The 144,179-nt window shown below is 37.8% G+C and overlaps 4 protein-coding genes across 4 annotated transcripts; 2 read left to right on the top strand and 2 right to left on the bottom strand.

Annotated features, from left to right (window-relative positions):
- Window positions 1–2,977: 2,977 nt before the first annotated feature.
- Window positions 2,978–19,175, top strand: LOC146146631 (endoplasmin-like). Its single transcript, XM_083388425.1, has 19 exons — window positions 2,978–3,096; window positions 3,637–3,754; window positions 4,067–4,208; window positions 4,547–4,663; window positions 5,095–5,293; window positions 5,928–6,118; window positions 6,756–6,911; window positions 7,583–7,741; window positions 8,157–8,294; window positions 10,038–10,115; window positions 11,666–11,829; window positions 12,238–12,409; window positions 13,207–13,452; window positions 13,853–13,923; window positions 14,960–15,025; window positions 15,876–15,954; window positions 16,661–16,816; window positions 17,576–17,734; window positions 18,754–19,175. The coding sequence occupies exons 1-19, from the start codon at window positions 3,045–3,047 to the stop codon at window positions 18,769–18,771; spliced, it is 2,481 nt and encodes an 826-aa protein (XP_083244551.1). The 5' UTR covers window positions 2,978–3,044; the 3' UTR covers window positions 18,772–19,175.
- Window positions 19,176–22,843: 3,668 nt separating this feature from the next.
- LOC146146630 (cAMP-dependent protein kinase type II regulatory subunit-like) lies at window positions 22,844–36,906 on the top strand. The gene is made up of 10 exons (XM_083388576.1): window positions 22,844–22,991; window positions 23,866–24,049; window positions 24,583–24,630; window positions 26,503–26,636; window positions 27,225–27,331; window positions 27,892–28,051; window positions 28,270–28,371; window positions 33,178–33,324; window positions 34,731–34,857; window positions 36,343–36,906. The coding sequence occupies exons 1-10, from the start codon at window positions 22,947–22,949 to the stop codon at window positions 36,462–36,464; spliced, it is 1,176 nt and encodes a 391-aa protein (XP_083244702.1). The 5' UTR covers window positions 22,844–22,946; the 3' UTR covers window positions 36,465–36,906.
- Window positions 36,907–41,463: 4,557 nt separating this feature from the next.
- LOC146146629 (A disintegrin and metalloproteinase with thrombospondin motifs 9-like) lies at window positions 41,464–114,812 on the bottom strand. Its single transcript, XM_083386930.1, has 42 exons — window positions 114,177–114,812; window positions 109,844–109,988; window positions 109,435–109,798; window positions 101,258–101,441; window positions 91,832–92,319; window positions 84,252–84,341; window positions 74,961–75,085; window positions 71,661–71,701; window positions 67,340–67,445; window positions 66,722–66,871; window positions 66,046–66,187; window positions 63,396–63,512; window positions 62,952–63,097; window positions 59,981–60,044; window positions 58,776–58,913; window positions 58,091–58,228; window positions 57,700–57,916; window positions 57,399–57,592; window positions 56,819–56,962; window positions 56,177–56,283; window positions 56,020–56,095; window positions 55,588–55,740; window positions 54,859–55,023; window positions 54,265–54,429; window positions 53,596–53,849; window positions 53,066–53,216; window positions 52,200–52,376; window positions 51,305–51,607; window positions 50,795–50,953; window positions 50,341–50,511; window positions 49,685–49,861; window positions 48,136–48,312; window positions 47,536–47,700; window positions 46,946–47,128; window positions 46,209–46,394; window positions 45,433–45,669; window positions 44,856–44,950; window positions 44,333–44,466; window positions 43,112–43,200; window positions 42,524–42,628; window positions 42,222–42,345; window positions 41,464–41,691 (listed from the first exon to the last, which is right to left on the bottom strand). Exons 1-41 carry the CDS (start codon window positions 114,394–114,396, stop codon window positions 42,244–42,246), a joined length of 6,744 nt encoding a protein of 2,247 aa, XP_083243056.1. The 5' UTR covers window positions 114,397–114,812; the 3' UTR covers window positions 41,464–41,691; window positions 42,222–42,243.
- Window positions 114,813–137,937: 23,125 nt separating this feature from the next.
- LOC146146628 (guanine nucleotide-binding protein subunit beta-like protein 1) lies at window positions 137,938–139,112 on the bottom strand. The gene has a single exon (XM_083387759.1). It carries the CDS (start codon window positions 139,065–139,067, stop codon window positions 138,078–138,080), a length of 990 nt encoding a protein of 329 aa, XP_083243885.1. The 5' UTR covers window positions 139,068–139,112; the 3' UTR covers window positions 137,938–138,077.
- Between the last annotated feature and the right edge of the window lie 5,067 nt (window positions 139,113–144,179).

Here is a 144,179-nt window from a genome sequence, read left to right as displayed (position 1 = left end):
GTTACAAAAAGTCATATTTTTCGAGAAATAAGTATTTGAAAGAACAGGATGCAACCCAAGGTTTCAGCGAAAGGCTGGAACCGGCTGAATCTTATCACTACTAATAGGCAGCCACACTAAAAGCAGCAGTCGTCTCATGACTTGTACTTATGACGCAACTATTAAATTTTGAAATAATAACAAAAGGAAAAGTACTACAAATATAAAAATTAACACAATGTATTATTGTTACGTGCGACCTTGACCATTGCACATTTTGAAAAAACAAACACGTGAGCTACTTGGATCTAAAAAATCTATCTATGGAATAAGATGCAAAAATCCATTGACAGGAACCAATGGGTAATAACGAATTATACGGTTAAAATGATCTTAGTCGATGTAATGACACTTACGTTACCGACTTGGATTCGTTTTTAAGCATGGTCTGAAAAGCAGGACAGTTGTTCATCATTTTGATAACAAGATAGGCCTACTGTCATCTGCTTTAACAAACAGTTTCTCCTGAGGGATTAAAACTCGAAAAAATGGTAACACCTAACCAATATTTGCCCCACTTTTTTGCATGTTCCTCACGTGTTTGGAAGATTTAAATTTTAGTTTTGTGATCTGTTAAACAAGGACGAACCCAGGATTTTTTTTCATAACAAATTTTAGAGACGACGTCATAAAATAAACAATCTAAAAAAGTGCTCTTCGTGAAAGAATATTGCAAAAGTAGTTTTGAAGTTAAGCTTAGCCTTAGTTTTGCAGAGTTAGGAGATAAAAATGTTCTTTTTTAATAGCTCTAATTTCTGGAGACTAGCAAGGCCAGGCTGGGCGGCCAGAAAAACACACCCTCGTCAACTGCAGAGATGTGATTCTAGTGACACCTAATACAGAATGTGACAATGTATAGCATCTTATATAGCAATGTCGGCTACTGAATGTACTGCTAGATTGTTTAGTTTATTCCATAACATAAGGCCGCAGAATAGAATGATTCAAGTTGACGGCTTCATACATTTTTCATACATTCACACCAGAGGTTGTTGCTCTGGCCTGGACGAGAGACAGGGAGGTCTCTTTCGAAAAGAGTAAGGACAAATGGTGTAAGCATCGACGAGGAAAAGCCAGGCTTGAATATAACAAGAATATAATCGCTATAAAGAGACCAGAGTCACTGCAACAGGGTACTTAAAATACATATAAAATTGTGAAAAATACTAAACTAGGCTACGCTATATGGGAGCCGGAAGCTTACAACAACGTCTAGCCCAGGGTGGCCAATTATTTTTTACTGGGTTGCATGGGAAACAAAAAAATTCACGGCGGACCGGTTGAAAAAGGGAATTTGAAATACAGGTAAAATAAAGTATTATTCCCTTGTAAAGAAATTGCAATCTTGTAAATATCTTAGTATGACAAGCCAGTAGTAGGCTAGTAGGAATAAGTTAAGATGTCTGGTAGCCCAAGTGTAATTTATTAAATAAAAAAATTAAAAAAAATAGTTTTTGTAGAAAGTAAGCCGCGGGCCAGATTAAATTGCTTCGCGGACTTGAAAAGAAAATCCAAAAGACATCGCGCAAAGCACGAAAAAACTTGTCATTAACATGGTCGCAGGTGGCAAAAAATATATTTGGGGGTCATAACTTGGCTACGTTTGCTGTTTTTTAAAAGGACATGAACAACAAGGAGATAATGAATGCACTATTAGGGATTTAATGTATTGTAAATAAGGACGTTCGTAGCCTCCAAAATTAAAGTTTAGGCAACTTAAACGATAAAAAAGCGTTACCAATACACCTTTTGACACTTCAAATTGATAAACGCTAAAATACACCCCGCGTTTCAAAATGGATTTTATCCATTCTTTTATGCAAATGTAGGCTAAAAAACTCTTTCCGAAATGCAAATAGACCAAAATAAAAGGAATTTGTTCATCCAAAACATCTTGGTTTCTTAGCTCTCCAACCTATAAAACAACAAAACGCACTGTATCGTTTTTTTAAGTTATTTTTTATGACGTCACGTTTCAACAAACGATAAAGGCGTTTTAGGCCTTATTCCAATAGATTTAGGGCGTATCCCGACAGAATTAGGTCTTATTTAAACGTATTTTTGTCGTGGACATTTACTATGTGTTTGGCGTCATTATGTCGTCTCTTATTGTGTGTTCCTGTTCAGAGTACCGTTTATTAGCAAGGCCTACGTTTTCCAGAATCGCTTTATTATGGGTGATTGTGTTTTCATGCGTTGGTAAACTTTGGCCTGTCAAAGGCCGGTTCACCGCTATGACACAAACAAGTCGAGACAATTGCATTTTCCTATTTATAAAGCCGCTCGTATCTCCCACAATTTTCCCATCTGTCCCATTCATCGCGCTCGACCAATCAGGAGCGGCCAGCTGCGGCGTGTGCGCTGACGCGTTACTCGTGGTCGAACGCTATTGGCTAGAATTTCCGAACGACGAGACATGTCACGCTTGGGCGGCCATGCGTTACAGCTCGTCACGTTCGACCGAACACGGAAAGACACGTTTTCAAAGCAGAATTGACGAAGTGTACCTTACCTGAAGACACAGTATTATTAGTTGGCTGTTGAAAACTTGGAAGGACTAGCTTTGTATCGCATTTAGAGTCTTGCTGTGCTGGGTTTGATAGTTTCCTAGGGTTTTGTAGTGTTTTAGCCGAAAATATTTTGTTTTATACCGGCAGCTATCTTTTTAAACAAGTTGACGTTAACCCACCGTTTATTGATAATGCGGCAAAACTTTGAGAATATTTAAAATCTGTTTTTAAGGATTTTAAACTTTATTTAGTTATATTTTTGAGGAGGTTTTGTGTTTTTAGGGCTCAAGTTATGTTTAATGTTATGCTTTTTAAAAGTCTAAAAACACTACAGATTCACTTTGTTTTCATGAAAATTATTTGCAAAAAAACTTTTTTGTAATGCTTAAGATCCGATATGACATTCTTGTTACTTTTATAAACTGTTTTGTATCCTATATAGGTTGTTCTGGTGGATAGGTTTAGTTTAAATCGGTAGTAATTTATTTTTTCAAGATGTCCAAACAGTTTTGGATGTTCACACTGGTTGTGACCTGCCTTCTTTTATGTAAGTGTTGACTTCATATTATTTCACTATATTCTTTGTTTAGTGAACTGTTTTGTGTTAGAAGTTGAGAAAAAATATAAAATAGCTGGGAAATTTCATAATGTTTAACACTGAATTAACCAAACTAAGGGTTTGTAGAATGTAAATTTAACTCCTCTAATTTGTGTAGTGTTTTCGTCAATGGAAAATCGCTGTAAAATGAGTTGCAAAAAAATGCTAAAACTGCAAAAAATTGCTTAAAATTTGTGTTGTACTTGTGGTTTCTGTATAATACTTTATTTTTAAATGTGAACATTTTAAAACTAACATTATACAAGCTGTGTAATTTTATGTTGCATAAACATCTGCCCCCTCAATATTCAAACTTTCTGATGTAGCACTGACTGTGTCCTGGATAAAGTTCATTTTATTGCTGTTTTTACACAAAACAAAATCATTGGTTATATATTTGTAATGCTTAATGAATTTAAAGCCAAAAATTTAGAGTAGACGATTTAATACGTTTCATCTTCCGTTCAACATTTTTATATGATTTTTCAGCGGCAGGTCAGGTTCGTTCCGATGAAAATGAGCCAAGTAACGATGAAAACCCAAAAGTGGACGCCGATATCGGTAAAGCTGCAGATGCATCAAAGACAGATGATGAAGTAGTTGCCAGGTTGGTTTCAAATTTGAATATGCGCAAAGCGTACACTTGTTACATTGTTTGTATTTCCAGTGAATTCTTATCAAAGTATGATTAGCTTGATTTTTTTTTCGAGAAGCAGAAAGTTGATCCCACTTTGCCGGTCTAAATTTTTTTCAAATGTAATTTTTGCCTATGATTTTTAAATACTAAAAAAATACAAATAAAATTATTAAACAAATTCACAAAAATCTGTAATTTCGATTTTGTATTTTTGAATAATAATCCTGTACAATCCATTATACTGTTGTGTCAATTTTAAGTTTTTTGTTTTATAATTATTAGGGAAGAGGAGGCCATTCACATCGATGGTTTAAGCCCCAACGAAGTGAAGCAACTTCGTGAACAATCGGAGAAACATGTTTTCCAAGCTGAAGTCAACAGAATGATGAAACTCATCATCAACTCTCTTTACAAAAACAAAGAGGTGCATTTTGATTGATCTTAGATGGTGTTTTTATTTTGAAGTTCAAAAATTGATGATTAAAATTGTCAATTAAATATAATTTGTTACTAGCACACACAAATCTGTTTTGTTTTTTTAACCTTACTGTTTAAAGATCCTACTTTAAATTATTATATTATTTTATTCAGGGTTTCACCTAAATTATGAGCACACACTAAATCTGTTTTTTTACATCTGCAACCCAACTATTTAAACATCACACTTTAAAAAAATATATTTTTTTTTATCAGGATTTCACTAAAAGTATGTAGGAAGAGTTTTCATGCATCAGTTATTTTAAAATCCTTTGTTTACTTCAGATTTTCTTGAGGGAATTGATATCGAATGCTTCTGATGCCTTGGATAAGATTCGTTTGCTTTCCCTCACCGACCAAGCCGCACTGGCTGCGACAGAAGAGATGTCCATTAAAGTTAAGGTGTGTTAATAAGTGCTCAGTTAGAAATGACAAATTCTGGAGGCCTTGACCTGCAAAAAAGACATTATCCTAGCTCCAACTCTTTTACCCGTAGAGTGGTAAAAACAACTGAAAATCAAATCAAAATGTCAGTACTTATACCGTGGTTCTCTAATAACATTTTTACCTGGTTGACCGGTGTGACTTCCTTTCGAGTGGAGCCACCATGATTTTTGAAAAACAAAACAACTTAAACTTACTGTACAATAGTTAATTATTCTACTTATAATTAAGTACTAGTATTCTTATACACAGTTTTATTTTCAATAAATTTCAAAAGAGAATAATGTGTCCTGGACCGGTATAAAGGACCCCCCTAAACTCCCCCTAAACAAGCAATTTTTCTTTATTTGCTGCTTGTAAAATAATTTTCAAATTGTGTTTTATCTTAGGTTGACAAGGAAAATAATGTTCTCCACGTCACGGACACTGGTATCGGTATGACCAGGAACGATCTGGTTAAGAATCTTGGAACTATTGCAAAATCTGGAACGAGCGAATTCTTTGAACAAATGTCCAACCAACAAACTGAAGACTCTGTCTCAGATCTGATTGGTCAATTTGGTGTCGGATTCTACTCATCATTTTTGGGTAGGTTTTTGTAGAGGACAAAACATAAAAAATGAAGTACTGTTTGTTAATTTTGCCAGTACTTAATAATCATTTAAATTAGATGCATTTTTAAGAAATAAACCAATTAAAACAACTTTTTGTTTATTAGTTTTTTGTGGCCAAGGATTCCCGATCTATTAACTTGTAAATAGAAGATTTTTTTAATGTGCCAATAAAACGCAATTTCAATTCCAAATATAATAGCTTCAGAAAGAAATAATGTTTATTATATTAATCGTTTAAAAATAGCATGTTAATAAGAATATTTAGTTTCAGTTACTTATATTTTTTTTGTTGTTTTCAAAAAGTTATTTATGGCCTACACTTGTAAACATAATTTTTTTTTATTGCGCTATTAAAACAGAATTTGAAAACACACTAGCTTTAGAAAGAAACAATGTTTATATATATTAATTGTTTAAATTATAACATGTTTTTTGTATGTTGTGGCCAAGTTTTCGGATCTATTTTTTGTTTTTTCAAAAAAAATATTTCAGACCCAAACTTGTAAACTGAATTTTTTATATTGTGTCATTAAAATATTATTTAAAAACCTACTAGAAAAAAAAAAAAAAAAAAATTTGTCTATTAGTTATAAAAATATATTTTTCAGTTGCCGACAAAGTTGTTGTCACCTCCAAGAACAACAATGACCCCGTCCAGCACATTTGGGAATCCGATTCCGAGGCCTTCTCTGTGGTTGAAGACCCCAGGGGCAACACCCTTGGAAGGGGAACCACCGTCTCACTTTACCTCAAGGAAGAGGCGGCCGACTATTTGGAACTGGGAACAATCAGGGACTTGGTGAGTGGAAAACAAATAAGCTTCTGTTTTAGTGATTTCACACGAGTTGACCAGTTTCTTTCATTAATGTATAACATTATTTGCTTGGGTTTCAAACTGTTTTTAAATCTATATGATGATCCTGACACAAATTTTCTGAAAAATTTGTTTTTTAAAAGTCTTCTAGTTTTAACTGTTCATTTTTCCGTAAAGTCTGATTCACTCTAAATAGTGGAACAGCTTGATTCAAAGTTTATTATCTTTATTCCTTAACACATTCTTATTAGACATTGCGTGCCAATACCAAACATCCACTTTGTGTAGAACATTATTCAATATTTAAACTGATTTGCCAATTATAACACCTGTGAGCCGAAGTTTGTGTCATTAAATAAATGACGTCTATAATAACCTATAGACCAGGGGGGGTCCAACTCAAACATGCCAACGTGCCAAAGTTTCGTAATTATTTTTTTTCTAATATTAAAATCACTTTTATACAAAAAATAAAAACAGTATAGTGTTATAATAATATTAGAAGTAATTGTTTGGCTTGCGTGCCATTTTTTATTAGGTCGTGTGCCTCATGTTGGACACCCCTGCTATAGTGCTATAGACTCTATTTCCCAACTAACCCGATCAACTTTGTGCTTTGCAGATCCAGAAATACTCTCAGTTCATCAACTTCCCGATCTACTTGTGGGCAGAGAAAACCGTCAAAGAAGAAGTTCCTATTGAAGAGGAAGAAGAAGACAAGAAAGAAGAAGCCAAAGATGAAGGAGAAGTCAAAGAAGACGAAGATGATGAGGCAGAGGTGGGAAAGGATTTCTATAAAGAAACTTTTAAAGGAAATCCCTAGGGTTGGCAAGCCGGTCAATTGACCGGTCACACTTTATTTAACCGATGAAATACTCATATTAGATTCAAATGTTTATTTTTTCAACAATTGTTTTGTGATTTGAGTTTTTAATAATCTTGAATGTAGCTTTTTTTTTTAAGATATCAAATATAAAATGGTAGGGTTTACCTGATTCAAACACACGTTCTGTGGTAATAACAAAGTGTTTGTAATAGCAAAGTAGATTTATTTTGTTCACAATAAATGCACGTATATGATAAATGAGAAAATATATCAAAAAAACCTAAATTATGTTGCATTGAAAAAAATATGATCTGCTGTCCTCAAAAAAAAAAGCATTTTTGTTGCCTTTTTTATTTCATAATATTTTAGTTGGACTTCATAGTTTTACGTTTACCAAGACGATGGATTAAAACGCGTCACTTCGAGTTAAAAAGCGCTTTCGGCTTTTAATATTAGATTTTACACATCTGCGTTTATTAATATAAACAACTCAACCCCCGCAAAAATTTATGACTTTTGTTTTAGACCATTTGATTGTCCTACATTACCAAAACGAATTACCTAAAGTTAAAAAAAAAATACAAACCAAAATTCCACTCAATTTTGATGTTTTTACGTCGAAGGTTGAAGAAGAAAAGGAGGAAGAAAAACCCAAAACGAAGACAGTTGAGAAGACTGTCTGGGATTGGGAGCTGATTAACCAAACCAAGCCGGTGTGGCAACGACCTGCCAAGGAGATATCCGACGATGAATACAACCAGTTCTACAAGTCCATCTCCAAAGTATGTTTTTTTGTATTCGATTCACAAAAAATATAATAAATTCCCTTTTTGTTGTATTGGCGTCATAAAAAATGATAAGCTCGCTCTCTTGTAATATTTATTCGTACTTCAAATCTGTATTTGTTTTTTGAAATACATAAATATTTGTTTTTTTTATCTATATTTTTAAATGATGGATAAAAGTTACTTTAAGACTACTTTAAAAAAAACATCGTTTTTATGTATGTTTATTTGAAAAGTAGAATAACGGTACATTTAGCTTGTTAAAAAACTTTATGTAAAACAGCATTTGTATATAGATAAAAACCTTTTAAAGAAACAAGATTTGTTTCCAGAAGCGCTTATTTGGTTTACATTGTTAGTATATATAAGCTATTTTATAATAAACAGCGTAATCAAACTTTGTGCAAAAAAGGACTCTACGGAACCGCTGGCCAAAACGCACTTTGTGGCCGAGGGTGAAGTTTCCTTTAAATCGATCCTCTTCATACCCGGTAGCGCCCCCAGCGGAATGTTCCAGGATTACGGACAGAAAAAGAACGACTTTATTAAGGTCAAGCGCACGGTCTTGTGTGTGCATGCACGACAACGCATGTCTTCCCATTAAAACCCGAACCCCGCATGCTTTGTGTTGTTTTCTAACCCCTGCACGTGTTTTTGTGCTGTGTGTGAACGAAGGATATCAAGGAGCCCTTGGGCCACACCCACTTCACAGCGGAAGGGGAGGTGTCCTTTAAATCCCTGCTTTTCATCCCCGAAGTTCCCCCCAAAGCTATGACAGACTCTTACGGCAAAAAAGTTGATCATATCAAGGTACAGGGCGAGCCAAAAATATAGTTTCGAAATAGCGGGTGGTGGCCTTTTTAAAACTACTCATTTATTACCCTTCGGTATTATATATTCGCAATATTTCAGCAAAGTGGCTGCTGCCCCACGGTTGGTTAAGGCAAAAATATACTTGGAAATAGAAGTCGGTAGCCCTCCTGGGTGTAAAACATCTCATATATTACCTTTTCAATAATAATGAGATGCAATTATTATTTTCTGATATATTCGCAAGGTAGCTGCAGATACATGGCTGAGGCAAAAATATATATTTCTAAATAGCGGGTACTGAGTAATGTCCTCCCGGTTCAGTTTCTCATATTACGCTCGATAATATGAGACATCCATTCTATCTAACGCGAAATTCGCTATTTAAAAATTGCACGCATTTTATTGGTTTCAAAGTCACTTCCTTTTGTGGAAGCATACTTTCCGCTATAAAAATATGTGCTCTGACGCAATGCATTACGTCATTTGGCTATGCTAGTGCCGACTTTTAAAAATTAGTGATCAAATATTTAACTGTTATTTGCATACTAACCTTGCATGATGCTAAACGAAAATATATTACAAAAAATATGAAATTGATTTCATATTTTTCACAAGAAAATACTGGACCAAATTTACCGATACCGATTTATCGCTATCAGCAAAATATCGTCTGATACGGCCATCCTTCACTTTCTATGCTATAGCGTAATTTATAAGCCATTAACATTTCACCTCCTGCATGGTTTTCAGCTTTAACAATTTACAAAATATTGTTGCATGTGCATGCTTCTGTTTTTACTTAGTATTTGTTTTTATTATTTTTTATTATTTTGCATGTACCATAAACATTGTTTTTAACAGTGGTTCTCAAAACTCTTTTGCGTCGTTGGCCCCAACAGCATCAATTTCTTGACAAATTAGTTTCTTTGTGCGAACTACTCATCAGACGAGGCGTTTGGGTTTTCGGCTAATTAATTTACAATTCGATAAATTTAAGGATGTTGCCCAAATCTCTTTAACTTTTTTGATGTTCTACTGAACTGAGTTTGAGAACCACTGATTTTAATATAATTAAGAGAGTTCCTATTATAAGAAAGATACGTGATAAATCGTTTAAATGTTACCTACTTCTATATGGACTTTGGCATTTTTACTACAACCTCCTCCTTTGTAAACTTTCTAGTCCTGTATAAAGCCAATCGTAGCGATCGTCGTGCAGTAAAACTTGCAAACTAATTATTGAATGTAAAAAATTATCAGTCTAATTCTCCCGCTTCGTTCTAGCTTTACGTTCGCCGTGTCTTCATAACCGACGACATGCGCGACATGGTTCCCACTTATCTCAACTTTGTGCGCGGTGTGGTAAGACCAGAAACCAGAGAACCATCACCAGTAGAATGGTAGCTAGGCAGGCACCAAAAAGTCCACCGGGCTGTTTTGCTGCGGTGTATTAACGTGTAGTTTGTTGTTGGACGTGCAGATGTACGTACGTAGAGTGTTTATCACTGATGACTTCCAAGACATGATGCCCAAGTACCTCAACTTCGTACGAGGAGTGGTAAGCTTTGGAATGCCGTTATTTTTTTTGTTTACTAAGAAATTGGACAAATAAAGTTTCAAGGAATAAAATTGCGCAGAAGTCCAAACACGCGAATGCCGTAACGTTTTTGGTCTATAAAGAAAAATAAGGAAAATTATTTTTTTTAATACTATAAATTTGCGCAGCAGCAAGCAAAAACAAGAATCTGATAATACCGTGTGATTTTTGGTTCGTTGGATGTTTTGAAAAACAAAAGAATACCTACAGACTCGATCTTATTATTGCGAATATTTTATCTTATGGCAATTCGCAAACTATGAAGTATTTGCTTTAAACCAGTATTAAATATTTTTCTTGCTGTGTCTAGGTCAAATATTTTTCATAATTGCCCCATACAAAATAAAGTGTTTTATACTACTTTATATTTTGCGCATAAAGGCCGAAAATTGCTCGTTTTACTTCTTGACAACTAAATATCTTGCTCCTGGTCACCCCTGTCGATTAGGTTTAGTTTTATTTGCATTTTAAAACCCGTTACTGCGAGAGTCCTTTATAATTACAATTACAAAGACCTTTTTGTGCGTGATAGTTAAACTAAGTAAGACGTAAAATCCCATAAAATATAAATTTTATATAAAAGGGTGCATCGTTACGGAATTTAAAACCATTGGCAGCAGGTTTCTGCTTGTCGACCACTGTTCCACTCACGCGTATATGAACAGAAGTTAAAAAAAACGTGAGTGAGCCAAACCACGTTCAGACATTTTGAATAAGGATTATATATTTCGCCTATATTGGCATCGTCATTCTTTAATAGTTTTATTATAAATATTACAGTAACGTCTAATGTTCTATCCACGCTGAATGTTATTCTATTGCGGTTATGAAAGGTTGCGCCATGGTGTGATACCAAGCAAGACCTTTCGTGCACTCAAATGAACTTCCACGTACTAAAGACGCAGCTAATTCGGTGGTGGAATAGTTAGAACATCTCGTAGCTAGTTTAGAAGCAACAAATTCTGTTTGTTGTTTGTACTGGGCCAGTAAAAATTACATTACCTAGCATTTTAGCAGAAAAGTTTATCTGTAAAACGACAATACGGATTTGAGGCTCATCTGTAGTTCAGTAGTGTAAAAAGTGTAAAAGTTTGCTTGAACTCGCAAACACTTGCTACCAATATCTGGAAAAAAATTACCAGCTATAATCCATTTCTCTAATCCAGAGCTTCCGATTTTTTTCATCATGTTTCTTGCATATTAGAAATACCACAAGCAAAAACACCCTGTAAGCAAAGATGTATGTAAAATACAGAAAAATACATAAAAAGCAATTAATGTACATCGAAGAGTTTGCGATAGGCTCACTTGCTTCGCATCATTCCATTCACCTATTTTAACCTACAATCTCAGAAAAATTCTCTACAAAAATATCAACACAAAACAAAACTTTTTTTACAGAAAATGATTCAAAGTAACCTCTGCTTATCCCCTTATAACTATCGTGACTTTGACCAAACTTCTCAACCAAACAAATATTGACCTGAAGTAACCTCTTGACCCCTTTAAAGGTTGACAGCGACGATTTGCCGCTGAACGTGTCTCGTGAAACTCTCCAGCAGCACAAGCTTCTCAAGGTGATCAAGAAGAAGTTGGTTCGTAAGGCACTCGACATGGTCAAGAAACTGGACCCCGAGGTCTACATGGACAAGTTCTGGAAGGAATTTGGCACAAAGTGAGTGTCTTCTGACGTTGCCAGGCATAGGTCGAAAGGTTCAAAATTCCAGAATGTTGTTACAGTGCAAAATTGTATATTAATTATATAAAAATGTGACTGCTTGGGTAACAACTTTTTCCTGTTAATACTGAGCCAACCATTTCACCTTTTGAAGCCTTATTTTCGCACCTTTGGAATCAACGTGGGAACAATTTGAAAAATAAATGCATAAAACATAAAAATAGCTTCGTCTAACAGGCAAATCAAAAAGTTTTAAAACACTTTTGGCTAACTAAGACTGTGCTAGAGAAATTATTTTCCACATTTCGGGAACGCAACGGCGGCGTATAGAATACCTAATCATTAAAAAAAGTTTCCAATCACGAATGACGTCATATTGACAACGTATGTCACCCCTTCCCGCAGTGTCAAGCTTGGAGTGATCGAGGATAGCAGCAACCGAACCCGACTTGCAAAGTTGCTTCGTTTCTTCACTTCGAACCACCCAACAGACCAAACTAGTCTGGAGGCTTACGTCGAAAGAATGAAGGAGAAACAGGAAAAAATCTACTTTTGCGCCGGCAACGGCCGTGATGAGGTAAGGGTGGCTACTTCTGCTGCAGTGTTTATTAGTATTTATTGCACTATTTCCCAAATCTAATTTAATTATTTGCGTATTTCAGAAGAGCATCATCATGAAATGCCACTGCTTTTTAAAGTTTAAATAAAATAATATATCAGAGTAAACCAGAACAATAAAGCATTCAAAGATTGAAATCGAAAGACGTAAAATCGTAAATAAACTTGTGTCATACCGGTAGTTGTTAAAACTTGTGTAATCTAAATTATTGACAAGAAATTAGTACAGCAATTGAAAATAAATTGGCGTAAATTTGTATGGCAACTTTAATTAACAGCATTTAAAAAATTTGACTCTATTTCCAAAATTTAGTAAAATTCATTGCGTACATCAAAGAAGCATTCAAAAAAATTAGTGTAGTAATAACATAAATGTGCGAAACTATTAGTTTTGATGTTGTGGAGTTTTGCCCTAAAACAACCAAATCAAGCATTACTGCAAATCTGCAATAAAAAATATTGGGTGGATCTGCATACCAACATTTAATTAGATAGGCGCCTACAAATCAATTTGGCTATAATAGAAAAGCCTATTAGTTGGACCCTTTTTACCTTTAACACGTGACGATCTCCTTAACTACTACAGTCCTATCTTGAAAAGTTAAAACATTGTGCTTACGGCACCCCTCAAAAATAATAAATAGATTTTTCGGCACCCCGACTGGAAGTTCGTTCAGTATTTTACTAAACCCCGTTTGAGAACCACTACACAACTCTCACAACTTGTACTATCAACATTTATCCCTTTTACTCCAGGTCGAAAAATCTCCCTTCGTCGAGCGTCTTCTGAAGAAGGGCTTTGAGGTCCTTTACCTGACAGAGCCAGTCGACGAATACACAATTCAGGCGCTGCCCGAATTCGACGGCAAACGGTTCCAGAACGTAGCAAAGGAAGGCCTGGGTCTGGACGACAGTGAGAAGGCTAAGGAACGCAAGGATGCGCTAGAGAAGGAGTACGAACCGCTTGCGAAGTGGCTCAAGGAAAAGGCACTCAAGGATAAGGTGGGAATGTTCGTTGTTGTAATGGTAATGGTTTCTTTAAAATATAAATAATAATTTGATATCTGGCTAAGTGTTTGCCTTCCATGTGGTTTAAGAGCTTTTGTTATATTTTGTTTAATGGTTCCTTTAAAATAAATTATGACTATTTTGTTTGTTTATGATTAATTTGGTTTGCCTATGATGAAAAAAAATCATAATCAAATGGCACCATAAAAGTCTTAAAACAGCTGTGTTTAAGTTTAACCCTAATTTCGTTCAGCTGGGCTTTTAAGGTTTTTTTTTGAAAAGTTCTTTTATGAAGTATAAAACAAACTTTTAAACCCTCGCATATTTAAATACAATATCCATATTCCAGTTATCCAAGCCACTTCCAAGCTTACCCCTTACTTTTCCTGTTTAGATCGAGAAAGCTGTGATCAGTGAGCGGCTTACCGACTCCCCATGCGCCCTCATCGCAAGCCAATACGGATGGTAATAAATATTTTTTGTGCACCATACTTTGCAATTTTATTTACGCTTAAATACGGACGTGGGCAACTATATATTTCCGTTTTTCTTTACCCTTGTGAAAAAAAACATGTTTGGAACGTCATAGCATCACAGGATGGATCTGCGTGGTACCCGCCTTTTTCGTGGGCCGAAAACAACGAGTTTAGATGATCCCGCCCCCTCCCCTACACCTGTAGCCTTACGCGTTACGATATTGCGTTTTTTTATGTTTCCCAGTAGCCCGATCTAAAAACGTCTTTGCTTAACCTTTATTTTCGGTTTTTTTCCCGATATTTGCGACAGATTACTATAAACATTAAATCTGAAATCCCCGAGGTAAACTTTTTAATTGTAATGAAAGTTTTTTCCCCAGTTGTAGTCCGCCAAATTTTTAAGCTGGAACTAAACGAGATAACCAGGTTGCCTGAACCACAATCACTGAATGTGGATAAAACAAAAATAGTGCAATTCAAAGACCGAAAAGACGGGCTTTTGGTACATTATTTCTGACATGGTCCTAAATTAACCTAGTTTACTTTTAGCTGTAGTTTTCTGGTTAATAAATTATAAAATACACAATATTTTTGTCAATTCAAACTGTTTTATGCTTTACCAGTTTCCGATTTTATTTTTCGTTTTTACCTCCCAGAGTTCTACCTCTACTAAAAAATCTTAATTTTCTCGTGCGCCGCCTAACCCAGGTCTGGCAACATGGTTTTAAAACCCAAAAGATGGCATTTTGTAAATTAATTCTACTTTGTTCTAATTTAACCATGATTACTTTTACCTGTAGTTGCTGTATGAAATTAATAAAAAAATATCTTTAATCGAAAATTTACTGTTCATGCTTCAATCACTAGTTCTAGTCCCACTTTTTTTACCGTTATCTGTCTTAATGTATCTACTGTTGAACCGAAAATGGTATGTTTATATGTATACCAGTTAAATAGCCCCGTCCATTTTTCCACCATGTCTATACATAATATACTTACCAATTTTCTTGTTTCGCCGAACCCAGGTCTGGAAACATGGAGCGTATCATGAAAGCGCAGGCCTACCAGACACAGAAGGACTCTTCGCAAAGGTAATGCATTACTATAAACAAGTCTAACCTTTGTATTGTGTACACGCAGGTCTGGTAACATGGAACGACTCCAGGCTTCACAGGCCTATAGAAACAATAACGCGTGAGTTTTCGCCGTTAGAGGCGCTTCCGAGCAGAAATCTAGTGGTGTCTCTAGCGACCCTTAGCGGTCGTTTCGCTTGGCATCATTTTTTGCACAAAAAATATGCCGGTATAGAAAGGGACGATTGATTAATCATCATGCGTACTTTTAGTTTTGATTGTAGTAAATTTAGCAGTTCAAACAGCTAATCAAAGTAATAATAACATATAGTTTTTCTGAAAACCACTGCGGTGACCAAAACTTTGCTACAGCACCCATAACCGTGTTTTAAAACCGGGGATTGTTGAAAAACACATGTTAGAGCTTCAAAAATAATTCGAATAGCAACTGAAACCACATTTACCTTTACTACTTTGTTTATGCTAACGAGCAATTAGTTTTTAACTGCTTCTTAAAAAAGTAAATAATACCCAACGTTTCTTGTAAACTAGTTGGTAAAATTGTGTGGCCGACTGACCGTTTTAATTTAGTTGGGTCGCCGACTGCAGTAGTTCACAAGGTTAATTCGTTACTATTATAATGCTTCAATTTGAGAAAACTGTGGGTAAAATCGACGACATCCCTCACACTTTTAATTCGAATTTGTATTATGGTACTTTTCTAATATTTGGTTCACTACTTAAAGTTCAGTGAAGAGAATTGAGTTGCCAAAGCTTTGCCGTTGTACTTACGCTTAGCTTTTTGGTTACTGTGAAAATTGAGAAACACTGTATTAAGTTTTTAACACTTGTGTTTGTTTAATTTTAGCTTCTACGCAAACCAGAAGAAAACGCTGGAAATCAACCCAAGACATCCTCTGATCAGGAACCTTCTGGAAAGAGTCGAGGTGAGCGTTCGTACGTGTTTTTGAATAAAACCGGAGTGTGACAGGCACTGCCAGGGCCACATTCGCGCCTTTCCAAGCTGAGCCAATTAAAAAAAATCTATGCCACACCAACTTTTATAATAACGTGCAATAAATGTACGGCTGTCACGCGGCCCACAACTTCATTATAACACTAAGCTATTCAAAAGTAACTCGCGGCCCACTAAATATGGTTCTGCGGCCCACATTTGGGCCGCGGCCCACAGTTTGCCGACCACTGCCTTAAGGTAAAGAATAAATTGGGGATATTTGGTTAATGGAGATATCTTATGAGGACAATACACCTAATTATGTACTCTGGACAAGACAGACGTTTTGGCACATTCCGTGTTCATGAAATTAGTTCTCGACCAAGTTAGAAATATTATGCTTCGTTTTATTTGTGCATTTACTGGCACCAAAGCATACCCAAACAACTTTGCTCCTGCCTGCCAGCCCCAATTTAACCCCGTTTTGTGCCCCCAAGCAGGGCAACAATTTTAAATCCTTGAAACCTAATTTACCCCGGTGTGTCGCAAAGCCGGCCACCGGTTACAAAATTTGTAATTAGAACACCCTAAACCCATTCTAACTTCGGGAGTTGAACCCCAAAAAAACCCAGAACCACAAGTGTAAAACCCTTAAACAACCCCAATTTAACCCCATTTACGCACTTTTCCCACCCCAGACTGACGAAGAAGACGTGCAAGCTTCTCAGATCGCCGAAGTAATGTTCGACACAGCTGTACTCCGCTCCGGTTACACGCTCAAGGACTCGGTAGACTTCTCCAAGCGAATCCTCGACATGCTTTACAAGAACCTTAACATCGACCCCGACACGCCGGTAAGCTCACGTCATCACTTGTTCATTACGACGATTTTTGTGACGTCACAGTTTTGAGTTTTAGTAAATTTTGACGTTATTTACTCTTTTTCGCGTTTCTAAGCGATGCTTGCCTTTTAATCATCTCGTAACTTAATGGTTGGGTAATATATTGGCTTGCCGTGACGTCATCTAAACAATTTTTATTATGACGTGTATTGACGTCGTCGCCACTGTTGGATCATTTGTTTAGTAACAGTTAAGATTTTTTTAAGGAATATCTGGCAATTTAAAACGTGTTATGACGTCATAATTGGTGGACAATGTGAAAATAATGTTAAGCTCACGTTTACAAGTGATTTAAAAGTTTAATTCTCGTCTAATCAATTCCTTCACTAATACTAGTTAAATGCTACCTTCATTGTCTCAACCAGTGTTTTTTTTTAAGGTGTTTTGGGGGACCGTCTCCAGCGGTTTCCCAAATTTTGGACTTGCAACTTTTTGGTATTTAAATGAAACACTTGCGGTCTCTTAAAACTACTTAGCGGTCACCCAAACCTTAAAAAAAAACCTGGTCTCAACCATTGTAGACTTTTCGAATTGTATTGGATCTAAAGATGAATATCAGATTTACCCCCAATAACAAAAATTAATAGCTTGTTTACCCCTCGGGGTGAATTTACCCAGGTTAAAGGCTGCTATAATCAGTTCATTGCTAATAGTTGTTAAATGCTGCCTGCATTGTTGCCATTGTCTCACCTATTGTTCCGGTTGTTCCAGATCGCGGAAGAGCCTGAAGACGAGGAACCAGAAGAGGAAGAAGAAGAAGAAGTTGACGCTGACGCTGATGATGAGGATGAAGAAGGTGATGAGGGGGAAGTTAAGGAGGATGACACTGGATCTGAAGAGGGAGAGGAGACAACTGAAGACAAGGAAAAGGTGGGATCATGATTCTGTTTTTGACTTATTTACAAACCAGGTTTATCGAAAGCTTTTCTATATTTTTTTAAGTGTACGTGTACACATGAGCGCCAAACTTTCAAAATTCCAGGGAGTTTTTTTCTATACTGTCCCACATTGCTTATTAATCAGATAAAAATGTGATCCCTAGATAACAGCTGTTGCCTGTTATCACTGAGTCAACAATTTACCTTGTTCGCACCATTGGGCTAAAAGAGTTTCCAAAACGTAACAATATTTGCAAAAAATAAAGTTTCGGCATTCTACGGCCTCCCTAGATAGTATTTCAGGAAAGTTTTAATCACTTTCAGAATACTAAAAGTGTGCTACAGAAATTATTTCGCACATTTATTGAGAACTTGGTCGAGATTCAGGGCGTTTTGACGCTCTACGAGAATTCCAGGTCGTCTAAAAGCGCTCTGCACACCCACGTTTGGCTCCTATGCGTGTACTGTACACTGTACATACTTGCTGACCTGCCACCAATCATCGTTTATTAGGGCTGGAATTCTATATTTTTGAAATCAAATTTCTCTACTCAAAATCAGTTTTTAATCCCCACTCAGATTGAGAAGATCTAATATATATTTGATTGTTTAAACTAGAGATCGACCGATATGTCTTTCAGACCGATACCTACTAGCTAGTCTACTACCGATTTTTTTTTATTTACCTGGAATGTGGTAAACTAATAACATTTCAGTTTGTCTCGGAGTTTGCATTTATTATTAAAAAAAGTAGATAATTTGTTCGTTTTTTTAGAGAAAATATTATGTTATTTTTTCGTAGTGAAATATCTTCCAAAGCTATAGGTAGAAGTAGAAGTGAAATATCGACCGTTAATAGTATTATTCTAGTTTTGGTCGTCCAGCTTAAATTTTAAATTGACCACAAACTATTTCACGCCCTATATTACAGCTTACACTTGTGTTAAAACGTTGATTTATTACATTCAATACAGTTTAATATTTTACACGTGGACGCATTTTGTATTTCAGGATCACGACGAATTATAAGTATGCAACAAATTTGTGACCTTGACTGCAACCTGGTGACGGCCAAATGACCTTGGTGAAAACAGACGTCTATCTACTTGCCATCATCACAAAATAATAAAGAAGATTTTGCGTAATTTATTATTTTTCATCCCCCATCGTAAGATTTCTATGTCTCGACGAATACTATAAGATTTCTATGGTGACCACAAATATAGGATTTATGTCGTTATGCGCTTTTTCGTCTACTGTACTGTGATAGACGGTGAAATATTGTTCCACACTTGTTAATTTAAAGTATATATGAAGCCACCTTCCACAGATTAAGCGCTTAACCTCCCCGTGTTCTTGTCGTAACGATATTTCCTCCTTGTGCGGTTGTAGTAACAATCACTGAAAATAAAATGAACACCTTTTGTCTACAACGGTTTTTCTTCGGTTAGAGCAGTGTTTCTTAATCAGGTGAATGGTTCCCCCCGGGTGAATAAAATTTTTGCAGGGGTGAACCAACAAAGCGGGTGAATAAGGGTGAACCGTCAGAAATGGATGATAGCTTGCGAGCAGGGCGGATATTTCGGGTGTGCTGTTAGATAGACGAGATAGTTTTATCATAATATCCTGAGACAAGGGTAAATGTAATCTGGAGATAGATGCTAGGGATGAACAAAACTAAAAAAGTTTAAGAAGCACTGGGTTAGAGCGCTCATTAGTACAGTTGATGTTAAGGGTGCGTTTAATAAACTAAAGCAGGTCCTCCAATTGGAAACTTAAATCACAAATCAAGGCAATACGAGTGGTTGGTTGCACTTGTCCTTGGTGTTTAGTGCACTCAGTGGCCCATTCAACATAGTCATTGTTTAAACTTTCCTTACAAACTTTATTTTATTAGGTTAGGCGATACATATTTATTTCTATGCCCATTTTGTCAAGTCAAATTAAATCCACGCGTATTTTTCGCGTCTCTCCAGCCTTATGGCTAAAATGCGCATTGAACAACCTTTTAATCTTTGACCGCCGCACAAACAGATCGGGGCGTACCCTTGATATCAACTATAGTATCGGTATTCGTCCGATACTATGGTAGTGTCGCTGCCGATATCATAATTAATTAATTGGGAATTTAAGCCAGGATTAGTGTTTCAATGCAGTGATTGTTACCTCGAAATAGTTAACAGGCAAAAATCGTTTTTAACAAGTAAACAGTAAAACTGTCTTCTCAACGCAATAGCGATTTTTGTTTTAATTAAATAGAAAATTTCCTTGAGCGTTTCAATTTTTGATTATAATATAAAAATTCCAAATACGACGTCCCAAACTACGTCATAAGTTAGTTAATCTTAAGAAGCGTGCTGTTGTTGTTGGACGAACTGGTTTAAAATTATGCAACAAAGTTGGTTTAGAGCGGGGGTGGGCAACCTTTTTAACACAAGGGCCAGTTAGGAAATGTAATGCTTACAGGAGGGCCGCACATCAAATAAACATTAATTCATATTTTCAGCTTTTACTAGAAAAACTAATGAGCTGCTAGGCTGCAACTACGGCAGTTTTGTCAGTGCTGTCTACGTGTGGATTCGGAAATAACTTTCCTACAATTACAATGACGCCTTTCCCGTACGGATGGCTCAGTACAATTTAATTAACAGCCATAATTTAAAACAGCTGTTACACATAACATTTCAGTCAATATGCGTGGCAAAAGTCCGTTACACCTTGACCGTGCTAGACAAGTGTAATTGTTGCAAAACAATTTTCCATCATAACAACGCGACACAAGTAAAAAACTTCATGAATGAAGGGAAATAAAAATTGTGTATGAAATGAAATTTGTGTAGCGGTGTAGCCTATGGGTTACGCACTTCAAACAGGAAACAGATAGAGCAAAAGTCCCAACATGGTCACACTCATAGCCTTATTTAGGGGAAAAAAGCTGGAAGAAGGTAAATGGCCGTAAAAAACATGGAAAAGGGCCGCGGGCCGCACGTTGTCCACCCCTGGTTTACATAGAGCGACGTGTTAAAAATGTGTTTTTTTGGTTTCAGTTTGCAAAACGTTTCATAGAAGGAGACTAGGCGCATTTGGCAAAAAATTAGCACTATTTACGACACAGCTAAATGGCTAAGCCGTATGCAGGTTGTGCACCTCTGACTGAGAGCTACCAGGATCTTATGATATGCATTGGAATTAAAACTCTAACTTTTTTTCTAGGAGTTGTGCGCAGCGATATCTAAAGTCTTAACATAACGTACGACGGCCCGTACGCGACCAGAAAATATTAAGAATCGCTGTTTCAACCAACATTTGGTGGATAATTTTTGCCATCACAAAAAACTTTGCTAACCACTGAACTGGCGAAATGACAGGCGAAAAATTGCAATTCGGCCTCGGGCAATATATGGTCTTGCTATTTTCTCGAGTTTGGCGGTTATACTGTAAACCCAATTTTATGAAAGTAGGCTTTATGAAAACACTTAATTTTAACCCAAGCCCTTTGCGTAAAAGACTTCCGTCAAGTTAAGTCATTTGAAACCAGTGACTTTAGTCATTACAACACTGCCATGTGCTTCATGTCAGTTTACTGAAGGGTTACGGTTTTTAACCACATGGCGCCTGTGAGTGATTAATACAAAAAAATTAGAAACCCCTGAATTCAACTATCATTTGACCTCACCTGTAATAATCACACTTGTAGACAACATTCCGAAATTGCTGGAATATTCGCGCATCAAAGCTTTTGAGCCCTCGGTTTCAAAACGCAATCGCAGATGGCCGAAGTAAGAGAGAAAGGAAAAACGCCAGAGAAGTTTTGTTTGCATAGCAGCCCGCAAAGTTAAGAACGAAAACATTATGAAGAGCGAATGTTAGCGAAATACTTAGTGCTGTGTTTACCGAGCGCATTGTATTGGTCGTCTATTGAAGTGTGACTGATCCATTTTCGCCTAAGCACATTTAAACGGGCCTTTTCGTGCCAGTTTTATTCTCTTTCAAGCCGAACGAACTCGCCGTCATTTCGTTCTACCCTGGTGTAATTTGATCTTGCCAGCAAAGCGTTTATAAACGGCGGATAGCCTGCAGCAAGCTACAGTGGCTTATTTCCGAACTGGCTGGAACGATTGAAAGTCAAGCTTTGGGGAAACAAGAAATCAAAACAGGTACTTTTTGTGACCTTATTGGGTTGTTATTGTAGTTAAACTTAAATCATGCTGTGCGTCAGGTTTTTACATACGTTTTGAACCGAAAGCTAATTAACTGCGTGCGTAAAACTTGGCAGCGCTTGGCTAAACATGACGGACTTGTGCAAATAGCGATAATATTGGTGGCGGCGTGCTATTACAACAAAGCTGTACAATTTACATAAAACTTTATTTAACTGTCCCGTAAAAGTATTGGGACCAAACTGCCTCTGTGCGATTAAGTTGTTTGCTTAGGACTTCAGTCCTAACCCAACACTGCCATTCTTTTCGTAAAGCGTACAGTGAAATCGTAACCACATTGCTTCAATCCAACATGAAGCCTTGAAATATCGAGGCGGGAAAATATGTTTTTGAATCACGTTAGCCGAGCTCGCAATCGCATTCGCTGACGTATTGCCATTCTTCGTCACAATCTCGTTTGTTCAATTGACGTCATGCCTACGTACATGGAGATGGGAGCCGCTAATCAAACCAGGCGAGATATCTGCGCAGCAAGCTAGCAGATGGCCTGTTTTTTTGTTTCCAGATAAAAAAAGGCAACGCTGGGTCATTTTTAGCCGAGCTGTTGTGTCGGTGTTGACAGCTTGTTGTTAATTTGCAGTACCAGTAAAGAAATTGGTGTGATTAATCTGTTTTGACGCCAATTTTGCGGTCAGTCACTATGCGACCGCGGCATTTAATCAATTCGAATAGGGTTTTGCGCGTTTTTAGATCTTCTCGTGTCAGATGAAAAGGCATGCGCTGCAGAAAATAGTTGTGAAAATGTATACAGGAAGGTGACTTATAGTTGCATCCTCTGTAAACAGCTAATTTCAAAGACTTACGCTGCTTGACAGTGACAGACTGTGGTGGTTTAAAAGTTAAAAGCGAATTTTATCACCAGCAATAAACTGTGTTCGATTCAGATTCAGACCTTCTCCCTATATAGTTCGGCATTTTCTGATACAACTGTATAGCAAGTTCATAAGGACCCCACGTTTTTTGCTTGCTTTAGTTTTTGTTAATATGGCTGATGTACCTGTGCCACCTGGTTTACACGATTTGTTACAGGTGCGTTTTGACTGTTTTTTTTGTAAAGTTTTTTTTTTGTGTGATAACTTTTTATACAGTTCTTGGTTAGATTACAAATTAATAGCTGAAAGCTGAAATAATGCTTATCAATCATGTTTACTTGGTAGTTTATAAAATGCTTTTTTCCTAAAATTCAACTTTTTTGTGTCACCTTTTAACTTTTTACCATTATTTTAAAAACAATGTTTATCTTTTTTTTAATTGATGATTTGTCTTTATTATGTTTACATCGTTTTCGAAGTTTAGGTGTATCATTTAATTGGTTGCTGGTCCGAAACCCTGCCTTTTTTTACTTTATTAACTATTTAATCATTGACAATTATTTGGGTTAGGGTGCAGATTAACGTTTGGGTTCAAGGGGGGTCAAGTTATGTTATAATTATTCTCCCAATTTGCAATTTCAATTTTGACGACTTGTTTCGTTTTGGGCCAGCACCTTTAATTGTACTGAAGCTAAAAATGAATTAATTTTATTCACATGGGTAGACTTGACATTTAAGCAATTTATCTTGATCTAGGCAATTTTCTGGACAAACTTAATTTCATGATTTTATCAAGCAAACAAAGCCTAGTTTGTAGCACTATTCATATTCAACCGATTTAGCTAAAGAAATTACCATGGTCAAACATATAACCAAGTCTGATTGTTTTAAATAGCAAAATAGTTTTTCATATAACATTTTTTTTTTGTTAAATATTAGTTTGTTTTGTTGAATATATAGATTTTTGATTAAACCAAGCTTAGGATTCCCAAATTTTGCGCAAAATGTTTTACCAGGACTTCTCTTCAAATTCTATCTTTCTATATCTTATAAATCTCTTTAAAAAAATACAATTTAATTGTCTTCTGCAGGGATTTGTTGTGAACGTCTTACGACATCGACCCAGCGACCTAGTAGAATTCGCAGCCCAGTATTTCACGGAACTTTTGGACAGCCGCAACCAGACCCAGAGCAACGAAATGGGGGCGCTCGCTAATCAGGACGATGAGGACATGGCAGCAAGTGACAACGAAGATTTTATGGACGAATCCGAAGGTAATTTGATGATCATTTAAATTGAAATTTTTGATAAAAATTTTCCTTTAAAATATATGTGTATTGTGTACAACAGGTATATGAACAATAATGTTGAAATGTTTAATGAACCTAGTTTTATTTAAACACGTACAAGGCTTTGTAACTAAGATCACATCAAAAAAATATGTTTACTAACAAAATTCAATTTTTTTAATTTGAAAAAAATGTATTTTAATAAATCATACTAGACTTGACAGTCAAAACTATTTAAAGAAGAATGCTCAAAATATCAGTTTCAGCTTAAGAAAAATTAGAATGCCTTTATACTGTAATAGAAAAATTATGTTAATTAATTATTGCTTAACGATAGGATTAAAAAAGTTAATAAAAACCTAATCAAAGTTTAGATTCACCCTATTAATACCGAGATGGCTAATTTTTATCTACTCTGCGCTTTGACATTACAACATTAAAAATTAAGCATCTCATGGGTGTTGTTGTAACCTTTCATTGAAAGGTATTTTATGTATGTTTCTTGTTTTTCATTTCAGAAATGGCGATGATGGCAAGAAGAACAAATGTTGGAAGAAGGAAGTCTGGTAAGGCTCGTTACAATGTTTTAACAATCGACTTCAAGCCCCAGGCGCATTTGGAAAATGTGCATTAACTGTTGATGTGCTATTTGTTGGCCTCCTCTATATTTTCTGTATGTTCCTCACTTTGTTATGCATTCATGCATGCAAAATGGATTTGCACCAAGTGTGTCAAGTGTGCAGTTGCGCTACAGCCAAGCACTTTAAAAACCATGAATTGAATATTTGACAAACCAAGATTAAAGGATTATCTTGTTGGTAATTTTTAAAAGCATCTGGCAAATTATTCCTTTAAACCAGGGCTTTCCAAATAGAGGTTTTGCAACAAGTTTTTGGGGTCACCAGTAAGCCTATAAAAATTACTCAAAATTTTTCCCCTAGTTTGATAATTAATTAATTCTAAAACCAGAAAGGTCGATTAGATCGGCATCATCTTGATTAAGATGTTTCGATAGGAACTTGTGATAACCTTTTTATAATTGATGTTTTGATTTACTTCTCAGTTACGTTAACTGAAAATGATACAAGTTTGTATAGAAACGTCCGAATTAAGATGACTTCAATCTACTTGACTTTTTCGACTTTGCAATGCATTGTTAAGCCACATTACAGTTCCATACATAGTGTATCCAAGTTTTTTTTTCTTTCTATTCTTCTATATATATATATATTGTCCTTATGTCTTTCATGCGGGTGTCAAAACTTTTCTTAACTGAGCTGCACATTAGGTTCAATAAATTTATGCAGGAGCACCTGACAAAAAATGTTCTGATTATCTCTGTCAAATTTAAAGGGTTGTTGAAAAGTTGCAATGAACAAATGGGAGTCTCAAATTTAAAAGTTTGTAAAGTTACACCGGGTACAATACTTTACTATAGTTTCTGACTTCTCGTCATGAATTTTAAACAAAACTGACAGTTTAAGTGGTTTCGGATGTTTAAACATTTGTCTTTTTCATACAGTAGAGCATTGTTGACAAATTAATGTTTTGCTGTCCTGTAGTTAATGCGATTACATTTTTTATGTAGGTTTGAAATAAGTGCAAATAGGTTGCCAAATAATGAATTGCAAATCCAAAAAAGTTGAGTAGATCAATATTTTCTTGATTAAGACGTTTAAGAGTTTTTATTTTGACTTATTACAGGGCGACTGGGCCATGCGCTGTCCTGCATAAATACTTTTTTTCATATTGAGCTGTAACCTGTAAGACTTATAAACTTGGAACCATTTTCCATACATTTATTGTACTGCACTGGTGTTTTAAAAGTGGTAGAAGTAAAAGTTTTTATTTTTGTTTAATACAGTGCTACAAGGCCATGCTCCTTCCTGCATAAATACTTTTATTTAAGTTTAACCATAGAACTAGAAATTTTTCCTGATTCGCTTGAACTTTTAGCCTTTTATTTAGATCATTTTGGCCCTAAGGGGCTATGCATATCATGTTGTGCTGAAAGACCTATAAACTGTACAAAGTCTAATTTCTCTTAAAATAGCCTACAAAGGCCCTTATCTTTTATGTGCCATATCCTTTTCAGGTTTCCTTTTAAGTCAAGTTTTACAAAAATAAACAAATTAACACATTTTTTCGTGATTAAAGTGGGTTTTAACAGTTTGTTTGCACACAAGTTTTCGTTTTTTTTGGGGGTTGGTTTGGGTGACGCTAAGTAGTTTTAAGAGACCGCGAGTGTTTGATTTAAATACCAAAAAGTTGCAAGTCCAAAATTTGGGAAACCGCTGGAGAAATTTGGGGGGCCGTTTCGGTCACCTTAAAAAAAGGTCACCTTAAAAAAAAACACCTTTAAAAAAACACTGGATACTGGTATAGTGGTACTTTATGAGTTTCTGCATACTTATCACATAAATTTGTTTTTTGTTCAGTAAGCGCCGAGGGTTACGACCCCGAAGCAGATGACGACGACGACGAAAGGGTTATTCACCCGAAGTCTGACGAACAGCGAGATAGATTGTCCAAAGTTGTTGCTGATATGCTCATTTTCTCAAGTGTTGATCATGTAAGTTGTGTGTAAAATCTTAACTGTTCAGATATTTGTTTTAGGCAGCGACTTCTACCGAAGTGTATTTAGGCATCTGTGGAAGTTTAAGTGTTCAGCGTGATTGATAAATTATTTAAATTTAAAATGATCAGTTGTTTATTTGAGCTGTATAGGTTGTTACATTTGCTGAAAGATTTTTTTTTTACCCAAATAATCTGATCCACTGTATGCAACATTAGGTTTACACAAAAAGGTTGACAAATAATTTCCTAGACATTGTCCTCTTAATTAAGATGTTTCTATACTACATTAACTGAAGATGATAAGGAACACTAAACACGGATCTGTTGATTATCTTCAGTAGAAAGAGAGAATAAAAGAATGAATCTTTTATCTATTATTTGGGCCACTCTCTTTCTACTGATAAAGATGATAAGTTTTCATGGAAACTTGTTAATCAAGATGATATCAATTTACTCGACCTTTTTGGCTTCGAGATTCATTAATTTTATCAAGCTACATTACAGGTCTTGCATAGCGTACCCAAATTTTGGTTCAAGTTGTCTATGACAAGAAGTTGCTGAACCGGGTCCATTTGCATTTCAGGAGCAAATGCAGCAGGTGCTGGATGCAATGTTTGAACGAACAGTGGCTGTTGGCGACCACGTGATTGACGAGGGCGACGATGGAGACAACTTCTACATCATCGAGAGGTAAAACTAAATACCATCTCTCCCTGTTGAACATTAGTCTTTATTTCTTCATTAGAAGGTAGAAAGAGAATTTTATCAACTATTGTTTAAATAATTTAAGAGCCTTGTTTAGCTGGCTTTAATAGACAGGCTTTTTCTAATAGAACTATACCCATCTTAGGTAGACTATGTGCGGATCTGTATTGTAGCTTTATAATAAGTTTTAAAGCCGAATAGGTCAAGTAGATTGACAATGTTTTTTGTTGCTGTTCCAAGTGTATTAAACGGGTAAAGTTCTGTTATTAACAGTTATGGGACCACTTTCCCATCTAAAGACTGCATGGTTTGTCCAATTTTTGTTACAAAATTGTTGACCTATAGACTATAGTGCTATGTAAAGTTCGTTTTATTGTTATGTGACCAGTGCAACCAACTAAGATAACACTTCTATTTATAAGACTTGAAGTAATTAAATTGTGTACATTAATACATTACTTTGGTTAAGAATGCCCTATTTAACTAAAACTGCCGCTAAAGAGCTGTATATTTCAAGTTTAAACTACTTTTTGTTCTCTTTCAAGGGGTAACTTTGACATTTTCATCAACGACCCTGTCACGAAAGTCCCCCAACACAAGGGGGCTTACGAAGGGAGTGGGGCGTTTGGGGAACTTGCGCTCATGTACAACTGCCCCCGACTCGCTACCATCATTGCAACAACAGACGGTGCGCTGTGGGGAATGGTGAGTGCTCGCACATTGTATCACCTCTTTTCTTTGTGTCATTCTATTTTGCGCCCTGTTGTCTATGTGTGCAATAGTAAGCCGAAACGTTGCAACCTTTGAAATGTACTCCATCTTTATTAACTAAATATGCCGCGGGCCGGATTAGTTAACCCGACGGGCCGTAGTTTGGGACTCCTGTCGTAGAGTAACGAAGTTGTGGTGTTATTGTCACACAGGATCGATCCACGTTCCGTCGTATCATTGTCAAGAACGCCGCCAAGAAACGCAAGCAGTACGAGGACTTTCTCGCCACAGTACCCCTGCTCAGCACACTTACTGTGAGTGAAGCAACTGTTCTAAATAATCTTTGTAAATGGCCGTATTTGTCTAATGCTAAATATACGGATCAGGCGGCACTATGTAAAGACAAATTGCATTGAATACAACTCAACTGTGCTTTTTCACAGAAAAAAAAATCACTTCTACTTTGACCTGATTGAGTACTGTTGTGCGAAAGCTTGTCGAGAATTTAATACAATTTGTCTTTACATAGTGCCACAGACCCCTCTGTTCCAAACAAGTCATTTCAAAATAACCTAAACACAAAAAATGTTATTGAAAAAGTCGAAGCCAGTCAATTACGTCGAACAACAAGTCAATTGCCATTCTATAAGTTACCATCAAACTGATTTTTTGTAAGCAGTCCTTGTTAAAATGACTCGGGTATCTGTACGGTCATTTAGTTGCCACCAAAATAAACTGTAAAACTCTTGTAAACTCGCCTTATTGGCCCTTTAAAAATACTTACCGAACAAAGGAAAAACCTTGAGTAAGTCATTCCTCCCCCCAAAAATAATTATATATTAAGCTTTAAAATGCTAAGTTGAACCGGTTAGCATATATAGAAGAAATGACGCAAAATAGAAAAAAAAATGCAAGAATTGCCTGATTAGTGCCTTAAGCCAGACCCTTTGCTATCCATTGGAAATTGTGATTGATCGAAGATTCGTAGCCCCCGACATCGCACGAAATGTACTTTTTTTTTTTTTGAAAGCCATTTAACGAACAAAGTACACGCTTTCTTCTCTAAATGCGCTGTGTTTGATTCGGCTGGATTTATTTTGTCAACTTCAACAATGGTGTTGTTGATTTTAAATGTTAGGCTAACTTTGTTAAACTTTTGATGGAGAGGGTGCCACAGTGCAGAGGACGCTTTTTGTCGCAAATATTCCAAAAAATCGCGTGAAACTAACGAGTCCTTTATGAGTTTGTAGTTGTAGTATTTTATGTACGCTTAACTCATGTAATGTACGCAGATTTGTGTTTTGGCGGTTTTAACATTATAAAAATCGTATAAAACATCGCTAATATCACTGTGCATTGTTAAGGAGGAATACATATGGCGGCTTGTGCGTTTTTTTACCCGATGTAAACCACGTATTGTGTGTTGGTGAGTGGATTGCTGAATATCAACCACATTTTAGTTAAGTAAATGGGTAAAATACAGGCTGTAGAGTCGGATCCCGACTCAAAGAAGTCGCACATTTGGCCAGAGTTGGACTCGGGTTAAATTTTTTGGCTGGAGTCGAATTTGGAGTTTGTTTACAATTCAGCAATAATCGAAAGTAGCTCAAAACAGTATTTTTTTATGATGAAATGAACAGTTTCTAAAAAATCTATCGTTGAATTTCCCCTTAAATCTTTTAATACGTTTGTGTCTCAAATGCAGCAGCACGGCCGCCCCACCTTGCATTGTTGCGCAAATAATGGTCGTTTTGTGACGTCAGCCACTACTAATCGACACACTCATAGTAAAACGTGCAAAAATCGATTGATCGCCCGTTATGGCTGTTGAAGGATCGTTTGGAAACATTTGAATCAATTGATCAGTCGATATATTTTAAACGTTCACTTGCCTTTCGCTCCATCTGTGCCGTTTAAATAGTTGACTGCTTGGTTGAAATACGAAAAGTTTAAGGCGACACGGCACTATTCCCTTCCTACTTTTGGTTAATTAAACAGTTTTAAAGTAGTATAGCCCTTAATTTAAAAGGAGATGTGACGCCTTGGGCCAGGGTTTACTAAACTCTTTTTACAGTTGGCCAATGGCTATCGGGACTGGATAACTGTTAGGATTTACGATTGCGGATCAGGTAGACTATTTTGTTGTCAAACTTTATTAACAGAAAATATAGGAAACCATGCAACAAAAACTGTAGTGAGGCTTTTAGAAATGAGCACCTTACAATTTTCTAACTCATTGTAAACAAAACTAAGCACGTTTCTTGGAAATAACCACATTACTATTTTCTAAGACACTGCAAACATAAAAAGCAGAAATCTTAAAAATAAGCAGGTTTGGTAACTCCGAGTATAGCAATTTTTTGTGCGTTTTGCACATTTTGGATTTGAGGAAAAGCGCTTATTCTGCCAAGGCAGTCGTTCTAAAACTGCGTCGTTTTTATTTTTTTATGGTCGTTGCACAATGGTCCGGTTTCATTTTTAAACCCACGGTAATAAAAATGCTACCTATAGGTATTATTATCATTTTATGATATTATACCAAGGGTTCTTAAAGTGGAGTCCATTGACCCATTGTGCTTACGTATTCTAGTTTTATTTAAAATAGGTTCCTCTGGCATATATTTCTTTAACCCAGAGGAACCTATTTTAAATATACTATGCCTGGTAGCAACAGCATATGTATTCTAGTTTTATGGGTCAAATGATATATTTTCGGAAACGGTGCAAAAGCGGTTTTGATGGGATTCGAACCGACGCCCTTATGCTAAGCAAAACTAATACAGTGTTTATTACGATTACCCAAATGGTCAAAAGAAAGCCTTTTTAAATCGTAAGCATTTCTTTTTCTGCCGCAAATAGAAGAGCTTTGTTGAGGGGAATTACAGGCTCACAAAATAGTCCTTAAGGCCCGTTTACACTATAACTCCTGCGCTGAGCTGAGTAAAGCGTAATTTATATTTAATTTCTATTGTTTCAAGCGTTTCACGCTTTGCTAAACTCAAGCCCCGTGCAGCTGGGCAAAAAGTTACGCTTTGGAGCGATTTTCACGCATTGCTCGAATGTCATCGAAGCGCGAGTGTGATTTTGTCTTGATAATAGTACAAACGCAATTTCACGCCCAGTTCAGCTCAGCTGTAGTGTAAACGGGCCTTTACGTTGAAAGAATGAGACACAATTTTTGCGATGGCGTTTCCTTTCAAGAAGGATTTTGGCTGTGCGTTAGATTGAACAAATAAATAAAAATCACACGCTCGTCAATTTTATCCGTTTTCACGCATTTAACTGCTTCTTGTACATGTTTTATTTTATTTGTTTCGCTGTTTATACCAGTGCAAAATATGCGACCTACACGTTGTCTTTCTTAGTTTAAATCAAACACCAAGTATGTTTACCAAATAAGTTACCAGCGTGGCGGCAATTTATTTTGACCAAAGTCTAGTTTGAGTCATTGGTTAAGTATCCAAAGTCCAATTTGCGTTATGTAACAAATAGCATAAAAGCGATATAAGAGCATCAAAGGCAACTCATTGGGATCTGAAAATTCATGTTCAACTTTAAATGACGGCAAGCCTATTCTAATCTTAGCAATTCAGTTTTGTCCAAAAATGCTTACTTTAAGAAAAGCCATGATGCCTCAAAAAAGTCAAATCATTTTAAAGGAGTCAATTAGGCGCACTAAAGTTATATTTCATTCATAAAACTAGTTAAACCTGAAAATCGGTAAACTAATTCGATTTTTAGCGACGTAGTTTTTCTGAAAATAAGTTAAGTAAACAAACATGTAAAGTCAAATCGTTGAAAAATTAAAATAATTCTTAAACTTTTAAAGTCTGTTTGATTTTTAGAACCGCAGTTTTGCCCGAAATAAGCCTTACACAATGTTAAGTCATATTCCCAAAATTAAATGACACCAAGTTAAAACTTCCAAAAAAACAGCTATTTAAGTGCACTTTGTATCTTACAACACCGAGCTACAATATGTTTATTGTTTCCCCCCCAAAACGTTCGCTCGTTAAATGTTGTGGCACATTGGTATTTAAGAAGGCGTTTTCTTCCCCAGGTCCGTCTTTTTTGCGGCTGTGTGGTTTTGCCCTAACGTCATGTCTACGGCTTGCACACAGTTATACGTCTGCCGTGTAGCCAAACAGTGGTTAATTATTATTGGCGGCCTTTAGTAGGTCACCCAATCTATATTGTGGACCTTGTGAGTCTGTCGACACGCAAACAGCTTTGCAGTGATGAAAGTATACCGAAGCAGTGTTCCGGTTAAAGTTTTTTTTTTTGATGTATCGTATCAGTAAATAAAATCTTCTAGTTCGCCCAGATCGTGCATTTTTTTGTCTCTAGGCTCCCCGCCATCTCCATAAACTGTTTGTTCAGTTGCATATTGTGCACAACAGCGATGATAAAATTAGGTTTCCGAAGGTTAGTTGTTTTGGACGGCCGTTATGACGTAACTTTGTGACGTCATCTCTAAGAGATCGGCCCGGAAAAAAAATTTAGTCTACTTTTATTAAAACCACTTAAAAAAATATTTAAGTAAAGTCTTTTTGTCGGAAATGCTTAAGTCAAGTCAAGTCATTTTATTGAAACGACTTATTTCAAGTCATTTAAAAACAGTGACTTGCACTTTGGTCAAGTATTGACTTAAGTCATTGCAATACTGTGATCTGATATCAAATATTAATTAAACAAAACTAGAATGGGTACACTATGCACGGATCTGTAATGTAGCTGGATAATAAATTTCAAAGCCAAAAAGGTCGAGTAGATCGACAGCATCTTGATTAAGACGTTTCGATACGAACTTGTATCATCTTCAGTTAATGTCTTCAGTTAAATATCACATCAACTGAAGATGATACAAGCTCGTATCGAAACGTCTTAATTATCAAGATCATGTCGATCTACTCGACCTTTTTGGCTTTTCAATTTATTATCAAAACTAGAATGAATGTACAAATTGTAGTAAAATGTACAAGAATTTTTTAACAGTTGAATTTAAGCTATATACACTTGCAATGAGTTGTACACATGTTTCAATCTGCATAATATGGCTCTAAATAGGTTGACTTATCGCTGTTTTAACGCGCTTCTTGTCTCTTATGCCGTTATTTTAGCCGGAGGAGCGAATGAAGGTTGCAGACGCTATGATCACGAAGTCGTACGAGGACGGTGAGACTATCCTGGCGCAAGGAGATAGGGCCGATTACTTCTACATCGTCATCAGCGGCAGCGTGATAATTAAAAGAAGGGGAGACGACGCGGTAGGAGTAGTTACGATTGAAAAAAAAATTATAAAAAAAATAAAAAAAATATAAAAAAACTAAAAGAATTAATTTAATTGTAAAATTGTTCTAACTACAAAATTTTATTAAGGTACCAACGTTCCGATCACCTATTCGGGCAATCTTCTTTAGGGCAATGTTAATGGAACTATAGGCGAAAAAATATTTTATGTTATATCTAATTTTTGATATATATTTTGTCTATAGTTGCAATAATATTGCCCTAATTGGTGGTCGAAACGTTTGTACGTTAATAAAGTTTGGCAGAAGAACATTTTTACAATTAAAACGATGCCTGGCTGCAAGAGTATATTCATTAAAGAAATAAAAACAAATTTTAGGAAAAGTCGTTTAGGTTAGATTTTGCTATTATTTGTATAAAAAACGGATGATCCCTGTTTAACATACGAAATGTACAATTTTGATCTTAAAATTAATCATTTTTTTACTTATTTTTGATCAAATGTCTACCTATGTTATCATAATGGCCTAGAAATTATATATTTTTTAACTTTAAATAAAAATTTTTCTTAAAAGGAAATTTTCCCTGATAAGTATGCAAATATCTTAACATTAGCTAAAAAAGAAGAACACGCTTTTTCCAAGGGTCGTGGGTTCGCCCCCTGTCTTAACCCAAAACATAACACACACTTTTAAAAAGCGACTCTGGCCAAAAAAAGACACACCTCTGACACGCCCATATAATCGATTCACCGCTGAATAAAAGGATTAACGGCCATTTTCTGTAATGTATCGCCGCTCATAGCTGTAGCGCGATTCAATGCAGCAAGCACTTCGTCATTTCCGTGCTTTACGACAAGCGTGCCATAAAGCTGTACACATTTTATCGTGCGCGTGCGTGCTTGCGTGCGTGTGTGTGTGTGTGCGTGCGCGTGTGGGAATTGAACATATGTTTTGGTGGGAATTGGTTTTAATCTCATAGACCTGCGGCTTCGCGGTTTTGCTTGTTATAACTGCGAAGAATTGTTTAACGCGTGTTTTGTGGGGTAATATTCTTTAAAAGTGTTTTTTGTTTTGGGGCCTGCTACAATTCTTAGTGTTTGTTATGCGCAATATTGCTTGGAATGGATTACATTTATTATTTTTTTCAGTTTTAAATGTCTTTTTGATGTCCGTAACTTGACTTGGTTGTATGTAAAAATGACTTAACTTGCACTAGGTAACATTTTGAACGTTTCGAATAAAATAGTTTGTGTTGAAACCGAATGAGGAGTTGTTCAAAAGATTCAAAATGATACCTAGTTCTATATGGGGTTTGAAAAGCTATATTAAGTCTTACTTTTATTTCACATGGTTAGTTTTAATATTTTTCCTTAAAAGTTGTTTTGCTAGTTTTTCACCCCCGTACTTTTGTGACGTCACAGGACAACTTGGAGACGGAGGTGACCTTGAACACTTACACGACCGGTCAATATTTCGGCGAGTTGGCTCTGATCCAGAATCAACCGCGGGCAGCGTCCGCGTTCGCAGATGGACCTTGCACCTGCGCAGGTAACTACTGCGCAGCTCTGGGGGGGATGCTTGGGTAAAACAGTGGGTTTCAAACTGTTTTGAGAGACTAAAAACGCCGTTGGACAAATTAGCATTTGTGGTGAAATCCGAATTAGATTAAATCTAGAATTTATACAACGAATTTCAACTGGAATTTTAACTTGAATGACATTACAATTTTTGTACATTTCAGCATAGTATATGTATTTTAGAATGTACGAATCACCAACAAATCCTTTCGACCAAAGAGTTTTATTTAAAATTCTTTTTGTTTTGGCTGAGAGACGAAGGACACTGACAAATTACCGAATTAAAATAGGATTAGAATTAGATCATACAAGCAATTCACAAATTAGATTAAAATTAGAATTATCCATTTTGCTCTAATTCATTGAATTAGAAAACTAGAATTATTTAGTTGTCCAAATCTGTTGCCGAGCCTCTTCGCAAAACAATAACCCAGTCATTTTTTTAAGTTTTAATTAATTCAGGCTTATTTCATTTTCAAGTAAATCAGGTCTATTTTATTTTAAGTAATTTGTAGGCTTAAGTGAATATAGCAGTACTGAACCTTTAAGTCGTACGGCAAATATTAAACAGATTTTTCGACACCCCGACTTCAATTTTCGTTAAATATTTTACTGAAATTTCACTATAAATGGAACTGAAATCAATTAAAAACATCTAATTGTACATAAATAGTTGTATCAAGATTCTTACGAATTGAGCAAAAATCAGATTCTTAAAATTCTAAACTACCTTTCGGAGCCCTTAAGCATTGGAAACGACAACCAGTGTGCCGCGTCACCCGGTTGAGAACCACTGCATAGGCCTTAATTACTTAAACGTGTAGCAAGGTCTAGTTGACAAAATGTCCGTACGACGTCAACGTTTACCGAAGTACGTCACTACTGGCAGTTTGCGTGTGTACGTAGCCGCATGTTGCTACATCAAGTCCCACGTCGATTGTAGTTACGTGCGTTCCTGACCGCTAAGACTATTGATTGTGTATAACAACGATTAATTGGAAAACAACCGCCCTGCCTCCTTAACTGCTTGACATTTAATAACATAAAAACCTTTATCTCATTTAGTAGCGTTCAAAAAATAGAAACTAAACCAACCCATGTAGTCTGTCAGGTTTTTCACTAATCTGCGGTTTTTTGGGCCCTGTTAGGGGTTATAAAATGTGTTAGGGTTGAAATCATCAGCAGAGTTAGTGATGTACTTAAGGGTGGGCTTGGGGTTAAGTAAAATGTTTTATGGGTCTGATTCTGACCATTTATCCCCTTTTCCGACGGATTTCGGACTTTTTCCGATTTATACAGTACTACGACTATTAGGTATTAGTCGTATTTTTGCCTTATTTCGAATTGTTTTTTATTCCGGCGTTGAGGTTGTTCTTATTTTGGTCTTATGACTGAAGTCCCTTTCCCTCCGCAAAGCTTGACGTTCAATAACCCCAACATTTTTTACCTCCTCTAGTTCTCGACGTTCAAGCGTTCGAGCGAATCCTGGGCCCGTGTAAGGAACTACTCATGCGTAACATCCCCCTCTACGAACAACAACTCAGCGAAATCTACCAGGACATGAGCATGGACGGGTGATGATGACGTCACACCGGATGACGTCATTGTCGACCGGTGACGCGCCGCTAGAATTAGTTTCGAGTTTTGAGTTCGGCCAATTTTCAGTACAAGTGCAAGTTTTACCGCTCGCTATTTTTTAAGGTCAAATATTTGACCTCTCGAATCCCCGTTGTTGTGTTACGTCACAAAGAGCGCTTGTCCCGTGACGGTAGAGGTGCGACCCTTTTATTTCGCGCGACGTTTTTATGTCGTCATTATGACGTAGCAGGAGAATCGCTCGGCCCAATAAGCACCGACGGGCGTGGTACGTTTTCGTTTTACTTTCGCGTTATATTCAAGATGCGTGACGGTTTTACACCTCCTTGTACCCCCGACGTACGTTACTGTTATTTTCTTATTTCTTCTTGCGTTTCATGTTACTCTTTTTTGTTCGCTTCAAATTAAACGTTCGTTTCTTTCTTTTAGTGAGTCAGTTGAATTGGTTTGTTGCCAGAGAAAGGCTGCCAGAAAATTAGAGTGCGATTTCATTTTATTGAACCTAAATCTCACTGAGTAGTGACTTTTGAGTTTTTACATCTTGAAACACTTACCAACGTTTTTAAAATAGCTCCCTACATTTAATGAGGAATTATTTTCAACCCCGCAATAGGGTTTGCTGCTAAAAAGTAAAACGAAGCACGAATGCAATGACTTTCAATGCGAAACCTGCAGATGTTTAACACCAACTTTGATTATGATTTTGAAGAAAATCAAAAATTGATCCATATCAAAGCACATTAGACGGAGCAATTTGGCCGGAATTAGAATGAAATTGTCGGAATAAAACACACTTTCCAATTAGGCCACAATAGCACTCGTACCTGATTTTCGGAATAAGATTCGAACACGTCGGAATAAGAGTTAAACCGACAGTAAATTATCAGTCATTTTGAAGTCCTAGTTAAGTCTATTGTAAAATAACTGAAGTTCAATAAAAAAAATAAGGTCAAGCCATCAGTTGCCCAAGTCACAGTTAAAGAAAGTCAAGTCCTAGTCATAAATAAAAGTTTCTATTATTAAAACTAGTAAACTCTTCCCTTTTTGATCACTCCGCTTTAGATATGGTTGCTGTTAGAGTTTCCAATAATATCGGATCGGAGCCGCTATGCTTTCGCACAACCGTGCTTCATCAACTCAAAGCAGAAAATCTTCTATACTTTGACATGATGAAGCACGGTTGTGCGAAAGCTTGTCGAGATTTCAATAAAATTTGTCGAGAAAGAGCGCCACTCGATTTCTAGATTTAGAATTGATCAAATACGGATAACAGAAAAGATAGTCTATGGATAGTGTGTGGGGTTGCCCAAGTAAAACAACTCGCCCTTGATATGGCTATTCCTTGTAAAAGTATTTTTAGTGGTTAAAATATAAAAACGCCAGGTGTCAGTAATGATCAACAGGCGCCAATCTTTATGACTTTGCTTTGCCTAAGGCCGATGTGTGGAGCTGAAAGCAAAAACTGTAATTTTTACAGCAATTATCTTACCGGGAAAACCTAATGATTTGTTAAGGCTTATGGTCGTTAATTTCTGACTTCTAGTCTGGGAAAACAGTGTTCTGACGTTTGAAATTTTGAATCATCATTTTTCATGGATGTATAAGGACTTTTGCATAATGATCGTTATAGAAGGTGAGTATAGGCTTATTATACTAAATGATATACATTTTTAGCAGAAATAACTTGTAAAAATAGAAATGTTGAGAACATAATTATTTTAACTTTAGATTGCATTTTGTATGGCGCCTTCAGAATTGAAATATGTTTCAAAATAGTGACATAACGGCGTAAATATGCAACTGGTTTATAGCAATTTTACTAACAGAAGAGTCAAACTGGTTTTGTATTACTGACATAGTTTAGTTATACTGCTTTGAGTGTTAATGGCGTAGTGCTCTGATGACCCAAGCTTTAGGAATTTTAACCCACAACAAAAAGTCACCTTTTCAGTTTTGTATTCATGACAAAAAAGTTACTTTTGTTTCAAAATTTACAAAAGTCACATTTAGTGCACTAAAGTCACTGTTTTCAAATGACTGGAATGGAGTAGCCTTTAGTCATTTTGCTAAATAACTTTGATTAAAATTAAGTGTTTTCAGTATATATTTAAAATAAATTGGGTTTTTTATCTAAGTTTTGCACGTAAAACACTTAGCTTGCTATATATTGCGTTTTGTTATTTTTAGTTGAGTTATTGCTCATAATCGGAAGAGATCACCAATTTTATTAGTTTAGGGTTTTATTTTATGACAAAGACTGAGACTCTAATTACGTTTAAATTGATTTTTTTTTTCAATTTTAGAATAACTTCTTTAAAAACAACGAACTTGTGAAACTTCATCGTGACGTCATAGCTACTTCCTCGGAAGAAAAATCAATCGTGAGTTGAAAAGTTATTTTTTATATTTTTTTAGGGTGCTTGTCCTAGTCTAGGACATTAGGACATATACAATTACAATATGTTGAGGCGATTTAGATAAGGCTTTAACGCAGCAAAGTTATCCTTGACTGAGTACTCAAAATTATTCTTAAAGGTCTTATAAAAAAATTGTTTTTGTATATTGAATGAATCTTGCATATTTGTGCATACTTTACTAAACGTGGTTAAAATGACTCAATTCATGGCTTATAAACCGAAAATTGAATTTTGTAGGTAAAACATAAATATATATTACCGCGAATAAATAAATTCGAAGATTCATTCAAATTAAACGACTGCCATTATTTCCATTGGAGTGAAAAATGACTCTTCGATATTTTACCGATATAATTTTCGATTTGAAATTTGTCTTAGCTTATATTCTGATAATAATTGTTAGTATATAGTTATACGTACAAAGGCTAGTTTTTTATTTCAACGAAAAAAGGTTTTAGAAACTTCCTCATTGACTTGCCAAGTTTTGTCCACCTACTTTCTCTTTCCTATATATATAAACAATCAAAATGCATTTTACTGTAGTTTTCGAGTTTATTATAGAAATCGACGGTACCCAGCAGAACCGGTGTGCAAGTGAACAAAAACATCGCGAACTAAGGGCGCCTTCACAGAACTATACGAGAGAGACATAAGAGAGAAAAAAACGACAAAAAAAACAACGTAATCCAACGAAATAAGTTAGGCGAAAAAAAGAGAAAAAGGGATTTCGCAAAATCATATATCGATCTGGTGTATGTGTTAAAGCGATTTCTTTTGACGAATTGAAGGACACTAAAACACATACACCATGTCACGAAATGGTAGTTTTTAGGTAATCAAACATGTCTTTTAAGGCATATTTGGGACAGGTTTTCAAAGGAGGCAACGAGGTGTTTTGTGGCACAATGGTAATGAGCAGAATACGTTTTTGGACAAAAGTTACTGCGGTTGTTTACAAGTCTCAAAAATTCAGTTTTTCAGTAGCAGACGAAAGCAGTCAAGAATCTAACCAAAGTCACGATTGCAAATAAAGGCTAATATAAGGCAGTGGAAAGTTACTGCAATCCGCAATTAAAACGAGAAAAATAAAAATTAAAAAACTTACGTCATATTAAACATTCAAGTTTCCCGGTAAAAGCAAATAAATAATATATTCGACAAATTACAATTAAATTATTATATTAAACGCTTATATTTATTAAAACGACTGTATTTTTGTTCAAAAAAGAGCCCAATATTTTCGCGATCGACAAAACATTCTAAAAAACAGCAAACACTTAAAACACAAAACAACGATCAACTTGGCAAGAAGGACCTGCCCTCTGTAAATCTAAATGGCACAAAAAGCGACTTGACAACGCTAATACTTGATAACACGCCATAAAAAGAGATCGACTTCATGGTAAAAGAGAGGCAGAATTCGCCACGGCAAAGGCGTAGTAAGGTTGAATGCTGAATAATTAAGGCTGACGCAAAAATCGCAGAAGCAAATTTGGCGTGGCTTGGCAACATTACAGCTGAACAAAAAACGCGAAAAAGATATCCCAGTGTGCCGCGCAGCTGTCTACCCAACACTTAAGCAGAATTTTCCGAGGTTTTTAGTGAAATACTTTAGCCTGGAAGCTAAAATTTCTACTTTGATATGAATTATGGAAAAATAATCAAATTGAAAAGACATTTTGTAAACTAGGTTGAATTTAAACTGAATAAAAAACAGTCAATTCGCGTCGAATAAATAATAAAAAAATTTCCATAAATTAAATAAAAAGCGATTGTTAATTTCCCTATGAGGTGCCCGGTTATTTGCGTTAATGCTGTGCGAGCAAACTTAAACACAGAAGAATGATTAGAAAAAAATGAGAAGTCCTTATAAACACTTTTGTCGCAAAAGCCGGTCGAATTGATTTGAGGTGTTTCGAATTACAAAATTAACAATAAATGTATGGTTTGTCGCTAGTGGTGACTTGCTCGACAGCATCGAAAGCTTGGCACCTCGCGTCTAAAGTTGGCACAAAACGAAAATGGCAAGAAAGGTTTGTCTCTGCCCAAAGTGGAGCTGTGCGCCAAAAATAAGAGCTGTGAGCCAAAAATAATCCTCAAGGTTGCAGAAGTTAAAAAAAATGAAAAAATGTACTTGCAGTTCGTTATTTTCTTTAAATTTACAAGTTACCAATTTTATTTAATACGCCAAATATGAAGACATCGCTTCCATTCATAAAATGTTTTGGTGGTTCTCCTGAATTCGAGCGCTTTTTGCGTTGCACCGGTTAGAAGGCAAAAGCGCGACAAAAAAATTTATGACGTCACTTTTGACGCAATCGTGACGTCAAAAATAACGAGTTGGTCCGACTGAAAAAAAAACAGTTTGCTGAAACGCAAAGCAAAACCGGAAAACATTTTTCTTTGCCACGAAAAGACAAAAACACGAGTGGCAAAAAATAAACGGGCAAAATTTTCAAAAAAAAAAAAAAAAATACAAAAAATTAAAAAGCGTCGTTTTGTTTCAAACGAGTTGAAAACGAAATTTCGCTGCGAAGCAAGCAAAGCGGTAACTGTGTGCGCTGTGGAACAAGCAGAAGCGAATTAAATAAAGCGGTACAAAATATGGCGCAAGTAGAAGAAAGTAAAAGAAAAAACAACAACAGTTTTAGGAAAAAATAATTCTGGTAACAATGAAACTATGTAGTAAATAATAATAATAATAATAATACGAAAATAATAATAATTTTAATAATACGACTAAAGAGTTGAACGCAGTTGAGGTAGACGCTTGAGTTTGAGGCAAGTTGAACCTAAAAGCAAACAAACATTTTAATTGAGATTTACCTCACGAGAAAAAAAACACTTTAAAAAATGCGCAGCACTTTACAAAATGTTATCACAGCCCTAATGGTTCTTGAAAATGAAAAAATTAGAAAATAAATGCTTGTTTTCAAAAATGTTTGTATAAGTATTATGATGAAATGATTATATTGACCATACTATTTTAAGTTAAAAGCAATTTATTTCGATTTTTTTATTTTTTTATTTCGTTTTTATATATTTATAAGTTGATAAAAATCCGTGTATTGAATTCTAGTACTCAAATTTAAATAAACAAAACACCGTGAAGTCAGTTATGACGTTGTTCATCGAATAAAAAGGGTTCAAGGAATAAAAGGTCCAAAATCTACTTCCATCATGTTATCTTATTTGAAAAGCAAAGTTATGCCGAAAACACACACGAATATATTGATACCAATTAGCCACAATTTTGTTTAGTATTGCAACAAAGTCAAACGAGTAACCACAAAATTCTTAAACGATCAAGTAGATCACGCACCTGTCACGTGACGCGTGCGTGATCACGCGTTGGTGGTCACGTGATCGAGTAGCAGCCCCTCACTTGGATCAGGTTGGCACCGGCTGCAGTACCCCCCACATCTACCCCTCACAATGTCGCCGCTCTGTGAAAAGTTGAGAAATAAATTAAAAAACAATACTAGAAAAAATTTTTTTACTTGAATAAATTGTTCAAACTTTAAAGATTGAAGACTTTTTTCTTAATTTAGCAAAAATGCGTGCTACAAACTGGGATATACTGATTACGATACGTAACGTACACGTCATTATGACGTCACTTACATTGCTCCTCTCTGTGTTTCGAACCGATTGCATGCCGTACGACCGCCACCTCGTGGTAGGACTCACGACGAAACCCGTGCCCTCCAGGTTGACCTTGAACCGGCCCTGCAAAGGTTAAGGGGTCAGGGGTGAATAAGGCTAAATTGCCGGAAACTTTTACAAAAAATGGCTAAAATACAACATTTTTAGCGAACGGAAACGAAATGTTAAAAAAACAGTTTAAACCTAAACCTTATGGTATAAAACCTAAATGACCAGAATAAGACCTGCACGACATTTGGTTTAGGTTTTATTCAGACGATTAAGTGCTTATTCTGCCGTGGTTATTGCTACGTGGGCTTTATTGTGTCGTTCAATTGATTATTCTAAGATAGATATTGTTGCTTTGTAAACGTCTTACAGTGTGGCATCCCATTGCCATACAAAGACTCTCTTGTGCATATCAATCTTTGTAAATGGCCGTATTCGTCTAATTCTAAATAGGACAATCAGGTGCACAATATAAAGACATAATTGTGACGAGAATTTAATACAATTTGTCTTTATATTGTGCTACCTGATTACTCTCTTAAGTGAATAAGTTCTCACCTGAGGACAGTTGTTCTTGCTGTAGCAGTCGCCAGCCACTCCAAACGCCACCCACTTGCCCTGCGTTGTGGCGAATGAGAAATCGTTGGCTGGAATGAAAACAGTCGATTTATAGTAGATGTAAAGTTGGAAAATCTTTGGCAATGCTTGAAAATGTGACGCTTTCGGAATGAGTAATAAGAAAGTGGAGCATGATGGTTGGAGGTTGTAGTAAGACGTAATAAGAATATCAAAGCCCATACAGAAGTAGGAAGCATTTTGAACGTTTCGAATATATCTTTAAATATTTTAAACATCAGACGATAGATAATCGAAAGTGGCTTTGGTGTTTTTATTACGTCATTCGTCCAATATTAATAGTGTGGTTGTTTTTTAACAGTAAAAGCGATTACCAGTTTGAAAAACAACGCAGACAGCAACGTTGTTCATTAAAAAAAGAAATTCTAGAAAAACATTTTATGTGTTAAAAACCCACTAAATGCAATATGTAAAGCAAGATTTTGCTTTAAACAGGGGACAAAGAGAGTCTTATTACTATTTGACCTTATGCTTTTAAATACTGATTGCAAGAGTGTGTAAACTTTTGACATGTTTATGACTTTAAAAACGCCAAAGGTAATCCCTTAATCCGCCACGACAGCTCATTTAATCCGGGTCGGCTTAACCAGGGCGTGTGATATTTTGACAGGGGTGCTAACTAGACAAGGCTGCTGGTCAGCGCGCGCGAAAAAGGGGATTGTAAGAGTTGGCCGGGAAAACTCGACATTGACAACTTTACTGTTAAGAAAGTAACTTGGCTTTTAAGTCAATATGCGCGCGTGGTAAAGGTTATGCTTCGCGGGAGAACTGTAGGTTATTTGAGCATTCTTGAGCTGGAGAGTTGGAGACTATAATCAACTCATGTGTTTTTCCTCAATAAGTTAATTATTTTAAAGTTAAGTAGCTTGTGCTTGTAGGAATTTTTTAACGAAAAGCGTAGCTAACGATACAAATTAGTAGGACACTTTTTGAATAGCGTTTGTTTAATTGTGAATAAAATACTACTTTTAAATAAAGCCCTAGGTCAATATGACGTAAACAATGCTCATTGTTTCATTGGAATGTTTAAACAACATCATTTTAAGGTCACCGAAAAACTCAAAGTTATCATTTTAAAAAGCGAAACGCGAAACTTAAGGGAACGGGTAAAAAATTTAAGATTTCTATGCTTTTTCTACTCACCGATAATCCGCATGGTGTCGACGTCGATCCTGACCTTGGCGAAGCTGGTTCGACCTTCATCGGGGTGATCCCTGTGGCATGCGCACGTGGCGTTGCGCGAACCGTTGTGAGGGCACGTGTCGGCGTCGAACAGTCTGTGACGTTACGAAATGATTGTTTATGACGCAAATCGGGGATTTCCCTTGAGTGTCGGATATATTTTTTTTCATACGTTTTTTCCTTCGGGGATAAATTTATATCAAGTAACAGTTTTACTGTTTTAAACATTTCATTTTTCTTTCATTATGCGTTGGTAATTTTTTCCAAGGAGGAATTTTAAAAGTCGTCGGCGTTTTTTGTTATACTTGTCTTTTTCTGCAACGAAAGGATTAGCAATGGACGTAACAAATTGGTTCAGGTGCAACTATGGTATTCTGCTCCTTTTAATAAAGTTGCGATATTGATAAAAGATCAACGGCTAGAAGTGTTGGGCCAGGCCTAGGTCCCAATATAAACAATAAAAATGATAATATTATTCATATACCTGTAGCCGTATATCTCCGAGTAGTTTTCATCTCTTCCGCCTTGCAAGGTTATAAACTCAGTTGGGTGGGTGGTGGACATGTCCTTGCAGTAGATCTGACGAAACAACGACTATTATGACGCCACAGTTCACTTAGAACGTTGTCTACTTTGGATTTACAAAGGTTGTCGGTAACTAAACTCACAGTTTGTCGGTAATTAGGGTTATTCGAATGTATTAGCTTTAAAATTTAGTTTGACTTCTGCCTTGAAATATGTTTGTAGAAAGTCTTTAGGTCGACCAGGCAAATAAAAAACAACTGTATTTATCTTCTCTTATCTTTCTTTCAAGCTTCAAAATAAATGCTCTACTTTTTTAACGCATTAATATTTATGTGACTTGTTTTTATTTTTTTATAAAAACCTTAATAAAACTTTTTTTTTGCTGCGGTTTATATTGGATTCAGTTAGTGGAAATATGCCAAATACAAGTTTAAAGCCAATATCAACCGCAGCAAAAAACAAAACATTTTTTTCTCTTTTAAAAACTCTTCAACGCAAAAAAAACAGCCTAATTCCCTTTTTCCTTCTTTTCTCACCTTCTTCATTTGGCCGCGGATTTTGAGGTAATACTCGTCGTCGGGAAGCGCCCCCTGCTGGAGCTTCAGGTGTCTACAGGAAGAGGGGAGACACGGAGCCCCCCGACAGCCTCTAGAACGTTCTGGCGCAAACGAAGGTATCGCTACGCAAACGGCGTCCCCTAGCGGTGACTGCGTATCGCGATCGGTGCACACTACGCGGCGCACTGAGCGACCGAGTCCGCACGAAGAGGAACACTGCGAATGTAGGAAGGCACAGGGTTAGATTTCTTACTGGGGATAGTTGTGCAATTTTTAAACGGTTTTTTTGTGTGACGTCGGTTAGAGTATGACGTCATAGACTGTTAGGGCGACTGACTTTATTTAGAGTCCTGGTTTGTTGCTAATGCAAAGAAATTTGAAAACTTATTTTACTGTACATTGAGTTTGATACTTATGTTTTTGATCCCTAACTTTAAATAAATACATAAAAAAATTCGATGTGAAAATTGAACAAAATATGAAGCTTTACACACAGTTCTTCATCTTTTTTACTCTTTTTTTTACGAAAATTTAGGACAACACCAAATTTCCTAAAATTTGCCTTCTTGTTTTTTTCCCCCTATCATTAAAACTTTTTGTCTTTAATTTGTTCGTTTCCAACCTGCTCATAAAAAAATCTACAAAATTTTAACTCTTAAAGTGCTAATTTTTTCGCCAAAATCAATACATGTCAAAAATCCCTTAAAAACGCCTTTTCCGCAAAAAAAACTTTTTCCGTGCGTTCCGCTTTTTACCTGGCTCCAGGACCCGATCCTCCAGTAGACTTGTGACCCGCAGGCTCCCCGGTCGCAGTCCCTCTCCCCGTAAGGTCGACTTCCCGCGTCGCAACTGTTGGCGGGACTTTCCAGGTACGTGATTGGGTCGACGAAGGAGCACGTGACATTGCGTAGTTGCGTGCCGGGACCGCACGGCTTCGAACACTGGGGGCGGAAAAGGGAGCGTTAAAAATCTATCTTATTTTTAAGAATTTTTCTATTAATTTAAGGGAAAAAAGGTAGCGTTTAAAATTCCGTTTATCTGAGAACTTTTTTCAAACTTTTTTTTTTTTGAGAGTGCTTGTGAGTTTTTTTAATTTAAAGTAAACAGGGTGGCGTTTTTACCAGTTTTTTTTTAATTTATAGCAACAAAATGTGCGTCAAATACGAAGCTATTCCTTTTTCTACAGCTAGAGATTTTTTTTTGCTTTGTATTATTACACAATTACGAAATATCACTGCAACTATTTTCTACTTGTTTTATATCCAATGAAACTTTAAGCTTTAAGTAGATTCGAATTAAAAGTGCCTCCTGTGTAAAATGCTACGTTGAGCTCTTTAAAAAAAAAATATGCTTTCACTAAAAAGCGATCTTTATAAAATAGTTGTTTTACAAATAACTTGACTGAGACTTTAATTCAAAATGACTTGTTTACAGCACTGCTTTACTCTAACAAACGCTTTCAATTTGGGATATTTAACGCAAATTTTCCTACCTCTGTCCAAGGACTGACAATCCATCTTGCACTGCACGGTCCCTGCTGGCAAGTGGCACTCGTCACTGGCACGCTGCCACCCAGCACCCGCTGGCAGTTGTCACTTGCCACCACGCGCCGGTCCGACGTCCGCTGGCACGTGACACGACGCGTCATAATGCCGCCACCGCACGTTCGGGAACACTACGTCACAATTGGAGATGGTTATTGCGTCACATAAGGGTGTTACGTTATGTTTTTTTGATTGTGTTGCAAAATTTTGATCGTAAGGCAATAATTAGGGCACTACTTCCATCACACAGTTGTTTGGGAACTTTACGTCATTATAAGTATATTACGTCACAGTAGATGAATTTAAAAAACAACAAAAACAAAAAAACGGGGTTATCGTTGTGATATTGCATCTTATACTAACACAAATTATAGCCTCTACAACTTTTGTGTAAAAAAGAGTTACTTTTTCACCAAAATGAAACTTATTTCGTACTTGTTCAATTGCTTATGCACAGCATTTTTATTTTGTTTACATTTTATGTTTTAAGCGGCTAAAATTTTAGTTTAATTCTTCCTTTCAACCAACATTGACTCACATCTTGCCATTTCGCCACGTGCCATTCGTAGGTCGTACACCTAGTGACGTTGCAAGCTGTGACGTCACTGGGTCGCGTTCCGCACAGCTGGTCGGTCACGGTTCGCCGCTTGTACCTGCATTGCACGCGTCGACGCTTCGTGCCCGAACCGCACTTGGCTGAACACTAGGGGGAAGTAAAGAACAAATGTATTGTAAATTAAAGAAAAACAACGCTTTGGATGAAGAAACGAAACTTTTTTCTTAATATTGGAAAAAATAACATTTAAAAATAAGAAAGGCGAACTGTACACTATTTTGCTAAAAATATTTTTAAAAAAATCTATTTAAAATGTCGTGCAAAATGAAAAACAAATTCTAAAATTCAAAAGCTTTTTTAACAATTTCATCACGTAGTTATACAGTGACAGTTTAATTTGGATAATTTGCAATAAAAAGAGAAGTGACATTTTCACCTATGTATAAACTTTGATCAACTTTAGTGACAAGATAAAGAAAGGTCCTCTTAAAAGAAAGCTCACAGAGACTTAAAACTTCCAATTACCAATTTAGTACAAAATACACTAAAAACAAAAGTAAGCTTAATAAAACAGTCTTTCACCTTCTTCCATTTTCCCACTCTCCACTTTGGGCATCTTCGTTGCTTCACGCATCGCCGCACCTCCTTGGGCTTTTGACGTTGCAAGTGCGAGCAAAACTTCTCGTCCGCAACGCGCCGATCCGGACCCACACAGTCCACGCGACGGGACTTCAATCCGCGACCGCAGGATACCGAGCACTGGAAATAAACGTTTTGTTGTTTTGAATCGAGTAATAATTAAATTAGAAATGTTACTTGTTTAGAAAAACACGTCAAAGTATCTTTTTGTAATGCGTTGGAGTAAAAGTTTAGGCATTTATTGTAGGCTTTAAAATCGCCAGTTGAGAAAGGAGAGCCAAGATCATAAAAAAATTCAAGTTTATGAAGTAAAAGTTTAGCTATTTATTGTAAGCTTTAAAAACGCCAATTTAGATCGGACAGCAAAGAAAAAAACATCCAAGTTTACAAGGTGTTGGAAGAAACAAATCCAGCAAAAGTTAGGAATCGAAAAAATGGCAGCTGTTAAAATCTTTTCGACCATATATAGTAGTTATTCACGTTGTAGCCAATTAAATCGATTTAATAACACGATTCTTACAATGGGATAAACCAGCCACAAACCATTAGAAACAACACGTGTTTTGGTATTTCACAACAATACATTCGCATATTAGCGCAAGAAGAAATTGATTCGTTATTTTACGAAATGTCATAAAAGGCCGAATCTTTATGGAATCCGAAACCATTGGCAGCATTTTTTTTGCTTGTCGATCACTGTTCCGCTGACGCGTATATTAACAATAAAACTCAAAAGTTTAAAAACCATAATAAAACACAGGATCATATTTTTTGTTATTAATTTTATTATTACTTTTCTGTGCATATATATTTTTTTTAACTGACGAAGCCAGTGTAGCGAAATATATATTTCCTCTATTTTTTCAAGTAAAAAAGCAATTTCCTCAAGTAAAATGTCAATTACACATTTTTAATTAACTACGTTAAAACAAAGACCGATCAGGCAACTTTTTTCGTCCCAAAAAAAATTGGCGGAAACTGGGGCAAGGAATTAATGACGTCACTGTTAGGAATGAGGTCACTTGGCGTAGAAGTTGTTAGTTAGTTGAACCCGGGAAATGTAGGGCGACTTTTGTGCCTGGGAAATGATAGGCCTTGATATTTTTTTCAAAACGCGAAGCTTAAAGTAGACACACCAAAATTGAAATACTTTTATTTACAGCAAACAGTTTTTTGCGCGATTTCTCTGAGCCGACAACTTGCTAAAAAAAATGATCGGCTCTCATATTTTCAATTGCGAGATTCCCAACTCATTTATTCAAAGGTAAAAGTCTTTAATAAAACGTTTCAACGCTCAAACCAGGGTTTTCGGACAGATTTAGCGTTGACGCAACCAATCATGACGTCACGACCACCAATGACGTTACACATTTCGCGCGAACTTTGACGTCACACATTTTCGCGCGAACTTTGAACCTTTCAAGGCGAACCTCGCCCTTTCCGTTGACACGTGACCCTTTTTAAAAACGAAATAGGTCAAAGGTCAGCGTACCGTGCCCCAGGCGCTCTTGCGCCACCGGTGGTGACCTCTGCATGACCTCGAGTTGCACACGCCCACTTCGATCGGCCTCTTTCTGACGTCACAGCGGTGATTGTAGGTCCTTCTGTTGTCAGCCATGACGCAATAGACGCGTCGGTAGCGCCTTCCGCCATTACAAGTGTGTGAGCACTGTGGGATACAGAGGTGTCGGTTTTATACCAGTGTCTCTCAATTAGGTGGCTAACTGCAGTAGTTTTGAATGGTTAGGTTTATTGAGATTTGTGTTGAGCAAGATTTCTTACAAATTAGAGAAAACTTTAAGAATATTATATGTGTGGGTTATATACCTGTGTCTCTCAACCAAAGAATAAAATTAGGTCGCTGTTTGATTTGGTTGGGTGGCTGACTGCGATATTTCAACATGTTTAGGTTTATTGAGATTCGTTCTGGGCAATATTTCTTCAAAATTTGAGAAAACTATGAATGAAATACTAAGAGACGGCTCATACTAATTAGATTCGATTTTATATGCAAATGACTTAAAAATTCGCCGAAAACACAGCATAATAACGTCGTTCTATGCCTTATGGGCTCTCAAGTTCAAAATAATTACAGAAATGCGAGATCAAACGCGATTGCGTCCTAATAGAACGCGTTTAAAGTCTTACCTGTCCCCACGTAGTATGGCGCCACCTAGGGCACGGCCCCGCGTCACAAGTTGTGACGTCAGTTGGTTTGTTCCGCTCGTCACAACGTGGCGCCCCAGAGCGCGACGAGGCTCGGAAAGGTTGACACTGGACGAGCCGCCTCTTGATTCCACCACCGCATGTTGCCGAACACTGGGAAAAATTGAGTTTAAGTATTTATCATCTGAATAAAAACATTCTAATATTTTGACGACAAAATAATTTTGCTGTGGTGTGCTATATTTATATAATTGCTCTAAGATTCAAATTTCCCAGTTGTTGATCTTTATTGATAATTACAATAACAGTAATAAACAGTGAAGGGTAAAAAGTAGCACTAATATTATTTTTTTTTTACTAAACAAATAACAAAAACAACCCTAAATTTTTTTTCTTACATTGATTAATACCTTTTACAAAACAAACAAACACCTACCTGAGTCCATCTCCCGATTCGCCATCTTTGATTCACAACGGTTCGGTTGCGTTCCGTCTCCCCGTTGTTCACCCTCCCCCGCACAACTATTGCGTTATCACTGATGCTCATCCGGGGGTGAATGATGACGTCATCAACAATGACGCCCTCGGTGGTCGTCTGTCGAAACAAGAAAGTCTCAAAACATTTTCGTAAAAAAATGAAAAACGTTCTAAACTGCACCGCAGGTTAAATCCTTGTGCAACTACAGATGAAAGAGTGTAGCGTTGTATCTTTGTGACATTATACCGTGACGTCATATGACCATTAATGTCCGATTGTTGTTTTGCATTTCTACCTTTTTAGCTGAAATAATTAAGAAATAGTTTTACAATTTGAGAGGAAAAAATGGTGTTTTATTAAAGGCAACCTTGAATTCCTTTTTTTTGAGAATATTTATTTGATTTTTCATTTTGAGATTTTTTTGTTCAACTTTAGTGTCTTTATAGGCCAATGATGACAACCCCTTACCGTTATTATCCTTGTGGTCGTTTCAATCCTTCTCGTGCTAGTTGTGGTGGTCGGCGTAGTTGCGGTAGTTGGTGGTAAAGTACTTGCAGTAGTTTGTGGTCGACTCGTGGTCGTTGCTCGCTTTGTGGTCGTTTGTGGCACCGTGGTCGTGCTGGTGGCCGGGCATTCCCCCAAACCGCACCTCTCCCACTTGGGGGGTCGCGGGTCCCGGGGGCAGTAGGCACTGTTGTCATAGTAACGGCCCAGGTATGCGCAACGCACGTGACGTGTACGCGTTGCCTGGCGACCACAGCTTTCCGAACACTGCGAAACGTGAGGTGTTAGGTTAGTTTGTGACGTCACAAATGGCTGGACAACTGTTGTTTACTTTTAAATATGTATTGTAGATATATCGCGTACATCAATGATAAACATTATAATGGTTATAAAAACAGCTTAGTATTTATTATCCAGAAAAAAATTATTTTGTTTGTTGCGAATAAAATAACTTGAAGGTCTATTGATCATTAGAAATACAGGATAATAAAAATTTTGTTCAACCTTTTCTAAATGCGGTTTTGATTTGTTTCAGTCACATTCACTGATAATGATACAAAAAAATGCGTAATCATGCATAGAAACGTTTTTAAACAGAGGATGTTAATTGAATCGACCTTTTTTTAGCTTTGACATTCTTTTTCAAGATATTCAAATACTTTAAAAAAAAAACATATGTTTTTTAAAATGATTTTTCAAAACGCAAATCAATTCAAATCATTGGATAATAATGGTTGGAGGTTGTAGTAAGACGTAATAAGAATATCAAAGCCCATACAAAAGTAGAAGTCAGTTTGAACGTTACGAATAACTCTTTATTCATTTTCAACATAGAATTCAGATCACATCTTTGACTTACCTCGCCCCAGGCTCCAACCCTCCACACCCCGTAGCAGGTGCTTCCCCGGCACGCCTCCCGATCACGTGGTCTGCTCTCTAGCGCCGCGCAAAGTTGAGTGTCGCCCTCCTCGTGACCCCCATTGACCCGACAACTGACGAATCGCTTGCGGTGACCAGGTCCACATGTCGCCGTGCACTGTGGGTAGGCGATTAAATAAAGTTAGGTAAAGTCTAAAAAAGGTAAATTGATTGCAAAAACGACAAACTAGAGAGATATTGGTTCCATCCTTAAACACCAAAGTGACCAAGGTTAAACGTCGCTTTGCATTTTGAGTTAATCGGGGCTGGGAGATTTTGTTTTTTGAGGGAAGTTAAATTGATTGCAAGAATGACTCGTTTACTGTTTATGGAAGTTCTCGGCGCGAAAGGAGTACCTAATCTCGTTTAAACTTTGGTCATTTGAGACGATTTTTTGAAATGAAGCAAAGTTATAAAATAATGAAAAAAAACAACTAAATATGATTTTTTTGGGGGAGGGGAGAAATACCGGGTACAGAATGAATTACTATAGAGTTGACAAAAGTGCTGATATTCGTATCGTACAAGTTAGTAATTCTGCTTGTAAAAAATCCTTGTTAAATCGGTATGTTGAAAAAAGGCTCTGAAGTCTGTGGTTAACGAAATACAAGACATTACTTAGTTTACTGAAAATCGCTTCAGGATATTTGGAATAGATTATTATATAGACGTGTAAAATGAAATTAAAGTTTGCCAAAGACGAATAAAACATAATTAATAACCTTTTCTACTTAGAGCATACGATCTCCGTTAATGTCAGTTAAAAACGAGGATAATTTATAAGACTACCACAAAAAGTTTTCTCACCTTGGTCCAAGACCCCGTTCTCCATTGCGCCCTGAGGCGACGGGCCCTCTCCACTTGTGACGTAGTGGTTGCCATGGTAGTGGTCGTCATGGTAGTGGTCGTCGTGGTAGTGGTGGTAGTAGTGGTTGCTCGGGGCGTTGTTGTTGTTGTTCTTGTTGTTATGGGAGGTGGGGGTGGAGGTTTCGTTGTCGTGGCAACGCGTTCTGTGGTAAGAAGATGGATTTTGTTTTGGATTGTTTAAGGTTTTTTATTTGCTTTGTATATGTTTTTTACTTTTATCTACATTTCAATACAAGCTTAGCGGATTCAGGCTATCATTACTCCTTAGGCAAGCAAGAGCTCTGTTGGATGTGTGATGATCACAGTAAAATAAACTATGATTATGTTTCATTATGACTATAACAATACCACTAACAATCCCCGTTGTCTCACTGGAACGTTAGAAACAATGCTACTAACATCAGTACGGATTAAAAACCTGTTCAACTCTTTACTTTAACCTAAAACAATAAAAAAGCATCAAATTCAACTCACTGGTCGACAAGGAACCGACAGTCGTGGTCGTAGATTCCAGTGGTTCCCGTTCGGCCCATCCCCGCACCACCAAAGCCGGCTCGTGGTCCCCGGTGCTCTCTGGCGCCACGCAGTCCCGTGCGGCTCTACACGGCCGAGTGTCGGACCGCAAGAGGGCGCTGTCGCACCGGCTTTCATCGACCCTCCGGAAAAGGTCCATGACACAGTAGTAGTGGCGCACAGAAGTACCCGTTCCACAGGTTGCAGAACACTATAAGGGGGCACGAAAAATAGTTGTTATATATGAATCGAAACACGGCAAACCATGCTAGATGCTACTTTAAAGTTTTGCCACTTTTAATCAGTTAGAAAATATAAAAAAATAGATGCAATTTCGCGTGAGTGATCTGTAGAAATTTTAACACAGGCCTAAAATATTTCAAATCCAATGAAAAAAGGGCAGCTGTTCAATACTTAATAACTGTAGCAGTAATTTGTACTTTAGTATTTCTATAAGATTTAAAAATAGGCCAGCAAAACATGACTAACCTAGCAAAAATACAGCGACTTTTCGATAATAATAAAAAATCGATCGGCCCAATCAAGCGAATATAATGTACGCATGAGTTCAATCGTATTTTGAACTGTGCGTTATATTCCAAGTATAACAAGTTGTATAAACTCACGGGTCCCCATCTTTCGTATCTCCACCTTGCACAGGGCCCCTCTCTACAGATGGTGGTACTTGGGGGTCGGTTGTTCCTCTCACATTGCTGGTCAGGTCGCACAAGACCACGAGCACTACACCATACACGACGCTGCCGTATACCAGTACCGCACGTAACAGCACACTGTGGAAAATATGGTGAATTCCTAGTTAGAACTGGGTTAAAAATTGATAAATGTATCGAAGGAACACATTAAAATTCATATTAAATAAAAGTTGAGTTTCTGTTCATAGCCATTTTTTAAGGTCAAAAAAATTGGGCTAAAAATAATTAATGTATCAAAGTATTAAAATAAAATGAATACTTAATGATACTTATAGCATTCAGAAAGTGTTTTTGCCCCTTTTTCAACACATTAGTCAGAAATCTATATTTTGCCTGATGAATAAGGGTCATTATTATTAAGGCAAAAAATATATTTCTGTAAAATTAAAAAAAAAATTGTTGTATACCTGTCGCGAAAGCAAGTATTGAATTCCTTACATCGAAAATGTATTAGCTCACTTTGTGATGTTTTAATATTTACGTATCAATCAAGCAATCATAACTCACCGGTGAGAAAGCCGAAGTTGTCCATTGCGGACACGGTTGATCATTGCAAGGTCTCAAAGCCACCCGCTCACTTTCCCGGCATTCCGAGTCGTCCAAAGCCCGTCGTTTCGTATCACGACACTCTGATGTGCGTGTTTGCGTTCCACCCCCACAACTCATCGAACACTGGGTAAAGAAAGTGGTAAATAGGGGTTAAACGTTGTATATATGTGTGTTAAGCGATTAATAAGTGCTCTCCATACAGAAGTAGGTAGCTTTTTGAAGGTTTACAATTGAGAGATATTGGAAACGTGTAAAATGGTACCTACTTCTGTATGAGCTTCGATATACTATTTTTTATAAAAATTAAAATTTCGAAAAATTAAAAATGTGCTCAATGGTTTACCGAAATCAGTATATGAAAGACACACACAAACATATGTGTTTAATAACATCTGTGATCTACGAAATCAGTATATATACGCTATACAGTTATATATATATATATATGAGAGAAAGACAGAGAAAACGGCATTTTTTCCTTTGTGGTTTTTCCATATATTGTACCACGAGCGTTCATAATCATTCACCATTAAGAAGGCGATTTCAATCGTTTGCCGAAACGTTGATTAACAATTACAATTATCAAAAGAGCTGTTTTTCATTATTATTACTATGCCTGGTAGCAACAGTTTTATAGTTAAATTCTATGAAAATATGTGTTAGTCATTACAAAAGAAAAGCATTAACCTGGCCCCAGTCGCCGTAGTGCCAGTCTGTGGGGAGACACTCCCCCTGGCACACTTGGCTCCCGCTCGGCGCCGGTGAGGAACACAGGGACGGGTCCACTACCTCCACCTTGTGGCCGTCGCTCTTTTCACCGCTGGAGGGAGCACTTGTCACCTGAGAACAAGTTGGAAAAATTTAGAGGGGAAAAGGGGGGAATTTGAAAGTTATTCGCTAATTTGCGAATTGAAAATGAATCTGAAACTTGATTTTCACTTTACGAGATTTTTGGTTTGCTTTTCAATTCAAAAAATGTCAAAAAATAGTATGGAATGTGTATAATTTTTACTTTTAGGGCAGTTCAGGTTTCTTTTAAGTCAGTTTTCTAAGTGTATAAGTTAAGTTTTTTGGGGGGCAATTCAGGTTTTTGTTAATAAAACTAAAAGGCAGCCTTACCTTCGTGCATTCATACTCTAGCGTCTTGGTTCCACTTCCACAACGAACAGAACACTCGCTGGGCTTGGGCTGCCACCTAGCGGAAAGTAGAATAAAATAAGTTTCTGGAAAATTGTTAAATTTTTTTTTTAGTTTGAATTAATTTATTTTAACTCACGTGAGACGGCATCTTGTGTTGCATGAGCGTATCACGGAGTTGGGTTTCGTGATGTGCTGGCACTTCCGGTCAGACACGATCTGCTCATCCGATCTCACGCACATGATCTGTGACGTAACAAAGGGATAAAATTGAAGTATTCAACTCTATGACAAAAACGAAAAATAAAACTTAACAATGATGCATTTAGTGCCATAAAAAATAGACTTTTTTTTGTTTTTTGTTGGTTTGCAAAGCCAGCAATTAGGTTTGATTTATAAATGCTTCGGATTGTGTTTAGTATGGTATAACCGTTGTAGGATTTTGTTGTCAATTTGGTTGGTCTCCCTTATTTAAATTAGATTCGCAAAATTAATCAAGGAGTGAAAGAGTAAAACTGATTATGCTAACGAGTTTTTATTATTTTGTCTATTATATACTCGTTCCACCCTGCTTTTATTACGAAAAGATTCATTGAATATGAATAGAGCTTTGCAACGGATTATAGAAATTGTATCAACTCAAAACATTGTTGGAAAATTTGTTGGCGTGACTCGAACCTTATGACCAAATACCTTGACTCGAATCATCATAAAATATCTTGTTACAACACTTATACAAACATCAACGTGAAAGTCTCTTCAAACAAGCTTGTCCACCAACCTTTGCCTTTGTCTTTCCGTTGCAAACATGGCTACACTGACTCCATGGTCCGTTGGTGTCCCATCTATAACTGGGTCGGTTGCGAACCGGTACATTGTAGCGGTAGTTGATGTTTGGGGGCATAAGGCTGCCGGCTGACAGAACCTGGGTGTGAAATAAGATTTGTAAAGCGCCTGTGGAAGCTTTGTGTAGCTAATGTTCAAGTTTCACATTGGACTTTATTATGGATTATTTTCGGCGTTGGTATAGAATCCTACCAAAGCGTTGAAAATTTCCTAAATCAACCCATATTATTTGTGTTAGTGCTTAGGTGGGTCAAGTATTATCATTTAAAAATTAGTATACTAGAAAGACACATCCACAACCAAACGCTTACTCGCACCCTAACCCAAATAATATGCGTTGATTTAATATGTTTTCAACGCTTTGGTAAAATAATTTAAGCTAAATATAAACTAAATTAAAAGACTTTCGGACAAAAAACAGTGCGATTTTGGGGAAAACAAAGGATGTGGCTTTTTAATATTTAAATCCATTCAAAGATTTCGTTGCAACTCTGTGCTATAACACCTCGTCTCACCTCGACCACAATATCGATTCCAGTAGCGCTGGTGCAGTTGATTGACTCAATGATGGCGTCGGTTCCGGTGTAGTCGCACATGTACAAGTGCTTGCTGTTGCTCTCTGTGGCACCCCTCTGGTGGATGCGGTGCTTATTCTTCATAACACTGCGGTTCCCGTTCAGCAGGTAGTTCCCCTTGGTGTCGCGCAGCGCTGTGACGTAACAAAGGCCCGATTTAGGTTGGGTGAAATTGGGTAGAGTTTCAAATTGGGATTGACCAAAGCGTAACAAATGTCAAATACAACTCTAAGCCACTCACCCAAGTAGTTGTAGTCATCGGGGTCGTTCCTGTATGACCTCTGTGTGATCACGAGGTTGTTAGCTCCTGCTGGGATCACCACCACTTGGTTATAACCGATGGTGTAGCCAGCATTGTAGCTTCCCTGCACAGTCCTACACCCGCTGTTGTCACCATTGCAGATGCCGCAGTCGTCCAATGAGGTGCGAGAGTTTAGCACGTGATCGCAGCCCGCTCTCTGGCGACATAAGCGGACGGTTAGATTGGCGCGTTTTTTATTAAGCAGTGTTCAACTTTACGCTTAGTTGGGTCGCTTAAAAACGCTAGTTTTTTGGGTAAAAAAAAAGTTAAGAAACAAAGTTTCAATAGGCGAACAACAATCGTCTTTAAAAACTTATTTCGATTTTCTCACCTTGCACACGCCCTCCACGCAGATATCGGTTGTGTCAGGTCCGCACGGAGTTCCGTTAATAACACGTGGTTTGAGCACGTACCAATGCACAGCGTACTTCTTACCAGAATCAACCTGGCATATCAACTTGCAGCGGTCCTGTGACGAATTGTTTTGTTAACTATCTCTTTTTTATTGGTATTTATGCACACGTGTGCTTTAAACGTTAGTTTTAGGGATAAGTTCAATGATTACGATTAAAAATGTAAGCTTGTATTCTGTTTTTGGAGCAGAATGGTTGGAGGTTTTAGACTTAGTAATAATGTCAAACAAAGTAGATATTTACGAATAAAGCTTTATTTCATTTCCCTCGTCTTACCACGCCTGTTCTATTTTTGTGTTTTGGCAAAACAACCGGGTACCTTATTGTCGAAGAAATTTTTGTGCAGAAGCAGAATTAATTAGTCCCTACCGTCCCAAAGTGCCGACGTTCGGCAAAATGTGTTGGATTTTGAGATACAAGTGTTGCCAAAAAAGTTATGTTGTAGGAAAGGAATTGTCATTAAATTGGTAAAAATAAGTAACTCCTTATGTCACAAATCAGCTATATTTCCGTATGTTCAAAGTCAGCTCTTTTACCACCAGTGGCTTGAGTGCCCTTAAGTCAGGTTATTTAAGAAGACCTCTAATTAAAAGGGTATTTTACCTGCAGCAGTATGCCGTCATACTTCGGTATCCACCTTGCATTAAGTCCCACCCCCCTGATGTGGTGTTTGTGATGGCGAGCCCAGTTGTTGTACGCTGAGCACTGCTGAGCTCGGAAGTCGCTATCGTCGGCACATTCCTGGAGAATAAAGCGGAAATAAAAAGTTAAAACGGGATCGCATATAGGAAAAAGAACGAAAAACAAGATTTAAACGGAATAGGGCCTTGTGTTTCGGGAAGTCAATATGTCCAACATGAAGCTTCAGGGATGTCTGGCCTAAATTGCAGGTTTAGGGTTATGTGAAAGGTTGTATCTTGCATGGACCTTATTCTGGCCATTTAAGTCTTATTCGGACGGGTTTAGGTTTTATTCTATTTTGGTCGTTCTTACGACTATTAGGTATAAGTATATTTTGTCCTATGGCTGGAGTCCTAAATATGTAGCAAAACCTAACGTTACCCGATTGTATTTTTTTGGTTGTAAAAAAGAACTAAATGCAAATATTTAAAAAAAGATTCAAAGAACAACTAAATTTTCAGGCGATTCTATACAGGATGTGTAACGGCAATCCACCTTTGGCGTAAAGTTGTTTTTCAAATATTGTCAAAATTGTTTAGTTTGGCCGAGGGCGAAGAGCTTAAGCAAAGGTCGTTATAACAGGACGACAAATCACCAATTTTCAAGTCGAATTTACGCAAAGGATTACTACAATGTAAACAGGCGGGTCACATGGCTATAAAGCAGTCGCTGTAAGATAAAACGGTAGTTAATTAAATTTGTCAGGGCTAATTGTGTGATTTGTTTGTTTTTCTGGCCCATGAATTTGACAAAGTCGTCAATTAGCTTAACATTAATTGTAAAGCAAACTATGTTAATTTTTCCCTGTCTTTAAAGTAGGGAAAAACGACATCTTCAACAAAACATATTAAAGGTCCACTATGCACGGATCTCTAATGTAGGTTAATAATGAATGTCAAAGCCCAAAAGGTCAAGTTGATCGACATTATATTGATAAAGACATTTCGATACAAACTTGTATCATCATCAGTTAATGTGGATAAAATATATTCTAAAAGCACATTAAAAATTGAGATTCTTTTTAGAAATTTAAACAAATTTCCGCATTTTTTCCACGAATCCTACTTTAAGACTTAACCCTGACGTTTCGGGTTATTTAAAGAAGCAACAAACAACTTTTATCGCACCTGGAAATTGCATGGACGAAACTTCTTTCGTTTTCCGCTGCAATATCTTCCTCCATACTGGGGCCTTGAAAACAAAAAATAAAAAAATTAGGGGTTTAGCACAGACCTGGGCAACATACGGCCCGCGGGCCAGATCCGGCCCGCCAAGCAATTTAACCCGGCTCGCGGCTTATTTTCCTTACACTACATAGGAAAAACAAGGGCGAGTTTCTATATGTTTGGTTGTATCGTAAATACTCTTTCCAGGGACGGATGTACATGACCCCGCCAAACTCTATATTGTTAGACTGTTTTCTCTGTGTTTTCTGATATGTTCTGTGTTTCTCATATGTTCCACGCGATTTTTGGGCATCTTTACACACAAATAGCGTCCTATGCACTGTGGCAATCTCCCCAACGAAAGTTTAACAAACTTATTCTAAATTTCTCGCCTCGGTCGAAAGTGTTCTGTCTATAAAATAAGAACGAAATACCGACGGTTTTCTAAACTTTGAAATATACCGATTCACATTTTGTCAACCTAACTTAGTTAATGCCTTGTTGTGTGTTTCTCCCGATTTATATTGTATTTGCAATATGGCCATTGTAACGCAAGTAACACATCGGTAACTTAAAATCTTAAAAGGCCAAAAAAAATTAGATATTTTATTCCTAACCTTTGGGTCAACGCTCCCCACAACTTGATAAACGCCAATTATCAAGCAATGTATATTTTTTATTTGTGTTCAATGCGTCATGCCACCTCTAAATCTAAATTAAAGTTTACATTTTAAAACAAATATAGTGGCATTTTTTTGGCGCTTCGCGCGACGTCTTGTGGCCTTTTTCAAATTCGGCATATTTTCGCAGAATTCCAGACGTAATAACAAGTTTATTAGCTTATTTGTTTTTTACCGTCAGAGTATGACGTCATATTTCGCTTGTTTAAGATCCTATTTTTGACCCGGCCCGCCACAACATTTAAAATGTCTCAAGCGGCCCTCGGCTAAAAATAATTGCCCACCCCTGGTTTAGCACGATGGTTATTAACCTATGGGTAAATGCATTAAAGGGTTCATTTTCACAGGATTCGAATGAATTGTTCGTCGATGATATGGTATGGTATGGTATTTGAACTAATCACATGTAAAAGTATTGTAAGAGCATTGAAATTAAAATTATTATTGGTGAATTGAAATCGATCGAATTTTTCTTGGAGGTAATGACATTAAAAACGTTAGGGACCACTAGTTACGAAATACCATAACCTTTAATGCAACAAATGACAATAATTAACCCCTGTTGCAAATGGAAAAAGGAATAACAGAACTCTATAAGCGAGTTTGAAAAATATATAATTTTCAAGTTCATCAAATTGTCGGGCAACTTTTCTAAGCTTGTTGGGGACAATTCTGCCAAACTTTAGGAGAATACACTAAAAGCACCGACGGGAGACAACGCTGTATATTTTCCTGCCCTTTTTTGCCGCAAATTTACCGCTTTCTAGAAAGTGCACGCGCGAGCCGACCATTGTTTTCAAAACAATCGAAAGTTATTCGAGTTTGCATTGTTACAGACGCGAAGGGGCGGAATCGACAAATTGTAACAAGGAGGAGTTTGTTTCGCAGACGATTCCTCATAATTCAAGGAGCGCCATTTTCTCGCAACCGCTCATTATGTTGTTCAAACCACTTTGCGGCTTCACTGACAAACTTGTTTATGAGTTTTACACAACAATTTGGTCCAGACGGTTTTTCCGCGCAGTACAGTAGTAACTTATTAAGTGTTTTTTTTCGATTTGTAATCTCGTAAATTCACTCCTATCCAATGACGCAAAAGTTGTTGATGACGTCAAATTGGGAATTTTTTTTTTTAGCAAACAACGTGGTTCAAGGCGATTTTTAAAAGTATAAATCATTTTACGATGTTGGTAACTCTTTAATAAAAACCCAAATGTGGCGTCAGATTACGTAAGCACCATAATTTGCTTTAGGATAAGAAAAGCATGAGATATTAGTATAAACTAGTATGAATTTAATTCATTATAGTACATGTGTTTGTATTGCCTCAACAAATTGTAGACAAATCTTGCTTAGTAAATCTAACCATGTGAACTACTTCAGTCGGTGACCCAACCAAACTAAACGGCCACCCAAAATTTTGGGTCGCGACCCATAGGTTGAGAAATACCGCTTGAAATTTTTTTTTTGGGGGGGGCGCTAAAATATGACTAAAAATGTTTTCACTTTGCGTTCGAAGTTGTAAACAAACTCCCTCCAAACAGAACCGTTCAATTGTCGAAGGATTTATACTTGTGTGTCGTCACTGTCTAATTACAAACTGCTGACACATCTCTATCCCACAATTTCCGGCCGCCTATTGAAATCTCGAGCCCATAATCCCGGCGCGCTTAACCGCACAACGATTGAACACGGCGTGAGGCCCCTTGTATTTAATTGAAGTGGAACCGCTTGAATTAAAGAGGCGCAAAGTACCCGGGCTTCCGCGAAAGAGATTACAAAGTAGGGACACTTTGTCAGTGTGGTAGGTATAACTTTCGTGGGTTTGGTCAAATGAGAGCGATTATTCTATGATGTTGTTGTATATTCGGAGATACTAATTTTATCAACGGTTGTGTTTGTTTTTCAGAGAGGTGCGGGATTTGTAATTCTGTAGTGGACTTTTTCCAGTTTCGTTTCGCGCAGTTTTGCTATAGGATAATTATTTTAAAGAAAACATTTTTTTATTATGAAAAAAATTACACTAACGGGTAACATTTCATTTTAACCTAAATAACGTTGTAGCGTAAAACAACTATTTTAAAAAAAACAACAAAATTTGTTTTAATTTTTTTGCAAAAATATTTGTACCTGTACCATTTTGAGCTAAATAAATCAATTTTTAGTACATAACAAATTTTCACAAAAAATAATTCCAATAAAACAAAATTTCGCGCATTCCAACATAAAAGCAAAAAAAGTACTTTACTTACTTTGGGTTATTGCACACTCTAGTGGCGCTCTTGATTCCTCCCCCACAAGTTCGGGAACACTCCCCGAAGCGGCTCCACTCTCCCCAGCTGCCGGCCACTGGAACCCGGTGCCGGTTTTCCGGGACGCACTGGCCCTGCTGGCACCACTGGAGACACACAGACGCAGGGAGTTAGGCCTAGTTTTTTTAAACTGGGGTCCTTGGGGGTACGTGGACTAGTTATCGGGGACAATGAAAGTATAATAGAAACCTTAGTACAGGTTCTTAAACTGGGGTCCGTAATTCAATATTTTTCACGGACCAAAATAACTAATTAATACAAATAAACATAACCTGATAAATTATTATTTAACTTCCTTGCCTGACCAATTACAGTACAAAGCGTGTAAAATTTCGAAAAATACGCACAAAAACGCGGTAAAGGTGGCAGTGGACAATGACTCACCATTCTCTTGGAACGGTCCCCGCACCGGGTTCCATCGGCCCAGGGAACGTGGGGGGTTCTGCACCCCAAGCTGCTGTTCCGCTGAACGCACCAGAGTCGGGCGCACGACTTCTGCGACTGCAACGAAAAAAATCGGGGGTATAAATGTGTCTGCATCTGTCTGCAGTTGCATTTTTTTTGTGGTCTGTTTGTCTGTTTGTCTGTTTGTTGCCTACACGCGGGCTTCAAAGTTGGCCTTTCTTTTTCCTTTAAAATAGACTATAAGAGCTCTACATAAAAAACAAATAGATTTCCTTGATGGCAAATGGTATTTCTTAAAATGAAAAAGTATCTATATTTTAAATAAAAAACGTACTTCTAATAGTGTAACGACTTATAGAGCGTAATTGAACGGGAATTGGAGACCTTAGTTTGGACAGCACGGTGGCGCTGGGTAATGTCGATGTGCTTTACGTTTATAACAGTGTTTTTTCAACCTTTTTTCGTTGCCACCCAAATACTAAGCGTAAATATAACAGAAAAGGTTTGCCGGCCCAATTATCTTCATTGAACTTTTTATAAGCGAACAAAACACAGGAAAAATAGCATAAATAAATTAGAATTTAATTCATATGAGCGATGTCCCTATATTTGTCAGACACTTTTCTCAATTTTCATCTCAGAAATCAATCTCAACAAATCTAACCACGTAAACTACTGCAGTCGGCGACCAAACCAAATCAAATGGCGACAAAATTTCTGGTAGCGATCCACGGGTTGAGAAATACTGGCATATAACCCACACACCGCTAAATTCCCACAATATTCTCAAATTTTAACGAAATATCGCTCAAAACGAATTTAATGAACTTAACCAAAATACTTGTCGGCGACTCAATCAAATCAAACGATGGCCAAATTTTCCGTGGCCACCCACATGTTGAGAAATTCTGGCATATAACCCACACACCGCTAAATTTCCACAGTTTTCCCAAATTTCGAAGTCATCTTGCTTAGAACAAATTTAATAAATCGAACCATTTCAAACTACTTCAGTCGGGGACCTAAATTATCGGTCGCGACCCAGGGGTTGAGGAACACCGACCCAAACCATCCATGAAAAAAATGTCTTGCTCCGTTAAAATTCGATCCAATAGTTCTGCCGCAACTGGTCAATGCAAAGTAAACAGGGACGGGACGGAAATGAGCGACGGGCAATGATTTGTGTTCGCCTCACAATGGACCGTGGTCACGCTAAGGGCGCGCGAAAGATGATTGTTATGTCACCGCCGCTGTTTGTTATGTCATAGTGTTGCGGTGAATGATTGTAGTCGATCTGTTCAGGTTCTTCGTGCCGTGCAAACTATATAGCCGGGGCCTAACTACAAGAAAGGCGCTTTTTTGCCGTTCCTATAGATTTCCGCTTCCTCTATGACGTAACAGGCAAATTGAATAGAACGTCGCGCGTGTTCAAGACTTCAAAGACCTTTATTGCGGCGTGCGCGAGATGATACGTACACCTGCGGTGGATTTAACCGAATTCGAATCTCATTTGTATCCCAGGAAAAAACACGCACTTTCGATATTCAGCCAATCGTGACCGATTGAAAAGATCCTTTGATCTTTGTCGTTATCTATCGCCCAAATTAGATGGACGTATTACGTCCGGAGTTGCGGCAGGTGTCGAGGACAGGTTTTAGTTTAATTTTAATTTTACGTGGCACCTTTTAATAGGTTGGTTTTGCTAAAACAACATTGCCGCCCGGATTAAATATATAGGTGTTTGTTGTAATTTGAAAGCCTAAATTTGCTTTTATTGAAATCACGAAAATCTGCGGCGAACTCATTGCATTTTTAGTTACTGTATGTGCGAATTTACCATCGATTTCGTAATTTTTTAGTTGGCTGTAAAAATGTTTAAGATGCCAAACCATTTGCTGTGTACGGTAGCCGGCAATATAACCGGAAAGACCTAAACGCTACCACATCCAAATTTCTTGAGCCAATTGGCTGTATTCGCTAGCCAATTGGCTGACTCAATATCGCGCTTGGCGCAATTGCAATTCTGCCTTAGTCTGGTGTGAAAAGGTTGCTCCGCGGTTTTCAGGGGCCGGCAATTTGACCAGCAAAGTGCCTCTATTTTAAGCGCTTGTCCATGCAGCTGTATGGGTGCATATAGTGCTTACTATTGGCGTTCGAATGAGACATATCGGCGTAATTGGACGGAATTGAGTAGAACATATAATATGCCAGCAAGGGGCCGTTTTAGGTTTGCAAAGATCGCGCAAGCAATTTTGTGAATGGATTCGGTGTGAGCGCGACTTGGGAAACTTCCGAAGGTCAATTCTTGTGACCTCAATGGCGCGAAAACCCTTTTCCTACAGCACTATACGCTGTTCGTAGTTCTTAAGTGAAAGACATGTTGAAAATTTTTTTAATTGGAAAGATTGCTTTTCTATGATTTGTGGCTAACTGTTGAATCTTTTGTGAATAATGCTTAAAAAAATGAGTTAAGAAAACTACTCTTGAGAAAAATTAGTTGGGAAAGTAGAAAAAAACACATAACAAGGTTTGTAATTAAACCATGTTCTCTAAAAATTAAATGAACAAATCGACTTTTAATGAAATAATACAGTTCAAACACAAATCCAGTTTTAAAACAATAACTTACCATGTACAAACACTGGGTAACACCTTTCCCATACACGAAGCCACATTGGTCGTCTGCATCGAACACTTCACCCGGCTCTTCTATGGGGAGGGAAAGTACCCTGCGCGGGGGCTCGTCCAGCAAACACTGCCCGTTGTCGTTGCTGTGGGTGTGTAAAAGTGTTAAGATGTAGACAACAATATTTTAATTAAAAAACAGATCCTCTGGTAATTGTAATTGTTAACCAACGTTTCGGCAACCTATGCAAGCCGCCTTCGTCAGGGTGAATGGCACTGAACGCTCGTTGTACAATTGAACGTATGGTAAACGTTTAATTTAAAAAAACAACAATTCACATGGTTTTAAAATGCCTGACTGCAGTGCTATTGCTACAACCTATTTAGGGTAGGAATAGAATACGTTGGACAAAAACGATACAGGTTTAAATTATAAAATCAACAATTTCTGCTTTAAAATTACTTATTAAACGGCAGTTTTTAAAAATACCTATTAAACACAATTTTTTTTTTTAACAATTTTTTTTTAAGAAAAAGTTTATTTGAAAATGGGAGGACAAAACGTGAAAAATCGAAACAGAATAACATTTTTTTTCTCCCATTTTCAAATATAAACTTTTTCTTCATGGACAAGCTCAAAAACATCACAAACAATTTTCTGCAAGGATTTCAAAACTCACTCGAGAAAGTTAGTGATGTAGCGGGCGCTGCACTTTGACCAGGACCAGGGGTGAGCGTTGTGGTCCAGGGTGGGGGACATCACGTTCAGGCTCACGGTGCGACCCCTAGCGTCCAAACACTTCTCATTGTTGTCGTGGGGTGCGTTGAACCTGAGGACGTGAACATATTTTGTCGGTGTGTGTTTTTTTTAATTTGTTAGGTAAATGGGTGAAAATTGCGCGGGACTCGACGAAATAAGCAAATTGGCCGGAGTCGGACTCGGGTTTATTTTTAGCAGACTCCGCAGCCCTGATAAAAAATTTAAGTGCGAGACTTTGGGGATCAGTGTGATATAACTAGGTCTGTTGGATTTGCGCTTTGAAAAAAATTGTAAACCAAATAAATCACTTGCAAAATGAAAATTTTCAAAGTAGATGCTGAGGCAGACTGCAGAAAATAAGGAAACACGTATTCACTATATATAGTTAGCCTTCTTACCATGTTGAAATGAATAAAGAGATATTCGAAACGTTCAAAATGCTAACTACTGTAAAAGAGGCTTTAACATCTCTACTTCGACGTCTAGCTAAAACCTCCAACCATTATGTTCCAATGTAAAAAATAAAAAATCAACTTACTCGTGGCCAATCTCGTGGGCGATGGTGAACGCCGTGCTCAGTCCATTGTCCTCGTTTATCGAACAACTCCGCTTGAGGTCGCACATCGTTCCCAGCTCGGCCAGGCCTGTTATGACGTCACAATGGGCTGGTGTTAATTCGAATGTAAATACTTGTCGCGTGGAAAAAAATGAACCGTGTATTGTGGACATGCACTGAGTGTGTATGTTTTTTTGATTGCGTTGGGAATTTACGAGTAAAGAAAAGGATGAAGTTGTACTTTGGGGAGTTGTTAAAAGAAACTTCCCATTTATTACCGGGCATTTTTTAAACGGAAAGCAATCACATATTGGTAAGTTGTGCAAAAATAAGCAAACAGATAAACTATATAGAAGCGTCCTATTTTGTGTTTAACACCTAACAACAAGGCGGTTATTTTTTTATAAACAATTAGGAAATAAATAACCGCTTAGCATGTTGACTTGACTTTTTATTGTTTCGTAATAGGTAAATTAAGTAGTGGAGTTTTTTGCTGAAACAACCAACCCCTTTAAATTTTTTTGTCAGAAAATTTTGCCTTTTTCGAGAAAAAGCTCTGTACTTTTCCCAATTTTCATATGTTGTCGTGTTCTTTTGTAGGGAACAACCATTCAAGGCGTTATTTATCGGCACTTGTTTTTTAACAACTTGTTTGTCGCACCAATGCAGCTAACTGTCGGCCAAACTATGACGTCACGTCCCACAGAGTGACGTAACCTGACACTAGGTGGTGTGGCGGACAAAGGGCGCCCTTAACACGGGACAGGTGTTGGGGGGGATTAACGTCCAGCACCTGGGGCGCCGCTACACGCGACAAACGTCGAGCACCTGTGGCGCTTCTTTTGTTGTGCAAGTGTCAAAAATGCGGCTTTTAGCAGGTTTAGAGTGGATTTAAAAACTGCAATTTTTGACATGTGAATCGCGTCAGACCTACATCGAATGTCCTACACAGTGTGTGGTATTTTTAAGTGAATAAAAGGTGGAAAAACAATATTTTTGACACCTGGATAGTGTCAACCTTTAACTGAATGTCGTAAGCTGTTTGTCGGATTTTTTAGGCGATAAGAGGCGAAAAAACAGTTTTTTTGACATTATAACAGTTTACTACTCAAACCTATTTCTTCCAAGCTTTTTGCTGTTTTTGATGCGAGTCTGATGAAAACAGGGTTTCTCCACCCAAAATAGGTCGCGACTGAAAATAGTTTTTTTTTAATGTTTGTTGGAATCATTGAGATTGATTGCGATTAGGATTTCTCCTGATTCGAGAAAATTAAATGGAAGCAATACAAAGGCACGGCTCATATTAAATGTGTCGAATTTATTATACTGTCTTATTAGTATTTTGTTCACTTCAGGATTACAAAAAGTCCATTTAAAACAATTTGGTCGCCAATGTTTCTCTGATATACTTGATTACTTGTGCTTAGTAGTTGGGTCGACGCGAATAAAAGTTGGGAAATGCTGTTTGGGAAGTTAACATTTTCACCTTGTGTGGCGTTGGCAATCCACTGTACAGGTTTAAGCAGAATATAAAAACCTTACTTTGCGTTTTTTGCTCGCGGCTGTCCGTCAATCAGACAGGAATTTTCACAACGACTGGGCGACGACGCCCTTGGCCGTGACCTTGACACGCACACGCGAGCCACGTGGCATAAAATTGCGTACTTAACGTACAAATTGGACTTCAAGTCGGTTTACAGACAAACGCGTTTGTTATAACGAAACATTTGGTTTTGAAACCTTGTGAAATAACTTAAAATTCAAAAACAAATGTTTAAAATCGCTTGATTCTGTTTTTCGACGTCCTTTGTTTTTTTGGCATTTTTCAAAACAGCAACGACTGTGACGTTAACAATGCGTTTGGCGCCAAATCGCCGCAAGAAAAACGTGATGTTATTCTTGGCCGAAGTCCAACCACTATATAGCTGTTGCCAAAACTGGACGCACGCTTCGGCCGTCCTTTCATCTTGTTCAAAAAGCGCCCGGGCCCATTATGACGTAACAACGGAAAGGGGCAAATTGGCCTTATTGCTTTTTTTGCCGGTAGTTCAACTTCAAAGGCAATGGTTACCTTGTGCTCGATTTAATAAAAGGACGTTGTACGCATTTAAACAATTCACCTTTTTGCGGGATTAGATTTGCTTAATGGAAGGATTTTAAAGTTTCAATACCAACTGTTTTCAAAAAACAAATTTGTTCTGACCTACAATTAATTAATAATACACGTTCGAGAAATGGTTTTGTATTTAGGAAGGAATTTGTATCTAACTAAATGTTAAACCTCTTTACCTTTTTTTGGCCCTTTTTTTAACTTTTTTGTGTCGTTATTTTTATAAAACATTTAGGGGTTTTCAATTTCGCCCTTTTAAAGTTTTATAATTACTGTATACCCTAAATTCAGGTTATGAACCAATAACACGCGACCAAACTTTCTGAAATCAAAATTTGAAAAGCACAACATTTTCTAGATTTTATAAATCGCCGTCTGTCCAGCCTTAGCACATTTGCATGAAAATGCGTGAGTTTCATTAAATTGGTCGAGGTGCCGCATCAATTCTGTAGCAGGTGTCTTTAAATTGCGGGTTCGGGCAACAACCGAAATTGCCAAAGTGTCAGAAAATGCTTATTTCGGGCAAACGAAGCCAATCACTAGGCTGTGCGATCAAAGCTTAAACGCTGCCCGCCCGGCTTTGCAAGTTCGTTTGGGCGTTAGGCGGAATCATTTTGGGCACTTGATTGCTTACAATACGAATCTAGTTTATATATGCGACAATTTTAGGCGATTAAACCATATTTTTTTAGGTTAACCATTTAAGTGGCGTGTAAAATGTTTTTTTTTTCGTTTCAGGATAAAAAAACTGTAAAGCAGCTTGTTTTACGAAATAAATGTTGCCTTGTTTTAAAGTCATTAAATTATATAAAGCAGAGGTTCTTAAACTTTTTTAACCGCGAACCCCTAAAAAAAAGTTTTGCTTCGCATGGACCAGTGTCGAAGGAAATGTTTAGAGATGACGTCATAAATTTACGTCACAATACAAATAGACTTTAAAAATCTGCTGTTTCTGGTCCACAAAATGTGAAAGTGTAATGGAGTCTAAATACATTCAGTGCGAAAACGTTTTATTTTTAATTAAATTATTTTATTCAAAAAATGTATTACTTTTGAAACACATACTCATATTTTAATAGGTTTTCATGGACCCCCTAAAGCGAGTTCACGTACCCTCAAGGGGTCCATGGACCTCAGTTTAAGAGCCCCTGATATAAAGGCTACGAATCCACCCTTTTTAGAAATGAACAAATGACAATTGTTAGGTCACAAAGTCGATTCGAAACTGGGCCTGAATTCGAACACTTCGTTTGTTGGTTATTTGAAACCTTAAACCGATTGGTAATTCCCAATATTAACTAGTTTGGTAAAGAAAACAAAAAAAAACTAGTTTGATCAAAAAAGGAAAAAGAAGATTTACTTGCGGAAAAACGCATTAAAGGTTGACAACATTACGTCCAGCGTAGAGGAAGGCGCCCGCCGCCTAAAACGTCAGGACACAGGTGCGCAAAAGGAAACGACAACAAACCGATTATTGCGCAAAAAGGCGCCCTTTGTGACGACACAAAACACGCGATATTTCGATAATTATAATTAGCGACATGCCTTGTTGACGTTCTGGACGTAATTACATCCTTGCCCGTGTCGCGTAACATCAACGAACAACACTGACAGTATCCTGTGTTTTTTTGTTAATTTAGCCAAAAACAAAATACACAGGATCTTGTCTTTGTTCATTTTAGTTCAGGGAATAAAACTTTATGTAAGATTTCACAAAATAATTGCTTGAAATATGATGCATAGGCAAAAAGGTTGCATTTGTGTGAACATATACGATATACGCCGTAATTTAATATGTATTTTTTTGCATGTCAAAAAAAGCATTTTAATTTTTGGCCCCCTTTTTACGAAAAACAATATTGAAAAACTGAACCTAAATAAAACAAAAAAAACTAATGAAATAAAAATACAAAAAAAATATGTATTTTTTTACGATTTGGTGGGTTAATTTGTTTAACAACGACTTTTTAATTTTCACAACGCCATTTTTTTTTTTTAGAACAATTTATATAACGCTGTCTTTTAAATTGAAAATAGAATTGTCAAAATTTTAAACAACAATGAGTCCACTAAATTTCAAACAAACTTTCCGTTGAATTGGTGAGTCCAGTTAAACTATTAAGTTGCAAACCAAGACTATATATTAATTAGTTTGGCATTAAAGGCAAATATTTAACATGGAGAACAACTTACCCAGCGTGTCACATGCTGTGTTGGATCTGCAAATATCCTGCCTGAAAACAAACAAAATCAATACGTTTAATGATTCCTTCTGGATATTAAGGGCAAACGTGTAAGTGGAATGTTATTTTCCACTCAATGCAAATGTAACTGATTGATTACGCGTCGATGTTTAGTTTACAAATTTAGCTTTTAAAATGTAAACAATGTAAGAAAATCCCGTGGCATTGCGGTTATTTTCACTGATTTTTATAAAAAGATAAGGAAAAAACAAAAAATGCAACTTTTTACTCATTATACCATCAAGAAAATAAAAGCTAGCAAATGAAAAATCATGCTATCTGTGGTAACTTTACTACAGGTTAAAACCTCATTACGTCGCGGTTCGAACTTGTACCTTATATACAAACACGACTGTTTTATTGCCCGTTTCTGCAATTATAAGCCAGCAAAAGCAGAAACACAGCGATATAAATCAGGAAAAATTCCGCGAGGGCACTAGCTCCTCAATCGCCTGTTTACTTTAGATTTGATCGCAATAATCTGGGCTTAAGCGAAACAAAAGGCGTCCCGGGTAAAAATCCACAGAAATCTGCCACAATTTGCGTTAAGGGCGCGCAATTTATCGACTCCTGGCAGTCTTCCGGCCATTAGAAACCCGCGCTCTTATCTTTGTGTCGTAACAATGCCGCGCGCGAAAAAAGCTCCATTGTTCTTGCTTATGGGCGAACAATGCCGATCGACGGATAATTGCGATTTAGAAAACCGCGAAGACCGCGCAATCGCGATGCACTGGGGCATTGGGGTGTGTGGGGGGCGGGGAAGTTATTTTAATGCGCCCGATCAAACGATTATAGTTGCGGTTTCTTTGGTAGGTCGAGGTGTATGCGCGACTAGAGAGGCATTTTCTCATTTGCCGACGCCGCTAAATAACTTGATCTGTTCGAGAAAATAAAACGTGCCATGAGGCGACGGCCAATGAAATGCTGCGCGGTGAAGGTGCCGTAGCGAAACGGCGTTATAAAAGTACGATAGCAAAACGGCGAATTTAATCTACGCTGGCGAAAGATTTTGGTAGCGAAAATCTTTAAAGGTGCGGTAGCCAAAATGGTTAAAGTTGTGGTAAAGGTACGGTGGCGAAACTCTTTAAACTTAGTGGTGGGTTTATCCAATCAGCGAACCCACACTGCTACGTGACTTCATACAAGTTCCTCTGAAATATTTTCACGAAATTTGAACGAGCGTATTGGCTTCGTCGGAACGATTTGATCAGACGATAAAATCGAATCGTTTCGACACGAAACGGAAAAAATGATCGGCGTAAACAAGCTCGGCATCTTTCAACTCGGTTTGTTTTCGAGCCCGGAATGCGTCGGACATTCTCATCACGAAGCTTCTCGTCTTACCGCGGATGGCGCCGCAAGAAAATTCTCCCAAAAAACGCCGCTCGTCTATCATCGACGTCACTTTGCTAACGATACAAGCTCGGCAGAATCTCGCGATTTTTATGCGCTACATTTTGTTCTCTAGTACAAAAGCAGCTGAAATCGTGAAATTGATAAGAGGTTATCTTTGTCACGTCAATGAATCTGGCTCAAACGGCGACCGTTTTGTAAAAAAAAGTCGAAAAGTGATTAGATACAAAAATAAAACTCCCTCTCCCCGACGTTTCCGGGAAATAGCTGCTGTATTTTAAAACCACTACAGTTTAACAGCATCAATGGCCCAAAAAAACAAAATTACGCTTTGTACCCAAAACCAATCATCGCTGAGTTTTAATTTTATAGGAGCCTTACAGACCGATTAACCAAAAAAAAACAAACGATTTGACATAACACGAATAAGGATCTTGTCGATTTCTTTTGATTATAGTTTTCAATGTAGAATTCATGCCAGAAAAACATAACAGTTTTACAATAGCAATAACCCAAAAACCAACATTACGCCTCGTACCCAAAATCAATCATCGTTGAGTTTTAATTTGCCAGGAGCCTTTACAGACCTTTGGAGCATAATGGTTGGAGGTTGTAGCAATACGTACGTTTTGTTCAAAATGCTACCTACTTCAGTATGGGCTTTGATATTCTTACTACCTCTTACAGACTGATTAACCAAATACAAATCGACATTTTCGCCTTATTTCAACCGACCACCGATTAACGTATCAGGCGCCCAGCAAAAAAAGTGACCAATTACGTTCTGCTGCGAACCGGTGGTGATTTATCGGGGTTTAAGCCGGGAAGGTCGCTTAATTGACGTAGATGGATGGAGCCCGGTGGTACAACCGAGTTCTGCGGTCTGGGACAGTTAATCTAATCGCGTCGATAAGGCGACGGCTTCTCTTGTCATCAGAACGTCGCGGTTTCGCCCAATAACAGCGCTTCTGATAACGCGAAAAGGCAATTACCGCAATTTGGCCGATTAAATTAGTTTCGAAATCGATTAAAGTACGAAATTGGTTAAACGCGTCGATTTGCTCAGTTGAAACGTGTTTTCGAACCGGCTTTTTCAGCCGGACGATAATGTTTACGACTAACGCATTGCGACAAATATACCATCGCTTTGCCATTTTTTTTTCGTTTTTAAGGTGTTTACGAAATTTAACTATCGAAACCAGTGATTGTTTGGTTCGAGTAATGATAAATAGGCACTTCAGACAATTTTTTTCCGGTGATGCATTTAACAATCGACAACTCTTTAATTTTGATGACTTTTAAGCAGGGCTGCGGAGTCGGAGTCGGACTCGGGACTCGACGGAGTCGGTTTGTTTTGCCGGAGTCGGACTCGGGACTCGAATAAGACCGCGTAAAACTTCCCGAGTCCCGAGTCCGACATGCGCATGCGCAGTATCTAATTTTAGGCGGCAAAATGTTGTAAAAGTGTAGCCTGACAGCAAATGTGAAATATTTTTAAACCATGTTATGCAGGTGGATCAATTATGACACCAATATGAGTGGATTGCAGAAAATCCACCTTAATTTAGTTGCGTGAATGGGTAAAATACAGGAGTCAGAGTCGGACTCGCGTTTATTTTTTTTGGCCGGAGTCGGACTCGGGTTGTTTTTAACCGACTCCGCAGCCCTGCTTTTAAGAACAGAGTATCTTAAAAACATATTTTTAAAAAGCTAAAAAATCGAAATCGTAAGCACCCCTGAAAAAAAAATTTCAAGCAAAAAAAAATCCAAGAAAACAAATTCATGAAAAAAATTTTTAAAGAAAAAAAATCAAAAAAAAAAAATTAAAAAAGTAGTTTCATTTAACAAAAAAACTATATTAAAAATACTCGTATAGTGGACACGAGTAGCTACTCACCCTGTGATGAGTACAGCGGTGTCGTGGTGATTCGGGTGCGAGTCGTCCGGATCGTTTTGCGAGTGCTGCCAGGCGCAGAAGTTCCGCAGACAAACGTGGGCGTTACGAACTACTCGTGGACCGTTCTGCGAATGAGTAGAGTAAAGTTGAGTAAGAGTATTACGAGTCACTCCGTAATAAGTAGAGTACATTATTAAAAGAAAATCACTAGAAGATTGAGTGACAATCACCGACTAACATTACTCGTATTTCGATTAGACGTATTAAAAAAATTCTAAACGAGTATTATTAATATGTCAAAAGTCCTTCAGTTAACTTTGGAGCATAATGGTTGGAGGTTGTAGCATTTTCAACATTCAACAGATGTTGAAAATGAATAAAGAGTTATTCGAAACGTTCAAAATGATACCTATATACTTCTGTATGGGCTTTGATATTCTTATTACGTCCTTCAGTTAATGTACAGCTTCGTATCGAAACTTTTTAATCAATTGCAATTCACTATCAAGCTTCATTACAGATCAGTGCAGATCGTACCCAAATTATGCCATTTCATATCTAATTTGAAATACAAAAGCAGTATAGTGCCCCATTTACCACACAAGAACTCGCACCGACTCCCAAACAACTTGTAAACGCATTCCGCTGCAAAACTGGAGCGACTCAATTGGGTCGGGTCAATTTCACATCAATTGCACTGCGACAAAAGGGGCTACCAAAGCAAGGCTCCTCGCGATTTAATCTCCTCGAAAAGAGGGAAGTTGGGTGGTCCGCGCGGAACAATGGAGGACGGGAAACGTAACAATAGGAACCGGAGGGCTGTTTACCAGAACTACATCGGATAGTTTGGACAAACGTCGATCACAATTGAAAGGAACCTCCTTAACCAGATAAACTACTGTCTTGGATGAATGCACCGGGCGCGAATTCGATAAACGCTTTTCTTATGTGTGGCTCGGGACTTGTGCTTGTATATTTACCACTAAAGGGGAAGGTTTGTGAAGGCGGTCGTCGGCAAATATCATCACGCGTGATAAGGATCTTATCCGATGAGATAGGGGAATGGTCGCTGTGTGGTGTGGTGGACTAAATAAACGGCCGAATACGCTCTGGGTACGTTAACTTGTCAAATAACGGGGTTTTCATAGAGTTTTATGAAAAAAATAAACTATCAAGGACTTTTTAAAAACAATTAATAGCTTTTCAAAGACCTGACATTGACTTGTTCAGCGTGTTTTTTAATTAGTTCGAAAAAAACACAGTATAAATGCTCAAGTCAACAAAAGAACAAATACTTCACCTTCTGAACTAAAATAAAACAAATTCAAAGCTTATGTTTTTTAAAGGCTTTCTTAACGTGCAAATCAATTCCAACACATTCGACGAATTTAAAATATTCACAGACTTAAAAAAAAAAAACCTGACGAAAGAAATAGCCGTTTAGTGTGTTTAAATCGGCAGATAAAAAAGCTTTTCCAAGGTTTTTCACGTAGTTCTTTGGATAAATATCGAAATCCCAAAGACCTGGTACAAAGAAGTGTATGGAAATGTTTAGGAAAAATGTTTATGGAAAGTTCAAAGTGTTTACTGCTATTTTAGCATGGACTTACCAGGAGGGCCGATCTAAACAAAAGTTAAGTTCTGTTAGTAAACCCATTATACCGCGAGACGTCGTTTAATTTCGGCTCCAAAACGTCTTGTGCATGTAACTCAAGGTTTAAAATCCTTAAATCGTTTGGCTCAAAATGTTTCGGCCATGCTGAAACGCAGTGACGTTTCAAGGGAGTTTAGGGATGCAAAGTGTTAATTTTAAAACGATAGTTGCCTTACTTTACAAGTCAATAAGCTAAACAAATTGACTTTACCTTCAATTTTTTTGTTGAAATGAAATAAAGTAATTGTAAAACAGTAGCTTTTATAGGACTTGCTAAGCTTCGCTTGGCGCGAAGTAGGAAAAGTTCACAGATTTCGGTAGTTCAATATTTTTTCAAATCCAAGTGATATGACTCAAACTTGAGACTTGGTACAGCAATGTCTTGCACCAAAATCTCCCACAAACGTTGTCAATCGCTGCGTGTTATTGGCCCCGGAATATAGCTTAGAAAAAAATCGGACGCTAAACAACGTTATACGTGTCGGAACCGGCCACACAAGTCCACAACAGTTAAAGGATTATCTTTTGTTGAAGTGAAATCGTTCAGCCGATTCGAAAATATTTTCCCTTCTGTTGACTGAGCTTCTGGTAGTATTGGCTTATAACAGGCTCCGGTAAGCTAAATGTAAACTTTCAGACAAGCCTACTTAGCATTGCTCAACGCTTTAAAACGCTCGGCAGGTTGAAGTTCCAGTCATACGCGTCCCCGCTTAGTAGAACTTATTGTGTTAATCCTTGCCTCATTGTAAAGGACACCACCTATTGTCGACGCGCCGGCGTTTTTTTCGCCGCCATTGTTGGTCCGCTGATGGAGGCGCGATAAGCAAGTAAGGTCTGGAATCCTTCGAACTCGGTTCTCACGCGATTTTTTCCACCAAATCCCGACGGATCGCAGTTTCACACGCGAAACGAACCCGACAATTCAATCATAAATCTTATTTCAAACACCAGCCACAATGGAGTGTGAGTATGCAACCCTTAGCTTGATCCAAGGCAAAAACAAGCCTTTATGGGGTGCTATGACGTCATGAGTTTAAAATAGAGGCCACAGGGTTCCTTAAACCTTTTATCAGTGTACCATTACAATTACCCCTTTGTCGATATGGGCTTCTAAAGTAACTAAACCATAGTTTAAAAATCCATAGTAGCCCTTTGCTAGAGTTAAGGCAAAAACAAGCCTTCATGGGGTGGTATGACGCCGTGAGTTTAAAATAGAGGCCAAATATTACACCATTTTTGGTTTTCCTAAGGCCAGTGGTCCTTTTTTATCATCGGTGCACCATTACAACCCTTTGTTTGCTGCACATTTACATGCAAAAAGATTTCATATAAGTCAATAGGGGTATTTAAATGAAGTAAGCTGAGTTGAAGGAAAAAACCTTTACACGTGTGTCACAAAATTGTACATCTTTTCTAAAAGGCGTATAATAAATGCCAAAGCCTATTGAGGTTTAATTTTACATTTTTAAAGCAAATAAGAAAAAGCTCAGACGCTTTACAATTGAAGACGCTTTACAATTAATCGATTTGATGAAACCGTTTAACTTGTCCAAAAGGCGAACTTTAGCCTCGTTAAGTCGTTCCCTCTTCAACGTGACTTTCTTGTTCTTTCGGGTGAGCGGTTGAATAGCAGCGTTTCGCGCGAAAGGTTATTAATTCCCCATTAAAATGTCGTCCACCCCATAGATTGTTTACAGACAATTTGGAAGTTTGCATATCATAAGCAGTGTTGTAAAATCTATTTTTAAATGACTGAAGTCCAAGTCAAGTCTTTTGCAAAATAACTGAAGACCGATTCAGGTGGTTTGCATCAAAATAAAACCTTAAACTATTTAGATTTGGATGTTGTGATCAGCAAACAACAAAGCTACAGCATTTAGAGAGCAAACTGTTTTACAATAAAAAATTTGGGTAAAGATAAGCAAATTTTACCGAAAAATGTTTAATGAAAGCTAAAGTCAAATTTTTTTTTAGTTTTTTCCATTACTCAAATCCAAGTCAAGTGATTCATCCGAAAGACTTATCAATTAAGTCAAATAATCAAAAGACTTAAGGTTAAGTAAAAACGGCGACAAGTTAAGTGAAGTCATTACAACAAGTGCTTTCTCCACTACTCAAGTCCAAGTTAAGTGATTTATCCCAAATACTTGACTTAATTCAAGTAATTTTGCTGAAACGGCTCAAGCCAAGTAACGTTATTTAAAAACAACGACTTAAGTGCATTCAAGTCAATAACTTAAGTCATTACTACAAGTGCTTTCCGCACTCGACCGAGATCATAATTTGGCGCGAATCGATTCCGCCGCTTGCTTGTCGCTTTTGTGTGACGCAATAATGCCATAATACTACGTCACTGGGTACACGCGCTCGCTCGCTCTTTCGTCGATAAAACGCGGTGACGTATGTTTGGGACGGAAAGGCAATTGCGACGTTAGCTTATGTCGGAAGACAAACATAGCGAAGTTTATGGGTAAACTACGCAGGGGGAAGTGTAAGCCTTAATGTACACAAACCTACTGCTATTGGCCTTTCCTATACTGAAGCTGTTGCAAAGTTGTGGGTAAAGTGGGAGAAAGGTCATTTGAAGGTTAGAAACTGGGAAAAGTGTTTCGTCACAAAACAAACCACTGAAAACAACACGATAAATTAATTGTGGCATGACGTAGATATTAAAGTCCCTAGTTTCTTTATTGACTTTGACGGGCATTCTACGTCAAACGAGAACCTCCACCAATTTTTTTAATAAATATTTTCGTAACGTCCAAAAATGCTACCTTCTTCTGTATATGGGCTTTCATATTCATTCAACGTCTAACTCTAACCTCCATTCTTTATGAACGTTCACTTAGGTTCTTATTTTATACGTTTTTTAACTCACAATCACAAATCGGTATTTTTGCTGTTAAGAAATTTTAGCGGCCATTATGTTGTTTTAACACCGATCATCGCCGTAAATACAGGGTGTAAAAATTTATTAAAATGCGTGTTATTAAAAAGAAGGCTTTACAATCGCCCCACAAACCAAAGTGTCATTCCGCGTTAATTAAAATTGAAAACCAAGCAGAAAAAAATTGGAAAATATTCCTGGGAAAATACACTTCGCAGATGTTGTTTGCACAATAAATTGGCGCCCAAACAACATAACCTGTCAAGTGAAGGTGTTTTTAAAGTCGCCCAGTCTATTAACGCGCCACAAAAAGCGCCGCGTACGGTGCACAGTGGCTAAGTGAGTCGACCCGAAATTTTCTCTTTTAAAACTGAAAGCAAAAAGCGCTGATTTAATCAAGCTCGACTTTTGTTTGTCAATTTTCGGGTCAATTTCAGCAGACACGCACATTAGGACAGCTTGTCATAATTTACCAAAGAGCGCCGTTTGCAGCACGTGTGTAAAATGACGAATGGCTTGGAATTGAAACTCGAAGTCTCGAGCCAATATGAACGAGCAATTATTTGACACCTCGCGGTCACAGAGATGAGTTTTTAATTTGCGGGTTGGTGTCGAGTTACCCGCGAACTCGGCCGCGTAATGCGAGTATGACGGGAACCGATGCGCGCTCAAATATTGGCATAGCTATTTGCGGGCGATTTTCATACCTATGCTTTCATATGGTATGCCTCCTTATAAGGAAATATGGAATTTTATATTTTGTTCGTTAAACGCCATTAATTTGGCAGTTTAGTTACACAACATGGGCTATTCTGTTATACCTTGACTGATTCACTGTATGTCGAAGTAATAGCCTAAGTTCTAATTTAAGAACAAAGCTTTGAAAAAATTGTTAACTTAGGTGATTTTTTTGAGCTGATAAAGCTGTCCGTATGGTAAATGTCAGTTTTTGTTTCAAAATATGGTTTTAGTTTATAGTGTTCGAGGTTTGTTTTTATAGTGATGTCACTGAAAACGTTCGCAAAACTTATAATTTTAAAGATATTTTACTTATTTTCAACTACTCAAAAAAAATAACGAAATTTTTTTTTCGTTAAATTCATAACATTTTTTCAACAAGGTTTAAAATTTGACGAGAGACTCTGGTCAAGTTTATTGTTTAGGAGACTTGCACTTTGCGGCCGGCGTTTACTTTGCTATTTGACGAAGATAAACGAGCATCAGGCGTGATGACGGATTGAACCCACACTTTGTAGGGGCCATTAACCTTAATCGAACTTTTCCCAAAAATCTCTCGGCGCCACACCACGCTTTTACGTCCAATGCGAGAGGAGAGTCAAGGGAAGAACGTCCAGTGTGGAAGGATATGCTTCCAAATAAGCTGAGGGTTTAAAACCGCAGACGGCCTTGGTCTGGGAAAGGATACGACGCTTTTATGGGTCGTCTCTATCTTGAGAAAATGGGCTAAAAGCAACAGGGAGGGTATTTTCTAAACAGACATGAATTTTTACGCAAAAAGGCCAATTTTTTAAACTCAAAACTGTCCAGTTTTCTGCAGAATATTGCCCTGTTTTATTGTATAAAATTTTAGTTTTTGTGCAAAAATTTGGTCTGTTGTTTTTCTACCGATTTATGCTAAATAGGTAATCTACATTTTTTTGGTAAATTTTAAAGGTGTTTAGGGCATCCCTGGCATTTGTATTTCGACTTATACTACAATTATAATGAACCAAAATTGGAGGATTACAAACAATTAGCGATTTTGTCATTATCAAGCCTAACTTTAAAACAAGTTTAAAGCTACAAGCCCAGCGCAAATCAAAAGACATTTATTAGATCTTAAATTGTACTTTTTGTGCTCAGATTGTCTTTTGCATTCTGGCAAAAATGCGGTTGCATTCCATTTAAAAGAATTACTCAATAACGCGTTTGACAAAACATAAAACTGTTTCGATGAAGTCCTACAGCAGCCTTTTGATTTCAAACGACGCACAGTCCACTGTGACGTAACAACAGCAGCATAGTGACGGGGACAATGCCATACCAGCGTTTCCCCACACAGAGGCATTTTAAAGAGATCCCTGGCAATCCGTGGGAACATTGGACGTTATCTACCCCAGACCAGACGACACTTGGCGAGACTGGGTCGTCTTACCACGTTCAAGGGGCCTTTGGAGTTTTTAGGGGGGTGAGGTGGGGGTACACACGCCAGGGGCTAATCCCCCGACAGCTCTTGATTCAACGTAATTAGATTTCGCGATTTCGTGTGGTGGCAAACTGTGTTCACCCGCGCGCTAATTGGCAAGATTGACGATATTATAGTTCAACTGCTTTTTTTTTACAGAAAACAAAGAAAGAAAATGGGCGACCCTATTGCGTTTCGTGCGATTTTTACGCCCTTTTTTCTGATTTGTTTCTCAAAAATGGCCGTTTTTTTGAGACAAGTGCAAACACAGTCGTTTCGATAATTTCGAGATTGAATTAGCAGAACAAACTCCGTTTTAACTTGTTGTAGTAGACGCAGGTGCTGTCTTGTTTGCACCAAATCAACGTTACTGTATAGGGAACCGTTTTCTGAGTTTACAGAAAATATTCATTTTTCGCCTAACCTTATTGCTTTACTCCAAACATGAAAAAAAACTTTACTCACGCTACTGTGTTTAGTATTATTCTAGTGACTGTTTGCTTGCCACAATATTGCATTTGTTAACTGTGAAATCGTTATTTTATTTTATTACGGTAATTTAAGTGTTTTAATTCAAATAGACTGCAGCAAAAGGCCTGCAAACAGTAGCCTATATCTCCAACAGCTTTCCTAGAATTACCAAAAAGTAAACGAGAAATTATAAGTGCCGAGCCATTATTGGTTTCACATTACCCAGAGGGTCCAAAATTTCACGACAGCCCCTTATATACGATATTAAGTAAAACTGCCAGCAGCTCGAATTCGGTCACAGGCACTTAATTGCCAAATAACCTAAAACCTTATAAGCAACAGAAAAGTGTCAAAGCCCGACTATCGGATTTGGACTGTCGCTATAAACCTTTAAGTGGCTTGGTTACTTAACTTTTGAGCTTTCTAGGGCACCTTACACTTTGGAAACAAATGTTTGAGTGGCTCTCACCCGATTATGTTGGCTAATTCCCATCGCGTGGTGGCGCAATGCGCACAAGGTCAAACCGCGCATATTTGACCTTGGGACCTGCTGAGAGCAGCTTAGGCGTGAGAAGATTTGCACGAGTTGCAAAAAATGAACTTTGTGCCCCAACTTAGATATAGAACCAATCAAATTGTATTCTATAAACTACAATCTACATGGAATCCAAAAATCATTGGCAGGAGGTTTCTGCTTGTCGATAAGCCATAGTTTTCTTCTGACAGTCTAATGTCTTCTTTTCTTTTTTAAACTTTTCATTTATGTATACTGCTTTCATGTGTTTTTTACTTTTTTATTAATTTGATTATTACTTTGCCAAGTTTATGTATTTTACTTTACTTATAGAAACTGGTGATGCCAGTATAGGCGAAGTATATATTCCTTTAAACATTTCAGATCCTGGTTTAATTCGGGTTTTTAAACTTTGAGGTTTGTCGTTAAATTTCTATAGCTGTATGGGATCCAAAAGAACCGCAAGAACTAAAAACGGGCTTTGATGTTTGTTTTACAGCCTTGTAAAGCACTTTATGATGAAATCAATCAGCAATTCGCAGTGTACTACATAAAATGACGATTTAATTGCATTTCTGTCGAACAAACTTCGCCGGACTTTCGACCCTGGTGTGTTATGGATACGCGGACAACATTCGAGGGTCGCCAAACTTTGCAAACTCGTTAGTTTTACAGCGAGCGGCCAAAATTTAACGGGGAAATATATTGTTTGTTGACGTAACAGTGAGCCATTATTCGGACGTTCGAAAACATGCGGAAGTGCGTCGTTTGAATTTAATAACCCAATGCAGCCGGTAAACGAGTTATCTGAAATGATTTTATCAAGTTTTGACAGAAAAAAGCGAAAATTATTGTTCGTCAGTTACGGGATTAAACTAACTGACTAGAAATTGTACTGTAAGTGCTGGAGAACTTTTCAACGTCGTTCGAATTTCGCACGAAAAGTGTGGCTTGTTATTTTTTATTATTTGCAATCCATTTGCGCCAAATTTGCGATCTGTGCGCAAACAACAAGATTGTATTTGTTTGTCGAAACAGTTTGCCTCATTCACAACACAGACCTGGTCAACTAAAAACCGTTAAAATCTCGCTTTTCAGTTTTGCACCAAAGTGTTGTTTAAAAAGAAATTCAAGATTTTGTTTATCACAAATGCTTACATGCACCAACGGGGCTTATAAACACGAGGACAACAAAATTTAGCCGGAAATAAGAATTTCAAGTTTTTGACCAGATGTACGTTTTTCAGCTAAAAACTTTAAATCACAATTTTTTAAACTTTTACTATAGGCTTAAAAAAGTTGTGATAATTAATGGATTAAAAGTTAAGTCGATCAAATTTTTAAAATTAGTGTGACAAAGTAGCATTAATCTCCCAGTTTTAACCTAAAACGTTGTGATAAAGAAAAAATAATTACCTTGGTCTAAAAACGCTCTGACTAAACAAAAAAGTCAAATCGATCAAGTTGTGAGAATGAATGTGGCAATATGAATCAGAATTAATCTCCCAGCCTTAGCAGCCTTTCTGTTCTAAACGCCTAAAAACACTTAATTTAGCGATAAGGCTTGGTTTGAAACGCACCTGGACTTGCGAGTTTCCGACGACGACCAACTTGACAAGGACAATGTTGATGAGATTCTCCACACTTGGGTCGCGGTACACGTGGTTCACCTGAGAAGTGAAGGGAAAGTTAGAAGAGTGAAACTTCTTTATTTTCGAATAATGAGAAGTGCCTCCTCACTATGTTGAAAATGAATAAAGAGTTATTCGAAAGGTTCAAAATGCTACCTACTTCTGTATGGGCTTTGATATTCTTAATACATCTTACTACAACTTTCAAACATTATGCTTTTTTATTTTGTTTTGCGACGCCTTCAGAAAATGTCTGGGATTTGCGACGCAGAAAGGGGCGTAAATTTTAGTTTTATTTATTTATTTGTTTGTTTGTAAAAGAAAATCAAAATTACACACTGCACTATAGTTCTTCGCAACTATTATTTCGAGTGTACATTATCGTATTTGCAAGTATTTTAATACCACATAGTTGAGTTTAGATACGAATTAGATCAATTATGTAAAGCCCTTGGAAAATTAAAACGACGCGCATTTTTATTCCGCTGTTCCACGCAGATAAAAAAAACCAAAATCGCACAAAAAGCCAAAAATATCGCTTTTCTTACTCGCAACCATGATCTAATAATAAAAGCAATGACGAAATGCTTGCAAGCCAAGCCTACACTTGAATGACAAACCGGTCATTCACGCGCAGGATGTTTTCACAAATTTGATTTGTTTGCAATCGACTCGGTAAGAACGGAAAAGAGGGATTTTCTACTGCGATGAAAAAACGAAAACTGACACTTTAAAATTCGCCATTTTACCCAACCGCTAGTGACTCACCCCAACTCCAGCACCCCAGGGGACCCATGGGTAAGCGGATATACGCGACTTGGCGTGGAGTACAAGTTCAGGAATTTGATAATTTGATTACCCCCGCCCCCCTCCATTCGGGAGACAGCTATTTCTCCATGACAAACAAACACATTTTTCTCACGCTGCCTTTGCGAATTGCGAAACTGAATGATTACAGGATCCAGAAAAGATGTGAAACCACGCACAGACGATTTTTTGGGGGTGAATCATTGATTAAACGCGTTTTAGAGATTTTTTATGACGATGATAGTTTAAATCGTGAGAAAATGGTTAGTGTAACGACAAAATACTTTTGTACTTAAATAACAAAATTAACCCGATACAGATACCGGATATTTCGGGCAAAAAGTTTCGCAATCTGAAACGAAACCAAATATGTCAGCAAAGTTAACGAAGGTAATATTCTACAATTTACAAGACTAAATCTGCTTTAGCGTGTTCAGCTTTCTTTAATTCATAGTTAATTTTCTAAAAAAAATTTCTTTTTTTCAAATTTTATTTTTTTAATTAAAATTTAAGTTTAAAGTTAAAGATCGCTAAGTTTAATCGCAAACTCTAGCTGCAGTGCACAAAAATGTTATCGTGTTACCAAACCTAGATTATCCCACAAACCGATTGAGATATGATTTGTTCATTTGTTACAAGATATAACTGTAGCTTGAAAATGCCATTTATTTATATGACAAAATGCATATTTATATTAAAAGTTCTAGACCTAGCTGACTGATCGTTGTTCGAAGCGGTGCGCTTCTCAAGCTACTAAACACTTTTACAGCTTTTATGGTCGGTGTTTTGTGTTCTGTTGGAGGGCGGCAATATTCTGTTTTGGAAACACATACTAAGAAGATATAATAAGAACTTCAAAGCCCATACAGAAGTAGGTATCATTTTGAACGTTTCGAATAACTCTTTATTCATTTTTAACAAAATAACACCTACCTCTGTATGGGCTTTGATATTTTTATTACGTCTTACTGCAACCTCCAACCATTATGCTCCAAAGAAGATATAACTGTGCGTTTATTAAAAAGTTTGAACGGAAAGTGTACGGAAATAAAGGAAACCACGCGAGTGATCTCTCCGTTTCCGCAAGTTTCGCCTCGCTTCGTTCCGTTTCCGTTAGTTAATCATCGCCATAAACAACCACAAATACGTTTACGGATCACTAATCCTAAACGCCAACTCTGAAAGAGGTTGAGATTAAACAATGGATTCTTTTGAACACAATTGTGTTTTTCTGGAAATACGGTCGAATGTGTTTTGAGGGCCTCTTAATGAGATGCCATTAGGCGTAAAAACCACTGCTTGATTCGGTTTGTTCATTGGGCGAAAACGAACCACATGTAACATCAGGCTTGCCATCTGCTAAGACCAAAAACGAAGCACGCTGCTTTGCGATGACATCGTAGTTCACTTATTACCAATTGTTTAAGTTAAAAGACAATTGTTTTAGTTACGACAAACTAAGCACACAACTCAAGCACGTTTCCCAGAAATAAGCACATTTGTAGTTGGAGGTTGTAGTAAGACGTATAAGAGTATCAAAGCCCATACAGAAGCAACATCATGTTGAAAATGAATAAAGAGTTATTCGAAACGTCCAAAATGATACCTACTTCTGTATGGGCTTTGATATTCTTATTAAGCACATTTGTGTTTTCTAAGACCCTGCTCTTCAAAAAAGCACAAATCTTAGAGATAAAAACGGAATTATAAAATAAAAAAGTGTTTAACAGTGGATTAAGTTTTTTCATAATGACCAGAGGCAGGGGGTTGGGTATGTGTCAAGGGGTCGCCTAAGGGGGTCGAGAACTGAAAAAGGGACACTTGGTATACACCGGGTACAGCCAAACCGAAAATAACTCGCTCAAAAAATAAACAAAACAAAATGGAACAAAATAGATTTGACTTTTTATAAAGACCAGCAGTGGATGGGGGTATGGGGTTTAAGAGGTCACCTAAGGAGCCAAGAACTGAAAAAAGAGCGCTTGGGATACGGCTTCAGCAAAACCGATAGAACAAACTTAAAAAAAACGAAATGGCCAGTTTAGCGACAAGTGCTATTCGTTTCGACAAGCTAGTTTCGACGCTTGATCGGCGAAGCGCGAAGAAAGCCCTTGAGGGTAGGATGTACGCCCTTTGGCGAGGGACAATAGAGGGGCCACTCGAAATGCGGCCACTACACGAACCGTTGTGAGACGCGAGACGTTTCTCACACAAAGAAATTCACTCGATAGCCCCTGTTTTTTCCGGTAAGCTATTTTTTTTTCGCTTTTAGATGAAAATGAACTTGGCCTATGGGCAACTGGAGAGGGTCGTCGTAAATAAAATGCAGACAATGATGTTTGTGAAACAACTTGTTTGTGAGTTTGTGCGGCGCCGTTGTTGCTAGTTTCCCAGAAATTTTGACACATTTCGACTCGATTGCTTTATTTAGGTTTAACAACGAATCTTCAAAAGAGGTTAAAAAAGTTTTCTTTTTTACGAAGTATTACTTTAGGCTTTACTTAAGAAGGATTACTTTTGGTATACACTTGAACGGTATATTTTGCTTAAACAGAATTTTACGTTTAGGAGCATAATGGTTGGAGGTTTTAGTTAGATGTAGTAAGAATATCAAAGCCCACATTTCGTGCGTTTCAAATAACTCTTTATACATTTTCACCATGGTCATTTTTACCATTGTTTACTTCTACATAAGAATTATACGTAACATGTTGTGGAGTTTTCGAATAAATCTGGATTGTCTAGTGAACATTTTCCAACAATTGTTTATGGTGAAAATGGGGCAGAAGACAAAAATATCATACATATATACAGTATATCAATTCGACAATTGCTTTACGTCCTACTATATTATTTGTTTATGTAAAACCGAAGAAAAAATATATTTGGCAGAACAATCGATTGTTTTGTTGCAATATATTTCTTCGTGCAAATTGACCGAAAATGACTCTGTAATTTTACCCTTCAGGTGAGACAACTTCGACCGTGATTTGGCAACAAACCAAAGGAAATTGGCGGTCAGTGACGTCACACCTTATATGGTATTGTTGAACAACTGTTACGTCATAGTGGACGGACTTTTGTAAAATGCTAAAAGCATAATTTTATACTTTGGTTGCGACTTTTAAAATCCTAAGTAGCTTTTCGGGTAAAATTAGATTAAATAATAAAAAAAAAAACGAAATTAAATTTACGAAACAAGACGCCAGAACGTAGAGTACACACGGCGTCAGGAAGTCACGCTTCAGTTACAACCACAAAAAAGAGAGGGGGCAAGAAATTCGAGCAAAACCTCCCCGCAATCTCGACTTACCATCGTGATTTGCCAACTATAGCATTACGTAATGTTCTCGAGTGGACCTCCAATGTCACTTAACGCACCGACGGAATGCACATAAGTGCCTTCCATTGTGACGTAATACGCGCGCGCGCCAAACGCGGGCGATTGTCGAGAATTAGGGGGAGGGGCGCACACTATGGTTACGTCACAATTGAGTGTTTAGTAAATAGAGGCAGGTCTTCCGTAGAACCGGCAACGAAATGATATGCGGTAGGTTTTAGCGTTTGCTTTTTATGGCGAAGACAAACAAAGAGACAAGGTAATTGTGGTGTTCATTTTTCATTCATGGGTCTGAGGGATTAGCTCTGACTTCCTTATGCGAGAAAATGTGAAATAAAGTTGTTATTTCAATGTAGACGTTTCTGAAATAGCCTGTTAAAATTGAAATTAACCCAAGCCTGTGTTGGGTATTTGGTAATTGGCAGGACAATTAGAGAGACGTGGTAAATGTCGCATTTTCTCATTCATGGGTTGGATGATTAATTATTATGCAGCCTGGCCTTTTATTATAAAAAATGTTATACAAAGTTGTCATCTCAATGTAGACGTTTCTTAAATAGATTATTATCTAAGCCCTTTTCGTTATTTAGTAATGGCCAGGGAAAATAGAGAAAACGGTAAATGATAAAGGGCACGTACATTTGCGATAGTCGAAAATCGAAACAGACTTGCTATACAAGCAAAGAACTTCCTAAAATTGCCAAGGATCCTCGAAATATCTTGGACCACTTGAAAATAGCAAATGAATTTCGGTACATATTAAGGAAAGTTTAAAAAAGTATATCGTCATGTGGATGCGACCCAAGGGGAAAAAAACACAAACCAAGGATTAAACTCTAAGAAATTATATACGCATTAGATAATTAACCTTCGATATTTGAAAATTGCATATCAGTTTTTCGTTATTAGAACACGTAAAAAGTGGCTTTACACCAAACAAAAATTCGTCTTTGTAAAACCACATGTTGTTTTTAGACAACTCTTTCAAAATTAAGAATCCTAAATCCCATACAGAAGTAGGTATCATTTTTACCGTTAGGAATAACTCTTTATTGAAAATAAATAAGGATTTATTCAAAACGTTCAAAATGCCACCTACTTCTGTGTGGGATTTGATATGTATTCTACGTCCAACTACAACCTCCAATCATTGTGTTTTAAATTTTTTCAAAATAAATGTTTTAAAATGGCCTTGCAAAGCTTTTCAGAGAAACAGAATTTTAAACTACTGAATTTCACGTTTTAAAACCACCTTAGATGAGTAACCGTGTTTCATTTTAATTAGATAACCGGACGCCAGTTATTTAAGGCCTTAATGAAGTTCTCCTCAGTTCGGTACGAGACAGGTTTTTGGCTCAGAGACGCGCGATGCGGAAATAGAACGAATCGTTTGTGACGTGTGCCTTATCCCATTGTAAATATCTGCCAATCGGAGAGCGGTAATCGCATTTGGAAAGGCTTCGGCGGTGGTTGACACTTTCTAGCAGGATTAGTACGCGGCAAATAAGATTTCTGGTCATTTTTTGTGATGTGGATAATATTAATCTAAATTATAACTGGAGCATTGTTTTTTTTTTTTTTTTTTATAAAAAACTAAAATATGGCCAGGAGCGGGTGTTAAGGCCATGGCAACTTTGATGGAATGGTTTCTTGTATGTTGGTTTTATTGTTCAATGTGTGATTAATGAAACAAAATTATTGGCAGATTTTTTTCGGTTAAATTGTTCGACGTTCGTACATTCTATTTTCACAATATTTCTTGTCGACGTCATAAAGGTTTTATAATTAATAGAGAAAGTAACAGAGTCAAACAGTTAATTTTTTAATGTAGTTTCGTAAAAAAACTCTTCTGCTGTTTTAACTTAAATTTTCCTGCGAAAATCGAGTTTATTTACAAACTCTACGCGCCGAAAAGCCACCAAAGCTTAGTTTTAAAACAAAACAACGAATAAGTTGCACCGGGTTTAAGGAAACATTACCGAGAACAGAAACCGCGCGCGCGGCCAAAACACGGATTAAAAATCGCCCTCTACGCCCATTGTTATCGGCTTGGGCGCGCTTGTTTATCTGTTTATACTTTTACATCGTTTTCCGAGGGTGGAAATAGACTTTGACCTCGCGTCGATTCGATTTTCGAGATTAGAGATTGGAAAGCGACGGGCGGTGATGCTGGAAAAACGGTTTGCCGAGAATTTGGGAAACCACAAGTTTTGAGAAATGCGGGAATGTCTAGGTGGGCCATGAGGTTTTATGAACTTTTTTGCACTCAATAGGAAATATAAAAGTCCTGTTTAAAATAACATTACTGTAGGTACCGATTTTTGCTTCATACGTCCGAAATTGAGGTTTGACACATTATTTTAACTACTAAGAAAAGTGCTAGTCGATAAAATGGCAGTTATAGTTGTTTTGACCAACAGGATAATGTACTTGATTTTTTTTTAAAAGAAAGAGGCGAAATATCCGTGGATTATTTCCTAAGTTTATTTATTCGATCACCCTTTATATGCCCAGCCTCCATTGTGTGAGCATTGCAGGGATAACAGCAGTAATGCCCAACCTAAGCATACGGCTCAGCAACACAAGCATTGGCATACAGGGCCTTATCTAGCAGCGGCGGCCTCACGTCCTCTTACACTGCGATAAGATATCAGCCAAGCCGCCCATTTCGAAACCGCGCGGCGTTTTGCACAATGCGCATTGTGTAGTAACAATTGATTGGCATTGCAGCGTCACAATGGCCGACTGTTGCCGGCATTGTGACCTCACAACCGGCGCCGGCCGGGGCGCTTCTGGGAACGCGCGACCGCGTGATTTGTGCGCCACTGTGGCGCATGGGATTAGCACGGCTTGCGGTACGCTGGCGCACGGGATTAGCAGTTTGCGGTGGCGAATTTTCCAGGTCGACTGAAGGTGTTTGAAATGAACAAAACGGGTTTTTGGAAGAGTAGCTGGTTGCTGAAGTAAGTAACAGCTTTCAAGCACTTAAATGTTATGATATTTTCAAGATTAAAAAATTATAATGTATTTTCAATGCAACATGATTTTAGTTATAGCTGAAACTAAAGTGCTAACTTCGAATACCATTTTTCCGAGAATAGACCTGACTTTTTTCAATTTACCTACTGTTCTTAAAAAGACATAACTTACTTAATTTTTTGAAAAAAATCTGAGACATAATCTTTTCCTAGCAACTGCATTACTTTCAAACGATTAAAAAAAATAAAAATAAGCCTATAAACCACTTTTAAAGTGGCATCTTTAAACCAATCTAGATCCATGACATAAGCCGAATGATTCCCGAATCATCTAAAATCCAACATAAAACTAAAGTTAGGTAAAACTAGCACAACATTACGTCACAATAGTCGAAGTGACTCACAATTGCCATGAGTGTGAGCACATAATGCTCGACGTCCCGGTGGTTCCGCGTCATTGCGTTATCAGCAGTCGCCATAACTTCGATGTTCCTCGGGTAGGAGATGTAGCGCTTCCTCCTGGAGTGCTCCCACTCTTTACCACTCTTGCTCCCAACCTGCTCCTTGCTCCTCTTCGTTCCTACGTCATCTTCCACGTTTTTCCGAACCGATTTCGACATGGTCAGGACCTTGGGGATACTTTGCCTCGACGCGGCTATAGTCCTCAGGATATTTCTTTTGCTCGCTCCGGTAACCATGGTGACCATTTGGTGACGTAGACGTGACGTAAGGCGCGAGTGTCGCCTCCTGGCGTCGTGCGTCGCTCGCCTGACGTCACTGATGACGTGGGCGCGCGATTTCTTCTTTTCGGATCGAGCGAGCTTGTGCAGATCGTGGATGATTTGGTCGTCGAAGCTTCCCGAAGATTTGGAGCCGGATTTTTTGGAAGATTCTGAAAAGGACAAAATAGTTTTGCTGTTAGTAATGTAACGAAAAAAGCACAAAATTGTTAAGTTGGTGAGCTAACAAACCGTTACTGTCGCAAATGTACAGTGATTTAATCTTTGTTTTTCGTTTTACTTGAATTTTTTAATTACAGGTGTGTTTTACAGCAGATGTGAGGAGGCTTTTACATAAATTACAAGGTTCGGGGATTACGAGGGTTTTTTTCTCCGTCGAACGCGTCAGAAATTTGAACTTTACTTTCCAAACCAACCTAAACTATATTTATAAAACAAATTGAGTTTTTCTAAATCGATTTTAAGGCGGTTTTACGGGCCTTGTAATTTGTACCAATGTCGTAACCCGAAACCGCAAGCGCAGCAATCTTGGCACGAAGATTTTTGTTTGGGGGGAGGGGGGCAATTTTGTGTTTGGGTGGTCCCCATTTCTCGGCCTGTCGTGTCATGGATTGGAAAATGGGCCGAGACGCCACGCGTGTCCTTGGAATGACCTCTAGAAAAGAGCGGGAACCAAAGCAGACAAATCGAACGTTGAGTGTTTGTTTGGATCTCAAGGGTAACCACTTGACCACTATTCAAGGTCATAAGTTCGTCTGCAAGGTCGTTAGTCGTTGATCATTGCAATGGTAAAAGTTATGAGTTATTTTGGCAAAGTAATGATTTTGTTGTAGGGTGCTTTTGGTGAGGGTTATGTATTGCTTTTTTGGTGAAGTGAGAGATTGTTGTTCGCAATATTGTGAATTACATTCTTTGCTCAAGGCGTTTAGTATTTTTAAAACGATATCTGTGTAGTTTTAAATTGTTTGAGAGAATGTTAAGCCTGAAATGTTTGTCTGGAATCTTTGGCTCGAATGTTTTTTGCTATTCAAAAGGTTTAGCTCTAAAGATCTTAAGAGTTTCCATGAACGATTTTTTACAAGTAACAAATCTTTTCTCGAGGTTGTGGAGTGTTTGTTACAACAAAGTTTGTCCTGTTTTTTGTCCTGCTTTTTTTTGGACTAACATGCAAATCAAAATTAAAAATTGTTTGTTGAATAATTATATCAATTTGGTGTCAAACTTCTTGCGCATTCGCCTTAAAAACTTCCAACCGTAAATCTAACGCCCAAACGCAGTTTACAATGCACGTCAAACTGACAGGCATCCCTGCACCGGATTGCATACGTGAGTCAGAGAGGGCTTTGTCTCGCAGCGCCACGCGTTCAACGTTGGTTGGATTGGCAAAAGTAAGGCCTCTACAAACAAATAAACGAAGAGGAACTTTGGTTTAGTCTGATAAACGCCACTTCCTTTGAGACCTAGATAAGCAATCACCTTTATATTATGGTTGTCAGTATGTTTGGTTACTTTGGAATTGGTTCTCAACCTGTGGTAGACGTACCTATATAATACGCGGTTAGCTTTTTGGGTGTTTATTAAAAATAACGCGTAGTTAAAACGCCGGCTACCGTGTGAGTTATGTTCTTTCTTTGCCACAGTTTGTATACGGTGACAAGAAGTGAGAGTGTACTTATCCTAAGCGGAATCTTTTTATTTTATAGCTCTACCGAAAATTGCAAATCGTTCACTTCGCCTTCATCTACTCACCACAACTTACTCGACCAAAAGAACAACAACTCGCCCTATTTGATGCCGAGTAACTCGTTCGACTCGTATACTCGTCGCTTGTCCAACTCGTCGGTCGAGCCGGCACTCGGGACTGTTTTGGCTTAACTTGACTTTAGTATTTCGAGTAAAACCATTTTGTTATGCAAAATAGCGCTAGGAATAGATTAAGCTTATTACTTTCAAAAGGTTAAAACAGCGGCCCGAAAAAGTTGTACAATCTCAGTTTTAAAGCCTACACCGACTTTCCCCAAAATAAACGGGAAAAAAATGCGGTTGCAAGTAGCAGCAGAACCGTCGGTTGCAGTGGGCGACTTGACAAACGTCGAAAGTGTTTACACTAGGCACAAGGCACTTTGAAGCTGAGCGAAGCTTAACAAATCCCGCCCTTTGATCTCTGGGCAAAGGAATGCAACGCTTGCCGCTTCGCTGCATGGGACCCCTCAGGGGCCCGTGGTGGGTGAAAGTGGGTGAAGGGACTGTTCGTCAAGCCGCACCGTCACCCCTACACATGGATGCCGCTATTTTGTTGAACACAGTGCTAAAGGCAGGTAGAATTTTGATTGAATCTTGGACAAAAGGTGTATGTGATTTTTAACAAGTAGACATTTACCCACAAAAAGGTCAATTTGATGCTTTTTAGGGAAAATATTCTATGTTTTCCCGTTTAATAGGAATGAAGTATGGTTATAAAAATCAATCAAGTTTTCTCTAGTTTAACAAATTCCCTGCCTACTAGTGGAAGAATTATGTCGCACTTTTACAGGTATACGGTGGCTAGCATACCGACGCGTTTTTGATATTTTTTCAGCAGATTTACAAAACAAACTCAGCGGATGTTCACACAAAGAGTTCCGCCCCGAATTACAACCGCAATCCCCCAAAAAGACCCCCTTACTTACCCAAGCAACCCCAAACTATGCGCGCTATGTGGTTCTACTGGGGCGATGAAAGGGGTGCGCGGTGTGCCCCCATCACCCAGAACCCCTTGGGGTTTGTCGGGGGGTTGTTACACGTGTTACGGGAAGGTCTTTGGGCTGTCCAAATATTTGTTGGGGATTGGGCCTGCCACGTTTAAGCTACTCACGCGCTTGGCTTGAACAGCTGAAAAAATGGACTATTTCCAGCTTCTGTAAAGAATGTAACAAACGTTTTCAGTTGCGTACGATATTAATATTAATATATTATATATACGTCGTCCACTCGACGCAGTAGGCTATCAGGCGGCTCTTTATAAAGACAGCTTGTATTGAATTCTCGACAACTCTGTTCGTCTTTACGTGCCACCTGATTACCCTATTTAGAATTAGACAAATACGTGGCTATTTGCAAATATCGTCGATGTCCGACAAATGATTCAAATAGATGGCTTAGAAAAGGTTTCTGAAATTCCAAATGAAAAGGATTTTCGAAATGGCAAGAGTACAACAGTTCTGACAAAATTTTTCAAGTTTTACTAAAATACTTTCACGCTTCTTATAAGCTTAAAGTCTGGCGTAATTCAGTCGGAGGTGGTTTAAAATAAAAATACCAGATATAAGTTGCCTTGAAAAGGAAATGAAAACTGCTAAAAAAACACATTTCAGCAGACACCTTATTTTACCTTATTATTAAAAAGTGAAAAATCAAAACTTCGACCCTAAACCGTTTAAAAAGTAGAATTAAAAAGTAAAACTTTAAAGATGAAAAAAATGACGTTCGCGTAGCAAAAAGATTACTGAACGCTTATCGGAAAACTGCCTTAACGTAAATCGAAAGCTCGAATTTATGCGCTATGAGGCGGGTTGAAATATAGAGTGGAAAACCGGCGAAATCCGAGGGAACGAAGAACTGTTGATGTAAGAAGGGGATAGCAATCAGCGGCGGCCAACCTAACCGCAACCATTCCACTGATCCTATATAAACAAAGCCCTAGCTACAGCGCGCACACACACACGCACGCACACACGCACGCACACACGCACGTAAACGCACCGACGGATGGGCGAGGTACAAGGAACATGATTGCTCGGCAACAACCGAACTGTTGACTGTATGGGTGGTCTCCTATACAGGGGGCCCTATGTGTGTGTCTTTGAGAACGAAGTATGGGTTAGTTTCTTTTGTCTGGGGGCTCGATACCCCTAACTTTGCGGGGTGACTTGAAAATCGGGGACCCCACAAAAGCGGGGTGATATCGTATCTTGTAGCACTGAATATGTGATAATGAAAATTACCCTGACCCCTTCAAAAGACCCACGGAATTAAGATATACTGACGATGCATTTGCTGGCGAAATATATATATATTTTAAGATACTTTAGTAGTGTCTTATCTTAAATGCTAGCTTTGCTAGAGTATTATGCTATGCCATAAATGAGCATTTTATTATGGGGGGGGGGGGGGGTCTATGAGTTCACCCAGTGTTGTGGGTCCCTTTTGCGCGGTTAAGTTTTGCGGGGCGGTTTGAAGACTAATCCCCCCTTTGCCCCGCACACCCCTAAAAGTTACCCCTTTTGTGGGGTCGCGCCGGTAGTGTGTCATTCTGCACCCAATTAACATAAGGGTAAAATATCGCTGGCAAACAAAAGAAACGCGGGATTATCACGCACCTCGACCAAAGCACTGATCGACAGGCATAAAGCCGCTGAAAAAATGTTTTTTTTATTTCGTAAAGTTAAACTTGACCCTCACGCTTCAGTAGAAGGAAAAATCGCTTTGAAATTTCCGCTTTCAAATAATCAGACTTAACATGGAGGTCAAATCGCCTTCTAGCGTTACCCATTAGTTAGACACCGGAGCGAACGAATTTAGATCAGAACGAAAACACTGGCCTGCTCAAATTCAAACCTTCGGAGACAAGCTCAATGGGCCGGGATTACACTTGTCACAGATACATCACTCGGTGACGTTTCTATGACGTAACGTGTGACGTAAGGGAAAAAAGGGCGACTTAAAGACTAGCTGCTACAGTAAATCTTTTGTGGCTTTTGTTTGATCGGAAAAGCGAAATTAGGAATTGTTTGTTTGAACGCGGCGCCGTTAATTAAGCCTCGCCACATGACGTCATTTGTTAGGCTGACGTCATGCAGCGTTTGTAATTACGTCATCCGGTGAGAAGGGTCAATTTGTAAGGAAAGCGCTCGTTAAGAGACAGTAACTCACGCGCTGAGCAATGTTTGCTTGCTGTTTCCTAGAGATTTCCTGTCTTTAGTTTGACGTGCGCTTGTTTTTTCTAACGTAAATCAGGTGTAAAATTTAAGTTGGGAAGAAAAAATTGACTTTTACTGTTGTAGCGTTGTGCAACTCACACCATAAGCACTGTTTTGGTTTTAAAGTGGGCAAATTTGCAAGTACGCCATATAATTATTGATATTTCCTAAACCAGGAACGAAAGAGCTCAAAAATGACCTTAAAAAAAGTTTGTTTCAACAAAAAGCTGGGCGTTAAAGTTTTAAGTTAATTAAGTAATTCGCAGTCATTAGAAATCTTTTCTTAACTGTGGTAAAACACACGGTTTAGTTTTGATCACTTGTTTTTAAGTTGAGCATCTCCGCTAAGCTTACACTGACAATCGTTTTGAAACACAGGGGATTTTATTTAAGTTCGAACTAAACGTATAAGAGATGCAACAACACAACAGCTAAACTAAACTAACCAGTCCAGTTTTGATTTATTGTTAACCGAGAACTTCAAAAGTTACATTCAGATTTAATTTCAGTTAAGCTTTAGGTTTGCTCAAAAGCGTGAAATCGATTAAACGCAGAGCTCAAGCTAATAAATCTCACCGAACACGAATTAACGAGCTGCACAGCAAACTCAATTCATCACCGGGGACCTAAATATACAACTTTAAGGAGGTTTTAAAACGCTTTTCTCTGGGCAAGTTGCCTTGCATTTTTCCGGAAGTTAATCAAATCCGTTGTATAACTGGTATTGAGCATTACCGGAGGTAAAAAGGTATTTTGTTGATATATCTTTATATGAGAATCCGTTATGAAGGCCAACACTGTACGAACACAAATAATAAGAAAAAACACATTTTTCCAAAAAAAAAAAATTTTTTTTTTATTAAATTCAATTTTTTCGCTCGGCCTGGTAATTATTTCTGTATTTTACTAAAAAACACAAGATATAGGCCATATTTTTAAGGTTTACTGCGTTAGTCGATGTCAAAGAGTGTTTCGCCGTTAAAAAGATAAAAAAAAGGTTCAGCAGAAAAGGGGAAAATTACAAGCGTCGTAAGACAAGCTCGTTACCGCTGGAATTTCCTTGGTTAAATCGTACGCTTTTCTAATATATCCACGCGTGAGATATTTTCGTATCATCCGCAGGCCAATTTCGCATTTAGGCCCTCGCCCGAGACATTTGTTGATAAATAAGTGAAACACTTAAAATTATTTTTGCTTTTAACAAAACGACGTAAAAACACCGTCATGACGTATGTGGTACAAAAAAACAGCTATACAAACAATGTAATTGCTGAAAGAGCGAGGTTTTGTTTAAAACGTCCAACAATTTTACCCATTTTTGCTCTGGAAACTAAAAATTTGTTCCAATATTTTAAATAATTTTAAACAAGTTCGCTTTTAGCGATTGCACAAAAGTATAGCATTTCAAATAGTGTAAATAGCGAATGGCGTGCGAACGGCCAAACAAGGCCATTTTTTCCAGAAAAAACGCCTGGCTATTTCCACAGTTTTATACGATGAAGGAATGTCCAGTGTAAGGCACGCTAGATGGGTTTGACGTACTTAAAGGGCCAGTCATCGCAAAGAGCTACACCGGCCTAGTGTTTGCTGCTAGCTGTAACTGCAGCTTGTAACTCACGAAACGGAAACCAGTTACGATTGAGCAGCGCGATTGTTGGTCACAATGCCACACTTGGTCCGCGTCACAATGGCCCGCCTGTCACGTCACAAGGCAAGGGTCAAGGTACCAGCCGAGTACCCGCTGCAGGTCTTTTGTAGCTCGCACGAGAATAACTCGGGATTGTAGGTCGTTTAAAAGAAGCGGATTTCTTGAGAGTTACCAGCAGTGGTGTATTGTGCAAGGTCGTTCACCCTAATGCTCGTAAGTAGACCGCTATTATGTCGCACCTGAGTCAATCCGATTTACTGGAGCTACATTTTGTTTCAATTGTGTACTGAAGGTATTATATAGGTTTCACACCGCGCGAATTGAAAGTAATAGCGACCCAGGGGGCAGTATGCGTTGCTAATTTATAGGCAAACTTTTATTACCACGATCTCGTGATTTTTATACCGCTAAGCTAACAGTATAGAAATATAAAGGCCGTCTGCTTTTAAAAGTGCCGAACAATTTTTCACAGGCACAAAAAAGGCTTACAGTGCAAAAAGCAATTCAGCTATTCAGGTCTTATTCGCACCACATTACGAGTAAACTGCTGTTGCTAAATCTTGGTTAAAAATCCATATTTACCAATATAATGTCATTGCCTTAAATACCCTAATTCCAAGTCATTTGTCCTAAAAATGTCAAGTCAAGGAATTTTGCCTAAAAAACTCAAGTCAAGTAATTTTTAACATTGACTTAAGTGCACTTAAGCCAAGCCAATACAAAGCTGCATTTATAATTAACAAAAGAACAAAATCTCCTACCGAATTAACTGCGTAAAAATAACCCGGTACAGACAAATTCTCTAATAAGACAAACGAGAATTGGCAGCGGTTTGTGGCAAATATGTATTTGTGTTACTTTAAGTCTAAGCCGCGGTGTCATTTGAGGTATCCGGTTCTAGGGCACTTGCTACTTCTCATAACACGCACCAATCTCCCCTTACAGCCCTATATCATCCCCCGGCTGTCCGCAAAACGCCTCTTCGCTTTGTTAATGCAACTCGATCCGGCGGAATGATACCTTAATCTGACCACGGGATCAAAATTCTTCCGCCGACTCTCCCAGTTTTGGGGTCAAACCTGAAGGTCATCGAGCAAAGGGAAATTGGTTTTGCGAGTGGATTTAAACTGTTTTTAAAAGTGGAGATCTAATTTCTAGCAAAATTTAGCATCCCACATTGACGTGTTTTTTCTTAATCGTTATCATGAGTTGAACTTTTTTTAAATATATCTTTCAAAATGTCACCGTTAGTCCAATATATATTTTTTTCCAAATAAAGACATCAGTAATTAAAATTAATGAAATACATTAACTTAGAAAGCCTTCTATGGGCGGTTTATTATTAATGCTTCATAATTATCAAGAATTTGTAAGTTACATTTTGTTTGTACGGCAAGAATTAGAAAATAAATGTAATCTTGAGACCTCTCGATTAAATTGACACATTTAAATGTTTTAAAATACACAAATTTTCAAATAAAACATCTACACATTACATATTTAAAATTGTCGAATCTATCAAATTTGTCGACAAGATGTTTCCCCTGAGAAAAAAACGCAAGTATACAGGGGGGCCGTAAACCACCCAAGCGTAAAGCAACAGTCACGCATCGATCCCCTAAACAGACCCCCGCATACCCTGGGGCCGCCAAAAGAGGGTCGCGAAGGGTGGGGCCTACAAAGGGAACTATGCAGGGGCCACTTAAGCTGGGGTCTGCGGTCTGGGGCGGGTCACAATGCAAGGGCGGATGTGAAAAGGGGGTCTTGTCTGCTTTGGCGCTGCGAAGCGATTAGCACGCCTTATCAGCTTTTAGCTTCAAACGAGTTTTCCGGAAGGACTTTATCAATATTTTCTGGGGGTTGAGGGGGGTTCTGTTGTTTGATGTGGTTAAGCCTCGGCGTGGTAATGGTCCGATTAATGGACTTGAGTTTAGGAGGTTCAAAGCAAACTGCCGCGCGCATTGAGGATAATACTGAGGCGAAACATATTGCCGGTTCAAAAACAACATCTGTAATTGTACAATTGCGGACACATTGCGTGGAGTTTGGTACGGTTCATTAAAATTTTGACGTGGCTTTAGAGTTTGTGCACTAACCAATGGTTACGGTTTAAGGTGATGTTTTTTCGCCAAGGGAGAAACACTGGTATTTAATTTCAAGGCCATTTAAATCAATAACAGCATATATTAATATAGCTTTCTATACATAGTGTGGTGTGATTTCTGTGAGACAATATTACACAGCCTTTCATTTTAGGTACATTTTTAGGAAAAACAACACAATTCTTGAAACCAATATTGCAAAACCCTAAGAATCACATTATACCCCATTAATAATAAAGGAACTACACTTACTAGTGTGGAAAACAATCTTAAACCGACACGCACATCTAACAATAGACCGCGTTCGAGAACTTAGTCACCCTTCTTGCGTAACAGACCCTTTTATGACGTCACAACAGTAATGCACACAGTATAGGCTCACCTTTGAAGGCGCAAATCTCCTTCTTAGCGGCTTTTTTGGCGTGATGAGAAGTCCTTTTGAAGATGCGATGAGGCTTTGTTCCCTCTTCAGCATCCCGATCCTGTTCCTCGTCTCCGGAGGACTCTATGGTGGGGTCTTCCGGCTGAATGAGGTAGTCTGAGTCCGCGGTGCGAAAGGCTCCGAACTGTGTGTGTAAAGAAACAAAGGTTGAGCGAAAACGACCGACAAAGAGGATATTAGTGTATAAGGGTGGGAAATTATTTATGACAGCATTTAACAAATAAATTAGTTGCACAATTTTTTTCAATGTTTTCCAAAACACTTAAGGTCACAAGTGTCGTTTTGAGAACTTATTTTAAGGTTTTTAAGCTTTCAGCACCTTGTTTTTTAAACTCTGATTAAAAATTCCCTATTACATTGATAAACTGTCAATAATATTTATTTATGACAGTAGGTCGCACTAGAAACAAAACATGTCTTGACGGGCCGGGTAAATAGAGGAATCTGAAATTCACCTACTGTTAAGTTTTATTGTATTTAAAAAGAGGTGTAAATAACTTTGTTTGATGTTTGGAAAATAAAATACATTCAAAGACTCAGCATTTCAAAGATTTTTTCAAAAACTTTTCATAACGCAAATTAATCCAAAGACAAAAATCAGACATTTAAAGATTCCAAGAGTTTGTGGCAACCTTTTTCGTAGTGTAGTTCAAGTAACAAGTCGCCAAATGTTGATGTTTATGCTTTCCATCAACGCAACGTCACAATCGCCGCTTTGTTCGCTAACAAGCGAGGCGCGCGCGGCGAGGCGCAACCGACATGTGGTCGCACTCTAAGCCCCCCCAAGGCCTCGACATCGCGCCGTTTGTTCGGGCCATTGTTAAGCCATTGTCATTCCATTGTGACCTATAAATGGATTAGGGGGTTGCCGCTTCAAAGGCGACGCTCCGCGCTGGGTGAAAGGGGTGAGAGAGGGTGAAATATGGGTCAAATAATGTTGAAAGCCGGTGGTTTTTCTTTGGGGTAAGGCGACGCGAGATCGCGCGGAGATAAGGTGTTGAAAACACAATGTAAGTCGGCCAAGTGTAAACTGCTGTCACGTTGAAAGAGCGCTTTCCAAACTTTAAAGTCAGCCAACCCCTTAATTTCTTCCAACTAACCTTTAGGCGTTAGGCTTCACTCTGTTAACCAAAACATTTCTCGTTATCTGAGCTCCTGCCCCACATTCTTCAAGTGATGTGCACATTGAGGGTTTTGTTTTGCATTAGTTTTGTCGAAAGGAGGAAAAGTACTATTTTGAAAGAAAAGCACTTTGTGTTATATTAATGTAGCCTTACTGGCGATCCCCTAAAGCAGTGCTTCTTAACCTTTTTTCGCGGCGACCCAAATATTAAGCGTTAAGTATGACAACTAAGCTTTGGCGACCCAATTGTTTTTCTTGTAAGCGAACAAAAAATAGGCATTAGCGATTAGAATAAAGAATTTCGAATTTTAATAATTATTTTAAGACATTATTTGTATTGCTTTCTTAATTTCCTTAATTGATAAATTTTGATCAGAACCGATCTCAATTGATATAAACATGTGAACTACTGCAGTCGGCGACCCGACCAAATCAAACAGCCACCCAATTTTGGGTCGCGACCCATAGGTTGAGAAGCACTGCCTTAAAGCTTGTTAAAGACCTGTTTGGAACAACAAAAATACCTAAAAAGAATATCAAAGCCCATACATAGGTAGGAAGCATTTTGTGAAGAAGTCTAACTATAGTTACGATTATTTTCAATTCTTCAAACAAACTGCAACCGACTTTTGCATGGGCTTCGATATTCCTTCTACGTCTAACAACAACCGATAGTCGCCATGGTCCAAAAACTACCTTATGATTGGCAGCTCGTTAAATTAAAAGTTTAAACTAATTTAGGCAATAACATTGGCCAACAACCATCAATTTGTCGGCTTTACGAAAGTACGTATATAATGTCTTCGGCACACCAGAACAAAAAAGCGACGCGTCTATTCGAACGGGCGCACACAAAACGATCGTCTACGCACACAATGGCCTCTATGTGGGCACTGTGACGTAACAAACACGGAAGCCGTTCCGATAGCCTTTTCCTAGTGACCTTTGCTCGTGTCTCCGGGGTCCTTTGAGAGAGAAAGATAGAGAGAAAAAGAAAAAAAAAAAAATAGAGAAAAGAGTGAAAAAAAGCCCGACCCCTGTCAATTAAGGCGATCTTGAGCTAACAAGGTAGCGGATTGACGCAGCGAAAAACGTACGTAGGCGTCAAAACCGCGACGCACGCGCATTTTTTTGCGTAAGAGCCACGTATTGACCTAAGCGAGCGGCCTTGCATTGATAAAAGCGACGCACCGCTTTTTATATATAGAGAGAATTTTTTCTCGAAGGTTCCCTTTTGTTTACACACCGCTTGGAGGGACCTTGGTCGTGACCGCGCCAATCGTTGTGTGATCGCGTAAGGGCGAGGAGCGGCCGGCAATAAAGTCAGAAAGCCGGCAAGTTAGCTTTGGATAGATTTTGGGGATTTGTTAAAAAAGAAGGCAATTAACTGTAAACAAACAAGTTAATCCCGGGGTAAGTTTTATTTGAATACTTAAAAAATCACTTGCTAAAGTTGCTACGCAGCAATTTTCCTCAATCTATATGGGCCGTCGTTTAATTTGCTTGGGTCGCCGACCACAACTTTGAGTTGTACATGTTCATGTTGCAAAACGAATAAGTCGCGCACCGCGCTTTTTTGTGGGGCGTGTCAAAAGTAACTGCGGGGCCAGGTGCAAATCTCCAGGCATTTAAGAAATCGAACTGATACAGTTGTTAATAATATAGCTTATTATGGGCATATTTACGCCTAGTATCAAGTTAAGTACTGTAGTGGAAAAACATTCTTAACACCAAACAAGATAAACCAAGCGCACAACTCAATAATACGCAGGTTTCTTAGAAATAAGCACTCAAGTATTTTCTAAGATACTGCACAAAAAGCACAAGTCTTACCAGTAATCACGGAATGGCAACCTTGCCTTGAGGTGCTTATTACCAACATTTTCGAAATTCTAAAACCTCGGACTCGTTTCTTAAAAGTAAGCATTCAAGTTCTTACTAAGACACTGCACTCAAAAATAAGCACAAATATGAGCAAAAAGCACGGAATGGCAAACTTGCCTTGAGTCTTATGCCCAACATTTTCAATCCAAAAGCATTTTTCCGGTACACGAGGGTTGGGTGCGTGCGGGAAAGAAGAAACGACTCAGAAGGCTGAAACTCATTGTTCGGCACCGGCGCAGAAATTCCTGCGGTTCGGGTTAGGGCGTTTAACGCGAGGTCTTTGCGCGGCTTAGCAGGTTGGGTTCTTAAACATGCGCTTTTTGCTGTTTTGTGCAAATCCAAGAGAAACAAATTGCGCTTTTTGCATAGGCGACTTGTGTAGTTTACGTATGATGTGCTCGGACAGCCAAAAAAATGGCGGGCAATGCTCAAGTTAAGCAAAAATGACAATATAGCTAAGATTTGCGTTTAAAAACGACCTAAACAGACTTTAAAGGTTCAAATTTCCTTCAAAAAAGTCCTAAAAAGCCAAAAAGGATAAAAAAGCTTAAACTAGGCTGCATTTTCAATATAACTAGAATTATGCATTCAAGCTAAAAACGTTGGAAACATCCAGTATATCCAGCAATTGGCCGAAAACGGCGCCGCGTTATTTAAAACTCTAAAATTAAACACGAGTTAAAAATGAGCAAAAAATCGACGCAGCGTGATCAAAAAAGCCCCCCCCCCCCCCCCAAAAAAAAGTCGAAAAGGGTAGCAAAGCTCAAATTGAGCTACATTGTCAACGCAACTAGGAAATGCATTTAAAAACAGCTAAAAAAAACACTTTATATATTTAGCGATTGGCAAAATAGTCACCGGGCCACTAAAAATACCAAAAAACAAACACAGGTTCAAAAATAGCAAAAAAATAGACGCAGCGTCATCTAAAAAGGGACCCCAAAAAGCGAACAAGAATTTATCAAGTCAAAAAAAATTGCACAGCGGCCGTGATAAAAACGCGGTTCGGATAACAAGCGGCGGTGATATCTCGTTCCGTAAGTAAGCAAACGCCACAGTGGTACAGTGGCAAATGTTCCCTCATCGTGCTGTACCGTCTAGCCGCGGGCTGTGTGCCAAGGCTACACTGCAAAGATAGAGAGAAAACGCGGAGGCCTTGTTGCAATAAAGACGTCCGGTCCGACACAAATAAATAACGGCGAACAGCGAACGCTCGCTCGAATCGGAAATGATGCCTTCAAGTTTACGATGAGCACGCGTTGAGACCAATGCGATGTTATGCGATGCGAAGAGATATAACGGCGTGGCGGCAAAAATTTGACCGGAATTTCGTTCGCTTTTTCCTTTGCGTTGCCGGGATCCACTAAAACGACCTTTCTTTGCGCTCTGGTAACTGGGTTTTTAAATGACCTGAATTTGGTATTTTGGGTGAAATGCGTTCACTTAGACTTTAGTTAGGCTATTTTAGCAGATAACTTGGGTTGAACTTTTTTCAATTTACTAAACTTATTTTTTAATTTACTAAACTTATAAAAACATTTTTGGAAGTTAATGATCTGACTAGACATGACCTTTTGTGGCAATGACCTTGACTTGGACTTTAAATCTTGTTCTACAACAAGTACAATTTAAACATTGTAGTAGGACACAAAGAAATAACAAAGCCAACACACAAGTTTGTTGGCATTGTGTAAACATTCCAATCGAAACAATGCGCATTGTTAACGTCACATGGCTGTGGTATAAGGCTTCGAATAAACACAAAAGCCCACCAAACAATTAAAGTTGGCATTGTGTGCAATTTTTTACGTATTTAAACGAAAAATCGACGCCATTTAAAAATATATTGCATTTCCTTGCCTTCAAAGCCACGATGAGGTTGTCGCCAAGTTGAAATGATAGTTTGATATTGGAGAAGCGCACAGTTAGGTCCATTGCATAAGGGTAGGGGCCGCGACCCATAATTACCTTCTCGCGTTGCCCCATTGTCATTCGCGTGACGGGTGCCATTGTCTCACCTGCCGCGCTTGTTTGTAAATCGAAAGTTTTGCCCGGTGGGTGCGGGAAAGCGTAGAAAGGCGAAAAATTTCGCGCTCGGCCGAGTGCGAAGCCAAACACGCGAAAAAACGCGCGGAAACCACAAAAAACGCGACATTTTGCTTTTTGTGGTGGATGTGTGTGTGGGGGGGATGGGGGATTTGAAGCTGAAACAATAATTTAACTCATTGTAGCATGATGGCCCATATAGAAGTTAGCAAAATTTTTGAACGTTTCAAATGTCTCTTAGTCCATTTTTAACATTTCAAGTAGATTGCATTTTCTTTTGAACACAACTTAAGCGCAATCCCAAATGTTGAAAACAGAAACAGTGAATTTTTTCAAATCAAAAATGTTTTTGTATTCATTGTGTTATCGTTTCAACCAAAGCTGAAAAGTTTCAGACAAACGTTTTGGCAAAAAAACGTGTGCGCCTTATAGCTGCGCAGCCCGCCAATATGTGTCAAGCCATAACAACTTCGCCGATTCAACAAAACCTTAACCTTTAGAGCAGGCCACAACAATATCGACCAGTTTACGAAGACCGCTTTAGACATTCAGAACCTTTCTTCACGTATTTTTAACTGTAGTGGTTGACATACGTGCCGCTTGTGATGTCCGATAATATCGGATCGGAGCCGATACTCGATGCTCAGTTTAGTATCGGTGTTCGTCCGATACTAGGGCGGTATTGATGCCGATTAGATAGTAAATTTAGTTAAGGATTTTATCCATGATTTTCCATTTAGTCAATCGATTTCAACTCTAAAAGTTAAATTCATCAAATAACAATAGGCTGACATCTGAGGAAACAAACTTCCTTAAACAATTTTTGTAAAAAATGATTCTAGAACGTTTGAATTTCATCTATTTGTATCTAAACCACTGTCCTTCGATTTTTGAAACGTGTCGGCATAAATTATTTATGGATTACGTCATAAATTGACGTCATAAAACCAGTAGACTTAATAAACCGGCTGTTTTGGGTCCAAAAAATGTGAAACTAAATACATTCAAAAATAAGGCGCCAAAGCGTTTTTTTTATCTAGTAAACCGTTTTTTTTAAATATACACCAAGATTTCAATTAAGCCTTAATTGACTCTTTAAAACAGTTCAACGTTCCCCCAACGGGTGTGCACGGACTCAAAATTAAGAACCCCTGATCTAAGCTTTAAAACCAGGTGATAAACAATGCCATTAAAAAGTCACTTGGCTGAGCGCATCCAGAAAAGGTTGAGAAAACGCTGCTGTAAGCGAGCGAGATCGGCGTTAGGTTTGCGGCAAGGTAGTCTTATTACAACTGCGGAATCAGTGGCAGACCAACACAACAGCGGAATGCGGTCGCGGCGAAGAATGGGCCACTGTTCGTGCCGACAACGCTCTGTTACAGTAGCCAGTGATGCTGCCGAGAAGCGGCATTGTTCTCGTTGCGCAAAACGTTGCACAAAATAAGGCGGCTTTGTAGTTTTTTGGAAGGCCGCGTGATTTTGAATTACAAGGCAGATACAGTGTTGGGATGGTAAACTTTAACCCATAAGTATCTTGCGGTTATGTTTTGAAGGCCTATTTGAAATCAAATGCTGTCGTGTTACGTATTCTCTCCAAAAAAAAAAAGCGGCCAGGTTTAAAAACAAATTGTGCACCCGTTTTTGCTTTAAACCTGGATGATTCTTAATCGCGAAACATTCACGTATTTTAGTTCTCTCAGTGTAAATACTATTATCTTATTTTGTGTTAATTTTTCGACTTAACAACCAAGTGTCTTAAACAGCCAGTATCTGCTACCGAAACGGTAATTTTAAAATTGGAAAACATTGTCAAGTTGTATATACTAGTTAAAAAATAGTACTGGGATTTTAATTTTAAAACATCTTTAAAATTTTGACGATGTTTTTTTAATGGTCTCGCCTTAAAAAAATCGCCTTGGGGTTTCGAGGGCTAGACCACGCTATAAAATAAAACAGTTGTTTTGAATCATCGGAGCCGTGAATTTGCGTCACAGAAAAAATCACCCTTTATTCGCACATAGGAACCCGTTTCACCGTGGACAGCCAGCCGTAGTCTTGTTCAAAGCATCCTCACACAAAAAATCATAGACTCGATGTGCTTTGCGCAAAGTGGGACAACAAACATTGTCTAGCGCCGGCAATAAATCACAAAAGCGGCCGATTTTTTTAAAGCTAAAACGCTCAACGAAAAGGGCTTTTCCTATACTTGTAACAAGGGCTTAAAAAGGTAGACGGCCGTTCAGGAGGTGGCCAGTGGAAACGGGGCCATTTGTGTCTGGCACTGGCCGCCACCCGCCAAACAACATCATTAGCGACTTGGGAGCGGATATGGGCGAACGGTCTCACGACGTAAAAATGGCCAAGAGCTAGCCGGCATACAATGCCAGCACACAATTATAACGGCGAAATAAACACATTAAAGTTGAATTTTTTCGAAAAAATGTTATTACCCTACGATTGGTTGACCCTTGTCTTTGCTTCGAAAGTTTTTTGCAATTTAAAACAGAAATAGAGGTTATTACTGCCGTGCAAACTAAATTTCTCAAATTCACGAGACAAATTGACCATTTTCTATAACCAGCGAGTATAGGGATGTCCGATGCGTGACATTTTGCGTTAATGGGTTTAGTTACTTCCAGTTGTCAACCTACTATATTATTTAATTAAATTATATCTATATAGAATCGCTGCTCTAGATTGCAAAGCACGGCTAAAGATCCTATAGTAATTTTTGGGCACCGATACCACCCTAGTATCGGACATGGGCCGATAATACCACTTTACTCAATTGCAGTAAAAAGTTAAAGCAATTCCTCCGATGGGCGGACTAAGTGAAAAGCCTTTAAAAAGTTAACGCAGATCCACGAATTTTGTTTAAATTTTCTCTAAAAACGTAAAAAAAAATCATTTTGTGGCGTGAATCAATTTTGAAAGTCAACCTCGGTTTCTATAGCCATCCAAAAAATTTCACCGCTTTTTGGTCAACAAACCCTGACCTACATCATCGTTCCGATTAAAGCGCGACGAACAATCGAGCGCCTGTGTGACATCACAAATGACTCACCAGACCGCGACAGACGGACAACACCGCCTTGTGTTCCGGCCTCCCGTTCACGTGACCCGAGTAGAAGCAGTGCCGGGGGACGTCCCTCTGCCGGAACCCGTCCTCCCGGGGGTTCCCCATATAGTGGAGGGTGTAGTTGGGGGCCAGGAAGTCCTCGAAGGGGGTGAGGTGCAAAAGGAAACGGTCCCCGAAAGCGTCAAGGCTAAAATTTGCGAAGCGGTGATCGAGATGCTCTTCATCGTCGTCGATAAATTCCTCCTGATCTTGGTGCTCCTCTTCCCCGGCGAAACGCTCCGGAATCAAGTCCAGGAGCTCTCGTTTCCTCCTCTCCGATCCCGGATGATGCCACTGGTGGTTCTTCATCCTAGATTTTTCTTCCTCTTCTTCTTCTTCCAAGGAGTAGGAGGACTCGTTTTTCCTCCTTCTTCTCTTCGGATGATCTTCTTTCCTCCTCCTCCGAAAGTGACGACCGTGGTGGACCGGATGTCCCGTGACGTGGTGGAGTCGGATCGGGATCACGAGCTCGTGATCGTGAAAACCGTGAGCCGAGTTTTCTGCGTGATTTGGGAAAAGATACGGTGAAGAAAAGCGTTGTGTTTTTTGGTCAACCTTTTTTCATAGCGACCAAAATAACCGCAAAGTTTAATAACAGCGAACCAACTTGGCTAAAAACATAAGTATTTAATATAAACAACATATGCTGTCGTAGTAAATAATAGATAGCACACATATGCGCATTGTGGCGTAATAATGAGGAATTGCACACTTCAGTCTTAAGTTTCGAATTCTTAATTTTCTTAAAAGCAATTCATAGTAAAAGTGTTTAGTTGCAAATCACGGCTGAAATTCATATAATAGTTTAGTATCGCATCGGCACAGATACCACTATAGTATCGGACATGTGCCGATATTCCTGCTTGACATCGGGTATCGGCTCCGATCCGATATTATCGGACATATCTAGTCGATTCAAAACCAAGTCAGCTTGCCTAAAGTTTACAAATAAACTCTCAGGTTGAAGTTAAAAAAAAATACGAGAGAAACACTTCAACGGTTTGAGTTTCTGTGCCTACCGGATGCTTTGCAATGTCGAACGACAAAATCGGCAAAACCGCGAAGTCGCCTGAGTTTGGCGTCAACATGTTTTACTTCCGAAACGCGCGCCGCATTTACACTTGTGTACGCCGCACCGGCGGTTGGGGAACATTGCGGAACCCTCGCTTTCTGGTGAACGTGGCAATTGGCGGCTTTGTATCTTGTTTCAATCGAAGGCTGTGATCAAAGTCCGTGCGCCTCAGATAATTTCGTTTTTTTTTATGGACTTTTTATATGCTTAAATCACCACAGAATTCGTTATAGTTTCGTGATTTTAAGAAGATGTTGTTTGATTTAACGAACATGTTAAAATTACCACAGATCCGCATTCATTTCGTGATTTTAGATAAATGTTTTTTAAATAAAAGTACATTCTTATATTACCACACAGTGCCAATTCGTTTTGTGCTGACGAAAGTTTTTGTTATTAAAGGAACATGTTCGAATCATTTTTGCCGCGTTAGTTTGCTCTTGCAAAAACCTTCACGTGACCCTTAAAACCGGGTTTTGAAACGTTGAAAGACGCATTTCCATTTTTATTTGGCCAAATTCCCCTTATGGTGGTGATTTGTAACGCAGCTTGACAAAGTTAAACTTGACTGTTTGTATAAGTTTGTACAAACTTTTGATAATATCCTCTTCTGTTAAGTGCTTTTCGCAAATTTTCAACTTAATTTTTTTGTAAAATAGTTTGATATTTTTCATCACGCGGACTTGAAATAACTTTTTCTAAATTTTCTGCCCATTCAAACTTTGTTCCAAGACAGAATTTTTATTAGGTATAACAATTAACACAGTTAATTCATGCGTTAAAACAGGCGACCCTTATATACACTTTCATTTAATTACAAAGATTCGTCCTTTTAGCGCTATTGGTCACGAAACTTGGCTTATATTACTGATTTACAGCCTCCATATAGCGAAGGGGCTTGTCAAAAAGGCGTGCAGTTTCACCCAGGTGGGCAATTGGTGAGCCCGGTTCTCCGCTCGACCGATTGTCACGACCGATGGAAGTGGCTCTAAGTGTTTGTTATACCGCGAAGGCAGCAGTTACAAGCCAGAAACAAGGCATGGGGCGAAAAACTGGCCGAGTCACGCCGTAATCCAAGTGTAACGACACGGTAGCGACTCCATAGCGTTGCGTTTTTTTTCGTTCGCGACAACCGCGGCTTAACATCAAACTTGGTCAAACATCGACCCCCCCCCCTGTACACACAGACATGACTGGGGACAGTTACACAACTGGACGCGTTTGATTTAGGCGCTTATTCTGTTTGCGGAAGTTTTGAGTTGGTAATTGAATTATGTCGTAGTTATTGGTGTTTTCCGGTAATTTTTATTTTCGTGTTGCAAAAATTCAAAGTTGAGTTAAGGCAGAGTCTTTGGCGTTCTACATTTATTTATTCCTTAATAATGAAGGTCAAAATGAGTCAAATAAATCGACATTATCTTAACAAAGACGTTTCTATACGTAGCCTACTTGTATCATGATCAGTTAATCTTACCGAATTTCCAAACCTCACTTGGGACGCAAATCACATTTTTTTCTTATTTTTATAATCTTGAAGTTTTACCTTCATTTATTCCTTTGGAGGAATGCTCATTTATTGTGTAAGTGCATATGTTTATACTGTATAGACCAAAAAACGCACGCATTATTATCAGCTGTCTTGAATCAAGGGGCAAAATTATCTCACAACGTCGCATTTTCTGCCACGCTCTATCTAATTATAACTTCGCTCTTGTTTAAATAGCAGAAGGAATTAAAAATAAGGAATGACGTTTTTTATTGTTTGAAATTTCAATTTGGACCCCCAAGTTGAAATCAAACACGCTTTGTCGCGCATCAGAGCCACGGTTTTTTTTTCAAAGGGTCTGCGGCGCCAAATATATCCATTCTTCAAAGAAATGTTTATTATTTCACTGGCGAATTTAGCGAAAACAGTCGTTTGCCCGTCTCTGGTGCGTGGCGGTTCATGTTTTTGACTAAAATTTTGAAAAAAACATGAAATAAATGTATATGAACAACCTTTGCGCGAGAAACTTGAAATCTAGGCCGAAAACAGAAAAAAACCTTCACTCCACGAAACCCACGGCGATTTCTAACTAAAGAGTGCGACGTGACACACTGCTGCGTTGCACCAGCAATCAGTGGCGTTGTAATAAGCGCCCTCACAGGTGGTAATAGGCACTCGGTGCGCCCCGAACATCCTGCTGTCCGAATCGCGCCAAACTTTGAGCTACTGCTGCTGGTAATTCAACGTGGAAAGCCTTAAGTTAGCGCTCGAGGCATTAGCCAGGTCAAAATTCGCCCTAAGCCCGATGTAATTAGCGTTTGGTAAAGCGTCAGATGTATAAGACGTATATGGTGATATTCAAGTCATCATAGGGGCCATCGATAAGCCTTTCGCGTAATGTAATACAGTTTGTCCGATAAATTTATCCCGACATTTGCGTTTTTTCTTGTTATCGTCGCAGACCAAGGAATCGGTATGAAAAGCGAAGTTTGAACCTTTACGTTGCGAATAACTCGGACTGGGCGCATTTTTAAAGTGACTAAGAGGCGTTTTCGGAAACCAGTAGTAACTCAATTCAAACGAGCATCTAGGTGTGCGTACGTAGCCACTACCGCCACTACCACAAGCAGTGGAGTAGTGGTGGGGTTGATTTGCAAGTGAACAATCAACAAAGGCCATTGTCTCGGGTTCGATTACGATTATCGCAACAAGCAAGTTCGCACAATGGCTTTGGAACAGGCGACAATGGGCGGTCAAATGCACTCTGGTAACGGTTTCCTTAGACTTAGACTGTTTCTGATACGAGACAGAGACACCATGATAGCACGACGTCTGTTCTTAGCGCGTTTTCTTCATTTCGACCGCGTTCAATAATACTGTCTTTATAAACGAAAACCTCCACTTCCCCGAAATATGAACAAACCACGGGAGTTGTAGCAATCGCCCGGTCGTGGCGTTTTGGGCGTTTCCAACAGGTTTATTGCGCAATGCATAACCTGTAGGCGACACTGGTACAATAATATTTCGAGGGTGTAGTTTACCATTTTTGAAACATATTTGGGCGTCTATATCATCACGCTGGCGTGAACTTAACACCATGGGACCCAACAGTTATCAAATTGGAAAAGTGAAATTTTTAAGTTATTAACGTCATTTTTTTAGAAAAATTATAAATTATCGCGTATTTAAATCCCAGGAAAAATTATTTTAGTGTAGTGATTCAAACAAAAGCGAAAATTGCAACAATGAGATAGTATCCCTTGTCTACAAAAAGTCCGCTTTTTACGTTTTATTTATCACCATAAAAGTTCAAAACAGCATAAAAGTTACAATCAAACAGAGACAAAAATCTAAAAGTTTTTTTGTAGAGAAAACATAAAGATGTTTTTCACGGACGCAAATGTTTTATTTTTATAATCCACTCGTCTTACATAATAATCATTTGGTATAGAAAAACACCCGAGTTATAAAAAAACGCAGGTAAACCTATCAAACATTACGTAACACTACAGTCAAAGTAGCAAATAAAACAGCTCCAGTGCAGACTGACCAGTTGCCAATCTAGCACCGGAGCCAGCCAAATCCTTACCTCATCACCAAGGCATAAAAAAACCATAAACCAAATCCTACCTGTTGTCGCCGGCCCGGCGTTAATTCCTCGGTGGTGCCCCTGGCGCCCAGCGGCGCCTTCGGCCTTTGACGTCATGACGTCATCACGACTGTCCAAGGTTAAGTCCCTCCGGTCGACCGTGTTTAATCCCGAGGCCGTCCGTGTGAGGTTAAATAGGCAGAGTAGCGCGATTAAAGTCACCACCGACATTTGCAGCGCGATTTTTCGCGGAACATTCATGCCCGCCTGTGTTGGGTTACTTTGAACCCAAGCCGCCCCCTTTTTCGGGGTGAAATTCCGGTCAAAAATGGGTCGCGGTGCGGGCTGTGATCGATTGTCGTTTGCCGCTGCTTTTTTGTTGCTGAGTTGAGCGAAATGTTAAAAACAAGTAAATCCCCTTATGCTTGGGCGGAACTCGCCACACGATCCAATGCAACTTACTGCATTACATCCCTATCCGTAGCACAGCGGTCCACTTGAAACAGATAAGAAACAGCTCTCTTCTACTGCCAAGATGACCAGTAGAGTACAGTCCAGCAAATTGTGACGTATTCCGATTCTCTTGTGATGTCCAGAGTGTGCAGTTGGTTTTGAAGCGATAAGGCAGTTGGTTTGACGTTGAGCAGATTAACTTGCTAAACAGGCAGCTTGCAAGGGTCCTACGTACAGCGAGGCTGCTGTTTCTAGTGCTGGGGGAAAAAAAACGCCCTTTTAACCGACGGTATAGCGCACAAAAATGCAAGAAAGACACGTGCGTGAAACGACGGCGCAAGATCGTATGCGTGACCCGCTTTGCAAACACCAAACATGTCTGACATCTCTATCGGCATCTGGCGCGTTAATCTATCGGCAATCGTGAAGCGCTAGATTTGCGTTTACTAAGACGTTGAAAAAAGCTTTTCTCGTTTCGTAAAGCCGAAAAAATAGCTACAACATTATCTTATACTCAAAACCTTGGCCACGAAAGCGTAAAAATATATCACAGCCCATACCGAAGTTTAGGTAGCGCGATCTTATTTTATTCTCAACCTCACTGAATAATTTCTAGTTCTGTAAAGGCGTTTAAATTTTTCTGGCCAAACTGCAACATTTACTCAAATGTTTTGATCAGAGGTTGATGCTAGGTATTTCCGAGGCTAAAATTGCATTTTTCACATTTGAATAACTCATTTCAGTATAATTTAAAAGCGGAACACCTCATTTAAGTGAAACTATACGATTTAAATGCAGACAGCTTTTTCGTTTTGATTGCAAAGTGCTCAAGTCTCGATCAAAGGCTTTCGCATCGCAATGTAATCGGCGACTTGGCTGTTTGAACTTCTCCAACTTAATTTACTCAACTAACAGTGGAGATCTAGACCCGGCCGGTCGTACTGGCTTGCGCTTGGCTGACTAATGCGACAGAGTTCGGCAACTTGATTTCTCGGAACGAAGCCAAACCTTAGAGTTAAACTCTCGGCAGCACCTGGCGAGCAAAGCGTAAAGCCTAAACCTTTGAAGCGACTTAACCAGTTTAAGAATAAAAACAATCTTGGTCAAAACAAGCGGTCAAGATCAAATGCGGCTCAAGTTCTGGCTACTGCAAGTAGTTTTCCGTCTTTCGGCAAATCTTACCGCCACAGAAAAACGCTAAACTTAACTGTAAACCTTGGGCAACGTTTGGAAAAGCTGGGTTTAAAACCTTCACCGAAGCGACATAAAACTTACCGCAAAGTACTGGTTTTACAACAATCTATTTTTGCACACCAAATGATATCTGGCTTTGAGCGTTTAACTTTTGACGTTCTGTGTAACCTACACTCAATTTAGAAATACTAAACAAGCTTTACGCGACCATGAATCACAAACTCAAGCTTATTTGTAATATTTTGACACTATGGCTCCTAAAGCCTTTGGCAATTTTGAGTGGATTTCTTCGGTTTTCCGCCACAGAAAAACTCAGGCTTAACTTCACCTCAAGCTTTCGGCAACATTCGAAAAAGCTGTGTTTAAAACCTTAACTAAAGCGACTTGCACACTTCAAGTAAAAATCTTCCCAAAAACTCGCACAGAAAAACAACATAAAAACCTTCAAAACCTTTTTCGTCTTTTCAAAATCCTTACGGCAGAAAAAACAATTCAGATCCCTGTCTAAATTTAACCTCAAACTTTCGACAAGGTTTAAAAAGCGGAGTTCACAACCTTAACTGCAGAATCAGGCATCAAAAAACGCGCACATAAAGGCAAGATAAAATCCTTGGCCACTGCGAGAGGATTTCCGTATTTTCCGCCGCAGGAAAACCGCGCTGCTTTGCAAACATTCGACAACATTCCGCCGGGGTTTTACGGCTTTAGGAAGCGGCTTCGGGCAAAAAAAGAAATATCTCGAGACGCTCAACTTACATCGACGGTGTTGTTTACACTGTGGGCAATAATACAAGGAGACGAGCGTAGGGCTGGACGCGTGTGTGCCAAAGAGGCAGCAGCAGCTGTCCCAGGTCTGACCGGGAACTAAACCAACTAAACCGAAGCTGGCTCGTCGGCGGCGAGACGGGACGACCTACATACGACAACGTAAACACGGCGCCTCCCAACATCAGCCTATACACGAAGCTGTATAAGCCTGATTAAAACCCGTATGCATTTCGGGGCGCTGCTCTAGAATCCTACCACATTTATTTTAACACTAACGAAACGAGTTGTTAAAGTTGAAATTGCAAGGAAGGCTAACCTTGACCCACCCGAACCCCAATGCAAATGCTAACTCTCACCCTAACTCAAATATTGTTAGCAATAGAAACCCCCCGGACAAAAATATGGTAGGATTCTATACCAGCGCCAATTTCGGGCTGGTGGAAATTGTAAGATCCCGGCTAATGACGACCATAGGGGGGTTGGAATTGCGAGACGGGAATAAGGAAACGCAGTCGAAATTGCCATACCTTGCAGAAAGTGTTTTATGTTAAGCTGGTACCAACGATGTGCAAAAAATCATTATTTTCCCCATCTGGCTTGAAACAGCGGTATACAGTTTACGCGCTTTGGGTCAATCTACTTTAAAATCGACGTAGAACGCATAAATGGTAGAAGGAAACTTCACTCTGATTGCAAACACGTCAAAGATATATATGGCTGTCGCTTAAAACGTCGCTTTCACTTTTGTTGTCTCGGACTACGATCAAAACAGTTTGATTTGCGTAGACGTCTATAGTATTCCCAGTTGCGGCCGCTCTGAAAACACTTTTCCCTTTATTCTAAATTTTACTTTTTAGTGCTTTTGCGCTTTTGCATTGTTTTTGCTATTTGCGCATGACGGAATTTCAAAATTAGGCAAAAATCACATATTTTCCTTTAAATTTTCTAACGTTCGTCAAGACGTGATGCGTGCCCATAAAGCCTTACCGCATAAAAATGAAGAAATAAACTCTTAAAATAGGTTCACGCGTAAGGCTGTAGTTAAAAGGTAAGCCGACATAGAGTACAGGAATCTATAGGCCCTCTCTATTTGCTTAGCAGTCAGTACAAAATTAGCGCGGAGGCTTGGCTGAACACACTTTAAGATCGCGGCGCCCCCGCCTTTAGAACAAGAGTCCTCGAAAACCCGAAAAGAGTCTTTTGCGGCGCGCGAGTAGCCCAATTCCACTGCTGGAAATACAGTTTCAACACCGACCTAATGAGCTACTGACTCTCTCGCGATTGCCAGGCAATGTTTCAAATTGCAAGCTGGTGAAACCGCTGACTTCTGAATTGCTACTACTACGCACTGCGACACAAGTTTGATTTCAGCATAACGCCAAGTAAACAATGTGATTTTGCAATGCTTCGAATCAGCTGCTACTGCCAAGTTATGAATCATCGCGTATTCGCTGATGGGTTATTATCGCCTCAAAGTGCTTTTCTCAAGCGGCGCCGAGTCAAATCATCGGGTCAAACCACCATACGTCTGCCGCAATTCGGCTGCGAAATCCCGGCGGGCCGTCTGCGTTTACGTCCAAGACTCACCTTAAAATAACTCAACAATTCTGACTCAATATCTTAACCGTGACTTTCACTGGTGACTAACGACGCCCTGTCTGTCTCCCCAGTTTGGCGCAAAATTCAACTGAAAACCAGACGCAAAAGGCGACAACTTTTCTACTAGCTTCCGCCAAGGCCACCTGTTTGGTACGGTGTGCTGCGCTACACGAAAATCAACGAGAAACCCTGTGTGAACTGCTGTAAGTCCGACTCAATTGTCGAAGCAAAATCGAGCAAGACTTGAGAAGGCTTGGGGCGGCCAGCATCACACAACTTCTCTCTCTCGCCGCGCGCAATTGCCTTTTTTCCTTCGCCGGTCCGCTCTCTCTTTCTCTTTCTTTTCGCCGTCGCCACCTCGCCTCTCTTCTTTCTGTTGACTTTTGCCGGCCGGCGTTTTTGCTCAGCATTTTTCGGCCGCTTCGGCTCTGCCTTGCCTTGCGCGTTTGTGTCGCCCTTCCAAGCCGCAGAGACGCTCTGATCTCGCCGCATTCCGACGCCAGACCGCCGGGCCCGTTGTAACTGCGGCTGTGCGCGCTCGTTGAGCGAAACACGGCGGCTTTTTTGGGAAGTTGGGCGCGGTTTTGCGATTTTTCGCCAATGTTGATGATAGCGCTGTTCTGCGGGTTGTGATAAGAAATTGTTGGTCAGCTTAACTTGGATTGCTTTGGAGCGTTTTGATTTTTGCGGCCCTTGTGTTCAAATAACTGTTTCGTATGACGCTGAAAGCTGGCCAGAAGTACACGTTGTCACCAAAATTGCACTAACTTTAATGGAGAACAATAATTTTAGGAATTTAAAAACAATAATACGGGGTTTTCAACTGAAAACAGTTTTGCATTTGCTTCTTTTTGATTGGTGTGTTTCAACCGCTGTGTCAGTTTCACATAATAGTCACCAGTTCAAGTTGCTTCGCCACAGCAGTAAAATGTTTCGTCCAACTTTAGGATTTCAGAAAATTCTATTAGGTTTAGACGCAGTAAAAATATCGGAGCCCACACCAAGGTAGGTTCTATTTGGAACGTTTCGAACAACTCTTTATTGTTTTTCACAAAGAGTTATTCATAACGTTGAATATTCTACCTATACTTCTTTATTTGGATTTGATATTCTTACTACAACCTCATACTATTATGCTTTAAAAGTATTTTTAAGTTTCTTTATAAAGACCGTTTAAATCGTTCTTGATCAATTTAATGAGTTACATAATTGGCAGAAAGAATCTGGGAAAAGTTTCACCCATTAACGAAATTTAATGAATTTTCTTAATTCATCGTCTCATACCTAATACGACGAGCCTAACCGTCTGGCGATCTGATCTGCATTTTAAGTTAAATGTCGGGTTGAAGGATTCCTTAAGTCAAGGTAACCTTGTTTGGGCATTATATGATTGAAGCTAATGGTTTATCGGCCTAATTTGTGCACAACATTGCAGAAAAAGGCAGATTAAAATGTATTACGATTCGGGTATGTGGACCAACGACAAAATCGCAATTGTAACTAATTATTTGGCCTTATTTTATGTACCTTGGAAATTTGAGTACAAAAAAGCATTCAACCTAAACAAAAGTATTACGAAACGTATATAAATGCCAAGGTTATGTGAAAAATCAACATTGTACTTACTCTTTTAATTTGGTTCTAAACTGCATCCAAGTCCCCAAAAAATCATGTTATAGGTCAAGAAAACTTTTTTTAACACAGACCCCAATAAAATATATTTTTGGTGCGCGTGGAACAGGGTCTGCATGCAATCTTCATAGATGACGTCATAAATTGTCGACAGTGAACAAGAAGAGCAAATAAACTTAAGCTGTTACGTTCCAAAAAATGTTTTTTTCAACTAAACTCTTTTCCTTTGAAAAATTTATATAAATTCTAAGTAGACATCAAAATTTCATTTAGACCTTCATGGACCCCACAAAATTAGTCCACGTACCCCCAAGGGTTTCGCAGTCACAAGTTTAAGGGCCACTGGTATAGGCAAAAGCACAATGGTTACATTATTTGTTGTTAGTATGCACGTAGGCTATACAAAACCTGCGAAGAATGGCATTTAGAACAAAAATAAATTCGTATTCCATCTGCCTAAAGCGTTTGTCTGAATTTATGTTACCCGTGGAAGCAGCAACAAGACGCAATTACGCAACCGCTGGCTAAACCGGATACAGCGAGATTAGCGAGACGGACGAACTGTTATTGTTGTATATATTTGAGATCCCTTGTTGCGCCAACAGGTTAATCTTTGCAGCGAATTGAGCGCGCACCAGTTTTAGAGCGCCCGGCGTCAGTTTTGAGGTTCGGGCTGAGCCAAAGTGACGTCATAAAGATACGCCGTTGTGTGCAAGAATCACTCATTGTCTCGCGATTCGAGAAACATTTTACTTTAGGAACGCAGGGCATTGTTAACTTTGTTGCGAAAACACCACCTTGGAACGGAAGGTGGCAGTGTTGTAATGACTTCAGTCAAAGACTTGACTTGAGTGCACTTAAGTCACTGTTTTCAAATGAGTTGACTTTAGTCCTCTGACCAAAATCACTTGACATAAGTCTTTTAGACAAATGACTTGACTTTGACTTGAGTTGTTTGGACAAATGACTTGACTTACGTGCACTTAAGTCACTGTTTTCTAATGAGTTGACTTGACTTAAGTGTTTTGACCAAAATCACTTGACGTGACGTTTTATGGACAAATGACTTGACTTTTATTAGATTAGCTCGTTTAGTATCAACAAAAATTCGTTTCAAAAAGCAAATATATATTTATATTGAAATATTCTGCTAAAATTGTTTATTGTCAAGTAAACACGAATAGCAACTGAGAAATAAAGATTTGTTGCAGTCTCCAAAAAATAGCCAAAAAATGATCGAAAAGCAGTTTAACATCTCGCTTTGTTTAAAGTTGGCACGGTTGCAATCCAAACAAAGCCGTAAAACCTGAAAAAATGTTCGCTTCAAAGCGATTTACGTCGCGGCGCACAGGTGTTCAAAAACGTGACGGCTGTAATTACCGCATAAATCTATACCTGTGCGCCGCGTTGTGCAATACAAGCAATATAAACGCTACGCAAACTTACATCGGCACGTTTTGCACTGCCCCGCATTTCTGGGCGCACCCCTATTAAAAAGTGGCGAGCATTTGTTTCGCGTGACGTAATCATTTCATGACGCAGCACTTATAGGCTGAGAGCAGTGTTTCTTAATCTTTTTTGCACCTGATGAAGCGAAGTAGGTTTTAATTTTTCTGATTAGACACGTATTTCTCCAGAAATATTTGCAAGTTTGTAGTTTACAGGCCTCGTAGGTGATTTATCTTTATTTAACTGTTGGATGAATGAGAAAAAAAGTTAAAAATTATATTAAAAAAAAAAAGTTTTTATCTTTTAGAATATTTTTTCTGCTTGCCTTCGGCGCACCTGGCAACCTCTCATTGAGCACTGGTTAAGCGCTGGTTAGAAGTTTGTTAATCAACCGCTTTATGCTCTATGTTACTTTCATTGAAATTTAATTTGTAACTTTGCGTTAACATACTATTTTCTTACAAAGCACCTATTAAGTTCAAAACTGTCAGTTAGTTCAAAACTCTCTCGTCGCAAATCATGAATGGAATGTTTAAATTAATTTTGTACCGGTTCGTCACCGATACCACCCTAGAATCGAACAACCGATACTACCACTTAGCATAGAGTATCAACTCCGATATGACATTATCGGACAATACCGATACTTCCACTTGGGTATCGGCTTCGATCCAAAATGATTGGACATAACTACCAAATACCAAAGTATTACAACATGGCTCAGCAATTCCAGCGGATATTGAATTACGTCACATACAAGCATTCATAAATATAAAGCATGTCATGCTTGTAATAAACATGCTGCGGTTTTTGCGTGACTTTACAAAACGGAAATGTAACGACCACGATTGCAAAGGCAGACTATTTGCCTCAAATAAGACGTGTTAACTTTGAAATGAAGTGTTGGCATGTTGCTACCATTGGAAGATTGTTACCTGGTCAAGCAGTTTAGTTATCATGCATAGATTTGCTATTAAAACGTAGCATTAAGTATGTGGCATGATACAAACTGTGTAGGGGCGTCTAATAATATCGGATCGGAGCCGATACTTATGCTAAGTGGTAGTATCCGTACTTGTCCGATAATATCGGATCGGAGCCGATACTTATGCTAAGTGGTAGTATCCGTACTTGTCCGATAATATCGGATCGGAGCCGATACTCTATGCTAAGTGGTAGTATCCGTACTTGTCCGATACTTAGGGTGATATCGATGACGATCCGACCAAACTAATTCAAACATTTCATTCGTGATTTGTGATCTATATAGCTGATGCTTTTGAACTTAAAATGTGTTTTTATAAGAACTTGGTATATGTTAACCATAAATGTTTTTTTGTTTTTTTTTATAATTGTTAATTGAAAGTTATCAACTTCGTAAACATTACTATACGTTTGTTTCGATTTAGTAATGATTTCAAATGGGTTTGATTCAGACGGTAATCAATTTTGTCAACATCTTGGGTATTGGTATTAGAATGACATCGCTAATGATGATACCTTATTGTCATAATCACACAAATAAATAAATGTTGATAGTTTGATTAGCATATATGTATACTTGGAAAGAACTTATGCCATCTCTAATTTATTTATCGTTAATTTCAGCTCATTTTTAAAAAGTTAGTTTTTTATGATTTTTACAAAAAAGTTTTTTTTTTGTTTTTACGCCAATATTATTTTTTTTACCCCATATGGTCTTAAACTGAGCCCGCCAGACCCCCGTGTACCCCTTTGCTCCTCACCACAAGATTAACCCCTGCACAAATCGAGAGACGTCAATCTCGCAGCGGCCAAGTGAGGGGCCGACGATGGTCGGCGCTTTTATCACCAAAGATCACAAACCGCTCTTTGGTGTCGCTTTTAAAAGTGCGCCAATTGGCCCAACTGTGCTTTCGAAGCCGGCGTTATTTCAACAAGGGCACATGACTTAAAGACGCGCCACGGCGGCAAAATGCTGCTGATATAACAGCTCTTCTTCGATGAAGCCTTGCGGTATTGTAATCAGCCAATTTTAGACTTGAGTCCCAGCATTTCATTTGCCAATTTAACTGAAGTCCAAGTTAAGTTATTTGCAAAAAATAGCACGCCAAGTCCCAGTCCTGTATAGTCATTGTTGTAGCAAATCAACTCCAAGTCAAGTCTGTTGTCCGAAAGATTAAATTGAAGTAATTTTGCCACAAAAATACGTAATCAAGTCACGCCATTCAAAAACAGTGACTTCAGTTATTACAACACTGGAGCCATTGGTCTAAAATTGTAAGAGAGGGATGCTCAATACTAATTTTCATTTCGATATTCGACATTATTCTATTCCGATATCCGTTTTGTTTTAGCTTATTTTAAAGCACGAATAATTGCACCACTTCCTTTTAGTAATATTGACCTTAAATGCGTTCTGTTTGCTTTCTATTTTGTTGTGTTTTTAGATACTTATCAAGCCTACAGGAGTGAAATATGTTTATCGCATAACATGCAAACAAACTGATTTTCGGTTTACCAAGTTTTGTTTTTAGTTTAATCTTTATCATTGATGTGCAACCAAAATCGTTTGTGTCTCATCATTCAGGTTCGGACAGATTCGTTTATACAAAGGAAAATTATGATTATGTTATTGGCATTGTCATTTATTATTTCTGAGATAGGACTATCGTCTGTCTCAACCAAGACCAATATTAGCGAGACGCTCGCATCGTCACCTGCTCGCATCGTCATCAGCGCTAACTCGCATTTATCAAGGAATAAAAGTATTAAATTCCAAAATATAAATATATCTTTCTCAACATGACGTCATATTTAACGAGCATTTTTTAGCAACCTTGTAAACAAAAGTCGGCTTCTATAGGGGTGGGCGCCACACCTTCTTTTGATGATAACGTTGTCGTTTAATTATTTTTTTTGTGATGCGACCATAGTTTGTCAAAACCCATTTTTCTCAATCAAAAACAAAATGAGCAAAATCGGAATTTGAATTAAAATAGTTTTGCGCTGGTATATAGCATTTCCACAGTCTCTCTGAGGGGCAAATTAAACTAGTGAAACTCTTGTTTTGATAGGACGCTTCAAAATAGTCGGAACAAGGACGGATATCAAACGGCGTCACGCTAGGATTTCTATGAATCGGCCCGGACCACCGGTGCCGTTGGCCACACACCCCTATCCCAGGGTCATCATTCAAATTGTGATCACATATGTCCGTCCTTCCAGATGCTTTTTCAACGCTGGCTCACACTGAAAACTACCAGTTTAATTTTTTATTGAAAGGTTTTAGTTTTTCTTGACGGCGTACTGCCTGATTGCATTTACAGTGGCTTCTCACTAAAGATATTTGGGGTGAAATGCCGGTCAAAAAACACATCAGTGACGTATTTGACGCAAAATATCGCCGGTCTAGAGAATTTACAATAAAAAATAGCCGCTTTTGGCCTATATCGTACCATTTTTTCGGCCGAAAGTATGTTTGCGCGAATCTTTGGCGGCCACAAATTATGGAATGCAATCGGGGGTACTTGACCTAGTGGAACCAGCGATTTATTTTTCCCAACGATACTTACAAAACAATAATGACGTTTTTGCTTCAGTGCTATAACGTTGATTTAATGTAGTTTATCGAGGCATGTGCTATACCAGGGTTGTTAAGTTCAGTGGCCGATTTCTACCTTTTTATTTAAAAAAAAAACAATTATCTCGGTGGTGTCACAAAACAAACATGAAGTTTGTAAAAAACGTCGATTTTCTAATTGTTAGACAAAAGCGTTTAAATGCGGAACCGATTTAGCATGTAAAGCTATTCGTTTTACAAACACGCGGTTTCCTAGTTAAATGCCATACTACCGGGTTCGATTGCAAATGTTGTTTTAGTACAGTTTGAAGTACAACTAATTCGCCAAAGTCGACGACTCCGACAAATGATATCATTCCTATGCCCAAACAAGCAGAATAGATTGGAACAGTCAAAGGCTATTTTATTAGACAAAAAATTACTTTATCAAAATCACAGAAAATCTTTAATCACTTCAGGTTTTCGCATGGAACAGGACATAGTGAAATAGCCGACGTAGTGTATTTTTCATTCAATGTGGTTGGCTCGGTACACAAGCCTGTGTATTTTTGTATAGAATCAAAGTCATGAGACAATCAAAGCCTATACAAAATACACCGGAAGCCATCGCAGACTTACCGAATCTGTCGATCAATATATTCGGTCAAAAGTGACTTTAGAAGGGCTAGATCACGGTTGTATGTGTGTGTCTTTTATACAAATGTACCTATTTTGAATTTCACAGAAAAAAGTATTTCAGGGAATCTCGCTAAAACGCGCCATTATTGGAAGGAAATTTGGAAAAAGCCAACAGGAAATTTATGAAAATAAAAACACAGGATATTGTGAACGTTTCGAATAGTTGTTTATTCATTTTTTAAAATACCGTCAGTACATTTTAAAAATTATTGAAGGTCAGAAAGCTTTATTGCAAAGAATCTTATTTTGCTCATGTTTCAAAACTAATTTCCCACAAACGAATCGCTGCTGGAATCCTATAATAATGACTATATTAGTAAGAAACGTTAAACACCTTCACCCAGGGATAATATTCAATATTTAGGTGACACACATTTGCTAAACGCTGCTTGAAAGCCAACCCACCAAGCAGACTATAGAAGCGATCAGCGTGACTTTAAAAAGCAGATAATCCCGACATAATGCGCTAACGAGCTTCGCATTGTCCAACGCTCCCTATTTCGCCGGGGGGAATACCCGTTTATGAAGTCGCATACTTGGTAAAACAAAAGGTTCGCGGCTTGAAAAGTTAATCTCACCGATTAATTGAAAACAATCGATGAATGGCGGCGCGGAATCGTAATTTTGCACACTTTTTGTATCTCCGTGAGATTAAAACCGCTAGTAATTGGACGGAAAACGCCCCATTCACGCAAAACCTCGGGCCATATTCTATTCAATGACGTTGTGTTTTGTTGCCTTCTTGCTTTGTTTTATATGGGTGTGAACAGATAAGTAGGTTAACAACATAAAAAAATCGGTATTTGCGTTTATTGAAACAATGTTTTTTGACTTAAATTTTGAAATATTTTTCATGCACTACGAAGGGCATTAAATAGCGTACAATTGAAGCAGGGGTTAGGTGGAAGTAGAAAATTTTTTTTACCGGAAAGATGAACTTCAATTTAATACCTTTTGCAATTCGTCTTTGTTGAAAATGAATAAAGAGTTATTCCAAACGTTCAAAATGTTACCCACTTCTGTATGGGCTTTGATATTCTTATTACGTCTTACTACAACCTCCAACCATTATGCTCCAAAATTCGTCTTTAATTCTAACTTTTTGTCAAGGTTTGCAAATTCGTCATATGGATATCGAAATATGGGGTTAGAATTTATTAAGACGGTGACAATTTGGATTTTGAATAACAGAAGGTCCGTTTTTTACTGAGTTTGTTGACACAAAGCATATAATTATAAGTTAGCCTTTATTTAAAATAACTTCTTACAAATTATTTTTCAAAATTTTGTTTCTTTTGTAAGTGTTGTAAGATTAAACCCTAGTTTTTCAATAATTGCGAATATAACACTTATCTGCTTCAATATAGTGACGAAAATATCTTATTTAGTATATTCTTTGCACTTCGTCTTTCAACGTGTTTTTATTGCCTTTTTCTGACTTTGCAAGATCAAAGGCGTTTACTAAATACTGGTGTAGAAAAAAAGGGGTTTGGTAGATTTGTCCTTGTTGGATTAAACCGAAACCGGCGCGACCACGCCTCCGACACACCCACCCTTGAATCGGGGAAAGGTTTTTGAGAACCAACATAACGTTAAGGCGACGGTTGCGTGTAGTGTAGTAGTGTACACTGCGGTTGAATAGCGGTTTACGACGTATGCGCATCAAAAGGGAATAAAGGATCAAAGCATAGTAGCGTCCATAGAACATTGGTTTGTATTCTTCCGTGAGTTTTATAAATTCTCGGACGAAATTTTTGTAATTATTAAAAATAAGACAAAATAAGGATTATAAGGACAATTATATTTTCTAAGAAATTGACCTTTAAAATAAGGTCAAATCTTACAAGTAAGGACGGTGCTTATAGCGCACATAATACAAGTTATCCTGGATGCCTCCATCAAACTTCAAACAAACAAATAAATAGCACAAGAACTAATTTTCAGTATATTTATATCATAAGCAAGTAATACAACTAACCCTGCTTATAGCGCACATAATACAAGGATATTTTTGGGTATTAATACAATTCTTTTTTCTCAAAATTTATTGATAACAATCTTATCATAGTACTACGAAGCTATTGGTGAAAAAATAAGCAGTGTTTTAATAACTTAAGTCAATAATTTTACTTGACTTAAGTTCACTTAAATCACTGTTTTTAAATGACTTAACTTGGCTTAAGTCTTTCTGTCAAAATGTCTTGAGTTGGACTTAAATAATTCACTCACATTATAAAAAATTGAGCTATTTATTGCAATTTGTGCACAGTTTTTTTTTTTTTGGAGTGGTGGGATTGGGGCACTTTGTTGGACATGGAGGGGGGCACCGCTGGGACAATTAAAAATCTTTGTTTAATCGGCTTCCACAGGCGACGCCATCGTTTGCAAACTCAAACGAACAATTGTTACAATTGCAAAATTGTTCTTCGGCAAATAAATGTTTGTTATTAATAAATGTACCGACGTTTCAACAACCTATACAGAAAATCTTCAGGGCATTGATATTTGCATCAGGGAAAAATAATATTACAGAGCAATGAACTTGCAATATATATATAACAGCGACCAATTACGAAAAACACAATAGAACACGGTTACAAGACAAGGCGAATAAACAATTGTTATGCGCGCATCAACCCCTGAAAATCGAGGACATGACATTTGTGACCCTCCAAGCTCTTGGTATTGACACTACCAGAGACGTGTTATTTCTCACCACAGTGACCGTGTACCGAAATAGAGTCGACCTTAACACTCGTTTTGTACCCAAGTTCAGCAGTGTTCTATACGGCTATCTACAAATCCTATTGGCTTAACCTTACAAGTCGCCAGACTAAACCTTGCTCTGTTAACCTTGAACGCAAGTGATCTTGGACATGTTGGTCCGCGCACTTCAACATATATGTAGCTGACACCTTTAAGAATAACTAGAGTTCATTGACCCGTGAGAATTAGATAACACCAAATTAACCTGCGTCGGGTATTGTTTGGCCTGAATTGACAGCAAAGACAAAAATTAGAATAACATTATCGACGGAATAAACTAGTTCGGAATAAGGTCACAGTAGTACTAATACCTCCTAATCTAAATAATGGCCGAAGGTCGTGAGTTCGAACCTCACTGCGGGCTAGCTACTTTATTAACCTGCCTTGCTTGCATAATTGATCGACAGATTCGGTGAGTCTGCGACGGCTTTAGGTGTACTATTGTCTGAATAACGTCTAAATCGATATAAGACTTAAAATCGATATAAGACTTAAGTCCGCCGGAATAAGACTTAAACCCGTCAGAACTGGATCCTTAGCTTCATCACTAACTCGACTAATAATTTCAACCTTAACTAAAATTATAACCTCACTATTTACCGACCCTTGACAAGGCAAAACGGTCCGGTGTCAAAACAGCGGCGCCAATTCGCCCCTTCAGTACAATTTCGTTACAACGAAATAAAAAACTATAAACAATAAAAAAATGGTCAATTAAAATAATTTATTTATTTCTATTTGACAGGCGCATTACTCAATATAATGCTTTGTATGTGCAATATAATGTTTGTATGTGCTATCCACAATACTTGGGCATTCAATAATAAGAATCAGCGTTTATATAAGCTCTAACAAACAGTTTGTGTTATTTCGGTATATTACCGCAAGGTTTACACCAGTGGTTCTCAACCTTTGTTGGCTTGCGGCACCCTACAGAAATTATAAATAGTTCACGGTTGCTCCTATTTTCTCTGGGTGTCTAACTGCAACTTTACAATAAACGATATTGAAAGAGCACACTAACTGTGCAACAAGGTTGGAAATACCTTTTCACTTTTTGGCACTTTTATCGTACCAAAATAGCAAAAAATGGAATCCTATGGAATTCGAAATATCTCTCGGCACCCTAGAGCATTAAAAATGGCGCCCTAGAGCACCGCGATTGAGAACCACTGATATACACGCTCAAACTTTAACATTTAAACTGGCAATAGTTTTACAAATAACATCTTTCGCCCTAGTCAAACCGCTAAAACTCTAACAGGTTTAAAAAGACACATTTTGTTCCGTTTTAAAAAAATATCGATTTTAAAAATCTCAAATAAAATATTGTTATTGCCTCAAACAAAGTGTAATATTATTCAAATTAAATCAAAAAGAACCACAAAGGTTGAAAAAGATCTAAAAACAACTTTATAAAAATACAGATTGCCGCAGTTACGCCAAAAACGGTATTTATCATCCACTTTTGCGTTATAAGATTGAAAACAATTAGGTCGACCGTTTTTGCTTAGCCATTTCCCAACTAGGTTTTTAAACAGTTTCTTAGTTCTACAGACCGCAGAATAAGCGATAACAGATATTCTGGTCTCACACGAAACTCAACTACATGTTCTTCACGTTCAAAACTGCCGAGAAAGCCTAAAATCGAAAACGTTACTTTTAACTCACCGGATTTATCCCGAATCTCAACATGTTCTTCACGTTCAAAATCTGCCGAAAACGTTACTTTTAACAGCGGGACACGGCTTTTTATAGGCGGCAAACGTGCAGAAGTGGCGAACGTGATTTTTCGGGCGAGGAAAGAAACCCGCTTTGAAGATTTTGCCGCAAACCGCACCGCAATCGTGACGTAATGGTAGGCGCGAAGTACAGGCCGTTGAACGTCAGGCACCCCAGGCGTAAGACGGCAAATCATACGCCGAATGTGAAATCATTATTTTGAATGGGTTGGGCCGCAAAAACGCTTTAAGTTAAAAAAATCGAACTTCTTCAGTGGAAAAAGAGTGGCCCAAATAAATGATAAAAGATTCATTATTTTATTTGGATGCGCTTCGGCAAGTGCACTTGCACTAAGAAACGTATGGAAAAAAAAATTGAATCTTTTATCATTTATTTGGGCCACTCTTTTTCTACTGTGGATTATGAACAGATCTGTGTTTAGTGTTCCTAAATCGTAATTCATTCTTTGACATGTAGAGTTGTTAAAAACGCAGCTTTTTCATACTAGCATTTAGAGATGTCCGATAATATCGGATCGGAGCCGATACCCGATGCCAAGTTGGAGTATCGGTCCTGGTCCGATACTAGGGTGGTATCGGTACTCGTCCGATACTTGGGTGGTATCGGTACTCGTCCGATACTTGGGTGGTATCGGTACTCGTCCGATACTTGGGTGGTATCGGTACTCGTCCGATACTAGGGTGGTATCGGTACTCGTCCGATACTTGGGTGGTATCGGTACTCGTCCGATACTTGGGTGGTATCGGTACTCGTCCGATACTTGGGTGGTATCGGTACTCGTCCGATACTTGGGTGGTATCGGTGCCGATCCGATACTAAATTAATATAGGAACGTCGGTTTTTATTTGTGACATAACCTTGAGTTTTCTACTTTGAGGTAAAATGAAATTTTGCCCTAAAAAGAAGTAAAAATCACCACCATTGCACTTTCCAATTTTATTAATTTTGTTAAGCTTAGTTATGACGTCACTTGGTATCGGATTGCGATATTTTTAGGCAAAATTATCGGGTATCGGAATAAAATGACAAGTATTGGACACCCCTATATAGCAGGGGCTCTTAAACTTTTTTTACCGCGGACCCCTAAAACTTTTTTTGGGCCTCGCATGGACCACAATAGGTAAAAAAATTTAAAATGACGTCATGAATTTACGTCACAATACAAATAGACTTAATAAGTCTGCTGATGTGTAACGGAGTTTAATGCATTCAGTGCAAACCCGTTTTGTTTTTAATTAAACTGTTGTGTTTGATAAATTGATTACTTCTTAAATATACACTAATATTTCAATTAGGCTTTCATGGACCCCTAAAGCTAGGTGACGGACCCCTAAGGGGTCCATGGACCCCAGTTTAAGAACCCCTGCTATATAGCATTCTTAACTTAGCGTTATAAGTTGTATTTTATTGCGTTTCCGATGCCCGATATTTCAGGCAAAGCCGTTCAAAAACTCATTCTAAATGACATCATTCAAGGTTGAAAAGCAAAAGTATTTCAAATTAATCTCGGAAAGCTACTTCTATAGGACGTACAAAGGTATTTTTTTTATAAAAAGCTCAGTTATCGTTTTTTTTTTGCGAATCACTAGTGTTCTATTAATTTTAGTGTTGCCAGAAGCCATTCATTGTATATTTCGAGTTGTAGCTATGTTATACATAACTGTGTTGCGATACATAACATTAGGTCACATTCAGTGTTGTAAACAGGTCATTGGGAAATGACTCAAGGCCAAGTCAGGCAAGTCAGTGATTAGTCTAGGGGTTGCCAACCAGTCAGAGACCAAAAGTTTTACTCAATTGATTAACCACAAAGAGCCACACCTCACATATGGGTTAGAAATCAATACCACCCTGTTAATTCCTCACGTACATACATGCCTTTGCTCAGCTGGATTTAAATTATAGAGGTTGCACACTATATTTCAAAGCTACATTTAGGCGATTTTTTATTCAATTAGAATTGGATCTGAGGATTCGCAATTTTGTTTAAGAAAAAACACATAAACAAACATAACGCCATAAAAAAAAAAAAAAAAAAAAAAAAAATGCAACAAAAAATCAAACATCATTACTTCAAGGGTAAGGTAACTAAGGCTTTCTTCCCTTAGATGTTAGCAAACTGCCTTGAGACGCAGGGCTTGTTTATGCTGACAAGATTTTGCAACACAGCTATAAGCCACATTGGAAAGTTAACGAGTTTAGCCCTAAGCAATTTTTTGCGTTTAAGATAAGACAGACCGATAATATCGCCCACAATTCTGCTACTACATATTGGTATCGGAAATTTGGCCAATATTTTATAATAAATTTGGCCAATATTTTATAATAAAAATATGATATAGCTTTTCCTAACTACTAAACAAATTTCTTATTTATTTGCAAAAAAATTTGCGTTCAGCATCATGGAAAGTCAATATGCAAAATAGGAGTGGCATAAATATAGTTATAGGCTAGATAAACTGATTTGTTCTTTAGTTTTATTTTCAATTAATTTAAACTATTATATTATCCCATTTATATAAAAATTCGGTATCTGGTATCGGTTGGCAAGAACGTAAAAATCAATCGTGTATCGTTATCGATTCGAAATATATCGGTCGATCTCTACGTTCAATGTAGTTCAAATAGGCAAAACAACTTCACTCTAGAATTGAGGAGCTGGGCATCGTAAAAACTCAAATGCAACCTGAACGTAAGAGCCGCATCAACTGGTTTAAGAGCCGCAGTTTGACCACCAGTGGTCAGGGGTTCTGATAAAAATATTTCATTTATTTTGTTTTAAAATATGCTTGGCATTATACCAGGGGTGCTTACATTTTTTTAACGCGAAACTCTAAAAAAATTATTTGGCTATCGATAACCAGGGTTGGTATAAAATTGTTCAGAGACGACGTCATAAAGTGACGTCATAAAACAATTAGATGTATTAAACCTGCTGTTTTTGGTCAAATAAATAGGTACCTGAAATAAAGCCCAAATACTTTATAAAAGGCGACAAAAACGTTGTTCTAATTAACCCCAAAATTCCAGTTTTAAATATTACTACAAGATTTTAACTAGGCCTTCATGGACTACTTAAAACTGGTTCACGGAACCCAGTTTGAGAACATCCTATCCCTTTTAAAATCTTAAAACGTGACTTAATGTAATGTTTGTCTCTAGGTCTGAAAACGCTTTAGGTCTCTTTCAATGCCATTGTATGAAATATAGCGCTGCTAAGATTTCGTGACGTAATGTTTTTATTAAACTTGGTCATATTGTTTCGTTTACTTTTCGACGCTTTATACGACGTTTACAAAACTACAAAAAGGCGCAACCGCTAAGAAAACTAACATTTCGACTGGCGAAAGACAAAACAGAGCGTTTGTTGTTTTCGCGGGTAGGCAAACGTTTCTTTTTATATAAAGTTCAAAGCTAGTGACAAGCTGAATAGCTGTTGGACAATTTGCCTAGTCAACACCGGGTTACTTCAAAAGAGCGCGAATCGATAAAACAACTTGGGCGCAGAAAAATGTGAGTCAACATTACAATTTCCTGTCTTGTCTCGCAAGCGACCCGACGGTTTTTCGCACCGGCATATAAGGTATTGTGAAGTCACAGTTGGTTAAATATAGCCCATTAATAACCTGGCAGAGTACGAATTGAACACACGCCACAAATATATTTTCGTTTTCGTGATTTAGTTCAGGGTTTTTCAAACTGGCGGTAGCGCAAAGGGCTTTAGGGCTATCTACTATTGGACTTCATTAATTTTCACAATTTTTTTGCATCTTGCAATATAGTAAGGTCTTCTTCTGACCTTCAAAATAAATTGTAAAATTCTTAAAAAAAAGAAATTCCCGAATTGAACTGTACTTTGCTTTATGCAAGCATGTATAGTTTGAATAACAATAAAGGAGAAATGGGTCTACCTTGTTATTCACTATTAATCTCAAAAGTTTGGAAAGCCCTAATTTGATATAAGTAGAATTCGTTGCCCAAACAATTCTTTTAAAAAAATGCTCTTTAGTTCGTACAAAATAACACAAAGCGACTAACTCTTTTAAACAAGATTTTGTTTGGAAAGCGGTGATATTTTTGAACATCTATGATAAAAAACAAAAATTCGGCTACATGTTTACGTGAAAGTTTTTAAGCGTAAATAAGTTCCTAACAGCTTTTGTTTTACCCTTGGAACCCAAATGTTACCAAATTGATTCAAAAAGAATGTTGCTATCTTACCTTTAACCGCAGAACATTTCAATCAGCTTAATCCATTTTGGGTATCAGTTACCAAAATTCACAGTAAAACGATAACCGACCTACAATATTATTTTTTTACTTAATTATTGTATAGTTCGACTTCTTGTATTATATACATCAGCCAAATGCGGCGTGGTTTTCAATTATTATGCCGATTAACAAAACTTACAAACTTTAATTTTACAGTTCTTAGCCTTCCGCGACTGATTGGCTGCTCTGTGACGAAACAAACGTGCCGCACTTAAATACGCGCGAATTTTATAAACACGTTAAACATTTTGTGGTTTCAATAAAATTAAAATGTAGCTCGATTAATTTAAAACGATCCTAAGTTTTAATTAATGCTTTGCCGGGTAACATTTTCACGGAAAAATATCTATATTTAGCAGTGGTATAATGAATCAAGTAAATGACTTGAGCTAAGTACACTTAAGTAACTATTTTTAAATCACTTATCTTGTACTTAGGTCATTTAGGCAAATAACTTTATTTGTAGGCTACTTCAGTAAGTTATGTAAATTATTTGGATCAGGGCTTTAAAAACATGAGTCGCCACCCAAAATTGGGTCGACGTTTGATTTGTTGGACCGCCGTATTTAGTAGTTTACGTGGTTAGATTTATTTTTAGTTTCATCAAAATTTAGTTTGAAATTGCACCCGACAACATTTTAACTGACATTTATCTTCATTAAGGAAATAAGCCGCGGACCGCATAGAAAATTTTGTGTTGAATTTTATTAACTTGATTTCGTTAGACAACAGAAATATAAATAATTCCGTATCAAAACTGTAGTGATCAATATATTGTCGATTAGTTTCATCAAAATTTAGTTGAGAAATTGCATCGGACAACATTTTACATTACCAAACATCTGCTAAAGATAATAAGGTTGCCAAACCATAGAGCACTTAATATTGGTGCTCTATGGCAGTGGTGTTCAACCTTTTTAGCTTACAGACCGGTAAATTTTAAAACAATCTTTGCGGACCGGTAGACCTTCAAAAATCAAAACAACCCAAAATGTAAGTACAACAAAAGTATGGAACTTGAAAGCAAGAATGGAAACTCAAATTTAATGACCAATTTGCTGCTGTCTTTTTGATATCATGCGTGTTATACGTGGCTCTATTAAAAAATTTCACATACAGCTGGTTACGTTTAAGACTTAAAAAGAGATGTATCCCACTTTTAAACCTTATTATTTTGTTCGCCATGAATGAAGGTTGACAAACAACGACTTAGATTAATGTTATGTGTTCTCGGTAAAAAAAAATTGCTTGTAATCGAATGAACTTTCCAATTTTTATAGTTTTTATTTTTATTGCCAATGACATGATTTAGATTTTTTTTTTATTTTGCTAGGGCACTTAATTTATGTAACATATGTCTGGATCTTGGACTTTACTTGCTATTAATTGAAAATAGACTTCAATACATCTAAATCATTTAAAATTACCGCAAATCATGTAGCTAAAAGTAAATCATATAGCTAACCCAGTTGTGTAATTTGACGTAGGCCCAGTGGCGTAGCCAGCCGAAAATTTTTTTTTGGGGGGGGGGCCAAAAAGTTTGGACTTTTTTGTTTAGCTTTTGTCATTGAATTAACTCCTGTAACGAACACAAAAACAATGCCAGCAAACCTTTTCGAGCAGCAACTGAATGAGTGTTAAACGCAATGCCCAAAACCATTAAAAGAGCAAAAACTGTCTAAAAATAATAAAACTACATTAATGTATAGCAAACGTAATATTAACTATATCGTTTGTGACATAACAATGCATGACAATTAAAGATGTTGTATGTCTGTGATCGAATGTTACGGTACTGCTCATAAATGCTAAAAAAAACAAATTATTCAGAATAATGTTTTATCAATTTTTGGGGGGGCCATGGCCCCTCAGGTCCCCCCCTGGCTACGCCTATGCGTAGACCTATACTCTTTCTTGTAACACTGGAAAATGGTACTTTGCCGCTGGATTTTTATTGACTTTTATGGACACTTAATAACTACATTTAGGCGTTAAAATTTCAGAATTCATTTAACTTTTTTGCGACATTTAACTGGAGTATATTATGTTCCCTCAGATTCTGTATATTTGCAATTTACGTCAAATAACACACAATGAATCTTGATTGACATCTTGCGGATGTTTTGTTAAACCAATACCGACAAGTTCGTTGCTGTGCCTATAAAACTTACAGTTCGTTGTTTTTTTTTTTTGGTAAACCAAATACGAAGTAACGCCCAAATTTACATTATCAAAGCAAACCGTTAAATAGTTCCTGCTTGGTAAATATGTTTATTTTAGTAATAGCATCGAAATTCATATTTTGTATGCGTCATACACTACAAAGCTGCTTTTATATTTTTTTTACAGCTTGTGTTTTATTAGGTCATTAAATTAATGATTCTATATTGGTAATATGGTATTATGAATTTACTTATTTTTTACGTCAGTGGCGCATCAAGCGTTTTTTCCGGTATGCACGTATTTCTCCGAATTAAATATGCCTTATAGTTGCATGGTCTTGGAGTGTATGCTCAATGAGCTGAGTCGAAAAAGAAATTAAAAAAATGTATATTTTATATTTTTTTTTTGGCCTGCGGCGCCGGATAAATAAGTCCTTAAGTACTTTATAACGACGTTACCGGCAGAAATTAACTTTTTATTGACGTGTGAGCAGCCTAAAGGAGCTTAAATACATGTAAGAGTTGCAGCAATCGGTGTAGTTTTAAAATGATAGCCAAACACGAGAAGTACCACAATTTTGTTATAGCCTACCTACACATCAACGAAAGTGTAGCCTAATGCTGTTTTCGTATTTTTGACACTTTTTAAGGCAAACTTAAACAAAAATTTCTTAAACCAACTGTCAACCAACTAGACTCCCACTGGAACAGTTACGGGACACTTTGTTTAAACCAACCTCCGGTCATACCTAACCGTCTAAGCCAGTGTTTCCTAACCTTTTTCAGTTCGCGAACCACTTTTAATGGAGGTTTTATTGTACGACCTTCGTCTCACAAGGACATGTGACCAAATTGTTTAGGAATTATTTAAAATGCAACTTATTGGAAATTAGATTAACAGTTACATAAAACCTGCATATTTTCTACTAGTGTACGACGTACGTGCAGAAATATAATTGCTACGTATTTGTTGTATTGTTGTATAAATGTTACGTACGGATAATGCAATAATTTTCTCGATCTAAGAAAGCTATAAGATTTACAAATAGTTTCGCGACCCACCACGGGGAAGCGCTGGTCTAATCTACCATTTAATTTCCGCTGCGTTTGTCAGTTGTCCGGGTCTAAAAATTTATTGTTTGGTGTTTTACCTTACTACGAAATTATGAATTACCGCCATCCGCCATACATGCTATTAAGCTTGGCAAATAAGTTTAAAAAGATCAGTCGTCATTCTGTTCATTTTGTAGTCGATATAATTAAATATATATTTTGTAGGTGCAGTGTTAGAACTGATTTTCTGTTTGTTTATTGTTATAAATATCTCTCTCCTTTAAATGCCATCTGCTTTGTTTTCCTTTTTATTTTATAAACCTAAAAAAGATTCATTCTATTTTGTATTCTGAAGAGGTCGACTGGTATCTGCTTCAGGAACGACCTAATAACAGAGGGGATTACAAAATTAAAACTTATTTTAATTTTTCATTGTAGTGTCATTTTTAAATATCGTAATTTGAGGAATACTTTTAAAATATAACCACTTTTGAAGTGAAGTATGTTTACTTATTGAAAAATTTATCAGAAAATGTAAATATAAAGGAAATATTAAACTAAAGTTGTGAAAACACAAACATAAAAAACTTCTGGCAACAACATTGGTAAAATCAGCTATTATTGTAAAGTTTCCATAAACTTATCTTGCTGTCATTTGAGCCACAAGCTAATAACTGATCCTTTAATAGATCGTTTGAGAATGCAAGTGCTTGAATTGTGTCTTTGTGGTAATCAATAACAGCAAGCGGTTTAAAAGTTTTCCAACTAAAAATGCGAACCTTATAATCCCAACCCCCAGTTGCGACAATTTTACGGTCGCTACGGATTTTGGTAACACTTAAACCACTACTTGGCAAAGTGTGTTTTTTCAGTTGCTTAAAGTGACTTGGCTTAACAAAATCATCTTCAGTTTTATCTGGTAAAAGCTGCAGTTTGTAGAGGTGATTTGTTGGTGATCCACAAACACCGATATTGTCATCACAAAAATCAAGCGACAAAACAGTTTCTGAAAATAAGCGTTCAGCACAGGAAACAACTTTTCCATTATTCACATCCCACATCAGAATGGAGCCATCTTCATATCCAATAGAAGCGTACAACCTTTCACTCATAATTAGCTTAGCGCACATTGGCATTCCAAGAGTCCACTTTTCTGCTGGCACCAATCGTGAGATGATTTTTTGCTGATTTATATCCCAAATATTAAATGATGATTTTGAATCTCCGGGAACACCAACTATTAGGTTGTTTTCTGAAGGTTGTTGTTTCAATATGGCAGCTTTACAGAAACCAACATTCGAAATACACAAATTGGCTTTAATTTTGAATTCACCATCTGTAATTGTTTGCAGTTTTAGGTGACCTTCCTTGCTTAAAGTGACAATATTTCCATTGCTTGCGCCTGCAACTGAAAGGACAGATTCAGAATTGTCGGCCGGTAAATTTAAAACCACTCTTCTTGTTTTCAAATCCCACAAATCCACTCCAGCACCACCTGCGTATGATGATAACAGGCAGGGAGCGGAACTTTGCCAGAAGTCCAAGTCAGTGATTGCTTCGCCTTTGCCCCTTAAAATATATTCCGGCACTAAAGAATTCATTTTGTTTAGATCATGATGTATTTACTCAAGAAAACCCTGCTTATTTTTGCTGTAAGTATTTACACAAAATTGTTATTGAAAATGAAATTTAAAAAAAATGCAACACACATTATGCAACAATCTTGATCCAATATTGTTAGTAAGCGATATCAATTTATGATATTTTTAAAAATCCAGGATATGTTATACATTTCAGTCCATGATTCTTTATTTGCACGATTAATCAAAAATGAATTTTAAAGAGATCAGATCGTTTCACAATAACTAAATAATAATACACATTGATAACATATATTGCTCAATTCAAATCAGAAAATTGCCTATTGGATGGAAAGACATATAATAATCTGATATTTGTTGCATTCATACACACATTTACTTGTCGGGCCCATCTGAAAAGTATGGCAGTAGTTAAAATAAATCTACCTAACCCCTAATTCAAGAAAAAACTTACGTTGATTAGTCAAAATTAAGCATGTTCTATAAATAAAAAACAAAACTTGGATAAGTGTATTGGGAAAGTCCCAGTTATAGCACTGATTCCTTCCATGGAAATAACAGAATGTGTTTTATGGGGGTAGCCGATATGTGAAAAAATCAAACATATTTACTTGTTTAAAACATTATATGATAACTAATTCTACGAGATAAAACTAGAAACAAAAAAGAAAAATAGTTGTTATCGTGTCATGCTCCACGGCGTTCACTAATAGCGTAACTTCACGGACGAGTGGTTTTGCGTCAGAGTTGTCAGTCGCGGTTTCCACCCGATCCGACTCGTTTGGGTCGCTTCAAGCCGTCTTATAATTTCACTTCTTCGGCCTTAAAGCAGTCCCGTGGATGTCCACTGACCCACTGGTGGGTAAACTTGCCTGCTTTATGCCAACAGCTTATTCCACTCGGTTCATAGCACTCACGAATCTTCGTGAATGTGATTTACTGGCAAGCGGCTATCGAGAAACGCAATATTTTGCTTTTTTATTACACAAAGGTAACGATTTCACCCGAGAATGATGCAAAGATGAACTACTTAAGTAATAACGAATAAAAACAGCAAAAATATATTTAGTTTACGAATAACTAGGAAATACGAAAATGTAGAATTTTTAATATTTTTTTTAAAACTTATATTCTCGTATAAGGGGACTCCCCATTGTAGCGACGGGAAAGCTAAAAAACTTCAATTCAGCTTAAAAAGTTGTCTTTCTGTCAGCACGATTTTAAAAATTATGAAAAAAGGCAAAAAGTAATTAGCTGATCAGTTAACATGTCAGCTATGTTTTAGTCATGATAAAGTGTACTATATTCGGCCCTGAGGGTGTCATGTAGCCTGCAGAGCCACTGCCTGTACAAGTAGCTTTCCCTGTTATTGCATTGCAGCAATAATATATTGTTGAAAATGTTAGGCGCAATCTAACCTATACAAGATGGTTGCTTACTAGTCTTTACTACCGTTTTGGGCAGCCTAATGTATAGTAAAGGGCTTTGTTACTCAAATAACGCTATACCTGCAGAACGAGTCTGTGACCCGACTACCGCCAACATTCGGTCACATTTTTATTAGTATTTAACTGTTTTTACTAGTCTGGACCTATCACTTATCAAGAAACAGCCGTTTAAACAATCATTTTTTGTGGCTTGTCTAGTTGCACAGGTCTAAACATGTAGCAAGCCAACATATTTGTAATTATAACTTGTGCGCTGTGCGTAAATAGACCAAATCTTAGTTTAAAACTGTCCTGGCATATTTCGTTTTCCCCCGAACCAAAGTCAGCAACTGACTAGCTTACCCGCCATCACCCTTGTCCCGTATGGAAAATATGACAGATTTTGATGAAATCTTGCGATTGCACTGCCAGAAAATTTGGGGTGACCTGATGCAACTAAGGTCAAAACTGCACCCGCCAATATAATTTGTTGAAAAACTGCTATTATATTCATTTTCAAGGGTTGAAGGTCTAGTCCAGTGTTTCTTAACCTTTTGACTTGGTGGCACACCTAAAGACGTATGAAAACGTGGCGGCGCACCTTGTGAGCGAAGCGAGCGAGAATTTTTTTAGGTGTACCCGGTATTTCTCTTACTGCAATTTTTCAAATATTGTTTAATAGTTGCATATCTTTAAAGGGACTCCAGTGTTTAAGACTGAAAACGTTATTTTGTCCATTTAAGTCTTATTCCGATTAATTTTGGACTTATTTTGACATGTTTAGGTCTTATCTAGACTATTTTAGATCTTATTTTGTCGTGGTTATTACTGCAAATATGGCGTTATTTTTTCGGTGGTCTTAATAGGCCAACTATGGAAGCCTGTTATAGATTAATTATATGATTTAGATATTGCTGCTTTGTAGGCTTATTGAGTTTTCCACTTGAAAGCCTTGTGAAATCAATGAGCTAAGTTAATTGGAAAGTAAAAAATATGTTTTATATAATAGGACCTACATTATTTTTTCCTTTTGCTCGCGGCGCACCTGGCAGCCTTCCATGGCGCACCAGTGCGCCGGGTGCACCGGTTGAGAAACGCTGGTCTAGTCTGTTAAAAATAATTGTGGGTGCACTGGTCATACTTTCCATGATGGACTCTTGTGCTATAATATAGTTTAACACAGCTACTGGAAATACACCCAACCATACACAACAATCATATTGCAATACTTGCGAGACATGTTCTTGCTGCACTGTGAACTGATTCTTGATAACTTTCACATTCACTGTAATGTGTTTTAAAAAATGGTGTGCTTAGCAGTATTTTTTTACTTCTGCTCATTGTAGCATCATAGTGCCACCGTGTTATACATCCCCCAAAATCTATACTGCATTAAACTGTTTATGCCCCAAATGCTGTGCATACTATCGTATGTTGAGCTGTGTGACTTATAAATGCTACAAAGTAAATTTTTATTAAATGAAACTATAAACTTTTTGCACAAAACGTCTAATTATTAGTATTTAGTGTTTTATGACAAAAACTCTGTGATATAATTCGCTTCATATACTGGGCCTTTAAAAGCTCTTGAGAGAGCATTTTGGCCAGCGACAAAAAAGTTTGTAGGCCACTGCTTAAAGAACATTGTACCCAAGTTGGAAAGTTTGCCTTGTCTTATGCAGTTGCACTTTGTGCATTTTATGGAAATTTACTGTGGAATCAGATTAACTCCACAATCACAATATAAAACCCCTAGTACAGTTTTTAGTTGAACTTTATCTAAACTAGACAAATTGCATTTGTAAGGTTATTACAGCCTATTCTGTTCTCCAGGACAGGTGCACACCCAAATTAGTAAATTATAGAAAAAGATTTAGTTGCGGTTGGATTCAGAACTTTAATAAACATTAAACCAGGGGTGTCCAACTCAAACATGCCGGCGTGCCAATTTTTATCTTATAACTTCTTCCCGTGCCAAAGTATCGTAACCGAACCAATTCTTTTTAATCATAAAAGCGCTTTTTTACCAATAATCAGAACGTTTATTTAAACTTGAAAATAACTATCTAGTAGAAAGGCGCATCCCTACATCAAAGTGTCTCTCGGTGAGCTGACTTTTGTTTCTTTACATCAAGCTATATAATATTATGTGAAAGCTAGCCTCCACACAGTGTAATGTTACTATATCAAAAGTAATTGTTGGTTGTCGTGATTGCCGCGATTGTTTTATATTGTGAACAAACAATGGCAATTGGTTGTATAACAAACTTAATATTTTCTGAAAATTGGCTCTATAACAAATTGAGCTTTTTTGTCAATTGGCTAAATAACAATTTTAGTGTTTTTTGGGCAGGGCTTGCGTGCCATTTTTTATTAGGTCACATGCCATACTTGGCCTGAGTGCCGCTTGCTGGACACCCCTGCATTAAACCTTGGCCCAACTGAAAATTTGATGCCACTCACCTGAGGTCTTGACCAAATGTGCCATGAATGCTGACTGAAAACAACACATTTAACGGTTACTAATACTATTTTACCTTGCCAATCCTGTCTTCGACATGTAACTTGGTGTCATTACAATTTTATTTTAATCACATGTGATAACTATGCAGTGCAAAGCAATTTAGTAGAGTCAGAGCTTTATTATTCACGATATACTTTAAAAAAGGCATTACAGCAATCAACCGCAAAACTATTTGCTAACATTTATATTAATATCATGAAATTAAAACAAATATTCAACATTATAAACAACTGACATTTCAAAAAGTTGTATAAATTGTAGTCCATTATTACCAACAAAAAATATCATAACAGAAACACCTGGTTGTTGCCCAAACTTAATTTTTTGTTTTTTTAATGAGTGCGGTGCAGCACAATGAGCTCTTTACAAAGGGGGGGAACTGTTGTATTGTATTTAAGTTTTGCTACAACTGATCTGGTTAATCAGCTGAATATGATGCTGAAAAGAACATGTTACTATTTGCCATTAATATCTTATTATCACTGGGTAAATACACTGTAAAGTAACCTTTGTTAACCTCGAGTAACCCCACGCAAATATTATTATTAGGCGAAGGTTAACAGCAAATAATTAGAAAAACGCTGGTGTCGCAGCACATGGCTACCTTTATAGCAAGTACAGTAATTGTTTCGCCACTGCTACAGACCTTTATTCAAACTTGCCACTTGCGTATGTACAATTAGGAGCAACTCTTTGCACTCCAAGCTCAACCTATACTTCAAGCTAAAAACTATATTGGTTCCAACCATCAAATACAGCAAAATTAGATACAATATAAGCTTAAAGATTCTCTATTAAATATTGAATATCCCTATGTTTAACCCACTCTTCAGCTAAGCATAATGGGTGCAACAAATTCACTCTGCAATTTCATTAATATTTTAAATTGTGTATGTACAATTGAGGCAATTCTTTGCTGTAAAACTTGAACTATATTGGTTTCAACAATCCAAAACAGCGAAATTAGATACAATATAAATTTGGATTTGAATCTTAAGATCCTTTATTAAATATTGAATATCCCTTTGTTTAACCAACTGTTCAGATAATCGTAATAGGTGCAACAAATGTCCATCAGCAATTTCATTAATATTTTAAATATACTAAAATTAAACAAATTGTTATAAGAATGATTAGTATTTGATTACATTCCATAGGATT

Source organism: Ascidiella aspersa, chromosome 4 (genome assembly GCF_963924565.1).
Source record: "Ascidiella aspersa chromosome 4, kaAscAspe10.2, whole genome shotgun sequence".
Taxonomy (NCBI): Eukaryota; Metazoa; Chordata; class Ascidiacea; order Phlebobranchia; family Ascidiidae; genus Ascidiella; species Ascidiella aspersa.
This window is presented reverse-complemented; position numbering and strand designations above follow the sequence as displayed.

Coding starts and splice junctions, on each gene's coding strand:
- LOC146146631 (XM_083388425.1), top strand. CDS start 3,045: ATGTCCAAACAGTTTTGGATGTTCACACTGGTTGTGACCTGCCTTCTT. Junction 8,295..10,037: donor AAAAGAACGACTTTATTAAG/GTCAAGCGCACG, acceptor TTGGACGTGCAG/ATGTACGTACGTAGAGTGTT. Junction 13,453..13,852: donor AAAAGGCACTCAAGGATAAG/GTGGGAATGTTC, acceptor TTTCCTGTTTAG/ATCGAGAAAGCTGTGATCAG.
- LOC146146629 (XM_083386930.1), bottom strand. CDS start 114,396: ATGAATGTTCCGCGAAAAATCGCGCTGCAAATGTCGGTGGTGACTTTA. Junction 75,086..84,251: donor TCGGAAACTCGCAAGTCCAG/GTGCGTTTCAAA, acceptor ACTCATTCGCAG/AACGGTCCACGAGTAGTTCG. Junction 53,217..53,595: donor GGTTCCTTGTCGACCAGTGA/GTTGAATTTGAT, acceptor CATAACAACAAG/AACAACAACAACAACGCCCC.
- LOC146146628 (XM_083387759.1), bottom strand. CDS start 139,067: ATGAATTCTTTAGTGCCGGAATATATTTTAAGGGGCAAAGGCGAAGCA.
- LOC146146630 (XM_083388576.1), top strand. CDS start 22,947: ATGGCTGATGTACCTGTGCCACCTGGTTTACACGATTTGTTACAG. Junction 26,637..27,224: donor TTTTCTCAAGTGTTGATCAT/GTAAGTTGTGTG, acceptor TTTGCATTTCAG/GAGCAAATGCAGCAGGTGCT. Junction 28,052..28,269: donor ACGGTGCGCTGTGGGGAATG/GTGAGTGCTCGC, acceptor ATTGTCACACAG/GATCGATCCACGTTCCGTCG.